This window comes from Erpetoichthys calabaricus, chromosome 2 (genome assembly GCF_900747795.2).
Source record: "Erpetoichthys calabaricus chromosome 2, fErpCal1.3, whole genome shotgun sequence".
Taxonomy (NCBI): Eukaryota; Metazoa; Chordata; class Cladistia; order Polypteriformes; family Polypteridae; genus Erpetoichthys; species Erpetoichthys calabaricus.
Window position 1 is genome coordinate 83441279 of NC_041395.2, and position 144179 is coordinate 83585457.

A 144179-nucleotide genomic window follows, 5' to 3' on the forward strand; every position below is an offset into this window, starting at 1 on the left:
CATACGGCAGCCTTTACAAATGCTCACTTTCTCTTTCTCTTTCCCTTTCTCTTTTTTAAATGTATTTAAAATTATTATTATTAGAATTATTAATGTTTTTAATGTAAATAATTAATGTTATTAATTAGTAATTTTAAGATTTGGCCTCTGGTTTTGTTACCAAACATTTTTGAATGAATTCTTAAACTAAACTGAAGAGATGCTGCTGTCAAGACACACCCATGCACTGGCCCACCTCAACTGCCTTTCAGACAAGCTGCAAATTTGAGAAATGATACACGGTGAGTGTAAAAGATCTAATGGCTGTCTACGTCTGTAACGCGATAGAATATAAAAGGCTCCAAAAAATGCAAAGCAGCATGTTTTTAAACATTCCTGTATTCACCTGGGCGGCACAGTGGTGCAGTGGGTAGCGCTGCTGCCTCGCAGTTGGGAGACCTGGGGACCCGGGTTCGCTTCCCGGGCCCTCCCTGCGTGGAGTTTGCATGTTCTCCCCGTGTCTGCGTGGGTTTCCTCCGGGCACTCCGGTTTCCTCCCACAACCCAAAGACATGCTGGTTAGGTGGATTGACGATTCTGAATTGGCCCTAGTGTGTGCTTGGTGTGTGGGTGTGTTTGTGTGTGTCCTGCGGTGGGTTGGCACCCTGCCCAAGATTGGTTCCTGCCTTGTGCCCTGTGTTGGCTGGGATTGGCTCCGGCAGACCCCCGTGACCCTGTGTTTGGATTCAGCGGGTTGGAAAATGGATGGATGGATGTATTCACCTGGTAGCACTGTGGTCACCGCTGCCTAAACAGTCACACCGTTACGCACTGTTGGAAGAGCTGCTTGTCAGTAAATGAAAAGGGTGAATATCTGGAGCAAGGATAAAAAACTACATGTTCGTCTGGAGATGAAAGAGGCAAAAATCCAGAGCAAGCAAGTTATGGTAAGCTCAAGTACTGTGATATTTGGTTACTGTGTAGAATGGGTTTACACCTCTTATTTCAGACGCCATTTTAATGCTGGACAAGTTCCATCAGACTGAGTGAAAAAAGCAGGAGATTTTTGGAATATGCAATGATGAAAAAGGGAGCACAGTATAATTAAAACTAAATGTGTGATGCAGGCATTGAATTGCGGACTGAATTTGTCCATGTCACTTCCTGGGAAAGTAAGTTACATCATCCTGACTCAGCAACAGAAATGATTCACTCTGTGCTGATATCTTTCTGATGAATCATTCTTAATGCTGGTGACTTTAAAGAAGGAATCAAGGCCTGTTAGGCCTGTTCCTTTCATGGACACTGCAATATCCAAATAGTAATCTCTCTATTATAATAAAAAAATCTTGGGACGAGATGAGAATTTTTAGCTTGGGACAAGACGTGTCTTTTTCAGAGAGATACTTTCAAGTCCCACAAGACGAGATTTTGTGCCAAGAGATTTAACCCGGTGCCAGAAATAAAAGACAAAGAGTAGATGACAAAGTAGAACGTTGTACAGAATTCAAAAACGCTAACGCGATACGCATGCAGAGCAGGTTAGAGATAAGGAAAGTACTAAAATTTGAAAGTCTCAAAAAATGATAGTAAAGATTGCATTAGCACAAACAAACAGAAATTATTACTTGGTGAAATAACAGAACAGCGAAAAGAGATCAAATATATTGTTTGGATTTAAACTTTAAGTCGGAGACTTGTAGATCGTCTAATTCGTGTTGCCATCAGGGAAAAGTAGTGTTTCTTTCCAATGAAGAGGCATATCCGCGAGAATTAAAAGATTTGTTGTTTGGTGAAAGTGAAATTCACATACGCGAGCAGCAGAGATGTGAAGTGGCTGGCACATAGCGCAGGCTGGGGTAGTTGGCGAGCGAAGCGAGCAGGGGGCAAAGCCCCCTAGTACCTTTAAATATAAACCTGTGGCACATAATCCAAGCAGGTCAGGCCTTTTCTTACTGCCACCTACCAGCCTGTATTGGCAGTAGCAGCTCTTTGTTATCCAAGCCAGAAGTTTTTATCTGTATTCTGGATGGGGCGAGGATTGTTTGTTTTTATCCTGTTTTTAGCCAGGTATTGATTTTCTGGGCCTTACACAGTCAGACATCAATATGTTAAAAATGTTGTTCTATCTATCTATCTATCTATCTATCTATCTATCTATCTATCTATCTATCTATCTATCTATCTATCTATCTATCTATCTATCTACAGTACCTACCTACCTACCTGTGGTTCGGTCTGACTGTCTGTCTTATAAAAGAAATAGTAAAACCTATACAAAGACAAATCAAGCCCCTTTACCTGAATATTGGCTGAAGGAATTTTTCCAGATGTTCTAGTACTGACATCTTGGACTAGATAGTGGCATTTTTTTCCGTGGCCAAAGGGCATTTTAGTAGAATCTTAATTTGCACCTTATTATTATGAAAGTAAACATAACATGTGAGGTTCAGTAGGTAAATCCCCAAATAAAATAAAGAAGCTTTGTGAATTGAACCAAACAGAGCACAAGAAGCACCACGAGAGAGGATACAGAGATCCGCACATTCCCCCTTATGGATAAGACTTAAGCCAGAGTGGTATGCAGAAACAGCAGGTTCCATTCAGTCCAGCACACCGCTTAAGTAAAAGTAGATTGTGGAGGTTAATGGTGTCAAAGGAAGCAGTGAGGTCAGGGGAACCAACAGACAGCATGATCCAAAATTGGCATTTAAGAAGAAGCAATTCCCAAGATAAAGCAGAGCATTTTTAGTGCTGTGTTGAGATTGAGGCAATAATAGAAAGAGTTGCACAAATGCTTACACTTTAAATACTGGGTTAGCTAAGGAAAAGCAGGACACTCAAAGGATTATTGTAATTTGCAGAACTGTCACAGGTATGCGGCCATCTTATCTGCTTTATTTAGTCGGTAACTTATTAGATTATATACCTTAAATATATCACAATTATTGAATTACTTTTTAAAGTTTCTTCTTTGCAAGCACAACAACCAGAAAAGAATGGTAAATAATGGTATCTGGAATTCACAATAGGTGGTGCCAACAGTGATCACAGTTCAGGATGAACAAAATGGTGTTTCCTCATGTGTGCTAAATACAGAAATCTGAAAGCGCTAAATAATCATTTCATCCTCAGTACGAAAAGGGAAGAAATACAAATTTTCACAAATGCAAAAAAAGCTCATAATTACTTTGCTATGATCGCAAAGTAATCTTTGTTAAATATTAAAAGGTAACATTATGTATAGTGCACTGGGGGTTGGATAATGGGGTTAGCAAGTTCAATTTGAATGGATTCCTGTAAAGTGCTGTTTTGCATGACTGTTATGATAGCAGGCAAGAAGTAAGAGTAGCATCCACAGATATTTACTGAAATGTGAACCTATAGGGAGAGGGTCCAGCTCCTTGTGACTCTAAAATAGGACTAAATGGATTTAGTAAATGGGTGGTAGATGGATGGAAACTTTCCTGACCAAAAGAGAGAGGTGTCTGTCAATACAAAATTGATAAAAATTATTGTATGACTGGCTCAACCCTCAACACCATCCAATAAAATATAAAAAAAAATCATCTGATTTTCATCAGTTTTGACCTTTGCATTTAAATGCAGATGTACGCCTGAAAAAATCGATTCCTTTTATAGCTGCTGATAACGTAATACAATGATTGAGTAGTTACCATTAAAAATAATCCCAATACATAATTCACACTTTATAAATAACACAACATGCACGCCCATCATTAATTTTTTCTTTAAACATTTGTTTATTAGTAATGTATTTCACAATGTGCAGTATTTTAAGAGTTAGTCAGATTTATTCAGAATCTCCTTAAGTTTTCAGTCATTTTTATATGGCTTGGATACAAGATGGAAGTTTTACATTTCATCAACAAAAAACATAACCCAAGAATATGCATGGACTATAGCCCTCAGGCCTCCCATAACCCCCAATTCCCTGGTTAAAACAAAATGTCTAAAATTATTCCTCATTCCTCACATTCAATCCAAACTTTATCTTAAGCAAAGCAATCAGCAGCCCGGTCAGGGAATAGTCAGGGATAAAAGCAAAGTGGATGAAAAATGGGGCATTAAAGAAGGCAGCACCAGAGATATAAACACGTTCCACTCCTTTCTCTATCCTCCAGATGAGGCCATGAAACGAGTGCATTTTGAGTAGTTCTCAGTTAGCTTTTTTTATATGGCCTGGTGCCTTCACTCTCAGGTTTACAGTGTTGCTCGTATGATTATTGACCAATGATACCCGAGGCTCCAGCTGTATTAGGCTCTTGAATGATGTACAGTAAAATCAATGGAGGCATTTGCCAGTTCTGTAGATCTCCACCTCAAAGTAAATAAGTTTTGGGCAGCAAAAACAAAACTAAGACAGAACAGTTTCATTGTACCCATGGTAAATAAAATTGGAAATGTAGCCATTCATTTATTTACTAAACTGTGTTTATTCCAGAGTGATGTCACAAGAGTTAGTGCTTATCCCAGCAGCACAGAGTACAATGCAGGAGTCATCTAAAAGATCGGACTATTGCAGGGCACACTCACTAAACCACACTCACTTAGACTGGGATCAGTAGCCAGTCTTGCTAACCTGTGTGTCATTGCCGTGTAGAGTCTGGAACAGAGAAATGTTGCCAAGCTGCAAATAATCAGAATCTTTTTATCAAAAATATTAGGATGTGTGGAGAAAAATTTGTAACAGATCAAGCATAAGCAACCAGTTTTCAAAGAAGACAAAGATTAACATTGTGAGCATTATTAGTTTATAAGATTTCGACAATGTTGAGCCATCTGGACAGACAGTTGACCCTAACTTCACGACAAATTTGGGAAAATAAGGATTGATTTTGTAGTCAGTTTGTTTTATTATTTTATTTTGTCTGTGCATGTGTTCTTGGATCAATCATTTGTTGTCTGATGTTTTCAAATCCTTTATCTACTTTTTGACTTCTACCCTATAAAACATCCATCTATTCCTGTACCTAATGGAGTTGGAGTCTCTCATAGCAGCAAACAAACCCAAAACTTACAAGTACATGAGCTCCTACTACGACAATTAAGAGTCTTTAACTGACCTAACATGCACAAAATGCACTGGACACTTGTCCACCCTTGGTTGTTTAGTCTTCCCACTTGTTTTACATAGAAGAGGAGAGAGTAGAGAAAAGCCAAGCAAAATGACACCTTTTATTGGCTAACTAAAAAGATTACAATATGCAAGCTTTCGAGGCAACTCAGGCCCCTTCTTCAGGCAAGATGTAATCAAGAAGAAGAGGCCTGAAGAAGGGGCCTGAGTTGCCTCGAAAGCTTGCTTATTGTAATCTTTTTAGTTAGCCAATAAAAGGTGTCATTTTGCTTGGCTTTTCTCTACTCTCTACATTCATAATGGCTAACACGGATACAACACCCTAGTACTATAGAACAGAAGAGAAACATATGGTTTGCCTGTTTGTCTCAGAAAGGTGGGACAGTAGATAGCAAAACCACTTCACAATATTTTAAGTTCTTGGTGTACTCATTTTAATTGACAACGCTGAATTAGACCTATATGAGCATGTGTGCTGTGGAATTGAACAGCGCCCTGTTTACAACTGTGTATCCATTTATCCAGCCTGCTGAAGGCTGTATAGCTTCCAACACCTTACCGAGCAAAATAAGAACATAACGTTCAGAAAATGGCTAAATTGATGTGGTTTATATTATCCAAAAATGTAAAAAAACAGAATACAAATTATACTTTAAATTTGTAAGTTAAGGAAATCATATTGTTTTGCAATGATGTTGCTTGTGTCAAACTTGTTGTTTCTGGTCTTTACGAATTATATTGTTCACTGATGGTGATGGTTGAAGCAGCCAAGTTTTGGTTTGTACAGATATGTGAAACTAACATAAAAATTGATTTTGCAACTACGGCACTCACTGAAAAGAGTGTTTGAAGCTCTTTTTGTTAAGGTAGAAGAGAAAGACTATTACTCCCTAAACATTCATACTTCCCAGTTATGCACACCAGTCAAATCAGTTCTATTTATGCTTCTCATTCACATCACCATGGAGGTGCACTGCTTGTTTCCAAATGTGGCATGCTGCATGTTTTCCCCCACAAAGACATACCAAAATTAAAATATAATATCATGCATACATACCTGTATTCTCAAACTCCACTTAATCAAATTTAGAGTTTCCAGAACTAAATAATACTGAAAGTTAAAAATAACAACTTACTCAGTACAATTTAGAAATGAGAGAGGCAGAAATTGAATGCAATGTTCCAAAATGGTAGATGTTTCCATTTATTTAGTTGTCTAGATATATTAGTATAGCCTGTATTTGAAGTGACTCTCTCTAGTTTTGCTTAAAGATAAGTGCAGGGTTCCTTTCCTGCTAGAGTTCCCCTTTGGCCTTGGACATACAGTACCAGCAGAAAAGCATTAAGAGTATGAATTTGAAATTAAAGCTTCAAGAGTGACAATGGCCTTTGAAATAGCCAGGGTATTATTTTAAATACTCAATGAACTGCATGTGCTGAATAAAACACAAAATGACAATTTCTTAGTTGTCATTAGTTGGACAGTTTTTTTTAGAAAAGTGTTTTATATACAGCATGCCGCTAGCAAGAATATTCATACAGCCATGAAGATCTGTCATACTGGGAGACGTAAGAGAAGACAGTCTTTCATCTCAGGATACACAATTGCACAATTTCTCTTTGCCTGTTTGGTCTGAATTTCAATGGTATCACCATAAAGGTATCTAAACATTAACAACATTTGATAAGGGTCACTGAGCTAAGACTTTTTGACTATTAATGTTATTTGATCTAGTGCTAAGTTTGCAATCAATCAAAAAAAAGAAAAAAATTCCTTAATATGTAACCTGAAGGAATGATGCACAGAGGTGAAAGTATTAAAAAATATATATGTACCCATTATTTGTCAGGTCCTACAGCGATTTGACAGTGTTTTTGCACTGTGTTGTGATTGTTTACTTTTTATTGTTTGCTTTTTTTCCCTAATAATCTTTCATTGCTTCTAAGGACCATAAATGACCTCCACATGATTTGTGTATCGTGCATAACATACAGTATATTGTCACCAGGTCATAGTCTAACCATTTTGACAACACTGTGTAGCTGACCTGGCAGTATGGTCAAATAATCAGCTCTTCTGAACATTTTGGAGAAGCTAGTGTCTGTCATCCATCCCATTTATTTTTTAAGAATTTCATGGTTTTAGTTATCAATAAAAATATTTTGTTCTCAGGGATAAGTAACATTTAATCAAACTACTGTGCTGCTTTAGCTGTTTTTCAATGAAATCTTGAAATTGATCTGTATCATGATGATCATGGCATCATGTGTTACTGATGCCATAGGAGTGAACATTGAAATGCTGTGGGTGTTGTTTTTCATGAATGCAGGCACCATTTGGTATACAAGCAGATGAAAAGGTATTGAATGTTATCATATTTTTATTTAGTGGAAGGGAGGACACTATTAGTTTGTATCAAAAAACAAGACAGCAAAAAAAAATAAAGACAAAAAGGAGATATTTATAGCTTTCTCCTGCTACTCCCACTTCCAAATGATCTGAATGTTAGGATAGCTGGTCACGCGACACTGTCGTGACTTGAGTAGGTATCTGCATGCATTAGTGTGCTCATACAGGGATAGCACCTATGAAGCAAACTCTGAATAAATAAAATAAAAAGGCATATTAATTAAAAGACAGGAAAATTAACTACAGTTTTGGTACATTCTAAATAAGCATATTTATTTAAATATCCATAGAACTACAGAAATCCTCATCACATAAATGACCAAGACACCAAAGTGATGAAATGATTGCCAAGTTATTACTTTTATATATTCTCCAGGTTTAGCTGCATTAGCTACTTAGCACAAAGAAGTGCTGGATTATAAGTGCATGTATTTATATAGGTACTGAATATATATATATACTGTGTGTATATATATATAGTAAGTGCCTAAGGGAAGCACTGGCACCACAAATGGAATGAGGGGAGATTCCTGGCCTATACAGAAGACCATAATGGATGAACACTAAATGTGGAGGTATAGCTCGGCCGGGATGCTGCTTGATTATTATCCCAGTCAGGGTAGAAAATTAATAAATGGACTAAGGGAGACTGTCTGTATGACATTGAAGCCCTTCAAAACGGAACTCTTCTCCGTGCAGCACCATCTGGCAGCACTCAAGGACCCTGACTGTATTGTCCTTCAGGACTATGAATCACATGGATCTCTACAGATGTCCATACTGGGGCCATGCTAGAAGAGCACTGCTATATATTGTACTGGAGATGGAACTGCTCTTAATGGACAACCCCCAAACCTCTGACCCCCTCCCGGTCATTCCATTAAGCTTCCACCCCAACTGGGATAAAAATCAAGCAGCATCCTGGCCGGGCTATGCCTCCATACCTAGTGTCCATTCATTAAGATCTATATATATAAACTATTGCCAAATACTTAGTAGCTTCAAAAGTTGCATTTTTGGAGTTTTTTTCATGAAGGGTAAACAAATATTTAAAAAGAAACATTTCCAACAGAAAGGTGACATATAAAACAACAATCTGTTCATTTTATTAGAAATCTGGAAAGATTATGAATGACAAACTACAGTCAGAAAGTGAAGAGCATTTATTGTTGTTTACCTGACATCAATAATACAATATGGACAGCTTTCTAGTGTGATTAATTATTTTTACAGAATGTTTGTAGTTTTTTAGGTATCTGACAATACTTGTAGTTTTGATAGATTCATCAAATGCTTTATTTTATTTCTATTTTGAGTTACTTCTTCACCACCTCAGAAAATACCATAAGATGTACAACATCTAAAAACCTCAATTAGCAAATTGGGTTTCTAGATATTACCATACCTTTTGAAACATCCTTAAAACCAATGCCCAATACAATAGTTCCATTTGAATGTGTTAGAGTGCTTTAGTCAACAATGGGGCTTTTTTTCCCTGCAGCTTTGCCATTCAAAGTCGGCACATGGACGTCTGTTACAGCTTTTGTCTGGTGTCCACATTTATTCATTCCCCAGTCTTAGCCAGAATCCCTTGATTCACTATGATTTTTTTTATCTTTTCACAGACTTTCTGAAGAATGAGATTCCTGTCATCTTTAACAAAGGAATGCTTCTTTTCCATGCACCTTAAATGTTCTTCATTTCTATACTCCGCTGTATTTTTTATTCCTGGGCTATGAATCCTTCTTGGCACTGTCAAGCAAATCTCTGACCAGTATCTGATGATCAGACATGTTTAAGTTTTCAACAGTGAGGTTTACTCTAAAATTTCATTCTGCTGGTATCTCATACTCTTTCAGAACAGACCCATGCACAGTATTCCTTGTTCTGTTAATATGATCAAATATACCTTTAAATATGACTGGTAAAAGCACACATCCCTGGACACATACACACACACATAAGGTTGATACCAGTATTAAAATCAAGCACATCAAACATAATAACCAGAGTATGACTGAAAGCAAATGAAAAAAAAAAAATTTTCCCCTATGATCTCAAAAAGCAATTTAATTCCAAAAATCACAGTTAAACATTCTTTTCTTCAGTTTTAGATCAAAATTTATCTTTAACAGATACTGCTTCCCAAAAAGTGCTCCAACACAATTTCCTACTAGGTAATAATAAGAGGTCAGAGAGTTTGGTCCATCCTTACGTTTCATTTGTTGAGGATTCTAAAAAAAGTATTATAAGCATGGCCATCTCCTTTTCCATTTTCAAGTCTGTTAGCAAAAAGGAACCAAGGGGATGAAACGCAAAGGACTTGTGGCCACACTGGTCATGAACCAGTTATCTTCCAGGTGTAGATTATATGAATGATCTCTCCAAGGACTGTAATTATCCCAAGATATCCAAGTAGACAGGCGGACTCTTGACCAGTGCTGTCAGACGATCGTAGATTTCTTTTATGCTCAATCTTTGCTGGGGCTCCCTCTGCCAACATCCCTGCATAATGAGATACACCTCTTTGGGACAGGTACGGGGGCGCTCCAGTTCTCGGCCTTGTGTGATGCATTCGATGGCCTATCAGAAGAGAGCAGTAGAAAAAAGATGTTTTACCTTCTGATTCTTAGCATTGGTCTTGATATGTCATACACAGTAACAAAATTAAACCAGTACTTCAGGATCAGTTAAAAGTGGAACAGCCATCTGCTCATATAAATAAGATTATTACATTCAGTTTTTATGATGATATGCGACACTGATGAAATCAGAAGGTTCAATAAATTGATTTAACATACTTGACGGATATACAGATACATGTATCGAAAAGTGTTTACAGTTTTTTGTAAATCATTTTCAAATATTATAATACATATCAATCGGCCACAACATTAAAACCACCTGCCTATTGTGTAGGTCCCCCTCTTACCATTAGCTGCAGCAGATCCTTTAACTCCTGTATATTGTGAGACGGGGCCCCCATGGATCAGACTTGTTTTTCCAGCACATCACACAGATGCTAAATTGGATTGTGATCTGGGGAATTTGGAGGCCAACTCTTTGAAATGTTCCTCAAACCATTCCTGAACAATTCTTGCAGTGTAACAGGGAGAATTATCATTGCTGAAAGAGGGCACTGCCCTCTTTAGGTAGTCGGTACAAGTCAAAGTAACACCCATGTGAATGCCAGGACCCATAGCTTCCTAGCAGAATATAGCTCAAAGCATCACACTACCTCTGTCGGCCTGTCTTCTTCCCATAGTGTGTCCTGCTGTTATCACTTTCTCATGTAAACGACGCACACACATCTTAAGGGTCTTAAAGAAAACAGGATTCACCAGGCCAGGCCACCTTCTTCCATTGCTCCTTACTCCAGTTGTCATACTCACATGCCCATTGTAGGAGCGTTCAACAGGAGACAAGGGTCAGCATGGGCACTCTGTGGCTGCAAAGCCCCATATGCATCAAGATGAGATGCACTGTATGTACTGACACCTTTCTGTCATGGCCAGCATTACATTTCTCAGCGATTAGTGCAACAGCAACAACAACTCTTCGGTGGGATCTGACCAGACAGGCTAGCCTTCATTCTTCATGCGCATTAATGAGCCTTGGGCTCCCATGACATGGTTGCAGGTTCACTGGTTGTCCTTCGTTAGACCACTTTTGGTAGGTACTAACTACTGCATACAGGGAACACCTCATAAGACCTGCTGTTTTGGAGATGCTCTGGCCCAGTTGTATAGCCATCACAATTTGACCCTTGTCAAAGTCACTCAGATTCTTATGCTTGGCCAATTCTCCTGCATCCAGCACATCACCTTCAAGAACTGACTGTTCACTCACTGCCTATATCCCACCCCATGACAGGCCCATTGTGGTTTTAATGTTGTGGCTAATTTGTCTATATTTATATAGAGTCCTGCTATACACCTATTAGGTAAGGTTTCCTGCTTCCTGAGAATCTGAAATGGAAGAAGTGAGTACAGAAAATTGACACATTGCATAACATAACCAGTGTTGTGCATGAACTAGTTCAAAAGAGCATGTTTTTCTAAGAATGGTGAACTTAACGTAGCGTATTTGCAAATGAAGAACTTGAACGTGAGCTAGTTCAGTTTTATATGACATTCTGGATTTGGTTTAGTTCCAGATTAAACGTTTTGCCTTACCCTGTAATGTAGGGGTGGAGTCTAATCCGAATATGGTATTCGGATAAGCACAAATAGTGGATTTTTACGAATATTTATTTCGTACGAATGTTTTGCCATTTATTTGTATTCAGAAATAATAATGTAAAATCAAATAGGCAGTGTCTGTGTCTGCCTGCTTGTGCTTAAGCTGCACCCCCGCTTTCGCTTTTAGGAAAATGTACTTCGCAAGGCCACTTTATATTTTTCCCCATTGGACATGTAATATGTGATGCATATTTTGACTGGCAGCGTAATAGGTTAGTTCACCTACACGCTGGTTCCAGAGTCACCATTTGTGTCACACGGTTGGAAATAGAGCAGTAATGTATATGTATATTTGCATCTATTTAATTTCTTTTTTGACCTGGAGGATTTTAGCATGTATTGTTATACGTGTTTGTTGCTACGTATAACTCAATAAAGTGTATATATTTAAATAAAAAAAGTCTTCATAATTGTTGTATTTTATTCAAGAACACTGTAATAACCTAATATAAGGCATGCAAAATTGAAAAAAGTAAACTTATGGGTCATTTATTCTCACTTCTTAAAAAATACAAAATGAACTGAACATGAACTAGTTCAAAATTGAAATGGTGAACTATGAACATGAATTTATTCATTTTAATTTGTGTTAACTGGACTTTGAACTAGTTCTCGTGAGGTGTGAACTTGCACGATACTGAACATAACAGTCTTAAACCTGCTTCATCCAGTTAAGGTTTGTAGGGGGTCACATTCTGCAGGGGAAGCACTATACTCAAAGCAGGAACTAGCCATGGACAGGACACCAGTCCATTCACAAAACCCACTGATGCACACACTGGACCAGTTTGAAATAACCAGTAAATCTAACATGCAGTACATCTTCGGGATGTGGAAGAAAAACTAAAATACCTAGGAAATTCCCATACATACTATAAAAACCCTGGATGCCGTACACAGACTTTACCTGCTTTTCATATAAATGGCAGACACATGTAATTTGATTTGATAAATATCAAGCCCCACATCATTAAAAATAAACACCTGTAATTTGCAAACTTCACACACACAGTGTCCAGGAGGGGGTCAAATCCAGAATGTAGGATCCGTAAGGCTGCTAAGCTACTCAATAATCAATAATCCATTAATCTATCCAGGGTCGCTGGGCAGTAACCATGGCGTGCAAGGCAGAAACAAGATCTGGACAGACCAAAAATCCATTTCTCTATTAATTTCAGTTGTCCTGCAATATTGAATGGTAGTAAACAATAGCATTTCTGTGTTGACAGTATTTTATTGGTTAAAGGTTTATAAGGTCATTATGTAGAGTACAATGAAATTCTTACATTACCTCAACCTTTGGTCTTCCTTACCTAAGAAATCTCAGAATATATTCATATACTTAAAAAGTGAACAATTAACCACTGTAATAAATGATCCACTACAAAATGACAAACATCCATGGCTCTCAAATCTACGGAGATCTATCAGTACTAACCACTATGCCATAATGCTAAACTAAAGGTGAGAGATGGATGAAATCATGACTAACTTCTTTCTTAGTGTTAATGTGCTTGAAATATCTGCAGGACTAAAAAGTAGAATTTTTGATTTTTATATATGAGAGATGTTAAAAATGTTTCTGCACTTTTATATTATCATTGGAAACGATAGGCGGAAGGAGTAGTAATTAGGCATTAAAAAGTTGGTACGACACTGGGAAAATTGCATTATAAACAATGGTGACTATTTAGAAAAGTGATGGAATTTGTTTTTGAAATTCTTAATAAATAAAGTTTAAAAAAAGCACGGAAACTTTTTGAACATCCCTCGCATAAAAAGTAACCTCCACCATGGAGGATTTCTCATTTTGTTGTTATACAACATTAAATCGTGGTGGATTTAATTAGCCTTTTTTGACACTAATCAACAGAAAGACTCTTTAATGTCAAAATGAAAACAGATCTCTGCAAAGTGATCTAAATTATTTACAAAAGTAAATGACACAATAAGCTATCACATATGTACCCCCCCCCCCCCTTTCAAGTCATTATCTAGTAGATGCACTTTAGCTTTGCACATCTGGACACTGCCATCTTTTCCCATTCTTCTTTGCTCAAGCTCTGTCGGGTTGCATGGGGAATGCTAGTGAGCAGTCTTTTTCAAGTTTAACCACACATTTTTAATTAGAATGAGATAAGACCTCTAACTCCTCCACTCCAGGACTTTAACATTGTTGTTTTTAAGTCATTCCTGTGTAGCTTTGGCTTTATGCTTGGGATTGTTGTCTTGTTGGAAAACTGATTTTCTTCCAAGGTGCAGGTTTCTTGCAGACTGCACCAGGTTTCCCTAAAAGATTTGCTGCATTCATTTTACCCTTTACCCTCACAAGTCTTCCAGGGCCTGCTGCAGAGAAGCATCCCCACAGCATGATGTTCCCACCCTAACGCGTCACAGTGGAGAAAGTGTGTTTATGGCAATGTGTACTGACATTTAGTCTGTTCAATTTTGGTCTCATCAGACCTTAGAACCCTGTTCCAGCTGACTTTGGAGACTCCTGTGTGTCTCCTCCTGAGGCTGTTTATGTGTTTCTATAACAGTGACTATATGTTCAACACTCTCCTGTGACTAGCAGAGCACCTGAGCAAAATTTGTTGCAGGCACCGTCTGTCTAGTCTGAATCACTGTAGCTTGTACATCCTTCAGACTTATCACAGATCACTTGGTGGCTTCCATCACTAGTCTTCTTCTTGCACAATCACTTGGTTTTTGTAGACAGCCTTGGTCTAGGCAGATTTAAAGTTATGCCATACTTTTTAGATTTCCTAATGACTAATTTGACAGGATTGCAAGGAATCTTCAGTGGCTCAGATATTTTCTTGTCTCCATCTCGTGACCTATGCTTTTTAGTCAGCTATTCAATAAGATGTTTGCAGTGCTCTTTTTGTCTTCATTGTTTAGGTCAGGCCATGATACTGTCTCGCCGCAAGTTAGGACCTCCCATATGCAGGTGCATTAACACTACACTCAAGCAAACCCCTTCCACTACAGACAGGTGATCTCCATTTAATAATTATGTGACATCTAAAAGCAATCGGCTGGACCAATGATGAATTAGGTGTGTCATAAAAAAGAGTGATTTGCAGTTTATATGTAATTAATATAGACCACATTGCAAAGATCTGTTTTCACTTTCACATTAACAAGTCGTTTTCTGCTGACCTTTGTCAAAAAAACTTGATTAAATCCAATTATCTCAATGTTGTATAACAATAAAATGTGACAACATCTAAGAGGTGAATACTTTTTAAAGTCACTGTAAAAAAATGAGTAATTAATAAGTATAAAAAATTAGAATGAATGGCATGGTTGGACAGTGAGGAGCCCAGTCCTCGTTTCTCAAGGATACAGCATCCTGAGTTCAAATATTGTGCTTTGTGTCTTTGTCCATGTGGAGTTCTCTGCATGCTTGCATGGGTTCTCCTTGGGTTACTTCAGTATTCCTTTTATAACCCTGAAGACCTCCATCCTTTGTTGTTTGCCAATTCCAAACTGACCGTGTGTGAGCTCCCGCACACGTGGGTTCTGTGATGTCTTGGCACCCTGCTCATGGCTGCTTCCTGCCTTGCGCCCAACGCTTTTCAGTTAGACTTCAGCCCTCATGAGCTCAGATTGGATTGAGTTGATTCAGAACTTTGATTCATAGATGGTTTCAGTGAGGCATAGGGAAACAGAAGTAAGAGCTAGTACAGTATACCTCCTGCAACTAAGGTTTAATTATCTTCTGGGTTAATGTCTCCTTGAAGTTTCTTCCCATATCTCTGGAGGTTTTGTCTGAATATCCTCTCACCTCCCAAACATCTGCATACATATTTAACTTAATTGCTACAAAACATGAGTTGGAGTACATTGATTTTGGTGTGATTTGGTTTATTAGGGTGGGCAGCAGCTCTAAACTGCCTGAGTATGAGGGAACACAGGGTGTGCATATGTGTGTGTGTCCTTTAATGAAGCAGCATCCCATCAAGAGCTGATTTCTACTGTATACTTAGGTTTCTTTCCACGTCCCAATGATACAACACTGCAGACTGTAGATTAACCCTGAATGAGTGTGTGTGGATGGCACTCCGTTCAGGGTTCAAGTCCAGGGTTCATGCCTGTCCTGTGCATAATCATCTCAGCTTATGTACTGCCCACTACAACTCTGAATTGGAAAGTGAGTGAGTAGTACAGATTACACTTAAATTGTTTTAAACAAAATTCTCAAGCTAAATTAAAACTGATAACTAGCTTTACTCAAATTAAGAGAAACTGCTATTATTTAGCTGCTCAACTGATAACCCTCTGTCTTCTACTTTAGATTTTTTATAATACTCAAAGCCAGGTATTGATTTTCTGGACCTTACACAATCAAACATCAATATGTAAAAAATGTTGTTCTATCTATCTATCTATCTATCTATCTATCTATCTATCTATCTATCTATCTATCTATCTATCTATCTATCTATCTATCTATCTATCTATCTATCTATCTATCTATCTATCATACACTCCTTTCTACTGACATGTCAATTAGCCCCAGTGTCAGTCTAGTCTAATAAGCTCAGATAGACCTGGAAAATTCAATAAAGTAAAATGAAATTAGAGTTTAGCAAGCAACCTTCGGGAATGTGGAGATAGTCCTTATTTTCCGTAACGGAGCCACCGCAGTCTAGGGGAGTCCAATAAATAACTGGATCACATTTCAGCAATTATTATTGTTCTGTACTAAATATAAATATAAGCTTTTGTACACTCTTTAAACATCAGTTGGTTATTGTCAGGGCTTTTATAAAAGACAAGCAAAACAAGACAAGAAGGCAAAATAATACCAAAAATTAGTAGTAATTTGTTTAAAATACAGTATATAAATTATCAAAATGTTGAAATTTTGTTTAATGTAAAAAATAAAAATATTAATGATTCAGTGAGTCTATGAATAATACTTTTTGTATTCAAATTAAATGATCAATTTGAAACAAATAAAAACATGAGGACTAGCTTATATAACAATCAGTGCCTCAACATATTCCAATAATTCCTTTGACTTCCATATACAACAGCTGGTGAGGTGTGAACCTTGCACAGTCTGTCTGTAACAGAATTATGCATCGAAATTGTTGTGGCACTTACTTACTTGATTTAGGTTCAAATTTTGTGAATTGTGTCTTTAAGTAATTTTAAAGGTATCATGAGCACTTTTTTACTAAAGTGAAACATCACCTCATTATTGGACAGCTGATACCAGGGTTGTTTGCCATATGTGAAAATTTCCCAAAGAACGACTCCAAAACTCCAAACATCACTCTCAGTAGTGAACTTCCTGTACATGATGCTCTCTGGAGGCATCCAACGAATAGGCAACATAGTACGACCTCCAACCTGGAGAGAAATCAACCACAGAAAAATAGAGTAATAACTAAGACAACAATAACATTCTCCAGCCCACTTGGTCTACTAGATAGTTTATTATTATTATTATGTCACTGTGTACTGGGGACAACAGTATTCCTAGACCACTGGACCCACTATCTACATAGCTTCCTTTTGAGCTTTGTGTGAATCCTGTAGAAGAACCCTTCAAGTGAAACATGCAGCCCTCAAACATAGAATGACCACTCCAGCACATATAGTTAATAAAGACAGTGCCAGTAAAACTGCTGAATTATTTGGATATAAAATGTTGGGGTCTCCAGTTAGTAGTTTTCACCTTTTCCACTTTGATTTTTGATCATTGTCTTTATGTGCACTTAAAACAATAAAAGGATAGCTTTTTTTTTGCACCTTAAGCTATGTCTGCATTCCTCAGTCACTTCTGGTTTCCGGACATGGGTTCTAATGCATGGAGCATTACAGGTACAGTTTGTTTAGATAAAGTGGGATAGTTTTCCGTGTTTCTAAAGGAAATCCGAGCAATTTCACTTATTCATTTTAGTCATATGAAATTGGTTGAGAATTATGGGGAGGATCATGTGGAAATGCACTGAGGTCTTGTGCTATGTGATGATGCACCCAACATATCTGAATCACAATAGTCATCACTTTTCATGCTTCTTACCCTGTAATAGTCTGTGCTGTAGATATCTCGGGACATGCCAAAATCCCCAATCTTGACCACAAGGCCTTCTCCAACAAGACAGTTTCGAGTAGCCAGATCTCGATGCACAAAGTGAAGTGATGCCAGATAGACCATGCCTGAAGCGATCTGTGCCGCAATCTGCAACATTTGAGGTAGTGTCAGTTGGCCAAGCAGTGGGACCTTTCCATCATCTAATATTCGGGCATCAGGGCCATGAGCTCTGTAAGTAAGAGTAAAAGAAATAAGTTATATACATAAATTCTAAATCTTAATTTTAAATTGATCTTAAATACTGTACATTTATATTGCAGGAATATAATATTGGAATTACATTATTGTATATTTCTTAAAATAATCTAAATGCTAAACACAATTTTTAATTCCATAGAAATCATTTTAAATCTAAAATAATAACAGCAATATGCATTTACATGTCTCTAAAAAGACTGAATTTATGTCAGTTTAATTTAATCGCAGTATAAGCAGAGCTATAAAAAGGTGGCTCTCTGATTAAGCTGTCAGTGTATTAGCTAGTGTGCAGTTAGGATGATAGCATAATCATAATCTTAAAATGCAGCTCAACAAACCATAAGCATGTAAGTTAAATTTAGGTAAATCAACATTTAATGGATATCTTTAAACATTTACCCATGGTTCCCATTTAATGTTTTAGTACATAATGCAGTATATATGTATATTTTAATATACTAACTATAAGCATATAAATTAAATTTAGGTTAATCTGCGTATAATGGTTATCTTTAAACATTCACCTATTGTTCCCATTTACTGTTTTAGTAATTAATGCAGTATATATTAGAACATTAGAACACTCTAGACGAGAACAGGCCATTCAGCCCAACAAAGCTCGCCAGTCCTATCCACTTATTTCTTCCAAAAATAACATCAAGTCGAGTTTTGAAAGTCCCTAAAGTCTTACTGTCTACCACACTACTTGGTAGCTTATTCCAAGTGTCTATCGTTCTTTGTGTAAAGAAAAACTTCCTAATGTTTGTGCAAAATTTACCCTTAACAAGTTTCCAACTGTGTCTCCGTGCTCTTGATGAATTCATTTTAAAATAACAGTCCCAATCCACTGTACTAATTCCCTTCATAATTTTAAACACTTCAATCATGCCACCTCTTAATCTTCTTCTGCTTAAACTGTATAGGCTCAGCTCTTTTAATATTTCCTCATAATTCAACCCCTGTAGCCCTGGAATCAGCCTAGTCACTCTTCTCTGGACCTTTTCTAGCACTGCTATGTCCTATTTGTAGCCTGGCACACAGTACTCAAGATGAGGCCTCACCAGTGCATTATAAAGGTTGAGCATAACCTCCTTGGTCTTGTACTCCACACATCGTGCTACATAACCTAACATTCTATTAGCCTTCTTAATGGCTTCTGAATACTGTCAAGAAGTCAATCGCTTAGAGTCCACTATGACTCCTAAATACTTCTCATAAGGTGTACTCTCGATTTTCCGACTGCCCATTGTGTATTCAAACCTAACATTTTTACTTCCTTTGTGTAATACTTTACATTTACTGTCATTAAATTTCATCTGCCACAAATTTACCCAATCCTGTATGCTATCCAAGTCCTTCTGTAATGATATAACGGATTCCAAATTATCTGCTAATCCACCTATCTTGGTATCATCTGCAAACTTAACCAGCTTGTTACTTATATTCCTATATCTAAATCATTCATATATATTAAAAATAGCAGCAGCCCTAGCACTGACCCCGTGGAACACCACTCTTAACATCGGCCAATTCTGAAGAGGTTCCTCGCACCATCACCCTCTGCTTCCTGTGTCTGAGCCAATTCTGCACCCATCTAAAAACATCACCCTTCTTTTAATTTGATGCCCAACCTCTCATGTGGCACCTTATCAAATGCTTTCTGAAAGTCAAGATAAATAATATCTGTAGTACCCGGATGGGGGTGGTACCTAGCCGGGATGCCCTAGAAGACCGTAGGAGGGCTTGTGCCTCCTCCAGACCTCGAGGGGGTGACCACCCTGGGGACCATGGGTACAGAGCTGGGAAGCTCGACCCTGTAGCGGCCTGTGGTCACCGCCAGGGGGCACCCCAATACCAGTAGGACCCTGGACCTCAGCACTTCCGCCACACCCGGAAGTGCTGGGGGGAAGAAAAGAGGGGACACCCGGAGTGCTTCCGGGGATACAGCCAGCATTTCAGCCACACTGGGGAGTGTTGGTGGGAGATTGCCGGGGACACACCTGGAGCACAACCGGGTGCTTATTTAAAGGGGCTGTCTCCCATCGGGGAGTGACATGAGTCGGATGGAAGACGTTCAAGGTCTCTGGAGGAGAGAAGGAGGAGGTCTGAAGAGAGAGAGAGAAGGCATTGCTTATTGGCCTGGACTGTGGGGTATTGGGGTTTGTGAGCTGATTTTGTAATATGGAAGCCCTAAATAAACGTGTGGGGTGTAATTTAAATGTGTCTGCCTGTCTGTGTCTGGGCCAAGTTCCACATATCATATGCTCCACTTTGATCGTATCCTTTTGTTGCCTCCTCATAGAATTCCAGTATGTTAGTAAAATACGACCTCCCTCTTCTGAACCCATGCTGACTGTTCCTAATAACTTCTGTTCTTGACAGATGTTGCTCAATCTTATCTTTTTAATAATTCCTTCCATTAATTTGCCTGTGATGCATGTTAAGCTTACTGGCCTATAGTTGCTTGGATCTGCCCTGTCACCCTTTTTATATAATGGGATGATATTTGCCATTTTCCAGTCCTTCTGAATCTCTCCAGTGTGCAGTGACTTCCTAAAAATATGTGTCAAGGGTTTTTATATGTACTCACTAGCCTCCTTAAGAACTCAAGGATAAATATTATCTGGTACTGGTGATTTGTTTGATTTCAGCTTATTTAATCTGAGCAGCACTTCTCCCTCTACAATTTCCAGATCCCTCAGTACCTCCTTAGCAGTCCCGTTTACCTCTGGGAGGTTATCCACTTGCTCAATGTAAGTTTAGGGCATCCGCTATTTCATTGTCTGTATCTTTTAATTCCCCTTTACTATTTCTGATGCACTTGACCTCCTCCTCCTTATAATATGTACTGTATATTATAAATCGGCCTACCTCACATTTCCTCAGAGGTCAACTGTATGATGCAATGTATGGACTTGGGCAGAATATTGGATTTTAGATTAAACCAAATGCTCCTTTAAACTCCTTCAGTCTCCATTGTCTATTCAGTGGAAATAAAGTGTATATGAAATGAATAATAAAATGTATTAATTTCTTTGGATATTACTGATGCCTCATAAATCCTGCTTCCATGGTTTAAATCCTACAGCTGGTTGTCATTTTTGTGGAATTTATGCATTCTCCTCATGTCTGCATGATATTACATAGTAGGAAAAACGAAACACAGAATATGCCTGACTTTATGCATAAACCCGGCATATATATTTTTCACAAAAAAAGACTTGCTGAAGCCTACTAATAAGATATATCCTTCCATATTTCATGTCCTGCTTTTGTGATAATTGTTTGTCACTTCTTGTTAATAGCTATTACTTCATTTCTTACTATATTTGACTTTTTGGAATTATCTCAAAACATTATTTGCCTCTATTCTGACTGCAAACCAAATACTGATGATGAAAAATACTGTCTGCAATAGTTACAGCAATATAATTATAAAGTAAAGTGCACTTTTATATTTATTGAAAACTGTAACTACAGTACATAATAGAAACCAATATGATTAGCAAAGGACAAACCACACAGCAATCTAATTTTTTAGTCATAATAGGTAAAAAATGTTTTAGATGTCAATGACCAAACAGTTTATGAAATTATTAAGTAAAGGACAAAGCTCCCTTAACAACATATGGAAGGGTAAATAGCAGGCAACTGCACTGAGCACTTTTAAACTTTCCCGGGAGTCTCTTCTGAAGAGCTCGGTGACAGTCCCATGGGGATGAGAATCCTTTGCTATCCACAGTCCTCTCAGACAAAATGATGGCATCAGTTTTTCAGCATTGATTGCTGTAACCTCAACCATTGAATAATGTGAATAGTGCTTTCATTTTTGCATATACATTTTATACTTTAAAAAAGTACAACATGGATGTAATGAGAAATTTAGCAGATGTAGATTGTTAAAGGGATGCTTAGCCAGGAAGCATATGAAATACAGTAGTTATCATTATTTAATTAAAACTCTAAAGATTTGAGAAATTCAAAGAGTAAAGTAATTTCTGGTAATATTCTGAACTTCTGTATATATGTGTAGCAATTTGGATATCCATTGCATCATAATAATAATTTCCAAATATTCCCATGACTCCAGTCCTGCTAACCTGAACAGGACAATTATGTTAAAAATGGATGAATGCCTGCACAAAAGGGTAAATATTTTTTGTAAGTGTAAGATTTTTTTACCATGTGCACATTCTTAACCTCACCTTTAAATTTCATTTTCTTATACGAGGAACCACCTGTGTCTATACACTCTATCATAGACCAGAGTCCAGTTTGTGCCTTGTGATCTTTTCTGCCAGAATGCATTTTGCTTCCAGGTGATACCCATGATAAAAAGTTTATTGATGTTTCATCCATCCATTATCAAACCCGCTATATTCTAACACAGGGTCACGGGGGTCTGCTGGAGCCAATCCCAGCCACCTCAGGGCGCAAGGCAGGAACAAACCCCGGGCAGGGTGCCAGCCCACTGCAGGGCACACACACACACACACACACTAGGGACAATTTAGAATCGCCAGTGCACCTAACCTGCATGTCTTTGGACTGTGGGAGGAAACCGGAGCACTCAGAGGAAATCCACGCAGACACGGGGAGAACATGCAAACTCCACGCAGGGAGGACCCGGGAAGCGAACCCAGGTCTCCTTACTGCGAGGCAGCAGTGCTACCACTGCACCACCGTGCTGCCCCTTATTGATTTCTTTAGGCATAATTTAATGATGGATTATTTTAAGTATGTATATTAAGTGCAGTGTACAGTGGTACAATAATTAGTATGGATGCCCCCTGGATTCAGTGACACATTTTTGAGGCCTGTCCCTAGTTTCTTTCTGTATGGAGTTTGTATGTTCTCTCCATGTCTGCATGGACATTTTCCCAGGTGCTCCAGTTAAGTGAGTTATAGAGGGTGGGCCAGTACTTCTCTAGTCAACTGAAACAGTAAGTGTGTTTCTGTGTGTGTGAGTAGGTCCTCTGATGTGCCAGGGTCCTGTTTTGGGAGGGTTCCTGCCTTGTCCCAATCCTGCTAGCAAGGGCTTCTGCTCTCCACAACCATGAACTGATAACATTGGGTTTCAGAATGTTATGTAATGTTGTTAGCTACTGTATAAATTGTCCCCTTATCATTGTGACTGGTGGAAGTGAGCTTGCTCTGCAACTGATCCTATCCATGATGGACTTCTGCTTTTCACTCACTGATACCAGAACAGACTCTGCCTTTTTGTCCTCTCCAAGTAAGGTATAATAACTACATAATACACCTGCATCTGACTTAAACATTGCAAGAATACATTGGAAAAATTTTATTAGTAGGAAGAATGAAGTAAAATACAAAATAACTGAAAGAAGACTGATTTTTTTAATCTAAAGCTAATCAGAGTTATTCATTACTATTTGGAGATCCTTTTTGTAACTGATACGCCAAGTGATGTATTTTGGATTTGCACTTCAATTTCTGCCAAATGTATCTTCAAACCATGTGTAACACAAGAAAAAGCCGGCCATGAACATTTAACCAATGGGCCTTCTATTGATTAGATTTACTGAGCCAATTGACTAATGAGTTCACTCCAGCAGCTCAGTAACATAATCTTTATACAATAGAAAATGACAATGAACTCAGGCTGCTTATGTTCTCTTTGTATGTTGTTTAAGCATCTGCTTTCACAAGTGAGAGTGGAAAAACTTCCATAAAGAACCAGCACAAATCAAGGACATAAAGATATGATATAAACTTCTCAGTAACTTCTAGAAAATAATAAACAGTGCATATTTCACCCAAGTCCTTTAAGTAATTCAGGAAATAAGGATTTTTGCAGTCACTTTTGCAATGTACGTTTTTTAATTGCTTTCTTTTATTGTTTTTTTCATTAATTAACAAATGTAACAAACTGATACTTAGTGCACTCAATATCAACTATATGCTATGTCTTTGTAATTATATTATTGTTTATTATTAATTAGATTCAGTCCCAAGGTTTTCCCTTGTACTGCCATATTTTCCATTAGTACTATATGACACAAAATGTGATTTTTTTTAGTAGTACACTGAGAAATTAAGTTCAAGTGAAGAGACCACCATAGATACACCTACATATACTACTATATATTACTCTCTTTCTCTCTCTCTCTCTCTCTCTCTATCTACATATTATATATATATATACATATGTACACACAGCCACAGCCACAGCAATCTATTGTGACTGCCATTCTGGATGAGACAGCATCCCGACTAGGTTGGAAGTGGGCTCCTTAGCTGCAGCAGGAGCCCATAATGGAAGGACAAAGCTGGGTTGGCCTGCTGACCAGAGTGAATGCCACTTCCTTGATAGGATTGGAGGCCTGCATGGAAGTACAGAGGGTGGCTACTTCCCCGAGTTATGTCTATCCCCTGTGCACACAATGACAGCATTCCATTGGTGGTACTCCCATATAGATACCTGCAGGGCAGCTTGGGTCCAATGAGACAGCCCTGTCAGGGTTCTTGGGGGCCACCAGGCACAGCTGCAGAGGAACAGTATACAGTGCATCCGGAAAGTATTCACAGCGCATCACTTTTTCCACATTTTGTTATGTTACAGCCTTATTCCAAAATGGATTAAATTCATTTTTTTCCTCAGAATTCTACACACAACACCCCACAATGACAATGTGAAAAAAGTTTACTTGAGGTTTTTGCAAATTTATTAAAAATAAAAAAACTGAGAAATCCCATGTACATAAGTATTCACAGCCTTTGCTCAATACTTTGTCGATGCACCTTTGGCAGCAATTACAGCCTCAAGTCTTTTTGAATATGATGCCACAAGCTTGGCACACCTATCCTTGGCCAGTTTCACCCATTCCTCTTTGCAGCACCTCTCAAGTTCCATCAGGTTGGATGGGAAGCGTCGGTGCACAGCCATTTTAAGATCTCTCCAGAGATGTTCAATCAGATTCATGTCTGGGCTCTGGCTGGGCCACTCAAGGACATTCACAGAGTTGTCCTGAAGCCACTCCTTTGATATCTTGGCTGTGTGCTTAGGGTCGTTGTCCTGCTGAAAGATGAACCGTCGCCCCAGTTTGGAGCAGGTTTTCATCCAGGATGTCTCTGTACATTGCTGCAGTCGTCTTTCCCTTTATCCTGACTAGTCTCCCAGTTCCTGCTGCTGAAAAATATCCCCACAGCATGATGCTGCCACCACCATGCTTCACTGTAGGGATGGTACTGGCCTGGTGATGACCAGTGCCTGGTTTCCTCCAAACGTGACGCCTGGCATTCACACCAAAGAGTTCAATCTTTGTCTCATCAGAGCAGAGAATTTTCTTTCTCATGGTCCGAGAGTCCTTCAGGTGCCTTTTGGCAAACTCCAGGCAGGCTGCCATGTGCCTTTTACTAAGGAGTGGCTTCTGTCTGGCCACTCTACCATACAGGCCTGATTGGTGGATTGCTGCAGAGATGGTTGTCCTTCTGAAAGGTTCTCCTCTCTCCACAGAGGACTTCTGGAGCTCTGACAGAGTGACCATTGGGTTCTTGGTCACCTCCCTGACTAAGGCCCTTCTCCCCCGATCACTCAGTTTAGGTGGCCGGCCAGCTCTAGGAAGAGTCCTTGTGGTTTCAAACTTCTTCCACTTACGGATGATGGAGGCCACAGTGCTCATTGGGACCTTCAAAGCAGCAGAAATTTTTCTGTAACATTCCCCAGATTTGTGCCTTGAGACAATCCTGTCTTGGAGGACTACAGACAATTCCTTTGACTTCATGCTTGGTTTGTGCTCTGACATGAACTGTCAACTGTGGGACCTTATACAGACAGGTGTGTGCCTTTCCAAATCATGTCCAATCAACTGAATTTACCACAGGTGGACTCCAATTAAGCTGCAGAAACATCTCAAGGATGATCAATTTTGAGCTTCATGGCAAAGGCTGTGAATACTTATGTACATGTGCTTTCTCAATTTTTTTACTTTTAATAAATTTGCAAAAACCTCAACTAAACTTTTTTCACGTTATCATTATGGGGTGTTGTGTGTAGAATTCTGAGGAAAAAAATGAATTTAATCCATTTTGGAATAAGGCTGTAACATAACAATATGTGGAAAAAGTGATGCGCTGTGAATACTTTCCGGATGCACTGTACCTTCTGCAAGGCAGTGACACTGGAAGTACTCCCAGGTCTGGAATTAAAGAAGTCTGTTTTCCAGCACCAGTGGTCAGATTCAGGACAGAGGTAGATGAGACAAGGAGGAAAGGAAGACAGTAAGTGTAATATATTAATTTAAAAGAGAAAATGATTAATATTACAAATACAACAGAAATCTAATAAAACACTAGGCACAAAATTATAAACACTCACAGCACGGTCCAGTTTTGCAGATGCAGAAGATGTTGGTATAGTTATAAAATGAAATCCCCTGTGAACAGACTACTGAAAGTTATGTAAAGTTTTGTCCTATCATAATACTGATGTATGTTAAGATCTGTAGAAGTTCAGAAAGTTCCCATAGATATTTTCTAAGTCAGAAGAATTCACACGAATAAACCAGCACAGGACAAGAACAAAAATCCAGAAAAAAACTGTAAACTGATGAGTGTAATTGTGCAGTAAAAGTTTTTGAAACAAAAAGACACCATTGATTACAATCCTTCTGACTTCTTATAGTTAACTTTTAAAGCTAGCAGGTCATTTTTCACCCAGCAGCCCTTGCGTTAACTGCTTAAGCTTCCCTATGGTGCAGTGCTTCACCAGTAGTCCATTTAAGTACCAGGGCTATAGCATCATCAGTGGCTTTCCACAATACTGTAGGTCACAAAATTCACAAAATAATGTCTTTTTAATTACTGATGACAAACCCACAAAGAGGTGTATCCATGAATCATAAACCTGCAAGGGCTGACCAGTACCTGTATTTACTTCATGGATTACTTACGACACCTAGAGTGCTACAAGACAACAACTTTCTCTACCATGATTTTTTTGTTTTTTTTGTTTTTAATGCCTAATTTAAATTATCCTTTGTTCATTCTTTCCATTTATAATTCTTGTAATCCATTGGGTGTTTACACTACTAGCACAAACTGATTTTTCATGCACTTCAAATCTCAAGTTTGGAATACGAATATTACCTGGAATAGGCATTAAAACAGTTACAGGTGGCTTATTGAACCATTTGTTAAATTTTTTAGTTACTAGTCACCAGGCACTTATTTTCTATTACATTTTGAAATGATATTATAGTGATATGCAATACCACTAACCTGAGGAAGCGATTCAAGTCTCCATGCTTCATATATTCAAAGACCATGACCAATGGCTCGCCATCTGTGCACACCCCATAAAAGCGTACAATATGCTCATGTTGTAAGACTGTGAGCAGCTCAGCCTCCCGCTGAAAGTCCTGTCGAGTCGTCCCACTAGCATCCTTGAGTGTCTGATTTATAAGAAACAAGGAAAACAAAAGCATAAAGAGCATAAATCACTACCATCTACACTCATTGTTAATGAAAAAAAGGTTTATGCTTCTGATTTCGACAATGCTTTATAGTAAACTATAAATGAAAACAAATGGAAGGCACTCACACCAGCTCATTTACCGGGCACATTTTCTAATCACTTTGTAGCCTCAGACACCTCAGCACATACTGCCACTATGGGAGATATGAGGGAGCAGTGATTCCATGACTCTGCCTCTGTCTCTGTGCTGCACTTTGTGATGTAATATGCATGGGCAAATGCTGTAGAATTATGAAAAATGAAGACTGATCAAGTCATTCCTTGTTAAGAGCAAAGAGAAGACTAGGAAGAAACTAAGTACTGCTTATAGGCATTATTCATCAACAGTTTGATTGATTTGCTAAATGATACTGAACAGATAACTGTTTTCCTTAGGAGACTGCATCCCCTTAATGTGGGATGTGACATCCTTCACATGTCCTATAACTCTGTGATGGCCAGTGTGATTTTTTATGCTCTGGTGTGCTGGGCTGGTGACATTACTGCAAGAGAGATCCACTGAAGCAACAAGCTAATTACAAGGGCAATCTCAGTTATAGGACACATTCTGCATCCTCTAGAGGTAGTAGCAAAGGAGAGAATTAAAACCAAACTGTGTGCCATTATGAACAATGCCACACATTTTCTCTATGACACATGAACACTGAGGACTTTTAGTGAATGAATCACTCAGCAGAATTGTGCCAAGAAACATGACTGGGGCTCCTTTATACCAAACAGCAATACGTCTGCATAATGCCTCACTGCGACTGTAACAGATAAATCAGGATTTTTCTTTCTTTTGAAATTTTCTTGATTTATAGTAATTCATGTGTGTGTTCAGACCAAAGTTTGTGTGAATATGTATTTATGTATTTATTTAAAGAGCTTCATTAAAAGACAAATTTCTCTCTGGAGGCAAATAAAGATCTATCTATCTATCTATCTATCTATCTATCTATCTATCTATCTATCTATCTATCTATCTATCTATCTATCTATCTACAGTTAGGTCCATAAATATTTTCGCAGCTTAAGGATGGCTTCTTTCACCTGCATGGAGAGCTCCTTTGACCGCATGTTGTCTGTTCACAGCAAAATCTTCCACATGCAAGCACCACACCTCAAATCAACTCCAGGCCTTTTATCTGCTTAATTGATAATGACATAATGACGGACTTGCCCACACCTGCCCATGAAATAGCCTTTGAGTCAATTGTCCAATTACTTTTGAGCCCCTGAAATGAAGGGATTGTGTTAAAAAAATGCTTTAGTTGCCTCACATTTTTATGCAATCGTTTTGTTCACCCCACTGAATTAAAGCTGAAAGTCTGCACTTCAACTGCATCTGAGTTGTTTCATTTAAAATTCATTGTGGTAATGTACAGAACCAAAATTAGAAAAAAGTTGTCTCTGTCCAAATATTTATGGACCTAACTGTACACTGTTTGTTCTTAAGGTTTAAGAACCAATTCCATTTACATTCAGGGCTGAATTTTAAACCTTCTTTCTACTTACATAATTACCTGGATTTACCTGGACTTGTGGCAATCAATGTTTGTTACGTGTCTCTACTACACTTGCTGAACAAACAGGCCCAAGCCTACTGTTACTCTATTATGTTTACCTCTTCTGTAATTTGCTTTCGGATTAAAGCTTCTGCCAAGAAAATAAATGTAAATGGTCTTTTCAATACATAGATACCAGAGCATACATCACAATCTCAAGAATTCAGCCTATCAAAAATCCTATGGCTTAATAGAACAATAGTGGGGGGACTGAGATTTTCAAAGTTGTGCAAAGATCTGCCTGGTTGTTAGAGATGCCCCATTAGTCTCAGCATTTAAGTCAACGATGAAAACTTGTTAATTTAATCCTGGCTGAAGGCACTTATTTGATAGTCACATTCTAGATGTGTTTGGTAGTAATTTGCAAAAAATAAAAGTATGAAGACCATTATAAACTGTTACTGTCCCTCATCTATCCTCTTTATCTAGCGACTGTGTCACTGCTATATTCCAAAGCTGTTACTCATGCCTACAGAAAGTGAAACCAAAGATATAAGGAGCCTTGGAATCTAAAGATGAAAGGATGTAACCTTCTTATTTGACCAATCAGCACAAGCATATTTTAAAATGTCTACCTGGCCAAGGTCTCCAGAACTGACTCTGACTTTTTTAAACTGACACTAAATTCTTCCAAGTTTATTATTTTTCCAAGAATATTACTGACAGAGTTTTTGTTTTCTTCACTTCCATTGTCAGCTGGCCATATCTCTTTAATAACATTAACACATTTATATTGACATTAATATTGAATTTTTTCATGTTCCTCAAATTGAAATTGCTCCATTTCATTGCGTGTTTAACCTAATTTATGTACTCATGCATGTAAATGTTGTATGGATTAGCAATTAGTTGTTGATAAATTGCACTTCTGCTTAATGAAGGTCACTATAAAAAAATAAACTGATTTGAATTTGCCTAAGTATGAAACATTTGCACAAGCGCCAGTGATTTTGAGACTGATGGGTTATGTCAGGGTACCAAGAAGTGCCCAGCCAAAAAGATTCAGAAAAAGATAGAAGTTCTAACCATCAGCAGAAAAGTTTATGTCATGATTCAGAAGTTTGAATAGTGTGGGTCTCAATTCTACACTCTTTTTATTGTATTATTTGTATTGTTTTGTGCTGCTATTTTGTTTATCGTGGATGCTGCAATTTTCTGTAATTTTGCACAATGACAGTAATTGCAGTTTATGATAGCCAGAAGAATCACTGCATGCTACCATCACTCTGATAGTATTTAAGATGGTGGCATGCTAACCTTGGTGCTAAAGAGTCAGTATGTTTTTCACAGAATGATACTAATTGAAGAGAGTTAATGTTATTCTTCAAGGAGGTTTCCTCCCCTGGCTTGTGTTCAGATTCCTTTTATGTTCATGTTTGAATTGTTTCTTAATATTGCTATTTATATTTATTATTTGCATTATTCTGTGTTTTTTATTAGTTTTGTGTATTATTTAATTTCGATCATCTCCACTAGTTCTGTTATATTCCTTGTATTTTATAAGTGGTTTCCCAAGAAGTGGGGCCACCTGTTAGTCACCATCAAGGGGCTGCCCTCATGCTGTATAAAGGCTGAGAGAACATACCAACCCTTGTGGTACATTGTATATGCTTGGCGTTGGTGAATTCTCCTTTGATTATTGCTGTGTTTGTTTTTGCTGTTTGCTGAATTTTGACCTATTTGCTCTGTTTTTTTGAGCTCTTTCTGGATTTGTGCATTTGGTATTTCCTTGCCAATGGATTCCCTGTTTTTTAAAGCAACTCCTTCTGTGCATTTTGTGCTTCTTGGAGCTTCTATAAATATAAAGTATTTTTATGTATGAAATTGTTTTATAAATAATCTTCATTTGCCCTTTTTGGTACACAAGCCAAAGGTTCCTCTTGTACAGATTTTTGCAACAGTTTTTGGAACTTTAAAGTATATTGGCCAGTTACCCATTGTGAGGGCCTGCTCCCAGGCTCCATTAGAGGTAGCATTTTGGGATCTTCTTTGGAGGAACTCCTCAGTACATGATAGTTATGACCTTGCATGTGTATTTCAATTACAAAGTTTGGTTGGCATTTTGGGTATTGGTGCTTTTGGTTTTGGTCTGTTTTTAGGCTGTGATTTCGGCATGTTTCCTTGATGACTTATAAAAAAGGACAGACATGTGAAGTTACAAATGAAGGACACAATAAGAAATGAGACAATCAAAGTACAGCAAAAGTGGGAGAGGTATCTAAAAAAATACAGGAAAGTAGGTTGAGGTGGTATGGACATGTGATGAGGAGAGGCAATGAATATGTAGGCAAAATAGTGATGGGAATGGAAATACAGGGGAAGAGAAAATGAAGGACCTCAAGGTGGAGGTGGATGGATGAACCAAAAGAAGATCTGAAGGAAAAGGGTTTGACAGTGGAAGAGGTGCAGGACTGAGCTGTTTCAAGAATGTTGACCAGGCATATCAACCCCACATGGAAATGACAGAAGATATAGAAGAAGCAGAAGAAGATCTCCTAGTACTTTATTCATTTGTCAAGCCTAACTGTGGCAGAACAGTTTACTGATGCTGAATAGAAATGACTTTTGTGTTACTTGGCTGTTCAAGTTGTTTTTAACTAAATTGTTAGTTGAGTTATATCTACTTGTTTTCTTCATTTATTAACACCACTCCATAGTGTGGCCTGGTTCATAGGTGCTTAATGTTACTGCCTCACAGCTTCATTTTGAATTAGCTCATTCTCCTAGTGTGTTAATTGCTTTTTCTCTGGTCAATCAATTTTCCTGCCATTTTTGAGATTAGCATTTAAAATGTGACTGTTTATATTTTATCCCTAATGTTTTCTTAAATTATTTTTGCTTTTCTTACTCCAAATAGGGTGTTTTGGATGACAAAACCCACTTCTGGCATTATTTTTTTCAATTTTATTTGCTTTGGAGTGCTAAAATACTTTCATTTCAAGTTCATAAACATCACTATTTTGTGCCTTATTGCTTAGTAGTTTCTATGGTGTTATTATAGATTGACTTCTGAGGTTATGCTATATGTGATATCACAAGTCATCAGGTATCAAGGTCACCACATGGGACTTCAGAACATCCAAATTTCTGGATATGATCTACAAAACAAATTGAGTTTGGGTAACATGTTTTTTGGGTACAACTAGGTTCAGTTATTTTGACTTTAAGGTTAGGATTTCATTTTGGCATTGCTGCTAGGCTTCTTTGACGTTTAGGCAGATACCTTTGGCTGTACGTTTCAACTCTCAGTTATCTCTTGGTTTCTTATTTTCTGCCTGTGTGGGATATTTTTCCTCACAAGTGGCACAACACACATAGCCCAAAGATATATCTATTAGTTTGGACTGACAACTCCGAATTGACCCTGCAGAGAAAAGTATTTGTGTGTTTGTGAAAGTGACCTGTGATGAACTGGCAGCACTTCCAGGCCTGGCTTCTTGAAATTTCTGCAGCCAGAAAAGACTCCAGCTCCTCCTGGTTCTGACATAGCTAAAGAAGGGTCAGGAAATGGACAGATGAGCAGATGATTTCAATGTGACCTCCCATCAGTTGCATATTCTGTGACCAGTTTAAACTTAAACCTCCATGTCTCTTCAGATTTGGGATAAAAAAAAGTATATGAATAAAGCCAATGCAGAAGAAGAAAACATGCAAACTGCACACAGAAGTGAATCTGGTGATGAAACTGGAGGACTAGTGTGATGGGGCGGGTCCAGCTCCATGCCCCCACTTTCAGATTCAGGTGCCCTCGAACCCAACATCGTCAGTAATGTAACCGGATGAACTGGCAGATGGGGACAAATCAAACTGAGCAAGGGGAAGATGGAAAACGTGCAAGTGCTTTTATTCAATAAAAATTGAACAAAACAGTGTCCAACTAAAGTGCAATGCTCAAAAACATCTACTCACTTCCCCAATGCTGCACTCTCACTCTCACTCACCAAGCCTCTCATTCATTTTTCTTCCTTTTGTTTTCTCTCTGTGCCGGCCTGTACTTATACAGCTTCCGTGGGCTCAGCGACTAAATCATGCACCGCAGGAAGCAATTAAAAACGATCACACCCTCACCCCTCACGTGCAGGTGTGTTTTACCCCAATTACCTCATCAACTCCCCACGGCTGCATGAGCACGCCCACAGAGACTGATACGGCCAAATAGATTATTTAAACAGCTTGTCATTTGTTCAGAGCTGCGGACCCGCTATACCACATTCCTCCCCCCTTAAGCCACCAGTTGCACAGGAAGGCTCCATGCCTTAACCAACCCAGTGCAACTGGCAGCCCAGGTATGCAGCCTGGCCCTGGCTCAGTGATATTTTCATAACGAAAATGAGAACTAGAACTAAAAATATTGTTTTTCGTTTTACAAGAACGAGAACTGAAATTAAGGCAACCAGAGAAACTAAAACTAAATAAAAATAAAAATTAGTGATATGTGAACGAATTAAAATGAGAACGAAAATTGAGGAAAAACGAAAAAAACTGCAATAGCATTTTCGTTCAGTCCGGTTCAGTCACTCTGAGCGTTCAGTTACGTTGCGCTGTTCACTATGCGGTGATCTTGTACCTTGGGCTTATTATAGTCACGTGGCTCAACTTCCGTAAAGGACTGTTGTTTGTTTGTTTGTTGAGCACATTCGTCGGGTTGAAGCAGTAAGCACATGATGGCTGATGGCGAGTTTTGCACAGATGTTTGCGGGTAGAAAGCAAGAAAGTAACGTGTGGAAATAATTTAAATTGCAGCGCAGATGATAATAAAAGCAAATGTAGCGTGCGAGAAGAGGAAAAGAGTCTTGAAGTTTCAGTGCAGGACCAACTGGATCAGTACTTAATGGAAGTCCAGCACTTCTCTGGCACTATGACAGCACTTCAGTGCAGGGACGTGCGATCAGGGGAGGCATGAAAAGTAAAAAAAAAAAAACTAATAATGATACCATAAAATAAATTTGTCCACTGGTCTGTGCTGTAAATTTGTTTTCTGTATGATTCCAATAATTTTTTTTTTACCATCAAAATCGCTGAATTTGTGCATTTCCTGATCAAATACAAGGGAGAAACGCAAGGTGCAGTAGCGACGAGCAGAGCCTCAGCCTGGATGCATGCAGTTGTCGCGTGCCTGTTGCTGCCTATCTGTGTGTCGCCAATATACTGTCTGCAGACACGTTTATTATACACCCTGACTTTCCACAGTCTGGCTAATATCTTTAATGAATGTGTGTGACATATCTAGTCTTGCTGATCAGACATAAAACCGCAGTGAAAAGGCACAAAGTGAGGTAGACAATACCGTGCTGCACTGGAGGGGGTGGATGTGAACCCAACAGGTGCTTGTTGCTGCTGTTCTGACGCGCCAATAAGTTAGCGATATCAATAAGTCAAGCGCACTGGAGCGGGCTGTTTATTTTTATTTTTTCTTCCAACTTCAAAATGGAAGATTAAGACTTTTAATACTAAAGGAAAGCAAGAAGGACTTTTCCATGAAAGTGACGGAGATTTTCGTGGAGAAGGATAGGCACATGAACTTCATTTACAAATAAAGGTAAGACCATAAACGGTTTTCAATTTTATAAAAAATGGGATCAGACTAAGAAAAAAAATCCAATATTTAAAGACTAAATTTTGACCGTAAATAAAATTTGCTTTTCTGGTTATCCTTTTGTTGAACAGTCTGTATTAAAATTGATTAAAGCATTAAAATTTAAATCTTTTAAAAACAACTAAATATTTCAATTAAGGTTATAATTGAAATGTTTTTTTTTTTTGTACACCACTTTATACTTTCATTTGTATTGACTGAGTATAAATTGTGAACTTCATCCATCCATCGATCTTCCAACCCGCTGAATCCAAACACAGGGTCACGGGGGTCTGCTGGAGCCTATCCCATCCAACACAGGGCACAAGGCAGGAATCAATCCCGGGCAGAGTTCCAACCCACCGCAGGACAATTGTGAAATTGCAACAGCAAATTTGGAACACATGGAGAGTGCAGAGCAAATACGCTCTCTCTCGTCGATATAAATGTAACTTTCTTTCTTAGCCAAATATGTGTGTAAAAAATGCTGATGAGATATTAAACATAACCAGTAGTCAATGTGCATGCTGCCAATCAAATATTGAATAAGATATGGGTTCATATATTTATAAATCTGATTCTGAAGGAGTCAGTGCCTCACAAACCTCACTGCACATCACTGCTTCAATACTGGTGGCGCAGTGGTAGTGCTGCTGCTTGCAGTAAGGAGACTGTGGAAGATTGTGGGTTCGCTTCCCGGTTCCTCCCTGTGTGAATAGCGCTTTGAGTACTGAGAAAAGCGCTATATAAATATAATGAATTTTTATTATTATTATTAATGGCAGCAGAAATCGTCAACATACAGTCTCTGCTGGTGCCCCTCATAGTGCAGAGGACCTTGTCTGTACACCGTGCATTACAGGTGCTCGTCAAGCGAGTATTTTCACTGTGTGGCTATCTGTGCAATGGGTGTCGTTACAGCATGAACAAATCTCTCGAAATGCGTGCTTGTTTAAATCTTAACAGCAACGTGCTTGCACAGACTGGTTTCTTGGGTTGAAACATTTGATCTTGCTGACTGTACTCATTAGGCCACTTAATCTGTTTGCTCATTGATAGTCAGGATGTGTTTAACATCATTATTATATAATAATAATAATTCATTACATTTATATAGCGCTTTTATGTGAGTGTATTTTGTTGACTGAAATATAACTTGCATTGAAATATGTGTAGGCCAGCATTTGTGGTCTTGAAACAGGAAAAAAAAACTAAAACTGTACTAGTATTATATAAAAAGGCCAGAACTAAATAAAATAAAAACTAAAATTTTAAACACAGAACTAAATAAAAATTAAAATTTTTGACTCCACAGAAAACTAGAACGAAATAAAAATAATTGATTTTATAAAATAAAATAAAAACTAAAATTAACATCAGAACTGAAATATCACTGCCTGACCCTGCACTAAAACCAATAAAAGCACTAAAACCAACCCCACATTAAAACCAACCCATGCCCTCTTGTTAAAACAGGACATTAAAATAATAAGAACTTTTAAAATGACAATAAAAGCAATCAATAAATAAATGTCCACTAAAAAGCTCAGTTCTTTAAAATGTCCTCCTCCGGCTAGATTCCGTGTGTTCTTTTCCACAAAGTCCAGCACCAGTCCCATTTGCTGATCCGTCTCCTTTTCTTCAGTCCCCATTGTCAGCTCATCCCACCGCTGCCACCATTTGTGACAGTGCCATTCCTGCTCCGTGCTCTCCCTTCCAGATTCAGGAACCCAACACTGTCAGTAACGTAACCGGATGAACTGGCAGATGGGGACAATTCAAACTGAGCAAGGGGATGGTGGAAAAGGTGCAAGTGGTTTTATTCAATAAAAGTCAAACAAAACAGTGTTTAACTAAAGTGCAGTACACCTGCATTACAGGTGCTCGTCAAGCGAGTATTTTCACTGTGTGGCTATCTGTGCAATGGGTGTCGTTACAGCATGAACAAATCTCTCGAAATGCGTGCTTGTTTAAATGCTCAAAAACACCCACTCTCTTTCCTAATGCTGCAGTCTCGCTCTACAAGCTTCTCTTTCCTTTTTCTTCCTTTCATTTTCTCACTGTGCTGGCCCATACTTATACAGCTCCATGGGCACAGCAGCATGCCAATGAAGCAACTGAGAATGATCACACCCTGTGCAGGTGTGTCTCACCCCAATTACCTCATCAACTCCCCACAGAGACTGGCATGGCCAAATAGATTATTTAAAAAAACAGTCATTCATTCAGAACCACGGACTCGCTATACCACAACTAGAAGCTATAAAACAGTTGTGCTAACCAAAACCCAAAAAACCCAAATCTCCTTAATGTAAAGTGCCCAGGTGAGTTTCTGGTTATGAAAACTTACTTTTTTTTACATATGAATACATAAGAATAGACAGATTTTTTAATCTAAGTATGTAAAAATTGTCAAAACACACTGACAAAGTGAATAGGCAATAGATGAAAAGCTTTCAAATAAAACTCCCACACAGACAAGATTTGAGCAGCCAAGATTAAATATTTTTTTCAGTATTTTTTCAGACTCTTCTGGTATTATCCTGATTTAACCTAGAGATCTCTTTATCTTTAAAATGACTGCCATTGTAATAGAAACAGATGTTACAATGGCATTTAAAATTTTCCATCTTCTAAAATAACGTCTACAATAAATTCGTTCACTGACAATTACAGTATTTTCTTTTGACTGCTGCTGAGAACAATATGATGGGGTCTAAGAGGATTCAGCATCGTGACTTGCTTACCTTAACAGCCACCAGCATCTTTTCTTGCTTTGGAGAGAGGTTAAAACATTCTGCCAGGTACACCTTTCCAAATGCTCCTTCTCCTAGCTCCCATTTCAAGACTATGTCCCGCCATTTGATGTGTTGTACACCTATAAAGAAGACAGGTGGCTTTCAATTTGAGATATGAGTGTCAATAAATCTTGAAAAAATATAAATACTGTTCCTATTTGTAATGAATAAGAAGTTACTTTAGTTCCATGCTGGAAACTAGTAACTCATCAATGGTTTGTTTCTCTCTTGCATCCAGTGCTGTTGGGATTGGCACCAGCTACATACCTGAATTGCATAAGTGGGTTAGAAAATGGATGGGAAGACGGGTAAACTTAATCAAATAATACAAGAAGAATGATGAAAAACTCCTCAATGTAATTACACTACAGTTTAGTGCATTCGCATACTGTGAACCATCACATTACTGACTTCTGTGCCCATATCCACAATATTGCATAGGAAACACAATTTAATTTTGTATGAAAGCTTTTATGAAAATAGCCACATACAGCCATCCTTATTCTAACCCACCTGACCCAACTGAAAATTTTAGGGACTCAAATAAAACCTTATAACATAAGGATCTTAACAGGATACCAGTCCATCGCATGGCACACCAGTGTCAAGTCAATCTAGTTCACACATCTCTGGCATGTTGGAAGCAAACCAGATTAACCAGAGATTGAGCCACAGAGACACACATCGTGTCAGGATTTGGCCCGTGTTGTTTGGAGCTGGGAGAGGAGAGAGACAGAGGTTAGGAGCATGCACTGATACAGCACATTGCTGCACCCACCACATGACAAACCAACTCAGGAACCCATATTAGGACCCGAGTGCATGTAGCGGGTGACACCTCAGCACCACACTAGTTAAAATGGAATAGAAAAGTGTGAGGTTTTTTACAGTGGTTGGTGTGCCCATTCTGCCACCAATCCCCAAGTTTTCCCTGCAGGTTGGAAGACCTATTGCAGGGCTCGATGCAGATTAACGTCATATCCAGGATGGAGCAATTGCAGGTTAAGGGCCTTGCTCAAGGGCCCAACGAAGTAGAGTCACTTCTGGCATTTACGGGATTTGAACCAGCAACCTTCCGATTGCCAGTGCAAATCCCTAGCATCTGAGCCACCACTCTGCCCTGGAGCTGTGAGGCAGTAGGTTTAACCAAATGTCCACCATACAGAATATGTGCATATTGCATAATTTGAATGATTTTGTTAACAGTCTGGTGTTGCAATATGTGTTTGGAGACTAACGCAATTGGTTTGGAATAAATGTGATTTTTCTTTTATTGCTTACATTCTACAAACTGGCGAATAGAAGGCAGTGGCCTTGAAATGTATAATATTCATATGTTTTTTCTTTTTGATCTAGTTAATTCCACTCAAGGTTTTTTTTACTTTATGATCAAGCAGTTATTATATTTTTACTACAAAATGCTGTGCTACCTATTTAAGACAAGTTGAAATCTAATGTAGACCTCAGCTTTAACATTTGCAATGCACTATGCAATGCATATGTCTCCGTTTTATGCCATTTGGTGTGGGATTCATAAACAGTGTTAATGTTCGTAAGGTGCCATTTATTGGAATGACCAATACGATGCGCTCTATTACTAAAAATGTTTGTCAGCCACATTTTGGAGTGACTGAGACATAGCAGCTGGACAGACACACAAACACTTATTCTTTTATTAAGGTGGATTTGTGTCACCTTTCTTTTGGATCACAAAAGGCAGTTTCGGCTGGCTCACTGCATGATGTTTTTAAAACATACTGTAAGTCACATAAATCTTACATTTCTTTTTCAGGTAGACAGTAATTTTTAAACTGTAATTCCATATATTACAATCTAGCTTACTCTTGAAGCTACTCTTGAAGCTTACTTGAAGCTTACTCTTGTGAATGCGTTCATGACACAGTTGTCCAAATTCCTGACTGAAATACAAGACTGTTTCTAAGGGGCAGTGTTACTGTTTGTTGCCATTGTATTCTTTATTATCATTTATTAGAGGAATAATGGCATGAGGAGCACCAAAATGCCCTGACATGGCACCATGTTTGGGAATGCCATGTCAAATATGATTATACTGTATCAGTCAAGCTCCATTAAACGTGGATTTTTAAGACTCAAAAGTAAAATGTGGTACTGCTAATAAAACATGGTCATACACATGTCCTTGTCCTTGAAGATGCCACTAAAGTACTGGGGGTTCTCAATGAAACTAGAGAGGCCTCCTTCTAGTACACCCTCTTCTGATGTTGGATTGCTGGCTCCAAATTTCATGAAATTGAGGGAAACAGACAAATCCTCGTCAGTGCCAAGAACAGCGGCTCCTGCAAAGGCATAAAAGAAGAGTTGTAAGTAGCTGAGCAACACTTAGCAAATAATTTAAAAGAGATGCTCACTCTTGTTGACATACAGTATGGGACAAGCTCCTCCTGATCATGACTATCGACAGTGTTGGTTTCAAGAGGCTCCCAAAACAAGAGTGGGAGCATGGAGCTGACCCGCACCATCACAAGACTCATCATAACACTGGTGCAATGCACCAAACATTTTTATATCTTTTATTTGTACAAAAATATACACTTTTTGCAACTTAAAGTTTCTCCCAGTTTCTAGCTGGAACTCATATATACTCTTTGTTGCTTACACAAGCATATATAGGTTACATCCATGTCCCGTAGCTCCATACTTCTAAAGTGGGTGACTGCATAGCTTTCTCTCACATATTATCCATTACTTCAAAATTAATTCATACATCTGTAAGAAAGTATGAGAATATAAATGCACAACTTTAAAATGGGCTGGAAGTTCCAGCAGTCAGAATTTTATTATCTGACTTGAACACTAAAAGTGTAAAATATTATATACCTAGGCTGCCAAGAAGTTAAAATTAAATAAAATATTTTAGAAATATGATTTAAGTAGCTGTGTTATCTGGCTTCACCTGTGAAATTTACTAAGGCAATGGTGATACATAAACTTTTAATAGGCCCTAGTAACTCTTTTAAAGGCAATAATTTGATGTTTCACTTATGCAACGTATTCCAGGTGGTTTATCAGTACATTTCAATGCACAGCAATATGGACATTTAACATTCATGGACGCTATAAGAATTATATTAGAGTCATAATCAATTGTGGAGGATGGCAGGGGCCCCACTCTGGAAGGACTGGGGGAGCAGGCATGGCCAGAACGTTAGATGGCAGCCACCCAGGTTTGTAGTGGTGCCTCAGACTCCCACAGGGCTTCATGGGAGTGGGAGTTTGGTGCTGCCCTGTTGGGATCCGTGGGTGCCTCCAGGGAGTGCTGCAGCTGAGATAGGAGATGCTGAGCCTTGGAGAGCAGCTCTTCCACCACACCCAGACGTGCTGATGGAAGTAGGTCAACAAGCACCTGGAGCACTTCTGGGTGACCTATATAAGGAGCCAGAGTTGGGAGGAGGAGGAGAAGAAGAAGAAGACTGAGAGATAAAGAGAAAATAAGAAAGCAAAAGATAAAGAGTAAAGAAGGTGTATGTTTGAGCTGTTGGGAACACTGTAAATAAAATTCACGTGTGCTTTTTGGATTTGTGCCTCTAGCATCTCTTTGTGTCGGGTTAGTGTGTTAGAGCGCCATCTATCTTATACACAATGTATGATCTATAATTGCACCTTTTGAACAAAGGCTCATATCTGTACTGATATGATATGTTTTGAGATTTATTTAGTAACAACAGCCTTGTGAATTTCTGGATGTTTATGTGTGTATTTAGTAACTGCAACTCTGTATATATGCAGCAATTTCAACTCTGTTGCTCCGGGGATTTGTTTTTGTACATATTTAGTCACAAATATTTTAAATTGATTTCATCTGATATTGTCTGTATATCTAGTATGAGCCTTCCTGCTTTATTAGAATAGTTTTGGGATAATTTGGACCAATCAGATAAGCAATAAAATGTACTTGAGGGAAATGTTTGTTGTAACCAATTTTGAGTTTGAACAAGATCAATAGGTTTGTAAACTTCAAAATGACCTTCGGATAAAACTCCTGGAAAGCTCAATCTTTTAACTGGCTTACTGTTTGCCCCAAATTTTCCAAAAAAAATACACCATTTTTTGTAAAGTTCAAATATACTTGGTAACAATTCGCAAGTAGAAGCCAGGTTGAGCAATGCTACATATCAATCATATATATTACAACATTATCGGAAATGGTTGCCATTTGTGTTATATCAGAAAACTTGAAATCACTCCCATTGTCTCACTACAAGTTAGATAATTTGATGTCATATTTCCAAATCTAATACATCCATCCTGTATACACACAATGATAGACAATAAAACACTTTGATCTGCCCTAATATGTATTAAATGGTGTGGAATTGATACATTATTAATCAAAATGAATTCCATTTTAATTGATCAAAATCAATATACAACTTGAAACAGGCATGTTGTATGGAAGCAACAGATTTTTAGCAGAACTTTCTTCCATCAATCTACTTCACAGCTCTGTCTGCATGGCACTTGTCAATGGCATGTCTTTTTCCTGTCTTCACTCATCAGTCCACCCTATTGCTCAGTGGTGGTCTTCATTTACACCATCCATTGGTTCTGTTTGAGACCTTCATTTGCATACGAGGTGAGACACAAAAATAACCGGATTGGTAAAATATTTATTGATGAATTAGACTATTCTAAACATTGTCACCTTCTATACAGTATACTCCCCCTCCCGATCTCTTCTCCGCTCCATACGTATCTTATATTGATTGAAACAGTGCTGGAAGTCCTCTTGCATGAGGATTTTCAACAGGCTTGCCGTTTTTGTCTTCACTTCATCCATTGAAGAAAAAGATGTTCCCTTCAGGTCACTTTTGATTTTCAGGAACAAGTAAAAATCACAGGGAGCTAAATCGGGTGAATAGGGAGGATGATTGAGGACTGGAATGTTTTTGTCAGTCAAAAACTGCTTTACAGAAAAACAGAAGAATCATGAGAAATTTGATATTGATTCACTGTTCGATTTTTTTCACCCGCATTATTGCGGCAACTCATGTGGTGATTATTGTGGAAATACTGACTGGGCTTTTCACAGGATATACCTGGCTGGTCGGCGGTTTGAGAGGGTGTGTAGGAAGGGATATACTTCTATGATTCACATCCGGCCGACCTCCAAATGGTTTTCCAGGAAAACCCCAAGCCCAGTCTGGTTATTTTTGTGTCTTACCTCGTACACCAGCACACCGCAAACAGGCTGCTGAGTGGCTGCTACTCTTTGTTTTGGGCTTCTGTCAATGCTGCTGGCACATTACAACAGTGTATTCAGAACAATATTATTATTGGCAAATAAAAAAATACAGATTAGCTAATTTTCTTTTTTCTGTAACACCAAATTCCAATCAAATCAGTCAAAGCATTTTGGAGATTTTTGGGGTATTTAGTTTTCTTACTACAGAAGAACTCCCAGAAATTGATGTATTGAAATGTCCTTTCTTAGCAACTATATCTACTGCCCTAGGTGTACCATCCTGTCCAATTTCAGCTTTTTAACTAAATGGGAAGTTGTGTTGAGTGAGTGAGTCAGTTAACTTTGCATTTAGATATATACAGTCATACACGAGTACCTGGTGGACAGTTTAATGGGTCAGATAACAGTAATTCTCCACCAATCAATGGGGTAATGCTGTATGATAATACTCTCTCTTTTACTACCACTGCAGACTGCAAGATTGACGCAGCTCCACTAATGATGTCACTTCCAGTGTCCGTCCACCTGGACCTGCCTCTTCCTGCCTGGCAGCCATATGACCAAAAGAACCCCCATCTTCAGCAGTCTGACTAAGGAAAACTGAAAGACTCAATTTTTTACACTTCACATGTATTTTCTTTCATGCTTTTAGTGTGCATTTAACAGACGGAGTTGGCCTACAAGGTGCCCTAAATCATTTTCTTTGTCCTGTGCTTTTCTTACTAAATATATTTATATAATATGTAGTGGTCATCGTTTGAAAATTATCATTTTTGAGAAATGTCAAGAGATGTAGACACATTTCAAGAATAAGGCCTTTCTCATAAGCTATTGACTCTCCCAAGCCATTCTTACTGTGCAATTGTGATTTCTCTTTACAAGCCCAAAAATCTTATTTCCAATAAGATATTTAATAGAGTAAATTTTACAACAGTCTTAATTTTATATAATTTGTGTACACCATTGGCATAATCAAATTACTTTCCCACAATATTATTCATCTCTTTCCTCCAGTTGACGGAAGTACAATATGTGCATTCAAGACTATCTACATATTATGCTGCTGCATTATGGGAATGTTACATGTAAAGCAAGTATAGATTTATGTGCTTGCAGTTCTCTTTTACCAGGGAAATAATGTTATTTACTGGGATGTACCATTTTATATGTGAAATCCAGCATATATACAGCATATATAGTTATATACAGCATAGAGAAAAAAAGAGAAAACCTGAAAATAAAATAAAAATATTTGGGGCTCAGTTTGAAGAAGTTAAGCACATACTCACAAAAAGCATCGAGGATGCAGGACAAATGATGTCTGCGGCCAATAAAAGAAAATACAACATTTTGCCTAAAGCACAGTTACAAATTTCAACCCAACAGGAATATAAGACCAGTAGCAAACTACACATACAAGACAGCCAAGTACACATGCTGAATATGGTTAGTGCTTTGAAATTAATTTTCCTTTATAGAATAATTAAAGTTTTTACACAAATACATGTGATTAAAAACTCACAATCTAAATTTATATTAAGTAGACATTGAAAACCTATCCAATTAGAATAAAAAACTTACCGCTGCTGTTGAAATTAAGATATCGCAAAGTTCATAAAGGTAAAAAAGCTGTTAAAATATAGTTTAATTAATGTTTCAGGTTAAAAATGAATGTAATAAATAAAAATAAAAAACATGCTAGTCTAATTTTTTCCATGTAAACTCAAAAATCAATACCCAGAGTGTATGTAGTTTTCAGGAAGGCTGCTGACATCACCATTAATGACCACAGCAGAGGAAAATTACTTGGTAATGCAAAACAAAGTACAGAGGCAAATTTGCAATCAGGCCCACTTAGTGTTTTTGAGTCAAAGCCAATGGAAAAAAACACACAACACAGCCACAACAGCTGCTTTAAATGCTTCTGCCTGAGCTGCACTAGGGAATCAGCTTCTCTGACACCATTCTTGATGCTTTTAAATGTTTAATTAAAGCTGCTAAACAATTCTAGCATGGTCTCCCACAGAAAACATATTTACAGGTCACATCAACCACATTCATTTTGCTCTCTTGCACAAGCAGTAACTTCATTCATCAGAACAGCTAGTTCATCCAGTCTATCTATCTATCTATCTATCTATCTATCTATCTATCTATCTATCTATCTATCTATCTATCTATCTATCTATCTATCTATCTATCTATCTATCTATCTAAAATGTCATTTACAAATACTTGGACCCATCTGATTAACTACATTATTGTATATTTTCAAGTGGGCATTATAAGCTGTTCATCTAAAATAAAAAAGGTCATGTATCATCTAATCTCTTGTGTGAAAAAAGTAATTGTCCCCCTCAGACTTCATAACTGGTTTCACCACCTCCTGAAGCAGGTAAGCATTTTTCCTGTAGTTATCGATTAATCTTCTTGAATATTGTTGGAAAAATGATGGTCCACTCTTCTTTCAGGAGCTGCTTCAGTTCGATGATTTTTAAGATTTTGGGTAGGAACTGTGTGCTTCAAGTGCTATCATACAATATTAAATTGTTTTAAATCTGACTAGGTCATTTCAAAACTTGGTTCTTTTTTCATCCATTCTGATGACTTAGCCGCATTTCAATTTTTGGTTTGTGGTTGGATAAACTGACATCTACCTGAAGAACTCACTAATACATAACATAATTCATGCTTTCTTAAATTATGGCAAGTCTTTCGTGTCCTGAGGTAACATTTTTATCTCAAACCTTGTCACTTTCATTTTTGACTTTTGGCATGAGGCTCCTACTACACATACTAAATTACACACAGTTGACTCCTATCATCCTTTTAATTTGAGTGAGTTTACTCATTTTTGTTCAATTACTTCCTTCACAATGACTTGTTGCATACGGTAATTCATAGGCAGATATACAAAACTATTTTGATCCCCTGGGCAAAATTCACTTTCTCCCATGGCAACAGAGAACACAAACTCATAGTGCAAAACCATAAAAGCAAAGTGCAAATACAAGTGCAAAACCCAGAACTGTACACAAAATATACAAATGTACACTAAATTACCTTTCCTTATTATAGTTTATTACCATGCACTCCAAACAGATGAAAGAATTACCAAACTTTTCTTCATTTAATCCTACAGACTCTCTACTACATACCACAACATATAGCCCACATTAAAATCTAGCCAAATTTGGAATGAGAAATATACACTAAAAACCTGGACATTGACACAAATAGATGAACACACACTAGCTTGGTCCGCAATAGAAATGATATCCTGCACTACTTCTTTATATTCCCTGCTTTGTACACCAGTAAATATGCTTTTTTGGCACTTTTAGCTTAGGGTGCCATGTTGTAAGAATGTAGTAGTTATTCTCCTAGGACTACTTCTTCCTTGTAACATTTTTCTTTGGTTTAAAGTTTACTGGTTTCACAATCAGCCCCCACAACATCTACAAAGAAAACTTTTTGTATTTATAATAACATTAGACTTAATGTTTTTTCCATTATGTCTTTCATTGCTTTTCTATAAACAAACTTTTTATTTACTTGTTCAACTTTAATATTGCCAATTCCAAAATAATCTGGTTTAAATCAGCTGTTTACACTGAAGCTTAATTAAATCTTTATATGTTATATTTTAAAATTGCAATAAGTTAATATGAGAATTTACTCAGGTCAACTTTGCACTTTCCTGACTTCTAACACTATGTCCTATTTTTCACAATTTATCTTGCATTCAAATTTTGTCAGTAGGAATTGGGTTTATGGAAATACAAAACACTTAATCAGCATCAACTGCAGGGCAGAAGCCTGAATGGAATACAAGTCCCTTACACACTCACTCTTACCCACACAGGATCGATTTACTGTAGATTAGCTGTGAAGCGTAAAATCGGTGACATTGGGAGAATACCAGTGTATATGGAAGTCAGGAAATTAACCCAGATTGATGTATTTGTGAAGTCACAGGAATAACTGCGGCATCAACACATAAATATGCTATATTGCTAATTTATTCACAAAAATGACAGTAAGGGACATGGCCCACACTTGTACAATGCTATAACTTACGGTGAATTCCCAGTTTCGACTGCTGTCGGCACTTGTTGATTACAAATAGCATCACTATGAGAAAGGTGCATGCAAACACAGCCAACCCAACAGCAACAGATACCTGCAAAAAGAGAAAAGAGTCATAAGAAAAAAATCTCATAAAAAATCAGAAAGACACAAGCAAAACATGACTCTGAGAAGGACAAATACAGCAAAACCATCGAAGTAAATGTCATTAGTTCACCCATTACCATAAAAATCTTTGTGAATTTCAGGAGATCAATGAATACTTATGATATTAGGCTGAATCTTATTTGGTGACGGTGATTTTGTTTCACAAAATGTGTTTGCCGCTTTAGTAAAATTAATAAGGAGCAGGCTAAGAGCACGGGAGGGTGTGATTTATGTTAATGCTACTAACCTTTTACATCTTTGAAATTCCCCGGCAAGCAATATCCTCTATTGTCGGCAAAGTAATTAAGAAGTACTCTGTGAAAGAGACTCTCCTAATGGTCTCTGGAGGAGCAGCAGGGAAAGAACTTTCATTAGTTACCGGATACAACCTAGCTACACATAAGAAAGTTGTGGGATTCAAAGTATTTGTGTTATCTTCCTAGTTGTATAGCAAAGTAGGATGAAAGTTAATCCTTGGAAACAAATGCCAGTTTCACAAAAAAACTAGACCTACTTGTATGTTCAAGTGTTTAACATATATATATGTTAAATATATATGTGTGATATATATATAACATATATATATATTCACACTTACACTGTGCATTTATTATATCCAACCTATGCTCCTTAGGGACAAGCTGACAGAGATGGGAGTAGATTCATACCTGGTGGCATGGATCGTGGACTATCTTACAGACAGACCTCAGTATGTGCGTCTTGGGAACTGCAGGTCTGACATTGTGGTCAGCAACACAGGAGCGTTGCAGGGGACTGTACTTTCTCCGGTCCTGTTCATATATACATCGGACTTCCAATACAACTCGGAGTCCTGCCACGTGCAACAGTTCGCTGACGACACTGCTATTGTGGGCTGCATCAGGAATGGGCAGGAAGAGGAGTATAGGAACTTAATCAAGGACTTTGTTAAATGGTGCGACTGAACACCAGCAAAACCAAGGAGCTGGTGGTGGATTTTAGGAGGACCAGGCCCCTCATGGACCCCATGATCATCAGAGGTGACTGTGTGCAGATGGTGCAAACCTATAAATACCTGGGAGTGCAGCTGGATGATAAATTGGACTGGACTGCCAATACTGATGCTCTGTGTAAGAAAGGACAGAGCCGACTATACTTCCTTAGAAGACTGGCGTCCTTCAACATCTGCAATAAGATGCTGCAGATGTTCTATCAGACGGTTGTGGCGAGCACCTTCTTCTACGCAGTGGTGTGCTGGGGAAGCAGCATAAAGAAAAGGGACACCTCATGCCTGGACAAACAGGTGAGGAAGGCAGGCTCTATTGTAGGCATGGAGCTGGACAGTTTGACATCTGTGGCAGAGCGACGGGCACTGAGCAGGCTCCTGTCAATAATGGAGAATCCACTGCATCCACTAAACAGTGTCATCTCCAGACAGAGGAGCAGCTTCAGTGACAGACTGCTGTCAATGTCCTGCTCCACTGACAGACTGAGGAGATCGTTCCTCCCCCACACTATGCGACTCTTCAATTCCACCCAGGGGCATAAACGTTAAAATTATACAAAGTTATTGTCTGTCTGTATACCTGCATTATAATCGGCATTATTATCACTCTTTAATTTAATATTGTTCTTTATCAGTATGCTGCTGCTGGAGTATGTGACTTTCCCCTTGGGATTAATAAAGTATCTATCTATCTATCTATCTATCTATCTATCTATCTATCTATCTATCTATCTATCTATCTATCTATCTATCTATCTATCTATCTATCTATCTATCTATCTATCTATCTATCTAATTTCTTTAGTCTACAGATCTAAACTTAACAAGCATTTGTGAGAGTTCTTGGAGTTCCTAAGTCTGAGGGTGAGACTCATTTAGCAATTATTGATGTAGGAGTTGACATTTGTGCATATCTGTAAGAAGCACAATGAAGCACCTACATTGTCGTAGTATTATTAGACTGACTGAATGTGAATGTTTCCTCAATGTTCCTTCAGTACTGCAAATCTTGATTGATTCTTTGTAGTACAATGCAAGTAACCCTGGTGGCACACAGTAGTTTTATTAAGTGCTTCAATAGTGGCATTTCCTCATTTTTGGCCATTATATGAACTGTATTACATCCTAACTACACTACTTTTGTTTGGGGGATTTGAACTATTTTCAGATAAATAAGACGGACATACAGTATTGCAGTGCTTTAAAGTTAATTTTTTGCCATTATATGAAACTTTCAAAGACGATGTTGGTTATTTTTGTCATAAAGTGTCAATAGTAGTTTCTTGAGTATTAGATACATTCTTTAGCAAGAAGAACACACTTGTTTTAAATTTGTTTCACAGTGTTATACATATATTATTTTTTAATTTCTCAATAATTTCTTTATGTGGTCATAGGCAATACAGAATGACTTCACCTTCAGCTGGTTACCTTCCTTTGCACACATAAGCTATTGCAAGAAACAAAATTAACGATCCTATGATTTCCAGGAACTTGCTATTATCCAATAAATCAAATTCTTCCCATAGTTTCAGTGACACTATGTTTTTCCATAATGCTTTTCTAATGTTAACTCATACACTATAATAATAATACATTTTATTTATATAGTACCTTTCCATGCTCAAGGCACTTCACAGAGTTTAAGAAAGAACAGCAGGGTATACAGTATATAGCATTGTACTAAACCAAATAAATAAATAAAGAAGAGTAAGATAGTAATTCAGAGAAAAGCCTAACAGACAACATAATTGATGGTCTAGCACACATACACAGGTTACATGAGCATCTTGACAGAGAAGTAAACTGAAAGAAGGGTAATAAAGTCAGGTAGAGCTAAAAGCCTTCCTGAACAGATGAGTTTTGGGTTGTTTTTTAAAAGATTCATGGAGTCAGCTGACCTGATTAATTTCGGTAGGTCATTCCAGAATCTGGGCGCTATACAGCTGAAGGCCCTGTCACCCATGAAGTGTAGAGTGTGGGGCACAACAAGACCTTAGTGGGCAGACAGGCACATAGTGATGGAGAAGGTCACTGATGTAGTTTGGTGTGAGGTTACTTAAGGCTTTGTAGGTTATTAGTAGGATTTTATATTCAATTCTGTAAGACACAGGGAGCCAGTGAAGGCAAAGCAGGATGGGTGTTATGTGCTCGCTGCTGCTGGTCCATGTAAGGACTCTTACAGCCAAGTTTTGAATAAGCTGGAGCTGTGATATAAGATTAGAAGGGGCACCTGCCAGTAGGGAATTACAATAATCGATGCGGGATGTGTTGAAAGCATGGACAAGTTTCTCAGCATTAGAAAAGGAGAGGAAGGAGCGAACACGGGATATGATAGGTGAAAGTAAGAAAGTTTCTTAATGTGATTTATGTGGGCAGAATAAGAAAGGGAGGAATAAAAAATGACACCAAGATTCTTTGCAGTAGAGGCACTTCTGATGAGATCACCGCCAAGATGGACTGGGAAGGAGCTCATTTTATTAAGTGGCACTATAGTCCCAATTTGCAGGAGTTCAGTTTTGTTGCAATTTAATTTTAAAGAGTTCTGCTCCATCCAAGTTTTAATTTCACTGAGGCAAGTTGTGAGCTGAGAAAGCTCTGATGATGTTCCACTTTTAAAATTGAAATAGAGTTGAGTATCGTCTGCATAAAAATGATAACCCAGTCCATAGCTACGAATAATATGGCCAAGGGGAAGCATATAAATACAGAAAAGCAGAGGGCCAATGACAGAGCCCTGTGGAACCCCTTGTATGACTGGCACTGAGCTGGATCTGCTGTTGTCAAGACTAACAAACTCTTGCCTATCAGTCAGATAGGACTTGAACCACTGGAGGTCAGTGCCAGAGATACCCAGCACGTTCTCCATTCTGGACAGTAGAATGTCATGTCTGACCTGAGTGTCAAATGCTGCACTGAGGTCTAACAGAATTAATGTGCTGGTTTGTCCCGAGTCTGTTGCCATAAGCAAATCATTGGTTACCCGTAGCAGAGCAGTTTCATAGCTATGCTGTGCTCTGAAACCAGACTGAAAAGGTTCCATCAAATTATTAGAAGTTAAGCAGTTGGTGAGTTGGAAGCTACAACATGCTCAAGAATATTTGACAGAAAAGGTAAGTGGGAAATAGGCCAAAAATTGTTAAGATTGTCAGCATCAAGACCAGACTTTTTTAACATTGGGGTTACAGAAGCAATTTTAAAAGTGAGTGGGACAAAGCCAGTGTCAAGGAATGAGTTTATTATTGTTGTAAGAGTCAGGATTATGGCATGAAGGCAGGATTTAAGAAGTGTGGTGAATGTAAATGTACAGTATGTTATGTCAAAACACTATCTAGACTGAAGTTTGTAAGGTTGCAACTTAACTAATATAACAGACTAACACAAGCTGAGACTCGCTTCATTCAAACTGAAATCAGATTTTATAGAAATATCTTAAAATAAGAGTGACCAAAAAACATTAAATGTATTGTGTACACTTACTGCAAAATTTCTGTTATCTGGGTTTTCTGTCACATTCTCTGAAGGCTTTCTAGTGGGTTCTGTAAAATGAAAAAAAATAACAGAAAAGTGTAAAAATTAATAATCATTGGAAACAATCCTGCTCAAAATGAGTACAATAAATTGAAAGATCATTTTTTAAACATTTACTTTGTTAAAAGAAATACATTTTTGGCTGGAGCTAATATAACCCTAAAAACTGAAGATGAATAATTTAGTATTATGTTTTTATGATTTAATTTTTCTTCTTTAAATTGTACATGGCTAATTATATCTTATGTTTATTTTGGTCATCTTAGTTCTGCTGCCTGGTATCTCCAAATGGATTTGACACGTCTCGCTACAGAGATAGATGGCTATAACGCTGATAGATGGCTATAAGAAGTTGTCCTTGAAGTTTACTCATCCATACTCATCTATGCCCATAGTACCCAAAACAACTAGCACCATAAAAATATTACACCATGTCAACAGATCCTATATTCAATTCAATTTTTAAAGTGAAATTATGGAAATTAAATTTCAGCTTCTTTTTTTATTCCAAATGTTTTGAAGTCATAAAGCACTAAGTGGAACTTTACAAAATGCAGGTTTGCAGTGTTAGAAACTTCATTTCCACTTACTTTTGTCAGGCAAAGTGTTCACTGAAAAGCAAAGAAAGACATGCAAAGAAATTAGATTTCAGTGACATTTCATTCCAAGAACAAGAAAAAGGAACATTAAGAGGGATGGAGAGAAAACAATTTGATATACAGTATACAGAAGGCAGTAACTTTTGAGTGCTCTCAAAAATCCATCACACAAGCAATCTTTAAATCTTGCGTGATGTAGTTTAAACAATAGGTATAATATTGAAAGACAGAATAGCTGGCCTGCCTGTTAAAAGCCTGTGTGGTAAAATGCCAGCAGTTGGATTCCAATTACACAAAAAGCTCGGGAGTGCTGCAAATTATTTCATGGCAAATACATTTTTTTCTAAGGTTAAATTCTAATTATTGACTGCAGGTGTTTAATTTTTGAATAATGGATAATAAAAGCAGGATTATGTGTATAAAATGTGCTTTCTGCTATGTATTAAATTTAGCAAGCACTTGTGAAAATGTTTGAAATGAAATTAACAGACTAAATCTTATTTTAAGACCTGTACTTAGATTAAAACATTTGACAGTTGTTTAAGTAACGGAAATTTTAGTAATCTTGAAATTTAAAATAGTGGCTGCAGACTGTAGGGGGCACTCGCTTTTAGTCCCCAAATCCAAAAGACGACCAAAAAGAGCAAAAGTAAGAAAAGAGTTTTATTACCAATGCAGATGAACAGTCAAAACAATTATCCCATAAACACATAGGGGCTTAAAAATAACAAAATCTAAGCTTGCTGGCCTTCCTATTTATATCTCACTCACTAGTTCACCTTGATCCTCCTTTACTTGTCTAGCAAATTATCAATGTCTTCTTCCCAACTCCAAGGCCCCGTTTATACTGACTGCAAAGGACGCTCAAGCCCAGATCAGAAACCCTTCTGGGTAAGCCTTCAAAAATGTTGCTAGAAGGCCTGCAGGTACCCCACTAGCGGCACAAGCTTTCCCTGCAGATTTCTCTCTTCCAGAAAGTACGAATGTGGAGGTCCCACCTGTCTGTGCAATACTATCCAATACTACTGCAAATTTAACTCCCAGTGTGCTCTAATGGCCTGGTGGACATTAACAAGGGTAACAAATTGGTTGCTACCTGTCCCAGTTTTACAGATCCTAAATACCAGGTGGCACATGAAAAAGTGGCATGCAAATCATAGAGTACTTAATGATATGTCCTTCATGACACACACCCATCTGTTGTGAGGTCAACTTATGAGGGCTTTTTTTCAAATGACCTGTATTGTTGTCAACAGCCCCCTGTGTACGGACAGAAGGATATCTTGGTTTTAATGCATCACATATCTTGTAGTATACCACTTTTTCAGTGAAAGAGGAGTCATGTTTCATGGTAGAGCATGCACTGTTCCACATGTACTGTAACTTACATGTTCTGCTGAAGGAGTGCAAGAGCAGAGCTCCACAGTCAAAGTTTGCTGTTCCTGTGAATATGGCATGGCACCACGCACACAAATAGGGTAAATAACAAAACAACACAAACAGTGCATGGGGACTTCTGTTAGCTTCACTGAACTACCCTTGATGCTGCTAAAACCAGGCCAGGACTCTTTAGAATGCATGGGGCTACCACCCTGTAGTAATCATGTAAGCACATGCTACGAAAACATCATCTCCCTAAGGATAAGATCATGTAAATCCTTCTAGTGGGAAGACAGACACTTTAGCCTCATGGGTATGATGCTTAATTTGTTGAGGTACAGTGTAGTGTTGATCAAAATATGTACTTATTTTTGTAAAAGAAAAGAGTAATACCTAGGAACTTTATGTATGGTTAACAAGAAATGATATACTGTAAATCCTCTCTTTAAGAAAAAATAAAAAAGACAACAGCATAATATTTCAGATACATCTGTGTTCTACTATTACAATTTCTGGGGCAACACATTTACACAGTTGGTAGCACTGCTGCCTCACAGGTCCAGAAATCTGACCTGAGTTTGATCAACTAGTCATTGCCAGTGTGAAGTCTGAACAAACTTCTTTTCTCTGCAAGGGCTTTGTTTTATTTTTTTAATGTCATACCTCTTTATCAAATAAATATAAATTTGCTTAGTTTTGGAATAAAGCATGAAAGAAAATACAACCTTTCTGGCCTATCATCTCTCTTAGAAAAATAATTTTAGTGTTGACTAGATTACCTGGGATGATTCCTTCTGGGTCACCTGGTGGGCTATCCATGAAAATGCCTACGGCTCTGGCTGTAGCAGCACCGAGACCATTGTTAACAATCAGAGTGTAGTTGCCATTATTCAGGTGTGTGGGCTTGTTAAGAACCAAGCAGCCATGAAGCTTCGATCCATCATCTACTTCACTGGTGATCTGTGTGAAAATATACGGTGACGTGGGAAGCTCAGTGCCATTTAGCAGCCAGCGAAAACTGGGGGCTGGATTTCCATCAACAATAAATGGAAAGCACCAGTGATGTTGTGGCACAGCATCACCAAGAAAGTGGATTTCTGCAGGAACTAAAACAACAAATGCAAATATTGAATTAAAGGCAAAGATTATTGACATGTAATACATTGATGTACTTTGAGATCTGACTCTTAGTAAAGTGTGCACTAGAAGTTGTCTATTTTTCATGTTTTAAGAGTATATGCTTAAAAGAGTTGAGTCAACTAGCTGAGATGTAACGTTGTACAAGAGCTCCATACATTATGATCTAATGACTTCAATGTAACCTGTTCCTGCACAAATTCTTTGTTAAGGACTTTATTATAAAAAACTAATCGATACACAAAGATAAAAATTGTACCATGAGCCTCCAAAGAAAGTAAACTGATTTTCATTTCTATGGTGTTACATTTCAGAGCATAACGTAAACAATCATCAGGTCTTCAAAAGGTCCTAAAATGAAGTCAATATAACCTCAAATGTTGAATAACACGTAACAAATTGTAATTAGTCATTTCACAACGATTAAACAGGTTTTAGAATTTCTTTAAAAGGAATATCTTTTTGCGTGACTTTACAATTCTTTTACTTCATAGTAAAGGAATATCAACCCTGCTTACCCCAATGCTTCAGTTCTTTGATGTTTGAGGGTCTTCATCCATGTATACTTCTATTAAAGTCCCTAAGGTAGCTGAGATTTGAACTTTAACTTGGCCATGACAAACTCTTGGTTTTTTCCTTTTTTAGCCACACATTAACCAAAAGAGATATGGTCTTGTGCCTTTTTAGAAGAGATACTTGGCGTTTGTTTATTTATTTATTAATGGTTGAGTTAAAACAATATTTACCATGATGTCAGAATCATTTGGCTCCTCAATATAGCTTTGGGATTCTTTGCAATTTGTTAGAGCATCACATGATTTGATCTTTCTCACTGTAAAAGGACGAAATTGAGATGGTTTGGAAATGGCCGTTGTACTTCTTTCTATGCTGATGACAGACAACATTTGTCTTTTATCCTTATCATTGTTTTATGTGCAATGCAACGTAATAAATGTTTTAATTACTTTATGCAGTTAAATCTATTTCTCTGTAAAATTGTCATCTTGATCAAAACATTTTTGCCATTAATGTAGAACTCTGTGGATTTCTCTGTAGTAAAACACAGCGTCCTACTCAAGCCTCCAGTGCCATTTCTCTGATTGTCACAAGGTGAGTTAAGTCTGATGAGCTCATCGGTTTTTGATTTTTTTTGTTCTCATTTTGTTCTCGTTGACTTTATATACAAACACTACAGGGCTGATCATGTAGCTGAGTTCTACTGTATGTTTACCCACTTCTAACATCCATGCAGGAATCTCCATTTGCAAGATAAAGCTATAAATACCTGCAATAGGAATTTCCTCTTCCACAATTTACCAGCACACATTACTTAAATGACTTAACAATGTCAGCTCTATTGTAATATGAACATGTAAATTATTTTTCATCCAAGTGTAAGATGACAGCAGCAGCAATTAGTTATAATACAGTGGTAAGGTACTTTTTGTTGATTCCAATATGCCCATTATATTAGAATTTACTTTAAAGAAAGGCTGGCACAGTGGTAAACAATGCTCTGTTTTTAACTTCAGAATTTTGAGTTCAGGTCCAGGCTTTGGCATGGAATTTGCTTGTACTCTCAGTGTTCATGTAGGTTTTCTTTTAGTGCTCTCCTTTCATCCAACATCCAACATCCGAAAACATTACATTCAGTTCATTAGTGACCCTTAATAAATAAATGTGGGGTTTTGTTGTTTAGGCTATGAATATATTACTCAAGTTTGGTCACTGCTATGTGCAGCCTGAAAAAGCTCCAGCACCCTGTGACTATGTATTGCAATATGTGGATCTGAATAATGGATGGGCTTTGTAAATGAATCAACAGAATTATATTCATACTAATATATAAATAAAATAATGTAGTATCTTAAAAAAAACTTTATCAGACATGTAAATGTATTTGACATTCATTAAAAACTTGGTCAGTATTCAGTACCAGTAAGTGAACCTTTGGTTGCAAAATCATTATTACTTGAAAAAGTATGAAAACTGTTAGTTCTTCAAAACTGCATGCCAAGTTTAATTAAATCCCTAACTTATGCTTGCGTTAACATGTTGTGCTCAAATTACACAAAAGGTGAGGTGCCTTAGACAAACAAAATCTGTTCTTTCTTCAAAATCTGTTGCTTTTTAGTGTGGGGTGGGATACATGAATTACAGCCATTTCTAAGCATTATAAAGTACTTCATTTACAGTAAGATAGATGGGGAATATACAGTGGCCATCCTATCATATTCTCTCTTTGATCTCACTGTATAAGGCTCAAATATGTCTTGCAAAATCCAATAATTCTATGCTTTCCAGTTCTAAAGGATTATGTCAAAGCTAATGAGTCTCCATTTAAAAACTTGTCATGACGAAATCTCAGAATCTTGGGACAGACAATGGTACATGGCTATGAAAATCAAAATTTGAATTAAACTTAAGAATTCTAAAAAACTGTTCTCTACAGAGATGAGAACACTACTGTGGTAAGGTAATGTTTAAAAAGAACCAAAAATTGTCTTTAAAGGATAATAATATTCTGTCTAATAACTAAATGAATCAATTCTTTAACCAGTCTAAGTCACTTCAGGGTTTCAGAGCCAGTAGCTTATGCTCATCTGAATGTGTATCGTGCAATGGGCAGTGATTTAAAAACACAGACACATACTATATGGTACGTAAAATAATTTTTGAAAAGTAATAGTGGGACTTAAATAGTGCTCTGTATACAAGAAAAATTACAAAATTGATGTTCATTTTCTGTGCACGGTTGTTTCAGTACATCATCAAGTGCTTAATCCTGCAACAATTATAACACAGCAGATTTTGCGTTTATAGACACCAAATTGATAGACATGTTTACATTGAATCAAAATCCTTCACATAAATTCTAAAGGGCAGCAGCTCCAGCCGCTGTGGTTTGACATTTCTGCCTCAAAGATTAAACCCCACACAATGTTCACCTCCTTCAGTATTTCTGAAGTTGTACACCTCTGTGAAGAGCCCTTCTATTTAGGTCAAGAAGATACAAAACCCATAAGCCTCCATTCATTAATTTCCTTAACCTGCCTATGCTCTTATAAGGTTACAGGAACAGGGGCTTATCTCGGCAGCATCATTTGCAAGGCAGGAACCTTCCTTGGATAAGATGTCAATCTATCGCAGGTTATAGACATTTTGTCTCTTAAATTCTGCTTGTTCTACCAGTTACCCAAATAGACCTGAGATACCCCTTCTTCATAATTAGTCCAAACCAACAGTATGAGTTGCCTTTATGACTACCTTTTTACTACTTTATTTATTTTCTCTGTCAATTAAGAGGCATCACATTCTGTACAAAAATATTGTTTTACATCTGATCTCCAATTTCAACCAGGTAGTTGAAGAACATGTCCTATTCTGAAAAGAAAAGCAATGGATTGTCATTTAAAAACCAAAGATATTTTTTTTTCCTTTCTTCCTCATTCGGCACAGGAAGATGGTGGCATGGTAGTACAGTGGTCAGCACAACTGTCTAGACCTGAACTCAAATGCCATATTGCTCTTCGTGTCCTAGTTGATTTTCACAAATTTTGTTCTTCATTCCAGAGAGGTGCACATTAATTTAGTACATTTTATTTCTTAATGTCACTAAATAACTACCAGCGTAACATTATCAAGGAATTTCACACAATGAAAGAATGCATTAATAAAATCAGAACATTTTTTCCTCTTGTTTCACAAGTATTTCTTAACAGAACAGTAGTTATTAGTTAAATGTCCCAGACTAAAACCAAGTAAAATGACGTACTGTTTAACCCTTATCATGTGCCAAGAAAACATTCAGTTGTTACATGGTTTAAAAGCCTCAGTAGCACATTAAGGGTTTAATGATTCAGCGTATAGAGATGAGCGGAATCTGACCTCTTAGTGATAATGGACCTCACACTTACATTTCAGAAAAATAATTGGCAAAATGGTCTTCTCTGACTAATAGATGCAAATCATATACATCCATCATCTAGAGCATAGACAGGCCATCCTTTGTTGTGACTTGATGGTGTGGTAAATTACAGTAAATTGAGATGCTTCACTAAGACTCTTCTAGTGGGATAGTAGCATGAAAGCTATTTTTGCATTGATTGCAAAAAAAAAAATTGAGTCCAGGTTACAAAAAAGAATTAAGTACTATAAAGATAAACAAAAAGCAAAAAGTTGCTGGCCAAGAGCTGCCCAGAATTAAAATTACATACTGTATGCAACCATTACTACAAATGAATTTATCATTACAATGACCATCTCTAAATTTTCACCATCACACTAATCTTTTGTACCCTGCTTCATACTAGCATGTGACCTCTTTTAAGTACCCACATTGGCTGTGTCACAGTTCGTCTATGTTTGCTGGCTTCCTTACTTGTTTTGCTGTGAGTGATCCACATACTGTACCTGCTTGAGTTTAAAATCTTTCTTTTGTTTTCTTCGGTGCCTATATCATATCTGTACATGGCTTCTGTTTTGTGTATTTAACTTCAGTTTCTCGTTTATACAAATTTCTATTCCTCTCTCTCTCCCCTATCAGTTATATGTGGCCTTATGGTGTACTCCTAGGCTAGTAAGCCTATCATAATAATGGATAATGATAGCTCAGACAACATGGTAGTACAGCAGGCAGAGATCATAAAATTTATTTCCCCTCTATTATTTTTTTAAGATACATTACAAGATGTTTGGTACATCAGAATTAAGCAAACAATAAGTAATCACAAGGATCATAAGTAACTGTGGTTCTGAAATTGATAGAAAAGTAGTCAAAAATTTTTCCCAGTATGGATTGAATATTGGAAAGCCTAAGAACATGTTGTCTTGGAAGGGAGGTGCTAATCACTCATGATTTGGGTTTGTCTTGGAGTTATTTTAGACTACCAAAGTCAAGATAAATTAATTCAATGTATAATCTATAGTTGAATTACATCATGCTGTGTGCAGCTTGATGAGAAGTGTATCTTGTCAATGGCCATTCATAATGATGCCTTGAGACATCGAAGAAGGAACTTTTTGAAAGTGAGTAGAATGTAGAATTTCTGCTGTCCTATTTCAAGATGGGCTATTTAATTTCTGTGACCAATATTAAAGGAAAGTGAAAGAAGGACTAGCAAGTACATTTTCCCAAAATTTCTGATTTATTGTAGTAGAAATGGGCTGCTGGAAGATTATATTAGAGACACAGGTGTTCAAAGCATGTAGTTGCATTATAGATATGAAACCAATATTACCAATTAACGGTTGGAAAATTATTAGAGATGGGAAAATGATACCAAAGCGTAAAAGCTTGTGTCAGTCAATCTGAAGAGTAGTGAATCAAATCACTGTGTCGGAGCTTGTGCCAAAACACCATTGTCACATGACCCATGACGTTCGAAGCTTCAAATGTCATCAGTGCTACTCAGTGCGCTTTATTGGTTTGACATCGTTTAGTCGGTTTGACAGCTTTGCCGCTAAATTAACAGGTAGCCTAAATAAAATGCATCATTCTCATTCAACAAATGTTGGGTTGTGAGGAGAGAGAGATTTGGAGAGCTTTGGTAACAGATGGCGACTAACAGCGGAAAACGGTGTTCAAAAGTTAAACAGCATAAATGGACAAGGACCTTAGCAGAATAAAATGAACACAGACTTTTCTGACCTTTTACTGGTGACATGAGACTGAAACAGTAAGTGCTGCTTCACTTGCGCTCTTGAGAGCTTGTCTTGATCTCAGTTAACCACCAGATGTCACTGTTCATACTGGGGCTGAGGCTTCAAAGCTTCAAATCTTTTTTGGCACAAATACAAAGAAAGCCTCAAAGCTTCATGAGGCTTCATTTTCCTATCACTAAAAATTAACATTATGTACAGTTGCAACTGATATTAACATCTCAATCTTAAATGTCTTGTACACTGAAATTGACAGTTAGTGGTAGATGCATAGAGAAACCAATTTAAAGATGCGATGGAGTGGGATTTCCATTCCAAAGCTAACCAAGGAGGTACATTAGAACATTTCAACAATCTACATGCAAACAGACCCTTCAGTCCAATAAAGCTTACCAGTCCTTTCCACTTCATTCTTCCAAAATAACATCAAGTCTAATTTTGAAAGTCCCTAAAGTTCTACTGTCTACCACACCATGTAATGAAAAACTTCCTAATGTTTGTGCGAAATTTACCCTAACAAGTTTCCAACTATGCCCCCGTGGTCTTGATGAACTCATTTTAAAATAACAGTCTCGATCCACTGTACTAATTCCCTTCATAATTTTAAACATTTCAATCATGTCTCCTCTTATTCTTTTTTCTTAAACTGAAAAGACTCAGGTCTTTTGATCTATTCTCATAATTCATCCCCTGTAGCCCAGGAATCAGCCTAGTCACTCTTCTCTGAACTTTTCCTAATGCTGCTGTGTCTTTTTGTAGCCTGAGTTTAGTTTGTTTGCCTCTTTCCCTCTGACGTCTTAAACTGTACATTCTCTATTCAGTAGTAAACATATTTTAAGTCTCCTAGCAAACCAAATAGACACGATTACAATTGTGTCTAATTTTTAAAGAGGTATGCGTAAATATGCGTGTATATAGGCTTACTCTGAAAAAGATATAAAAGCTTTCTGATTTTCATTTTAATAATTTTTATAGGTAATGCAAGGAGTAGAAATGACTAAGTATTAATATCTAATTCAGCACTTTTCAATAGATAACAAAAATGTTATTTAAGTAGATCTATAATTTACTTTTGAAATTATAATTTCAAGGTACTCTAACTGTTGTGACAACACAAACTGAAGTACAAGTTCATGGACTAAGTATAATATGTATAGGTTAATCCTAAATGTAATCCTACACCTAATACATTTAGTAATGATGACTGTGGGTCAACAACAGTGGTATGGGACAAGACATAGGGCAGCCCTATCTGGTTCCATGCTCCAGAACAAAATAGTTTATATTTAGCTTATATAGTTTTTAGCTTTTTATATATCTAGTTTATATTATTCACCCTTACAGATGCTTGTTTTCTAGTGCATAATAGTTTAGTCCATGCATATAAGTTGAGGTAGTGCTTATTATTTTAGGTAGTACATTAAACAGATATACTCATTTGTCTCTGTCAAAAAGTGTTTCCATGGACCAGGAGATAGCATAACCTTGGGAAACTCAGTGACTGCAGTAGAATATACCTCACTCAATATGTATTGAAGGCTTGATAGTACTGGCATTCCTTTAAAAATTCCCATTTCATCTTGCAAAATTAAGAAGGATTTTTCCATTCTTTTTTATATTTCCTTATTCAAAACTTTACCGTTGTCGTTCAGTAATGTTGTTCAATAGTAGCGAGGTGCATTTTAGATGTTATTTTAGATTTGGATTAATGCTTGTTATAATATTTTAGATAGAAGGCTCTCTTCTTTTTCTTTCTCAAACATAGCTAGCATTCGTAGCCTTAACTGATTAGGCAGTTTATTACAAAATTCTGCTGGGTGTCTGTCTATGGCTTTCCCACTATGTAAAGATGTGATAGTGTTTGGAATTTCAGAAAAGCTTAGTTGTGTATCCAGCTCCTCTATCCAAGTTGTGATAAGTTTATAAAAAAAGTCTTTGATAAGAGCATGATTGTCAATACGTTTGTATATGTATGAGATCTTATACTATTCCTTTAATATACTAGCTATTTTGTTTATGTATATTATCTGCATTATTGATTTGTAGTCTACACATCCTTCCTATATATCTGGACTAGTATATTTCTGGCCTTTTGCCTATGGTTTTATATAACAGGAGTGTTGTCACTTAACATTAGAACATTAGAGCCCAATATCTTCAAGTTTAGGTTTGAAGGACCCTAGAGTCCTACTCTTCACCACACTACTTGGTAATTTATTCCATGTGTCTATGTAAGGAAAAATCTTCTAACATTTTTTTAAAATGTACACTAAACAAGTTTCCAAATGTAGCCTTTGTATTTTTGTTGAAGGCATTTTAAAAGTAGCAGCCTGGATCCACTGTACTAATTACATTTAATTTTTAAACACTTTGATCATGTAACATCTTAATCTCTGTTTGCTTAAAGCTTTAGCAAGTTTAATTTAGTTTAAGTATTAACTAAGTTTAATTACAGTATGTTTTAAATGCTAAGTCACTTGTGGTGGCGCACACAAACGCAGTGGCTTCATGCTCTCCAAATTTTTTTTTTTTTGTTAATAACGCGTTTAAATATTGACTGTCAAATTCTTCCAAATGAGTGCAAACATTTACTATAGTTGCCAGAAGCTTTTACAGATCGGTTCAAACTGCACAGATCATTATTATAACTTGGAAGCAATACTGCAGAAGCTTTTCAGATCACCGAGAATAGCGTTGACTCCTATCCCTGGAGGGAGACATTGCAGATGGCGCAGGCAAGGAAGAAAAAAAGGGGTAAACGAGCAGATACGTTAGCTAGGCTAAAAGCTGCTTTGTTTAAAACCCCTTTCCCTAGCTCTCTTCTTGCAAATACTAGATCACTCACCATCAAAATGGATAAGCTCCGACTAGATATTGTCACAAACAGAACTACAAAGGACTGCTGCCTTCTGATTTTTCAGAGACGTGGCTGAATCCCAGCACACCGGACGCTGCAGTTGAACTAGCAGGCCGCATGCTCTACCACTTAGACAGAACGTCCGACTCTAGTAATAAAACAGGAGGGGGACACTGTATTTATATTAATGGTGCTTGGAAAACTAATACACTTATAATCAACAAGTTATGCCCTCTGGATGTGGAATATTTAATGCTAAGATGACCATTTTACTTGCCCAGGGAATATACAGTTGTTATTACTATGGCAGGATACATACCACCACAGGCTAATGTTAAGTCAGCACTTGAGTGATGATATGATGTCATCAGTAAATAACAGAATACAAACCCTGACAGAATTTTTAATATCACCATGAATCTTAAGAATGTACTTCCTACATTTTATCAACATGTAAATTGTAAAACTACAGAAACATAAAAAATGGCTACAAGGTTATGCTACACCCCGACCTTGGACAGTCTGACTATCTCTTTGTTTCTTGTCCCTGCGCACAAAGCCCTTTTTAATAGTGATAAATCAATGAGCATGACTGTTAAAGTATGGTCTGAGGGTTCCATCTCCAAACTCCAGGGTGCTTTGAACACACAGATTGGAAAATATTTTCCCATCCGACAGACTTAGATACATATACTTCACTCGTGCTACCATACTGAGGTGTGTCTATTAAATAACGAGACTGTGATTCCACCTATTAAACAAAGCAGTCAGAACCGGTTATAAATGCATGCATGATGACCTTGAACATGTCTGAACCTGCATGACGAGCAGCAACACTCTATGACGTTCAGTTGATTGTGAGTCGCCATTTAGTTTGGTTGTGTTTTCTGTAGTGTGCCGAAAAAATGCTAAGTTTAAAAGTTGTGCAAAGATGGTCCCAAGGGTTCTCACACCAGAGCAAAAGCTCGTCAAAGCAAGTCAAAACTCAAAGCCATGCTCATTATGCCTTTCGATATCAAGGGTGTAATTTTGGAAGAATAGGTTCCAGAAGTGCACAAAAGTTAACCAGCATTATTATAAGGAAGTTTTGATAAAGCTGAGAGAAATCAGAAACAAATGTGGGAAAATGGTTTCATTCTTCACCAGGACAATGCGTCTGCTCACAGAGCACTTTCTGTAAAGCAGTTTTTGACCAACAAGCCCATTACTATACTTGAACATCCTCCATATTCGCCCGATTTAGCACCGTGCGACTTTTATCTTTTTCCAAAAGTTAAATCAGTGCTTAAAGGGACACGTTTTAAGTCAGTTGATGCTGTAAAGGAGAAAACGGCGGATGTGTTAAAACAGCTGACAGAAATTGATTTGCTCCATGCCTTCGACCAGTGGAAAACAAGACTGCAGCAATGTATTATTGCAAATGGGGAGTATATTGGGATATCGAACTGTTGGCCGTAAGTTTACGTCCCTACTACTTGCCCAGAGAGTTTGGACATGTCATTGTAGTCATCGTGTACATATCTCCTCGGGCGGACGAGGAGTCAGCGAGTGACATCATCCATTCTGCTGTTGCTAAGTTACAAACGCAGCACCCTGAGGCGCTTGTGCTAATCGCTGGAGACTTTAACCATGTGACGCTGGACAAAACATTAACTGCATTCTCCCAGTATGTGGACTGTAACACCCGGGGAAATAAGACTATTGATTTACTGTATGCAAACGTTAAAGCCGCATACAGCGCCACCCCGCTGCCTGCGCTTGGGAAAGCAGATCATAACCTGGTTCTGCTTCAGCCTCACTATAAACCAAAAGTGAGAGTCCTACCTGTAACCACACGATCATTCAGGAAGTGGACTCCGGAGGCTAAGAATACTCTGAGAGAATGTTTTGGAACTACAGACTGGGATATCCTGCAGGGATCTCATAGTGAGAACATTGAGGAAGTTGTTAACTGCACTACTGACTACATCAACTTCTGTATGGACATTGTAGTTCCAGTAAGAACAGTACGCTGCTATGCTAACAACAAGCCATGGATTACAAGTGACATCAAGGGCCTTTTGAACCAGAAGAAAAGGGCTTTTAAAGACGGTGATCAGCATGAGCTCAAGCGCGTGCAGAAGGAACTCCGAGTCCAGCTCAGGGCGGCGAAGGAGCAGTACAGGAGAAAGCTGGAGCAGAAGTTGCAGAATAACAGCATGAAGGAAGTGTGGGATGGGATGAAAATCATCACTGGCTGCAGCTCGAAGCGGGGTACCACCATCGAGAGAGACGTGAAGAGAGCAAACCAAATGAACAACTTCTTTAACAGGTTTGACCACCCTAACCCACTCTCACACTCACCTCGGAGTATTGCACCCTCCACACATCCTTCTTCTGATACCAGCATAGGAAAGACATCCCCACCCATAATTACAACAGCACAAGTGAGCAGAGAGCTGAGGAGACTTCGTGCCAGCAAAGCAGCGGGTCCAGATGGAGTATTGCCACGACTGCTGAAGGTCTGTGCATCGGAGCTGGGGGGTCCTCTACAGCGCATCTTCAACCTGAGCCTGGAACAGGGGAGAGTCCCGAGGCTTTGGAAAACATCTTGTATCACCCCAGTCCCAAAGGTATCACATCCTAGTGAGCTGAATGACTTTCGGCCTGTTGCTCTGACATCACATGTGATGAAGACCATGGAGAGGCTGCTGCTTCACCACCTTAGGCCACAGGTTCAACACGCCCTTGACCCTCTGCAGTTTGCATATCAGGAGAAGGTGGGAGCAGAGGATGCCATCATCTATATGCTACACCGATCCCTCTCTTACTTGGACAGAGGCAGTGGTGCTGTAAGAATTATGTTTCTAGACTTCTCTAGCGCTTTCAACACCATCCAACCTCTGCTCCTTAGGGACAAGCTGACAGAGATGGGATTAGATTCATACCTAGTGGCATGGATCGTGGACTATCTTAAAGACAGACCTCAGTATGTGCGTCTTGGGAACTGCACGTCTGACAATGTGGTCAGCAACAGAGGAGCGCCACAGGTGACTGTACTTTCTCCGGTCCTGTTCAGCCTATATACATCGGACTTCCAATACAACTCGGAGTCCTGCCACGTGCAAAAGTTCGCTGATGACACTGCTATCGTGGGCTGCATCAGGAATGGGCTGGAGGAGGAGTATAGGGACCTAATCAATGACTTTGTTAAATGGTGCGACTCAAACCACCTACACCTGAACACCAGCAAAACCAAAGAGCTAGTGGTGGATTTTAGGAGGCCCAGACCCCTCATAGACCCAGTGATCATCAAAGGTGACTGTGTGCAGATGGTGCAGACCTATAAATATCTGGGAGTGCAGCTGGATGATAAATTAGACTGGACTGCCAATACTGATGCGCTGTGCAAGAAAGGACAGAGCCGGTTATACTACCTTAGAAGGCTGGCGTCCTTCAACATCTGCAATAAGATGCTGCAGATGTTCTATCAGACAGTTGTGGCGAGCGCCCTCTTCTACGCAGTGGTGTGCTGGGGAGGCAGCATTAAGAGGAAAGACGCCTCACGTCTGGACAAACTGGTGAGGAAGGCAAGCTCTATTGTTGGCATGGAGCTGGACAGTTTAACATCTGTGGCAGAGCGACGGGCACTCAGCAGGCTCCTATCAATTATGAAGAATCCACTGCATCCAATTAATAGTATCATCTCCAGACAGAAGAGCAGCTTCAGCGACAGATTGCTGTCACTGTCCTGCTCCACTGACAGATTGAGGAGATCGTTCCTCCCCCAAACTATGCGACTCTTTAATTCCATCCGGGGGGGTAAACGTTAACATTTAACATTAAACATAGTTATTGTCTGTTTTTCACCTACATTATTATCATTCTTTAATTTAATATTATTTATTGTATCAATATGCTGCTGCTGAAGAATGTGAATTTCCCATTGGGATTAATAAAGTATCTATCTATCTATCTATCTATCTATCTATCTATCTATCTATCTATCTATCTATCTATCTATCTATCTATCTATCTATCTATCTATTGAAGGGGACAAGCATTAAATTTATAATACATATAAATAAAGGTGAGTTATTTAATCAGTCTCGTTATTTAATAGACACACCTCGTATATTAATTACTGTGTAGACAACGTCACTTAACAAAAGGATCACAGTGTACCCAAATGAGAAACTAAGAAGTAAAAATGAAGTCAAACAGCTGCTCAAGGTGAGGGACACAGCCTTTAAATCAGGAGACACCTCAGCCTATAGAGCCGCTAGAGCTAACCCTAACCCTAACCCTAGCCCTAATCTCAAAAGAGACATACGGTCTGCAAAACTTAAGTACAAACAGTGGATAGAGAAGGACTTTGACAATATCTCCAACCTACAGTGAATGTGGCAAGGCATTCGATCAATCACAGATGATAAAATGAGGCATGACACACACATGCCAGCCACCATCAATGCAAACCTTGCAGAGGAACTTAACGGTTTCTTGCTTGGCTTGACAAAGACAATCACCAGCCTCCAGTCAGCTTCACACTGACAGAACACTCACAGCTTCTTGTTCTACATATACAAGCATGGTACGACAGGCACTCAATAACATCAATATAAGGAAAGCAGCAGGTCCTGACATCGTTCAGGGATGTGTGCTCCAAGCCTGTGCTGAAAAACTCATATTCAACTTCTCTACAGTATCTGTTTATATATAGTCCTCTCATGCCTGAAATCTGTGACCATCATGCGTGTTCCAAAAAAAAATCCTATAACGACCCATCTTCCATCCACACCCTAAGCACTGGTGTGCCACAGGGCTGTGTGCTAAGCCCCCTCCTCTATACACTTTCACCCATTGCTATCAACCCATTCACGAATCAAACATATTGTTAAATTTGCGGACAATACGACTGTTATTGGGCTCATTTCAAACAATGATGAAGCTGTAAATAAGAAGGACGTTCAGAAGCTGAAAGAGCGACATGACACCAACAACTTTGTCTTAAACACCAAAAAGACCAAAGAAGTCATTGAACACTTTAGAACCACTAAAAAGACCATTTACAGCCCAGTAACTATTAAAGCAGAGGTTGTGGAGAGAATCTCCAGCTCTAAGTTTCTACGAGTCACCATCACAGAGGACTTCTCCTGAGCTGACAATACTTCAGTGGCGGTAGGCAAATCTCAACAACACCTCTACTTTCTGAGAAGGCTAAGGAGAGCTAACCTCCACCAGAAGCTGTTGGTCAACTTTTACAGATGCACCATAGAGAGCATTTTTGACTAACTGCATGACAGCTTGGTACAACAGTTGCACCAAAGCTGCCAAAAAAATGTGCTGCAGTGGGTCATAAAAACAGCACTGAACGGCCATCACATCTACACAAGACTCGCTGTGTGAGAAGGGTAAAAAATATTATCAATGACGTCACTCCTGGACATACCTTGTTTAAGCCCCTCCCATTAGGCAGGCACTTCAGATCAATCTGAACACGTAAAAAATTGACTAAAAAATAGCTTCTTCCCAGCTGCTATAAACTTGTTGAAGCTCCAATATCTCCTCGAATCTTGTTTCATAAAGGTAAAAGGTGGCATAGTAAAAATTAATTCAAATACTTTTCTGCCTTGAAATTTATTTTTGCATTAAGTGTAAGAAATTATTTGTCCCTTTAAGCATGTTTTAAGTGTTTTTGAAAGTGACCCCAGAAAAGCTTGTTTCATTTAAAAAAAATCAATGTGGAAGCAAATTTAATAAATAAATTCCTCAACTGTGTTTAATAAAGGACCTGGTTAAGTTTTGCCAGTCAGAACAATTCAGATTTCATGGAGAACAGAAGTGTGGTAAGACATAACAATGGCATTATAATATTTGTCATCCAAATGTAGGGTGTATATATCAGCTAGATTAATTTATTTATTTATTCATTCATTCTCCCAACTATATTGATGTAGGACACCTCCTAGTCAGAGATTACCTCAGTAGCTACAGTTGTTTTATAAATATTCCAACTTCTCAAATCTTCTTATCATAGTTGGAGTGAAGTACTTGGCCAATCCAGTCAGCCTAGACTAATTTTTAATATTTAAATAGGTCTCTTCTAGGAAAGTTATTTTTAACATCATTGGGCTAAGATATGATTCCATTTTTTCTGTCTGAATTCATAATTGAGATTTTTAACATTCCAACATAAAACAATTTGATTTTTTATCCAAAGTATAGAGTGTTTGTATTTTAGAATACATATTCTTTAAAAATACAGAAAAACAGAGACGTTTTGAATTACTTTGGCTTAACGAGATGTTTCAAATGCTGGTTTTATATCTCAGCCATGTTTCTTTCCCTGGCTGGCGTTTAAATACTTGTTTTGTGTCTTTGTTGTACATTTTTGATTTATTTGTATGTGTTGCTATTTCTTTTGTTTATGATTTTCAGCATTCTTTATGTCTCTTATAGCTGTATATACAGTAAGCCTGTGTTATGTTCCATTTGTTTTGTGGGTGGTTTTCCAAGAGTCGGGGCTATCTGCCAATCACCACCAAGAAATGCCTAATAAATCTGGAGGGTTTCCCACAGTTCCTCTCGGTTCATTGTGAATGTACTCTGAAGTTGTTGAATTTACGTGTGTTTTACTGTGCTTGTGCTTTTGTAAATATGGAATTTTGACTACTCTATTTGGATTCTCTAAGGAAACTTTGTTTACACACTATAGGCCTCTATTAAGTTTTTAATAAGTTTGTCAATATATTGTATTGTATAACAATATAGTTATGCCAGGGTAACACTGTAGATCATCTTAAAGACACATAAAAAACACTTTTTTAACTTGGCATTTTTGTGACTACATTTTTTTTCTAACCTTATTCAGATAGATATGGAGATAATTATCATACTCTTCAATGATTCTGCAATCATTATTAATCTTTGCTTTTATCAGTTTTCTTTTATGGTTCTTTTGTGGTGGCACCATCACTACCTGAACAAATCCTATGAGGTTTGAATGAAAATGGATACCCCAACCTGCCATGAGACCAACTTCATCGAATCTTCTAAGAAGAAGCCTTAAAAAAAAACAAAAAAACAATAAAGAACTACTTAAGAACATTTATGTTAGGCAGAATACCCATTGGGGTCTGAGTGGTCTTTTGGCCTACAACACCTACAGATTATGCTTTTTTTTCTCCAGCTTAACTAAGAATTTTTTTTGTTATTATTTATGATCATTTTGGCCAGCAGACCTTATCATTGGCCCATCATTTAGAGTCTTAAAGAAAAGACAATTTTATTTCTCTTAATTATATATCATATACTGTATATTTGTCCTCACAGGTGGCACAGTGGTAGTGCTGCTGCTTTGCAGTAAGGAGACTGTGGAAGATTGTGGGTTTGCTTCCCGGTTCCTCCCTGTGTGGATAGCGCTTTGAGTACTGAGAAAAGCGCTATATAAATGTAATGAATTATTATTACCGGTAAGTGTACATTATTTATTTTTTGTATACTATTTATGCATTATTTTTCTTATCTAATTTTAATTTCCTTTTCTTGTCATGCAATTACTTCTTTGACTTCTTTGATATCTTATAAAGCACTTTGAGCTACATCATTTTTTATGAAAATGTACTATAGAAATGTTTTTCTCGACTGCCTTACATGCTGTCTTTATTATATAATATTATTATAGTTATCAGTATAGTTGTTTTTAAAATACTTTTTCTTAAAATGAATGTGCTTTGGTTACCTTGATATACATCTGTTGTGATAAGAGATTTTACATATAACTTGATGAATATTTTGTATGTCTTTATTTGTAAATTAGGCAAAGCAATGTAATTTAGTGTTCCCCCCCCCCCCCTTAGGAATGGGGGGGGGGGAGATGTGTTGAATTGTGTGTTTGAATTTTACGACAGGATTTGGGGGATGTGTCTTAAACCAGTTTGCCGAGTGTTTCTTTGGTAAAGTCATTTCTACCCCCCGCAAGTAGGCTAAGGTGTACTTTAACATAAGGTTTGGGGGCAGGTGTTAAGATGTTCTATTCCTCCATTGGTCTGAGGTATGGCTGTTTGGAATTGGTTTGTCTCAGAGGCCTTTAAGTACCATGATGTCCTATTGGCTGTAGGGGTTGGAACATCTATAAATGTACGTGTTTAACCTCACAATCTCTCTCTTGCTAATCTGTGATGATGTAGAAGTATCTCTCTCTTACTAACCAACATCTGAAAGAAGCATCTCTCTTGCTAACCTGTGATGATGAAGACAACACAATAAAGAGCACAGCTCAGCAGCCATTTTGAACAGACATGTGGTTGAAAGCTGAGCACCAATGATGTCTTAACTAGAGACATTTAAGTAACTACAAGTCTGTGTGCCGCCTGAACTACACATCACCATTTAATCAGGTTGTATGGTTGCCAATATTGAAATGTACTTTGCATTTTGTTATTATTTATGAATATTATCAGTAATACATTATTTTATGTGTAACTTAACTTCTGCTTGTCTTTTTACTACATCTAATTGCCTGAGGTTATAGACATAGAAGGGAAGGTGGGAATAAGTTATATAGTATAATACCTTATAAACAGTGGTAAGTCTGTGAGATTAGGCATTCTAAGGCTACATATTAATAATACAATAGGAGAAAGTAGAGCAATATATATTACTCTACCAAGACAAAACAATGTCTAACAGCCAGAGATCCCCTACTACATAGGAAAGGTATGGAAAAATAAAGTGGGATCTTTACTAAATATTTAAATTGCCAAAGGTAACACTGACAATGAATTGATTCTTTTTCTTACATCTGTGTACCATTTCCTACATTTATTTGGTGTCCCTGGGAGGGTAGAAATTAATTTTTTCATTAGCTAGTAATATTTTTTAATGTATAATCATGATTGCTACAACAATTATGCGAAACAGACACTGCACATTAAGCACTGTCAAATTTTGTTTAATTCTGATGATGTGAAACGTTTCGAATTGTAGTACTAAAGTCTACTACATATCCCTAGCAATAGTTACTAGTATTTCTGTGGAGTTTACAAATGGTCCTCAGCCAGACAAGAAATATCCTGCTGCAGTGAATTTCTTTAAAAATATTTATTCCGTATCCCTGTGTGTATGGATTCTTATCAGTATTTCTGGTCACAGAAATCTTATCTTGTACCCTTTTTCCTGCAGGTGGCAGTTATACTTGACTCCTCCAAATTTTTTTTCTGTGAAGTCCAAAAACAGGTCCTGGTATACTGTACATACTGTACATGTTCCAAGTGAGATGTATTAAAACGCCCTTGTCAGGTCAAGCAGATAAACAGTGAGTGAGAAAAGTTCATCTAGCGATTGGTCCTACTGGGACTTCAAACCTACTTTTCATTAATCCAGTTGAATTGCCTCCATTGTCTGCTGTCTTGCTGTTTGAAAGCCTGGTTTTGCCCTACAGTAGTGCTGACAACCACACCAAGAAGTAAACACACAGGTGATTACACAACCTGAATTAAAGAACATGTGAACAGTAGCTGTCCAACTTTGCTAAGATGTGGGAATTCAAATTTTCATACAGTATTTTGGAAAGATGAAGTGATGAACAGGTAGGGTGCCAAGTTAAAGTTAGGCCCTGGAGAGCACTGATGTTTAAAGATTTTGACATGTAGTGGTCAGTTTCATTCTGCAGAAAAAAAAGTATTGTTTGTTTGTTTTGAGTTGCTTTTTTGGTAGCAATTGTCAATTGTCTCTTAGTAAATAAGAGCAGAATATTTTGTTTTAATTTGAAAAAAGTCTTCAGAAACATCGGGCACCACTGTTTTTTTCAATGTCTGCTTATTCCAATGTAGGATCGCATAGGAACTACAGTAACAGCTGCAAGGAAAGAACTACCTTAAGTGGGATGACAGTCCATAAATGGAAATAACATTTAAAAATTTTCTTAACTTTTATTGCTTATTCTTACAGATCTAGATACAGTATTCTGTTATGTATTTACACTTCCACATAAACTGTTCTTTTTTAGCTTTATTTCACAAAGTTCCCCATGTGCTTTTCTCTCCATTGATATGTAATGCTTTATATCCAATATTCTTTCTAAATGTTCTGTAAAGCACTTTGTGACCAAGCTCACTATTAAATGGAAAATATATTTCGTATAATCTTAATTATTAGGTGTAATTAAATGAACAGTAAAATTCAAATTTCAAAGAACTCACAAAGGATGTTTAGTGGAACTGACACTTCACTGGGTCCAGCTTGATTGTGTGCCTCACAGGTAAGGTTCAGTTGGTTATCTTTGTGTGAAACATTGAACAGCTTCAGGACAACTTCCAGGTCTGGAGCGCCAACGAGATTCTGCAGGAGAAGGAAATTCTCGCGTAAGAACAGTTCTTCAGAAACTATCCTTCTCCCTGTCCTCACTCAGCAGTCCATACCATACTCATGCACTTTATGAAAGGCTCAAAACTTCAACACTCCACACCTTTATCAGGGTTCCAATAAATTTGTTTCAGTTATGCTCATTTCCATTTTCTAACATGGTTTCTGCTACTGTTATACCTTCATATTTACATGCTGCTAAATATAATTCACATTTATTTCTAATACTTCTAAAATTAAGGCTGTCAATTGTTACTGTATTGAATTTATTTATTCTTATTTCCTATACTAAAAGATCATGAACTTCCTTTTTTATGGTTGGTCTTTGCCAGTTTATTCATCCTTTCCAATAAATAATGTATTGGCACAGAATAGTTGTAAGTATTATTATTATTAAGTCAAGTCAGCTTATTATTTTTAAGTCAATTTTATTATACATTTATATGAAAGTGACCATCTTATAAAAGCTATTCTTTATTAATGTGTTTAAATGATTGTTTCCATTCCATGAAAATCACAATCGGATTTTGAAATGAAAAACCAAGGAGTTCACTTTCTTGTTTAGTTATTTTTTTCCATGGTTCTCAGATTCACTCTTGGAGACCCCACATAACTGCAGGTTTTGATTTCACAATCAGTTGAGTCATTTTACCTCTCATTGATCTCTTTTAATTAGCCGGGCTTTTCCTTCTCTAATCTTATACCGAATAGAGAAAAGTACAGCAATGTGATTTTTTTACATTTATAAGACATTTACAGATAGTGTATTTTTGCTGCAGTCAATGCCATATTATATACTATATATAAATGCTTGTTATGTTCTAATAAAAATTTTGTCAAAACATTTGTAATTTCAACATTGTTATCAAAATATAGAACCTGGGAAATAACAGCAGCTGGCTGGAACAAAAACCTGCAACCATATTGGGTCCTCAGGACTGAGTTTGAGAACTACTGCTGTAATTTATGTACATATATTAGTATATATTATTAGTGGATGTCAACCTTTTAGAATATTAAGTGCTAGTTTTAAGTACAATATCAAATTAAAAATGTAACATTTGAAGAACTACAGTCGTGACCAAAAGTTTTGAGAATGACATAAGTATTGGTTTTGACAAAATTTGCTGCTTCAGTGTTTTTAGATAATTTGGTTTCTATGGTATACTGAAGTATTATTTTAAGTATTTCATACGTTTCAAAGGCTTTTATTGACAATTCCATTAAGTTTATGCAAAGAGTCAATATTTGAAGTGTTGGCCCTTCTTTTTCAAGACCTCTGCAATTCGCCCTGACATGCTGTTCGTCAACTTCTGGGCCAAATCCTGACTGATGGCAGCCCATTCTTGTATAATCAATGCTTGGAGTTTGTCAGAATTTGTGGATTTTTGTTTGTCCACCCACCTCTTAGTTCTCAATGGGATTAAGGTCTGGGGAGTTTCCTGGCCATGGACCCAAAATTTCAATGTTTTGTTCCCAGAGCCACTTAGTTATCACTTTTGCCTTATAACACGGTGCTCCATCATGCTGGAAAAGGCATTGTTCGTCACCAAACTGTTCTTAGATGGTTGGGAGAAGTTGCTCTCTGAGGATGTTTTGGTACCATTCTTTATTTATGGCTGTGTTCTTAGGCAATATTGTGAGTGAGCCCACTCCCTTGGCTAGGAAGCATCCCCACACATGAGTGGTCTCAGGATGCTTTACTGTTGGCATGACACAGGACTGATGGTAGCGCTCACCTTTTCTTCTCCAGACAACTTTTTTTCTGCATGCCCCAAACAATTCGGAAAGAGGATTCCTCAGAGAAAATTACTTTACCCCAGTCCTCAGCAGTCCAATCCCTGTACCTGTTGCAGAATATCAATTTGTCCCCAATGTTTTTCTTGGAGAGAAGTAGCTTCTTTGCTACCCTTCTTGACACCAGGCCATCCTCCAAAAGTCTTCACCTCACTGTGTACAGATACACTGATACCTGCCTGCTGCCACTCCTGAGTAAGCTCTGCACTGGTGGTGCCCCGATTCTGCAGCGGAATCAACTTTAGGAGACGGTCCTGGTGCTTGCTGGACTTTCTTGGGTGACCTGAAGCCTTCTTCATAAAATTTGAACCTGTGTATTCTAACTTAATCAGCATGACAGAGTGATCTCCTGCCTTCTCCCCGTCAACACTCTCAATTGTGTTAACGAGAGGATCACTGAAATGATGTCAGCAGGGCTGAAGTGCAATGGAAATTTGTTTTTTGGGATTAAGTTGATTTTCATTTCAAAGAGGGACTTTGCAGTTAATTGCAATTCATTTGATCACTCTTCACAACATTCTGGAATATATGCAAATTGCAAAACTGATCCAGCAAACTTTGTGGAAAATAATATTTTTGTCATTCTCAAAACTTTTGGCCACAACTGTATAGCCGTGTTTTATAAACATTTCATCATCATCATAGTACAACATTGCCTGTGCAAACAGGTCGAGTCAGGTCAGGTTGGGAAGCATGCACTAGTACAGTGTGTTGCCACACTCACTACATAACGAAACAGCTCGGGATCCCAGTTGACAACCCCCCAGGTAGACATGTAGGCTAGTCCCACCCTCCAGAAATGACCATCCATCTGCCGAAGCTAGGTATTATGTGGGTGTCCCCTTGGCATGGTCTAGCCATTCAGGTCTTCAGCAATGAGGATCCTGTGAGCCAGATCATCCTCGGGAAATCACACCCATGGCCATAGTGCCATAACTGACGCTCCCTCACAAAGTCAAACCAGCAGTACCAATGGATTCTCTGAAGTGACATAGTACCAAAAGAGTCCAGTCTTCATTTCAGGTTACTGTCTCACAAACATGTAGCAAAACAGGAAGCACCAGGACTCTAAAGACTTGGAATTTCATCCTCTTGCAAAGATATTGAGAGCGCCACACATCCCTTCCCAGTGACCTTATGACGCCCTATGCTCTCCCAATCCGTCTACTGACTTCATAGGAAGAATCACCACAGATGTGAATGTCACTACCGAGGTAAGTAAACCTCTCAATGAGGTTGACATTCTCTCCACAGACAGACACACTGTTGATGGCCCAAGAGGTCATTAAAGGCCCGGATCTTGGTTTTTATCCTGGACACTTGGAAACCCAGACACTCAGCCTCCTCACTCACTCTCTTGAGAGCCCCAATCAGAGACTCCATTGACTCTGCAACGATCACAGTATCGTCGTCAAAGTCAAGATCAGTGAATATCTCCTCACCAACAGATGCCACACACCACTGGACCCCACAACCCAGCTGAACACCCAGTCCAACACCCAGTCCATGCAAGAATTGAACAGAGTAGGAACAAGAACACACCCTTGACAATCCCCAGAATCAACTGGGAAAAATGCAGAGGTTCTACCTCCACTCTCCACAGCACACACAGTACCTGTGTACATGCCAGCCATGATATCCAGCAACTTTGAGGGGATCCTGCTAAGTCTCACAATGCCCAAAAGGGCAACTCGATCAACTGAGTTATTAATAATATTTTGAAAAAGTAAATGTTTTTAAAAATGCTGCATTTTTTTAACAGAAAATGCAACTCCACTTTTTTAGGATCTCTTACCTCCATAATGAAATCAGAGTGAAGGTATTCTGTTTGCCATTTTGCAGTGGGCACAGGAGTTCCAGAAACTTGACAAGTAAAGGTGAGATTGGATCCCTCCCTTACAGTTATCATATCTGGTGTGATAGAAACTTTAGGTAAACCTGCAATAAACAACAAACAAAAGGTAGTCACACATTTTAACTATCATTGACCATGCCTGCTGGGAGAAACCGAATAATTTTAGTTGTCAAGAAAATGATGGAGGCTTAGATGATTTTCTTTTTTTTTTAGAAGACTGTGATGTCCCAACACAAACCAAATACTTAACTGAGAAAAACTACAGTGTACTGTAAGTAGAGACTCAAACAACAAAAACAGGTGGTAAAACAGTCAGCTGCCCTTTTGTTTTTTACTGTGACAAAAATCAAGGTTTAAGAAAAAGGTGCAAACCTATGTCATGCAAAATAATCAGCACGCAGTTTTAGTGCAAATGACACATGACAAAAAACTATACAAAATATACAAAACAATAAAAAAAAGAAAAATAAAAGAAAATTTCTTCTTCTTCCCTCCAAGGTTAAAAAATAATATACACGGAAAAAGAATCATAAAGACTCACAAAGCTAGCTCACTACTATTGCTCCTTACCAAACCTCCACTCCTATAAATAAATCTGAGGCTTTATAATCACCAAAAAGCACTGCACACCCATCTACAGTAGCTCCTCCTGCTAGTAGTTAGTCAAAAGATGGCCTCTGATGCTTGGCAGGCTGTTTTATATAGGAATGGAGATACAATGCCCAATCTCCACTGATGCCCTTCCACGTGCATGTCCCAGCAACATTATGGTGTAACATGTTTATGGAAGAAGCCTTCTACATTTCTCATTGAGTGCCTGTGCGTATGTGTGCATGCTTCCATGCTTGTATGTGCTCTCTGCGCTCTCGCCTCTTGTAAGTTTTTCAGACATTTGATGGAATCCTTTACTCCAATTGCTCCTTCTATGAATGACATCTGAACTTGCCTCCTACCCTTCTTTGGCCAGTGCAATGCCTGGATGCTGCACATTCACCAGGGATGTTTTCATGATACCGCTGCATTCCTCACCAGAGCACTTCGCACAAACTTTTCTCACTCCTGGATAAGTGCATTATTTAACTATTGTCATAAAACCAGACAACCCTGGCCCACTAGGGAAAGCTCAGCCTAAATACTGGAGCAGACCAAAGATGGACTGAAGAGACTCAGATACTAAAATACTAAAATTGGCTTGTAATGATGTGGCTCTTGATTTGGGGAATTTGGGAATTGAGTGATTCATCTGAACATGAGGGTTGTAATATCAGTTAAAGGTCACACTACCTTGTGCATTACAGCACAGGGAATTGACCTGCTGATCTATCATTTTCCCTCCGATAAATTCAGATCAGGCATCTCATCTCTTGAACTGTTACATTATGAAATAACTAACTTGAATATTTACTTACAATAATGTGTTTAAATTATGCTAAACATGAAACACAGGGAGAATAGAAATAAGGAAATGTTACTTATGTAAAGAAATATATATTTTAATTATGTGGTGGTGATATAAGAAGAAACTAGTTTAAAAAGGGAAAGTATTACACCATCTCAGAAGGGAAAGTCCAGGTTGAGACAAAAATTAATCAAGAAATGAGAAACCTGGGCACTAAGGGAAGTGTAATATATACACATTTACATTTATAATACACATATAATATAGTTCTCTTATAAATAGAATGAGATCTGTGAAACATACTGTAGGTCATATTGAAGATAGAGAGGAAGGATTGAATCTTTGTTATCATGGCTAAATTCCTGCAAGAATATAATTTTTATATTATCTCTCATATTTAATCTTTTAACTTTTTATTTATTTATTTTTGCTTTAATAAATATGTTAAATGCTTTTTAGTATTATTTTTGATCTAAATTTTTTTATCTTTTGTATCTCATAGGTTTAGGTGTGAGGGGTTTCACCTGAGGGCTTTTATTGAAGGGCCAGGCTGGGTTACGAAGGTTAAATACAGGTCTATGAGACATTTGCCAGTAGCAGGTAGCCACACTTCTTAAATTCTCAACGCCAGATGCTAGGATCAGAAATCTGGAACTGCAGGGTGAACCATAAAGGTCACTATTGCATCCACAGCTCTCAACCCTTAGAATGGGAGAGAGAGACGAATTACCTGGCCCGGATTTAGACACTATCTGCAAGGAAAAAAAGGCTAGAAATAGTTAAAACACTGTCATGGTGACATTGTCTATCACATAGCCTTATTAATATGTAGGGTCAGCTAAGTGAAGCAAGCCTCTGTAGGCTCATTCTATGGTTTCCATCTGCTTCTTTCAGGCTAGTCTTAAAGCCTGACCTTTTTATTGTCTGCTATGTGTTGCATCCCCTTATCTCTCTAATTTACACAGTTAAACCTTGATAATACATAAATATTTTTATTTATTTATTTAGATACACATTAATCATGACAAAAGGCAATGATCATGACAGGACACACTGTGTGATAATTTAGTCAGCAATTAACCTAAAATTAATATCTTTAGAATGTGGGATTAAGCTAGAGGGCATTACGTATACTGCACACTGTAGGCCCAGAAGTCAAATTTGGTTCCTAGAAGCTATGAAGGAACATTATTTACTAATATTGAAGGTGCAATTTGTTTAATGTATGATTTTGCAATTTTGAAATGTGAAACTCACTAAAAACAGTTTTCTTGGGATGTTTGAAGATTTTTGGGGTGGCAAGGAAGAATTATTGCTCCCTAAGGCCTCATTCACTCATTTGTGTTTATCTTCATTTTCTTCAGTACTGGTAATCCAAAGAACACCAGTAAAGACAAATATTTTATGTGTCTATCCTTCACATTACTGCAGAAGAGTGCAATACAATTTTTGAAAAATATGACATGCTGCATGTTTTCTGCATGAAGACACACCAAAAATCACCATGTGAGCCAATGTCCCTGAGCACCTGTGCACTCCTTTTGCAGTGGAGAATTAAACTAAGCATCGTTTCTGTCACAGCTGCATCTTTATATTAATTATCATCATAATTGGCAAAGTGGGTATCATACTACCAGAACAACCACAACACTTTTCTTAAAACTGAGTGAACTTTTTGTATTTTAGAAGAAATTACTCAGGTAATTTTTTTTTGTGTTCACTATTGGACTTTAAATACTAAATGATAGGTGGATGCATTAGTGCTAAGTGAGTTTCTCTTTACTCAGTAGTTTCATTTTGGCAAGAGAATTGCTTTCTTTGAGCTTCATGTTAGAATATTAGAACATTAGAACACTCTAGACGAGAACAGGCCATTCAGCCCAACAAAGCTCGCCAGTCCTATCCACTTATTTCCTCCAAAAAAACATCAAGTCGAGTTTTGAAAGTCCTTAAAGTCTTACTGTCTACCACACTGCTTGGTAGCTTATTCCAAGTGTCTATCGTTCTTTGTGTAAAGAAACACTTCCTAATGTTTGTGCGAAATTTACCCTTAACAAGTTTCCAACTGTGTTCCCATGTTCTTGATGAACTCATTTTAAAATAACAGTCTCGATCGACTGTACTAATTCCCTTCATAATTTTAAACACTTCAATCATGTCACCTCTTAATCTTCTTTTGCTTAAACTGTATAGGCTCAGCTCTTTTAATCTTTCCTCATGTTGTCGCCTCGTACTTCCGGGCCGGACACACAGACGCACACATTTACATGTGCTGACGTTTTTTATTACATACTAGTTGTGTAAGCCCAGGCTGTAAAAAGCCCAGGCTCCTAAAAATCATGGATTCTGGCACTTCTATCAATCAATTGTATTGGTTGTGCATTAACAGTTAAGCGAGGTTCTCTTTCCTCTGTGGTTTCGTTTTGCCAACGTGCTCGCCTCCATTGTGTATTAACGGCTATGCGAGTTTCTCTTATCTTGGCAGTTTCACTTTGGCGACAGAGTCAATTTCTTTGAGCTTTATGCTGTAGACTCGCACTTCCGGGCCGGACAGACAGACACACACACTTCCACATGTAAATGTTTATACTGTATATATTTTTTTTATTTTCTTTTTTATTACTCTTCTACCACCCTTACCATTATACAATTAAATGGATTTATAGGCTCTCAAGATACAGTAAAGTGTGAGACTGGCATAAAATGTACAATCAACATCTGTGTAAAAGTACAGTCAGAGAAAAGTTCACCTACTGCAGTTTGCCAACATTATGGTCTCTAATGGATAAGGATGTTCCTGGTCCCGGCAGTGAAGTGATTGATTAAAAAGGTCTGCTCTCCCACTCAGCTGCCATTGTTGTAACCAGTATATGTCACAAGAACAGACAAATGGGTTGTCCTTCAAAATTCTAAGAAAGAATATAAAAATGGTGTTAGTACGACAGGTTACTGCAAAAAAATGATTCAATTCTTTCCTTTTTCTTCATTACTTTCATTAACTCTTGTCAATTGTTTGTCTTTAATCCATCCACCACTACACTGTACACACCACGAGTTGCGAGACGGCTTTATACCCTATCCCAAGACCATCTATATTCCCAATTCACTTTTGATATCAGGTATAGCCCCCTGTTTGCAACAGGGATCCTAGGATACTATTTTACCTAGTAGTCCATGGTTTTCCCTGAGCCTTCCACGTGAGCTAAAAGACTTGTTCTAAAAACAGCAATCCAACTGCCTTGCTTGTGTTCCTAGTGTGGGGTCTTGTACTTTCCACTCCCAGTCAGGTAATCTTTGGCTGTTTTTGGCTTCAACTCTTTTCTGTAGCTACTGATGTCTATTGCTGTTTCTGTTTATCCAGGTTTCAGGCTTTACTGCTCCCCGGTGGTGTCCTATCTTCATGCCTGCTTCTCTCTTTTTAATAGGGTCTTGTTTGACCACATCTAGGTGTCTGCCTGGCTGGGGTACTGGCACACCCATTTTAACTGAGCCACCCATCAAACTAGAAGTTATACAAATACACATCACAGGATGGACAACTTAAACATCAATTATAATTCCTGTAAATTGCTATAGTTAAAGTTTTGACAAAAATCAATTATTCTACCCCACAATTAAGAAGCCAATTAATAAGTTCATGTAATGTCTGTATGTCACCTATCCATAATTAATTGCTAATTATGTTTTATATATCATTTTGTTTATACTCCAGGGCAACAATACTGTTGTATGATTTTTCTGCCTTCATTTTTATTTTGCTTTTCCTGCTGAGCAATGTGGTGAAAGATTAGACTTCTTTTATCCCTGTAAAATATCTATACTTTTCATTTTATATATGAATGTGGAGTATTGTTCAAGGCTAAAAATCTATGCAAAAAGTAAAGTGCACAAACAATTAAACCCCTTCAAGGACAACAGAACGCAGAGTAAAATCACAAATGAAAGAATTCCTTAATCTAATTTGTGACAAAAGAAGGGGACTTAACATATAACTCTTTAAGTTGTCTCAGCCCAGAATGAGTGTGTATGAAGTTCAGTTATTATTCTAGTATGTGATGAAAATCAAAACACTGCAATAAAGTTGTAATGCCCTGAATACTGATTGGTTTAGAGGCTTACTGTACTTTCTGGCCATTTATTTATACTTAACTCTAAATCAGAGCTGCTTTATCTGCTCTGGCCAGTGGGAGGCAGCACTTCTAGGTAGCCATTAGTCTTTTCAATTAGTCTCTTTTAGGGATAAAACAGCCTTAGGTTAATTGGAAAAAGAACAGTGTAATTTGTGCAGAAGATGTTTACAGCACAAGACATTGCCTACATTAAATGTGATTTAGCAGTACAGTATTACAAAAAATGTAAGAAAAAACGTGAAATTATTATAGGCTCCAGGAAGTTTACAATGCTACAAAAATGTTTATAGTTTCATTGAGATTAAGTGGTTCATTTCTGAGTTATTGTGTCCAGGTTAATTAATACCATATCTATCTATCTATCTATCTATCTATCTATCTATCTATCTATCTATCTATCTATCTATCTATCTATCTAGCATTATTCTCTTCATACAGTTAGGTCCATAAATATTTGGACAGAGACAACTTTTTCTAATTTTGGTTCTGTACATTACCACAGTGAATTTTAAATGAAACAACTCAGATGCAGCTGAAGTGCAGACTTTCAGCTTTAATTCAGTGGGGTGAACAAAACGATTGCATTAAAATGTGAGGCAACTAAAGCATTTTTTTAACACAATCCCTTCATTTCAGGTGCTCAAAAGTAATTGGACAATTGACTCAAAGGCTATTTCATGGGCAGGTATGGGCAAGTCCGTCGTTATGTCATTATCAACTAAGCAGAAAAAAGGCCTGGAGTTGATTTGAGGTGTGGTGCTTGCATGTGGAAGATTTTGCTGTGAACAGACAACATGCGGTCAAAGGAGCTCTCCATGCAGGTGAAAGAAGCCATCCTTAAGCTGTGAAAACAGAAAAACCCATCCGAGAAATTGCTACAATATTACGAGTGACAAAATCTACAGTTTGGTACATCCTGAGAAAGAAAGCAAGCACTGATGAACTCAGCAACACAAAAAGACCTGGACGTCCACGGAAGACAACAGTGGTGGATGATCGCAGAATCATTTCCATGGTGAAGAGAAACCCCTTCACAACAGCCAACCAAGTGAACAACACTCTCCAGGGGGTAGGCGTATCGATATCCAAGTCTACCATAAAGAGAAGACTGCATGAAAGTAAATACAGAGGGTGCACTGCAAGGTGCAAGCCACTCATAAGCCTCAAGAACAGAAAGGCTAGATTGGACTTTGCTAAAGAACATCTAAAAAAGCCAGCACAGTTCTGGAAAAACATTCTTTGGACAGATAAAACCAAGATCAACTTCTACCAGAATGATGGCAAGAAAAAAGTATGGAGAAGGCGTGGAACAGCTCATTATCCAATGCATACCACATCATCTGTAAAACACGGTGGAGGCAGTGTGATGGCTTGGGCGTGCATGGCTGCCAGTGGCACTGGGACACTAGTGTTTATTGATGATGTGACACAGGACAGAAGCAGCTGAATGAATTCTGAGGTGTTCAGAGAAATACTGTCTGCTCAAATCCAGCTAAATGCAGTCAAATTGATTGGGCGGTGTTTCATGATACAGATGAACAATGGCCCAAAACATACAGCCAAAGAAACCCAGGAGTTTATTAAAGCAAAGAAGTGGAAAATTCTTGAATGGCCAAGTCAGTCACGTGATCTTAACCCAATTGAGCATGCATTTCACTTGTTGAAGATTAAACTTCAGACAGAAAGGCCCACAAACAAACAGCAACTGAAAGCCGCTGCAGTAAAGGCCTGGCAGAGCATTAAAAAGGAGGAAACCCAGCATCTGGTGATGTCCATGAGTTCAAGACTTCAGGCTGTCATTGCCAGCAAAGGGTTTTCAACCAAGTATTAGAAATGAACATTTTATTTCCAGTTATTTCATTTGTCCAGTTACTTTTGATCCCCTGAAATGAAAGGATTGTGTTAAAAAATGCTTTAGTTGCCTCACATTTTTATGCAATCGTTTTGTTCACCCCACTGAATTAAAGCTGAAAGTCTGCACTTCAACTGCATTTGAGTTGTTTCATTTAAAATTCATAGTGGTAATGTACAAAACCAAAATTAGAAAAAAGTTGTCTCTGTCCAAATATTTATGGACCTAACTGTATTTATCTATCTACAGTGTCTATAAAACGTATACATCCCCAGAGAAGTTTTCACATTTTACTGTTATAAAACATTGACATCTATTTTTCATAAAGACAAACATCCCTACAAAAGGGGACACATCATTTTCAGGGATGCCTGATATGTGTAAATCCCTTTTAATTTAAGGATGAAATACTGACTTTGTTACCATTTTATCTACCGTATATGTAGGGATAGTAAGCTGAAGTAAGGTCAATGTCTTTAGTAAGATGAGCACAGTTTAGTCCCAACACTCATACTTGCTGTGCCCAACAAAATTCTATAAGTATTTAATTCATATACATATTTATATATACACACACTTTCATCTCTCTCGTACAAACCTATGACTTCTAGTTATAATGTCAGAAACTTATTAAAGACAGATAAACTGATCACACATGAATGAGTTCTAATGATGCATTTTAATTGAAACTAGGAAGAGAAAAGGAGACAGCTCTGAATATTCTTCAGTACCAATAAGCAGCCAAATATTCATGACGATAATCAAATTATACAGTAAGTTTATCAGGCTATTTTCATGATGTGTTACTCCTGATCAGTATCTAAGTATCAGAAATGTGTCTCATTTAGCTTAAAATGAAAGGAATAAGTAACACAGAAAATGATTTTTATAATTTGCTTCAGAATGATTTTAGGAAACAAATGTTAAGAAAAAGAGATATCTGGGATGGAAAGCAATCAGCAATGTGCGTGCAATTAATTTAAAATTTAAAACAAACTGAAAATCTACTTACAGACCAAGCAGAGGAAGAGAATGGAATACTTTCCAGGAAATGTACTCTAAGGAATTGGAAGCCAAATTGCTGTAAATTAAAAAGAAACAGAAGGAGTAGATTTAGTCAGTCTTAACAGAAATGGGCTTCCTACCTCAGAGAGGCAATTGCTTCTCAGAAAAGGCAATGCGCATAACTGTTATAAATAACATCCTGCACTTTTATAATTAACAGGATATATGATTGTGATTTTGATTTGCATTTGGGGGAAATGTATAATGAAATAGTAAGTAGCCTCAACACCTTGTCTGAATGCACTTTGTTCGTCAATATGGGCAGTTTCATCATCTCTTAATCGAGCAAATTACTTTTCTGATATCCTCATATTCACAGGAGCCTAATTTCAAAGTTACCCTTCTTTGGATATTTGTGCTTAAGGACATACCATGATGGATTAATGGCATGTCCAGCTTTGGCTCCTGCCATGCACGCAATGCTTAGATCTGCACTCACTGCAATCCTGCATTGGAAAAAAAGCAACCTGAGAAAATGGATCAAGGGATGAATCAGAATTGTGAATCAAACTGCTCTTGTGGCTTTGAATAGTGAGTGATCTTAGTTTCTATGTTCCTCTCTATGGCAGCAAAGTGTAAATGAAGGAAACATATGCCAGATTAAGCCAAGGGCTTATGTTAGGGTATTAGCTAATTTAATGGACTTGTTGAGCTGCTTGATTTCTTGAAGTCTATGTTGCACTTTGGATAAAGTGTAAATACTGCTAACACATAACTATTTTTTTTTTTCAGAAGTAACCTCCTCAGACTTTAACAATTTTGTCTAATTAACACCCCTTGCACTCCTACTCCATTTGTCCATGAAATCTGTTTGTATTGTATGAATTTGGAATGCGGGGAGAAAACTGGTGTAGTTAGGAGAAAAAACACACTGATGTAAGGAAATGTGCAGGCAGTGATGACCAAGGACTATGGAGCTGTTAGACAGTAGTGCTAAACCCTGTGAGACCATGCCACTGGGTGACGTCATGGTTAAGTTAAACTTTATATTAAACTGATTCGTAATAAACTGTTTTCACCCCTTTGTATGCCTATTGTCTCTTTGTACTGACAAAGTGAGAACAAATTTCACACAATACCTGTGATTAAAATTCTCTTGAACCTTCAGGAAAGTTTCTTCTTATTTTAAAGAGTATGTTTTGTTTCTTACTGGAAAGAAAGTGATCATAAATCTCCTTACTATACTTTATGGTATTATCATGCAGTGAATTCATGCTGAATGTTTTTACATGTGGTACTGAGAGTTGTTGCTTGTCACCCAGCTCTTGCACAGCATTCCTACAAATGTAATTTTACAGACACCACTGTCTTATTATTTAAAAAAAAATGAAACCATGATTAGAACCTTTTTTCATAGAAGAAATACAAAACAAGAGAAATAAATAGACAGTTGTATTATGAGCCTGACAGCCTTGAAAATCAGTGGGTTCACATAATGCTTCTTTTTTGCACAAATTCAAGGCCTATTGACTGTTCAAAGTCTTCTGTAGACACCCAGGGAAATAAACATCCAAGAGCGTGGATGGGGAGTTTATTGGCTATTAAGATGTTGAATTAATCCTTCTACCACAATTCTCTACTTAAACCTTCAGACAGAAGCAGTGGTCTTTTTGCAATGGGGTAAGAGAGACACCCTCCCACTTCATCTCTGCCTGGTCTGTGTGTCTCCAGAGGGGATAAGTTTTCAGGTCTGAGCACATCTGTTGCGATACAGTCCTGGCCCTTGTGCACTATTGATTGAACTATAATGGACCCGAAGTGAAGTACATTTATTATGCGTCTATTGCTGATAATCTGACAGAGAGAACGAGTAAAAGGTGCTGGTTTGATGTCTTCTCCAATTACTAAGGCTTTAAGAGTGTTCTGACAACACAGGCCTTCTGTGTACAGAGTAGAAGCCAAGCTATTCATCGTATATCTCATAGTTAGAGTTGAGGGACTGACAGGAGCTTCCGAATATGACTTACTGGATAGAGGTTTTAAGTTGATGGAAGGATGTTTTAGCCCTGCCGGGCACATCAGTCTGACCTGCATCTTTTAATGGCATGATTCCTGTTTTGTGGCATTAGTGGCTAACTGGAGAAGGTTTTGTCTTGTGGTTGTAGGTGAAGTGAGTTTACTTAAGATCTTCAAAGGGGTTATTATATAAATGTAAATGATTGATTGTTTACAACCAGATGTTACAACATTATGAATTGGCTACTGTCAGTTACTTTTTGGTTCGCCTAATCTGTATGTCTTTGGACTGTGGGAGGAAATCTGGATCACCCAGAGCAACCCCACGCAGGCACGAAGAGAACATGTGGACTCCATGAAGGGAGGACCAGGGATACAAACCCCCTCTCCTTACTGTGAGGCAGTAGTGTCACCCATATAATGAATACCATACCGAAATATCAGCAAATTAAAGTTTTTTTGTTTCTGCAGAACCTTATTTGTATACAGTTATGTCTTTAGATGCAGTATGCCTACTGGAAGCTAAATTTGTTCTAGTTGCTTTCGCAGATATTTAAAGCACTTTTATTATTTTAAGTTATTAAACTGATAACTGATGACAAATGAACCAACAGACTAGTGTGCAGTCCTTCAGAAATTTACAGATTAATATAATAACATCCATCAAGTTAATGTCCTCAAAGTTCTTGAAAGTAATACAAATCCTGAGTATGTATTTGTTCACTCTGTGCTTACATAATTGCTTTTCTTTTAGATTAATTTGTACACAAATGAGTTTTTTTTTTTTTTTAACTTTTATGTGTTAACATACCTCATGCAGCAACAACAGTGAGCTAATGTACCAGCGGTGTGACTTGTGTGTACACGAGCCACTCCTGCCATTTGACTAACTTGTGCTGGGGATCGGTATTGCCGTCAGGAGTGGCTATCAGATAAGTAAAAGAGGAAAGTATATACATTTTCACAAGTCGAAATAACCACCCTCACGGTAAATTTATACAAGTTTACAAAATCACCAAAACCTATCAGTGGAAGATTTTGAAATTTCAAGACTTCATACAATGAGCTCTATTCGAGATATCACATCGAAAATTGAACTTTCCTGATAAATTTCTTTTTAGAATAAGTGTGCAACATTTCTATGAAATTGGTCCTCTCAGAGCTGAATTGTTTCGTACAGACAGACGTACAGAAAGACATCTCAATTGCAATAGGAGCTTATCGCAATGATGTGTGAACGCACTTAAAGATGCACTATCTGGCTAGCTAAGAAAAACATTTTCAAGTTATCAAAACAAGGTATCACAGCATTTTTGTCTATTTGCATAAATTTGGTGAAATGTTTATGTTTTAATTACATACACGTCATGACATGATGCATATGCAAATCTTCTTTATAGACCTTTATAATTATAATTTGACAGCCATTTAATGAGTTAACACCAGAATCCCTTAAGCCTACGAAAAAACTCATAATCCCGGGCCACCTTAAATCCCTTTGCACCTCTCCATCAGCATCTTTTGTTTTGCAAAGGAAGCAGAGGGTGATGGTGTGAGGAACCTCATCAGAACTGGCCGATGTTAAGAATGGTGTTCCACAGAGGTCAGTGCTAGGGCCGCTGCTATTTTAAATATATATAAATGATTTAGATAGGAATATAAGTAACATGCTGGTTAAATTTGCAGATACCAAAATAGGTGGATTGGAAGATAATTTGGAATCCGTTATATCATTACAGAAGGACTTGGATAGCATACAGACTTGGGCAGATTTGTGGCAGATGACCTTTAATGTCAGTAAATATAAAGTATTACACATGAGAAGTAAAAAATGTTAGATTTGAATACACAATTTGCAGTCAGAAAATCGAGAATACACCTTATGAGAAGGATTTAGGAGTCATAGTGGACTCTAAACTATTGACTTCCAGACAGTGTTCAGAAGCCATTAAGAAGGCAAACAGAATGTTGGATTGTATAGCACGATGTGTGGAGTAAAAGTCCAAGGAGGTTATGCTCAAGCTTTATAACACACTGTTGAGGCCTCATCTGGATTACTGTGTGAAGTTTTGGTCTCCAGGCTACAAAAACGCCATATCAGCGCTAGAAAAGCACCAGAGAAGAGCGACTAGGCTGATTCCAGGGCTACAGGGGTTGAATTATGAGGAAAGATTAAAAGAGCTGAGTCTTTACAGTTTAAACAAAAGAAGATTAAGAGGTGACATAATTAAAGTGTTTAAAATTATGAAGGGAATTAGTACTGTGGATCGAGACTGTTATTTTAAAATGAGTTCATCAAGAACACGGGGACACAGTTGGAAACTTGTTAAGGGTAAATTTCACACAAACATTACGAAAGTTTTTCTTTACACAAAGAACGATAGACACTTGGAATTAGCTACCGAATAGTGTGGTAGACAGTAAGACTTTAGGGACTTTCAAAACTTGACTTGATGTTTTTTTGAAGGAAATAAGTGGATAGGACTGGCAAGCTTTGTTGGGCTGAATGGCCTGTTCTCATCTAGAGTGTTCTAATGTTCTAATATTCTAACATGAAGCTCAAAGAAAGCAATTCTCTCGCCAAAGTGAAACTACCGAGTAAAGAGAAACTCACTTAGCCACTAATGCATCCACCTATCATTTAGTATTTAAAGTCCAACAGTGAACACCAAAAATTTATTTTTTGGAAGAAATAAGTGGAGAGAACTTGTGAGCTTTGTTAGGCTGAATGGCCTGTTCTCGTCTAGATTGTTTTAATGTTCTAAATGTGTCGATCAGCACAAGCTGCTATAGAATCCCCCACCCCCCCACCCCCACCACCACCAAGATTACTTTTTTCTTATTGTAAACCAGTGCAAGTTTTTAAAAATGTGAACAATCTTAATTAACCCTAGAAAAATAAAATTAGCTTGTTCACTTTAATAATTTGACAGTGCATAGTGATATGCCGACCCACACAGAGTCAATTTATACCTTCTAATCAATCGAATATCTTACCAGAATGATTCAGGATAAAAAGAAGAACATGGAAACTCCAACCCTTAACCAAGAATCTATGGGTAAAACAAATTTTGTGGTCCACTGTGTTGCTAAGGTAAAAAAGATTAACCACCTAATTGAACGATTGTTCCCCATCCCAGGATACTTAACTTTTTTAATATTTTCACAAACCTACTTAATCTTATTTGGGGTTGTGTGGGGCTAGAGTTTATTCAAGCAACACTTAATGCAATGAGGGAAACAGTCTAGAAAGTGTTTCAGTTAATACCAGGGCCCACATCTCCACACTCACAATTGCGGAGTAGAAGATTCAAACCCAGGACATTGGATCTGTGAGGCAGCAGAGCAAACTATTGTGCTGCCTTCTTAACCATTCTTAAATAAAAAATTCAATTGCAATCGGTTCTTATTATTTGAAGCAAAGCACATTTCTTCAATTTTAATTTAGTTGGCCTTTTTCTGCTGTTTATAACGTTTATCAAAAAATACTTACACATATTGAAGCTTTAGATTGTTTTGGAAGGTATTGGCTGAGATGTAAGATAATCCACAGAGGGTAACAGTCCTGAAATTACACAAGGCAATATTTACACCATTACATGAATTAATCAATACTTGGATCTGATACACAGACACACACACCCACACACACACACACACACACGCCCAATCAACAAAGCTACTGGTACAGTCTACATGCAAGTGTAAGTGCAATGGATATTCATAGTAGTTGACCTTATAGAGCCCTGGCTTGTGCCTACAAAAAACCTGACAGTAACAACATACTGTGCATCCAATAGTGTGGATAAATAGAGGAATCACAAGGGAAACTTGTTTTGAGATGAATAACCTGAATGCATGATAGGGATAAATTGACCACCATGTAAAATGGTATGGTATGTTATTGACAAGCTGGAACAGTTTGGGGTCTTTTCAGCCATAATGAGAATATGACATTTGATGTTATTAGGACAAAACAGCTTTGAAGGGTATGGCACAGCCACACACAGAGGATTCATTTGGTGGCATCAGCTGCCATGACTCTATGCCTTTGGACATTGGGAGGATCTGAAGGTAACTCACACCAGCTGGGAGAACATAGAAATTCCAAAATAAATGATAGCTGGAACCCAAAGGCCTTTTGTGCGTTTCAGTATCACAATGTATATTTCAGACTTGTTGAAGGCAAAATACCACCATGCAGAGGGTAGGAAAAACAACCAGGAAAATTAAGTAATACCAACTTTAATGATGTCCAAAATAAATTTAGCATATAAAGTAAAAAAAAAAAATTACACAGCAGGGGTTGCAGTGGTATGACAACAACATTGAAGAGCATGACAAAACTTATAAAGGAAATGAGAATAATTCATTCCACATATCTAGTAAAGCTGCAAAAAGCGACTTACAAATTTTTCAGCTCTCTGTAGTTTGCAAATTCAATTTCTGTTAAGTTAAACAGCATAGTCTGGCTTTCAATGTAACTGTTGAGAAATTAATAGTAAAATAAAGCATGTTAGTAATCAGTCAGTTCATTGTAATAGAATGGGACATTCCTATGGCAACTCTGCACACCTAGAATAACGCCAAGGGCACTGAACATACTGAAGGAAATGGTGCATATACACTGTAAACTAAATACATCAGCTCAAGATAAAATAAGAAGAACACAATGTCTAAATGTAAACAGAAAAGAACAAATTTGTCCCGCCACACCTGCCCTGCCTATATATGGGTGTTGAGCCCTTGTAGACTGGAAGGGGACAGCTAGTTTATATTACTCTTTTTCACATACACAAAAGCACAAATATACCACTGCTATCTTACTCTCTCTTAAATGCAACTGTGACTTCTTATTCTCATCAGCAACCCCTTACTTCTAATGTATCTCCACACTTTTTTATCTAACCTCAAAATACCAGTTTGACTGAGGTACATGTATTTATTTATTTTATTTTAAAACAACAATAAAATAACATTGCATACACTCAAGTTGAACTTGATCAACAAACAACTTCATAGTAAATATAGGAAAACAAAAATGAAAATTAAAAAATCAGAAAGTTAAAAAAGGAATGCAACAAAACAGAATTCAGAATTGAGGCAAATTTAAACCCTATGCCAGAATCGTTCCGACCAACTTCTGGAATAACTTCTTAGGTCAGTAGTGTGTCTATAAAGTCACCGAGCTCCTGTACCATGCTCCTTGGCAGCTTAAGTGACCACTTCACTCCAGAGCATTCCGTAACCATTTGGGGTCAAAGCATGACAGGCGGTTTCTGGACAGCATGATCCCACCCATTTCAATCTGTTTTAATACCCAATAGGCTGGAGGGTTAAAAAAAAGGTATTAGGCCTCCTGTCAGTTATTACCTTTCAAAGAACAACATGGTCCTCCTTCTTTGCCGCCCTTCATGGCCTCTTTCTTAGGTAGATAATCAGACATCCCTATCACCTGCTGAGTCCATTTCTCTCAAGCTTATTGGAGGATATTACTCGTATGCTCCCAGGTCTCATTTTTTGGCTTGTTCTTGCTAGACACTTAATTCATGCAGAGTGACAGTGTTCCCCTGTCAGGGCCCTTATTCTCACGTGTTTGTGCAGATTTATGTCCCTACTGCTCTTTCTTTTATGACCCTGTACCGTGCCAACCTTTCTTTCATACCAATGGAAGTCACTTCCCACACTGATATTTAGAGGCACTCTGTTATTGTTTTTGTTAGACTGGGTTCCATTCTCTGTGTATTGACCAGCATGGGTACTCTTCCTGTGCTATGCCACTTTTACCTGACTTTCCTTTGGTAACACTTGGTAAGTTGGAAAACCTCATACACAATTAGATGGGAAAATATTTACTAAAATAAAAAATAGTCAAATGAGGTCATTGTGTCCAGCTTACATTTACCGTCCTTCAGATTCAGGACATTAAAGTACCCCCAGCTAATAAAGCCAGCAGGAAAGATGACTATAGTTAAATTTAAATTGCTTTTACCTCCACCAAATTGTTCAGACTTTTTGTGAATGAAGGATTTTGCTTTTTTCGTGTAGCCTTCAGGAAAAAAGGCCATGGGGATCTTTAAATATTCTGTTTTCCTCTTTGATGCTTCTTAAACTATATACCAAAGTAAATGGATGACAATTTCTCCATGCTGGTTTTTCATCTACTGTCCAGCACATACGCTATAGGGTACCTTCAGAGCCATACAAAGGTAAGGAACCCAGAGTGTAGACAGATTGCTTACATGTTCTCTTCTTCCTTCTGCAGAGCAGAACACAGAGTGCAAGAGAAGCAGTGACATCAATTTCAGGATGAGCCAAGGAGTCCTGTCCCTTCTGCACCATTAGTATAGTCAAACCCAGAAGTCAGCAGATCAAGCCTAGATGATGAAGCCATCTTTCTGTTTGTGTTTTCATTGCAGGCAACCACTTTTCATTTCAACAACTAAACGGGGTTCCAGGAGGTCTGCAACTGTTGTTTTGTTCTACATTTTCCTTTTCACAATACAAAAGGAAGATACCAGAGCCAGCAGGGAAGTGGTTAAATATGACTTCAAAATAATAACATCTCTGTGTTGGTAATCTGAATCAATGTTTGGCAAGAGTGCTGGAATAAGCAGCTGTGTGATTTTTTCTTTACTGCTCTTATTGATCAGATTAGTGTAAAGAAATGGCCCTTGAGAAATATATGATCCGCTTTCAAAATCAGAGCAGACTGGAGTCATTTCTCATTGTATTGCTGCTTTTGTTTTCCGCTCCTAGATTTATTTTATGATGCTAAAATCATTCTGCTAATTAGCTGTTGTTAATCATTCATAATGGAAAAAAGTAATCAAAAGAAAAGAAAGATCCGCACAGTTGTCTCCCATTCAAATTTTGAAATACTTTCCAAGTTGATGAATAAAATATAATTATTTAACCATTTAAAGCCCTTGGAAATAAATCCTGTCTTACAGGTATGAAAGCTAGCATTATTTTTATATAATACAGATTACTATAAGAAACAGCCTCTAGTTAGGCTAATAAATTGTACGCGAGTACACTGACACTGAGGCAAAAAACGAGTGGTACGTTTGACAGATTGTAAAGTACAGGTAATAAGACCAAATGTAATATGAATTGATCTCTTGTTTTTGTTAAATTTTATTGAGAAAAAGCTAGCACAAGTCCAAATAAATGTTAATATAGCAACATGTTGGTAGTGTTTTGGTCCTCTTAATATACCCTGTATCCACACAGAAGGGTTGGAAATAAAAAGAAGGCCAGACAGCTGACTATTGATTGTGACAACACTGTGTTAGCTAAGATGGTGTTGAGTGTCTGTCTTACATTAAAAAAACTTTCAGCAGTTTCCCACTTTGCAAGTGCTTTTCTTATTTAGAAAATAAACTAAAGCTTTCTCCAATTATACAGTACAGGATACCTCTTATTAGTCAAGATTAGACAGTGAGTTTAGAGTGTGTCAACAGTTATTATGGTAATTGTTCACATCAAAAAGATGTCTTAACAATTCCTTTCTTTCTTTTTCCAAATTTTTGCAATGTGCCCGTTGTTTGTTACTAATCAGGATCATGTTGAGAGAAGCAGATCTGTAGAGGGTCTCCTTGTTGGATTAAAGCATATGAAAGATTCATTTGTGAACATGACTGAGTGATCATCACAGCCATGATGTTACAACAGCGAAGACTGTTAGGGATTGAAGCTCTGTGGTGGCACAACAGGTATCTGATAAATAAGCAAAGACAGTAGACTTATTGGAGATAAATCAATAAAAAAACGACTAAGGGATATAGATTCAGTTAGGCTAAATCCTGGATGGAATTTTGCTAGACTGTGTTACATATGTTTTAAAGATAATAAACTGGCTGCAAATTAAAAATCAGTACAGCGTCAGACATACAAAGGATACTGAGGTACTAAAGTACCGTGTTGTGGATTTCTTTTTAAATAGTCATTTTGTAATGTTTCATCTAAGTTTCATTATAGCAGATCTCCCAGAGGACAGAAAGTGAACCGGTCAATTCAGCTGTTCTGACTAGACAAAGAAATGGCTGTGCTTATAAAGACATAGATAAGAAATGTATGTTATGACAGCCAGATTTCAGTTATTTTACCTTATAAAGAGTGGAAAGTTACTGGTTATTACAAAGTCATAAAAGAAAAGAAAGTTTAACCAGAGCCACCTTTCATTCACCAAGTAATTAGTGGAATATTACTATGGTTATATTTCATTTTTAATTTAGTTTGCTAACACTTCAATAAGCATACAGTTTATAATACATGTAACATACGACTCAATACTGTCCATTTCACAACATTAGCATCAGTTAAATCATTAATCATGAAGTAAAAAGTCAAATTTAATTCATTCAGCAGACCTTCATCACCGACTTGGAGATTGTTGTCAATCAAGGTCCAAGAGTAGAGCAGGGACTCATATGTGACAACTCTGTACTGAAACAAAGGGTCCGACACCCTGTAGATCAGGGGTCTCCAACTCCAGTCCTGGAGCACTACTTTGAATACAAGTTTTCATTCTAACCATTTTCTTAATTAGTGGCCAGTTTTTTGTTGCTACTAAACTCTTTTGCCTTGATTTTAATAGACATGCTCTTTAGGATTCCAATTATTTTCTTTTTTAATTATCAGCCAAACAATGAGATACAAAACGAGGCAAAAGAAAATCAGTAATTTGTGTCCATCAGAAAATATCTGAAAATAAAGGAGGTCTCAGTAATGTTGATCTAGTCAGGTCCACAAAACATTTTGACGGTGTTCTTGGAAAAAAAGAAAGTCAACAGTTTGGAAAAATCTGCTGTGGAATTTAATAATGGGTTTAACAACAAGAATTGGCTTCTAATTAAAAAACTGGTTTTAGTGAAACGGGTTGAGGTTAGAAGCTCCAACTTAGCTGGTCATCTGTTGGCTCGCTTCACATCTCATTTCCTGTTTGTATGCAGTTTAAGGAAAAGAAATAAATGATGGCTCAGAGGCAATTGAAATGAAGGGAAAAAGTTAATTAGCAGCAAAAACTGTTCACTAATTTAAAAAAGAAGGGTCAGACAGAAAACCTGCAGCCACAGTAGCGTTCCAGAACCCTTGGAGTTGGAGACCCTTGCTCTAGATGTTTCAGCAGATGCACAAGGGTCGTGGAAAAATGGAGGACAAGTTTTGAATACACGTGCCAAAACAAAGTGACTGATAGAGCCACTGCAAATCATGGGAAATATGTCACTGCATTTTATTCAAAGAGCTTCTTCTAAATTTAAGGGGGACAGCAGTGACAACATTGGACTCAATGTTGGGGCACAACTCTTAAGAATCTGAAAACACTGGTGTCTTCACTGAGTTCTGATCTTTCTGTGTGTCTATTTCTTTTTCTCTAATGTTTGCAGTGTGTCAATTATTTGTTAATAAACAGGATCATGTTGGCTGAAGCAGATCTGTAGAGGGTCCCCTTGTTGGGTTAAAGCGTAAGAAAGATTCATTTGTGAACATGACTCACTGATCATCACAGCCATTGCCTCAAAGACTGCCGAGCTGCACATATATTTTAGACATTAAAAACTGGACCTAGCATACAAAGCATATATAAATATGACTGAGGAGACAACATCTGTACCTTTACTGTCACCATACACCATCTTTATTTTTGAAAAGTCTGAAAGTATTTTCAGATTTGTGCACTTAATCCCAAGTGATAAGTTTAAGAAATCACCCTTCACGGCTCTTTGTTTTCAGCCACCACCACAATAAAAGTACATACACAGCAGATGCTGCCTTTTGTCAGAAATCAGGTTTAACATCGTTTTGAAGATCTGTGATTTAATGTTTATGGGCAGCTCTCGTTCACCTGCACTTTCTGTTTTATCCAGTGGCCCTAATTAGGGACTTAAAGATATACATCTATTTGGGATCGTAGCAAATGTACAACCAAAAGGGGGCTAGGAAAGTTTTTTAAATACTGGGAGTTCTGTAACTGCAACGAACAGCATCACTTCAATCATTCTTGGACCCGAAACCTAAATAGTGTTGGTCATGGCTTATTTCAAAAAGAAGGAAGAGTCTGGGAGGACAGCTAGCTTTCAGGCATCACATTTATTGAAACATCATGCATCCTTTGACCAATGTTTTTCATTTCAATCGGAATTTATCCACACTTTCATTACTCTGCTGAGGCCAAACCTTTGACATGAGCTGTAATTTTGGTTTTTCTAATTTTCTCTTTGATTTAGTTTCAATATTGGTTATTTATGTAGTCATTTCTGCATTTTATGGTCTGTTCAGTACTCCAGTCCAGATTTCTGTCAACAGACAGAAATAAAAATAAAATTGTTATTGGAAACAAAAATTCATATTTGAGAGAATATCACAAAGACATAATCAGCGGTGATGGATTTAATGCCAAATTTAGCTTTTAACAGCACGCCAGTTCATCATGTCAGTGAAATTAACGTAAAATAAAATACAGCATGTGACTTCTTGGTCTAATGGAATGCTTTAATAATGCCAACAAATATATATTTAATTACTGCTTTTATTTTTTTAGTTGTCTCTTCTCTAAGGGTCAAACGTACAGTATGTTCACCTGATAATTACAAGATGTAAATTGATTTATTTATTACATTTCCTAGATTACTTACAAATGAATATACACACAGTACCATTAACCAATTAAGGAAATTCAAGTTTAGCAAGAGAAGACAACATTTTTAAAAACTGTGTATGTCTCTATCTATATAGCATATTTGCTCGAATAAATAAGACATTTGAAATGTATGCTGTAGTTTCAATGTAAAATTTCTAAATTGGTTCCATCTGTATTTGACTTAGATCTACAAATATATAACAAAATATAAAAAAACTGATATTGATAATACATTTTCCTCATTGTCCTCACGTTTCATTTGGAATTTTTTTTTTTTTTTTATTTTATGAGGAAAACATTTACCCCCTGACCCTAACTGACAAGAATAATCCACATTGACATTCTCATTTTAGTTTAAGGTGATTGTCATGTGTACTTAGTACAATAAAATTCTCACCTACACACAAACAAAAAAGTATAGACATAGTATGCAACACACACACACGCACATATATACAGTATATAGTATATATACAGCATAGGGTGGCACGGTGGCGCAGAGGGTAGTGCTGCTGCCACGCAGTTAGGAGACCCAGGTTCGCTTCCCGGGTCCTCCCTGCATGGAGTTTGCATGTTCTCCCCTTGTCTGCATGGGTTTCCTCCTGGTGCTCCGGTTGCCTCCCACAATCCAAAGACATGCAGGTTAGGTGCATTGGCGATCCTAAATTGTCCCAAGTGCATTCTTGGTGTGGGCTGGCGCCCTGCCCGGGGTTTGTTTCCTGCCTTGCACCCTGTGTTGGCTGGGATTGGCTCCAGCAGACCCCTGTGACCCTTTAGTTAGGATATAGCAGGTTGGATAAGGATGGATGGATATACAGTATATGTGTTATGTGTTATATACAATATTCCTTACATTGGCAAGTATTTGTTAAATATATACATTAACTGTTTCTGTCTCTAAATATATATATATATAATATACAATGCAAAGTTTACTTATTCGCTCACTTAATAACTCATCAAAAAACACTATTTCCCGTTTAGTTAAAAAGCTGAAATTTAGCAGTATGGTACATGTCGGCCAGTAGGAATCCACTAAGAATATCAAAGTTTAGGGGTAGAAACACAACTACAATAGACCAACTAAATAATCCAAAATCTCAAAAATGCCTTGATTAATATGATTGAAATTTGTTTACATTATAGAAAAAATAATAATGCTGTAGTGAGTGGCTTGTTTGAATGCACCTCTCCCGTTTTTCGTTTCATCACTGACAATTGGGGTTGGCAGTTTATACAAATGAACACCAGCAGCAGAACAATGCTACTGACCAATGGGTTGGATGGACAAGTTAAAAAGGGCAAGTGTCTGCCCAACAAAAAGAGACTAGGTGGCATGGACTGTAGAAAAATCTCAAAAATGGTTTAACTGATTTGATGGAAATTTGGTGATGTTATAAAAGAAGAAAAATTTATTTCTTGATAATAATGCTGTAACAAGTAGGTTATGCTAATATACCACATTCTTTTTTTGGCTCAGCACTGAAAACTAATTGCAGAGATAAACAGGGCTGATGTAAAGATGAACAAGGGGACGTGTCCTACACAGGATAAAAAAACTGGGAAATGTAATTAGCAAATGTGGTATAACTCGACTGCAAGGAAGGTGTTGTGGCTGTGAGTGACTGTAAGCGTTGCTTTGTCAGAAGCAAAAGTTAAAACATTAGTAAAGCTCAGTTAATAGGCCTCCATGACATCAAGAGAGAGGGGACAAGCGCTAGATATATTGCACGCTATTATTTCTTTTCACCTGTTCTCTTCTGTACAGTCCTTACTTCTCTCCTGTTTTGTACCTCACTCCTTCATAAAAAAAGTTTTCTCTTGGTTTTCTACTTGTGTTTTTTCTCCTGTGCCCATGAAAATGCCAGCACATTACATTGACAGGAAGTAAACAAAGCACAGCACCAACATTTACTCCTTTTGGCCTTCAGAGTACCGGCTTGCCCCCCAAAACTCTGCTTCTGATATCCATTAAAATCTATAGACTTTGAAGTAGGACCCCACTTATGCAGTAGAGAAAACAACCACAAAATTAAAAACGCTCCATTCATTGCATGGGCCTCCTAAATGTGCAGCTTGAAAATGCCATTGCTGTTTATTATAGGTTAAAATAAAATGATTCAGTGTTAAAACTTTAAAACTTTATTGTCTGTAAATGGGTATGGCAAAAAAACAGAAGCTTGAACAATTTTTTTCTTTATTTAACCTTATACAATGTCTTGTATTAGGAAATTGTTCACATACCCCTTGGGGTCAGAGCGCAGGGTCAGCCATTGTACAGCAGCTCTGGAGCAAGTACTGGTTAAGGATGTTGTTCAAGGACCCAGCAGAGTAGGATACCCTTTGGTAGTAACAAGGATTCAAACCGGCAACCTTCCGGATACCAGCGCAGATCCTTAGCCTCAGAGCCACCAACATACAACCAAGACAAAAACACTAAAAGAAATGCTAGACAAAACAATGTAAAAAATAAAAATCAGAAATATCTAATAATAATAGGAATATACTATATACTCCAGATCCCATTATTCCTATTAGTTGTCTATTTCCTATAAAATTACATTTTGCAATGTCTATCAACAACAGCCAAAGTCACTAAGTTGGAAAAGCAGGATTTAATCTACGGAAGAAATGTTTTAGTCATGTGAGACTGTATATAGAGTGATCAAGATTAAGGAGCTCTACTCAGCTGATAATATTAGTCCCGGTTTAAAAAAACCTGCAAAATATTATATATAGAAAAGTACTCAATTAGTTACATAGTACTTCTGATAAATCTGATTAGTTAATGGCACTATAATCAAGACCTCTTTGTTAATTACTTAGTATATATAACTACTTAGTATATACAGTATCTTATTCAGTATATAGCTTAAACTCAGAAATTGGTATATATATATATATATATATATATATATATATATATATATATATATGTAGTAATGGATAGTAAGAATGGGATGGTTCCAGATTCCGTATCTGAACAGGAGGCTGGTCCACCAATTAGGCCAGGTGGTCCTTATCGCAGCCAGGAGATGGACATGAATGGATATGCTGGACTTGATAAAGGATCCTTAACTGACCAGGATGCTAGTATACTGTAATGGAAGGACAGGGAGCAGCAACTTACTTGGGTTATTTACTCCCCTGAAACGCCAGATGGTAGCCTCCCTAGGTTACAGTACCTCTATGGGTATTCACTACTGGTCAAATATTTTAGAATACCTCGGTTTTCCTGTTTTTCTTCCTATTCAATCAACAACTTTTTAGGGTTGTAGTTACACAGTCTGTTACAACTCTGCATTAAGACAGAAGGTTTATAAGTAACCAACAGAAGTTGGGACATCTGTGCAAATTGTTTGCTTCAACTTGCAAGGCTTAATTTATTGTAACCTGTTATTTTTTCCTTGAAGAAGGTCCATTTGTAATATTATGAAATTGCCTTTTTTTCATATGAATATGTACTATATGTATATATACATGCGCACACACACGTAAAGCTTTATTTATTATGTTGCAATATTTGTTATTATGATTCGTTGTTTAGTTACATTAAGGCCTGTAAATCAAAACTGTCCCATAATCTACTGTGTGAGTGCCATTGGTCCTTTACCTTTTGCCGAAAGATAGAGGTGAGCAGTCGACTGTGGAGAGTAATTGCGCTCTTTCTAATCTCATTTGCCATTTTAAATTAGTAAGTATTATATAACTCCTGAACAGAAGGCAGCCTTATTTGCAGCTAACTGGATGAAGACTGTCTGCCTATACACTGATTGATCTCCACCTTCCACTTTGTATGCATAATATCTAAAAAGATAAAGTAGCATTGTCCAGTATTTCAAGAGATCTAACATTTCAAAACCTTTTTATTGGTTATATATGAGATGAGAACTGTCACTGTAGACATTAAATTATAGTGATATATTTTCAAAAAATGTGGATGCAGTAGTTATTGCATTAAGTCAGACTTGTTTATGTGATTCCTGTGTATTTCTCTTTTACTTGTATTACTGTAAAAAGCAGTACAGTACAATACATTGTTTGGCCTTATAACTTCTCTTTTTAAAAAGCTTAAACCTTTGTGAAAAAGAGATGCACTTGATATTCTACAGAACGACATGCATTTAGACTTCCACAAATCAATGCTTTTCTTTTCCAGATCTTCATTAAGTTTTGCTAATGACTTTTGTTTCTAAAGTATTTTGAACATATTTCTTCAGATACCTTTATTTGTAACACGTTTGCTGGACTAGCAAAGGCCAAGTTCTGCATACAAATCTCGTTATGATATTGTAGGAGCTGTGAGACAAGCCATTTTGTTTAAAGGGAACTGAGCTGTCAGTCAGTCAGTCAGTAATTCACTAACCCGCTTAGTCTTGAACAAGCATGCAGAGGGAGCCAAAGCCTATTCCAGCTAGCATAGGGTGCAAGGCAGGAACAAACAATGGACAGGGAGCTATTGCATCGCAGACAAAAAACACACTGAAAAACACACTATGGTAAATCTATTATCGCCTATCCACCAAACCTGCATGTCTTTGGACTGTGGAAGGAAACTGGAGCACCCGAAGGAAACCCACACTGGGAGAACATGCAAACTCCATGCAGGGGGGACCTGAGATACAAACCCTGTTTTCCTTACTGTGAGGCAGCAGCACCTCCACTATACCACTGTGCCATCCCTGGAACGAGTTGTATTTTGCAGAAAATCAAGATAATATTTGTTTCAAATATTTGAAGTGCATTAGCTTTGTTTACATTTAGGGTGTCTCGTTCCAACACACTCGAGTTAACTGCAATTCAGAAGATTTCAAATTTGACTACAACATAAACATCAGTTTCAGGATATCATACTCTGCACACACGACAACACTAATACTACTACATTCTGCTTATTCTTAGAAATCATTTTTATATAGTGCCTTTTAAAGTAAGCTCTAAAAGATCACTTTATGGAACAATAATAAGCCCTCAGGACTGTATGTTATCTGCTTGAGACCACAGGGCACTTGTACTTTATTGATTATGCATCTGACATTCCCAAGGGGTCCATTCTAATCACTTGATTTTTTCCATCTCTGTGCTTCCCTCAGGTCTTGTTATTTTGCATCATGGGTGGTGTGGGGGGGCATTGAGTGGTCAGATGATATGCAGCTTTACCAGTAAACTATAGCACGTTATATTGTGCCCTTTCTGGCCACTCATTTCCATTGAAACTGTTACATACTGATGTGGACATCACTGTTTTTCAAATGCATTACATGTCACTGTGGTGTTTCTGTGAAAATCATAATGGAAAAGACAAAAACAAGAGAATACTACAAATAACGAGTGTTTAATAGGGTATGTTGGATGATTGCTAGTGATGTTTCATGGCAGTAGAACTGGTGTTTTCTTTTAACTTTGAATGCTATTCATATAGACATCTTTGCATTTATGTAGAGCAAACTTGTCAGACTCAGATCCTTAAGGGCCGCACAGGCTACAGGTTTTGTTTTCTGCCTGTTTCCTAATTCTTAAGAATTTCTGATTCTAATCTTATCATAAAGAGTGAGGTGCCAGCTTCCAACACTGCAGTCTAAGTGACAGATAGATTTGTACAGCACATAAAGTACAGTTTAAAAGAGGCAAAGTGAAGAAATATATATATATATATATATTGTGATGGACAGCCGGCAGCTCAACCCAGCCAGGATGCCCCTGGAATAAAAGGATGGGGGAAGGCAGCGACTTGTCGACACTGCTTCCCCCAAGATGATAGATGGCAGTTTCCCTGGACTGCAACAGTGCCCCGGATACCCGCAGGGCACTAGGGGACTTGGAGTTCGGCAGCACAGCCCTGCAGGGTACTGTGGGTGCCGCCAGGAGGCGCTGTGGGAAGTTGGTGGGAAAATAAATTCTCACCTAGCCCTAGTACTAATGGACTACGAAAACAGAAACCCCAAAGTACTTACAGGCCGATTGAAAACTTGAATTCTCCAGCTGACCCGGAAGTACTAATAAGTCACGTGTGAGGAATAAGAGAAGCACTTCTGGGGCAAGGACTATATAAAGGACTGGTAGAGACCCAGCAAGGAGAGTCGGAGTTGCGAGGGAGTGTGATGGAGCTACTGGGAGGAGAGGAGGAGAATAATTGTATTTTGTATTGTGTTTACTGATTGTGTTTATGGTGGTGGAGGTGCTTTGGGGCACTGTAAAGAAGAAAATTAAAATAGTTCTGGGTGCTTTTAAACCTTTGTCTGCATCTGTCTGTTGGGTTTCACGGGGCAACAGCACCCTCAAGCGTCCACTTATTGACAATATATATATATATATAACATGTAGCAAAGATTCAGAAAATTAAGGACCACTAACATTACAGCTGAGCTAATTCTTCAACCAAAATATTCATTTCAAAGGTTCTTGGGAGTTGTGAGGCAATAAATAATATTTAACTAAAGTGAAGACTACTTGTATGAGATAAGGAGTCCTAATGGAGAATCTAGAATGGAAAATGAAGGCACCCCAACCTGATATTATATGAAATTCATTATAATGCGGAAAAAAATATTGGATTTTGAAGTAAGATGACTTTTGATGTTGCTCTTAGAGAGGCATTTTACAAATTTTGAGCTGCTTATAATTTGTACAGAAGGAGTTTAGTGAAATAATTTCAATGCCATTACTATAGAGACTGAGTTAAGTAAAGCCAGTCCTAGTTATCTGCTATTTCTGCTCCATCTCATTGCTGTTAAGTGTCTAATGACTGTTATCATGAATAACCCAAATGCCTTATTATTAGTAAAGACAAGACTCTTGGGCAGGTGTCAACGTATTCTTGCACATTTGCATGAGTCACTCGGCATGAACTAAGCATATGTGTCTTAAGAAGAAAAGGATTAGCAAGACATAATGCATTGGTGATTAAGTCCTGAATCCATGCTCAGCTGTTCCAGCAATACACCACCAATCACTATTTTCCCAGAAAACACCTTCATAAAATGCTATACAAAGCACTCAGAAACACGGTTCAAACCAACAAGACAAGAGTAATGCTGGATACTTATTGTTCATGCTCTTTAGTAAGACTATTTTACACATAGACCTGTCATTTGGCTGAAGTTCCAGTGACTTCATGATGTCTTTAAACAATATGCTTCAGCTCAGCCCTCTGTGCCTTAGCTGTTGTGGTGTGGAGCTTCCACACAAAGCAACCTTCAACTGTCAGCACTCTGCTGTACATACTTACCATGCATTTTGTTCTGCGATTGGTGTTACTTGGGGATTTATAACTGAAGATGATTGAAACAGTTACTACAATAAAAAAAATGTAAGCCTTGCTTCTGAATAATACTACTGAATAATATTGCTATGCTATAATTAGATTACAGTTATTCTGGAAGATAAGGCAGGCAACATGACATAGTGGTTAAGACTCTGGACTTCAAACCTTCAGGTTATGTGTTTTAATCCCACTACTGCCACCATATAACTATGAGCAAGCCACTTAATCTGCCTGTGCCTCAACTGGAAAACAAAGAAATATAACCAATCACATTTCCTATGTTGTAATTCTTGGATAAAGGCATCAATCCAACAATAAGTAAACAGTGTGAAGTCTTGAAAAAGGTTACAACACATTAGAAAGAGACTTCACAACATATAACATGCTTTTCAAGCTAAATTCTCAATTTTGACTCATTTCACCCAAGTTGTGTCTCATGTCTCCTTTTTGTTTAAAGTTATTTCTTCTAAGAAATCTTAGGAGAAATATTTGTGACAAAGTTAATTCTTGAATGAAACATAAATGAGAAGCTTTTTCAAGTCTCTTGAGCCATCAAAGAGCCATCCTTTGAACAGTTACATTTTCCCATGGGATGTTATTTTGACATGGATCTTTGGTTGTGTCAACACTGTAACGCCAACTGTAATTATCTGATAATTTATTAAGAAGCCCATATTGTACTAATCAAAAGACAGTTAATTGTATGAAAATAAATATTGTATGACTGGAGAGTCAACAGGTGAACCAAAGACAAAGTAGTCTATAAAATTCACAGGCCTTTGTAAAATTTTATAAAAACTGACATCCTCTGTTAGACATCTTCTCACTAATTTAAAGCTCTGTTGCATTTTTGATAATGAATGTTTATTTATCTTTCAGAGAGAACCCCCATTGGTATTAGGTTGTCTGTCAGTAATGGTATGATAAAGTGACCAGGAAATGAAAAACGTGTATGGGAGAAGTCAGGGAGATAGGCTTGGTTCTGAATACTAGAAGAAATCAAAATATTGATTATCAAGTACAAAATACAAGATCAAGTATCTTAGACAAGAAGGTAAGAAAAAGGTCCTCAAACTAACTTGTTTTAACCCAAATTAAGTAAGAACAAATGGGTCCGTATTTTGTAGCAAATCCAATACTCAGATAGCAGGAGCTGTGCCTCATCATCTTATACAGGTGGGATGAAGTTAAATGACATGTCATGTGACCAGCTCTGGGACTAGAAATTGTAAACAATATGGCCACTACCATGCAATGATCAATACAAAATGGTGGTGAACATAAAAAACAAAATGGCATTGCCAAAATAATGATAAAGTATTTTCAAACAAAATGCACAAACACAAAACGCACAGCGTTGTATTCTAGGAGTTCATATAACTAGAATATAATACCCATAATTTGACTGAGGCTGCTAGAGTCTCAAAAAACACTGGAACAGCACTGTAATGTCAGCTCCATTTGTGATAGAGCTCATATTGAAAGGTGTTATAGGAAAAACAGACCTCATCTGACTGAGACAAAACGGCAGTTTGTAAGCAGCAACTCAGTGCAGTTCTGTCATCTCATAGGTTCATCAGCTCTTAGAGCCAAATTCACCTGGCCTCATTCGAAGTAATTTACATATAATTATAATTTTTAAATAATTAAAAAATATAATAATTTATAAATAATATTTATAATTTTAGTGATAAACGGCTGACTGCCATACTCATGAAGAAAACCATTAGGTTCCATCAGGCCCTTCTGACTCATCTGCGTTCCAACTGCCACAGCCACGTCTAGGTGTTGAGAACACAAATAACAACCATAATCGGCTGAGTCTTATCCTAGCGAGATGAACTACATTGAGTTTTATAATGGAACTCCACTCTCACTACAGCCAATATCTTCAGGCTTATTTATAATACAATACAATTATATAATACAATTTATTTTTTTATAGCCCAAAATCATACAAGAACTGCAGCAATGGGTTTTAATAGGCCTGACTTTGGACAGCCCCCCAGCCTGGACTCTCTAAGAAGATAAGGAAAAACTCCCAAAAACACCCTTCTAGGGAAAAGAAAGGAAGAAACCTTGGGAAAGGCAGTTCAAAGAGAGACCCCTTTCCAGGTAGGTTGGGATTGCAGTGGGTGTAAGAATATGGGGGTAAATACAATACAATACAATACACAGAACAGAACACAAGTAATCCTCAATACAATATAATGGAAACATTACACGTACAGAGCAAAATTCAACAGTAGATGATATCACATAATACGATTTGCTGCCCATTGCTTTATCATTTAACATTCTGAAGCCTGTCATTGATATCAAGGTTTTAAGACTCTTTACATTTTAACAATAAAAAGTCAAAAGGAACCATTTGGTATGTTAAGCTTCGTGAAGAGAGTATAAAAACTATCCAGCCATCCATTCATTATCCAACCCACTTTATCCTAACTACAGGGTCACGGGGGTCTGCTGGAGCCAATCCCAGGGTGCAAGGTAGGAAACAAACCCCGGGCAGGGCACCAGCCCACACGCACTAGGGACAGTTAAGGATCATCAATGCACCTAACCTGCATGTCTTTGGACTGTGGGAGGAAACCGGAGCACCCGGAGGAAACCCACGCAGATACGGGGAGAACATGCAAACTCCACACAAGGAGGACCCAGGAAGCGAACCCGGGTCTCCTTACTGCGAGGCAGCAGCACTACAACTGCACCACCGTGCCGCCATAAAAACTATTATACTATTATTATTACAAAATTACGGAAGCTTTCAAAATGATGTAGTTTAGCAAACTACAGATATTGAGCCTGAAGGGATATCACTTACCTTAGTGTTTTTCACAGAAAAATTGCAAATGTACTTTAAAATTAAATAATGCTACAAGGTAAAAATAGATATATCACCATACTCAGCGTTGAAACAAAAACAAAAGGGCATGTGTTTTCAAATACAAATTACTTTACTAATATTGATTTAGATGCACTTCATTCTTTTAAAATCAAATAAACAGTGAAGAGTTTAGACATATATCCTTACTAATTTAAAAACAATCTGATTGAATTTAAAATGTCCATCTTCCCATTTACTGAACGCACTTAATCCTTTCAGGACAATCCAGATAAAGTACAATGTAGAATACAGCCAAAAAACTGAAAAGCTCTCTGCTAAACTATGGAATATTATTAACCCATGATGTTTTCCACAAAGTTTTAAATATCTTGATTTCTTTGAGATGTGAGCTTTTTATATTGAATAATTTAAGCAGTGTGCTCTCTTTCCAGTTTTCTGTTTTGACACACATTAAATGACAAATCTAGACAGCAGCATGAGACTGACTCCATGCATCTCCATATTCATGTATACAGAACCTACTGAAGGCTTAAAAGTGAAAAGATTGGGTTTGTCACTGTTTAGTTTCTTCAGAGTTTGAATAACCTTTTACGATGTATAAATGCATCACATTTAGCACAAAGTAGATAGATAGATAGATAGATAGATATATAATAACTTCGGCAAATGGACCCTATACCAGTAGTATAAGGGGAAAACAAAAAACAGCCTGGGACTGGGTATCAGTACATTGCAGAAAATAAGATAATATAACATAAAACTGATGAGCTCCATTTACAGTAGACAGACAAAATATTAAGCATTCATCAGTGTAAAAAAGCTTAATGGAAACCAACATGAACTCTAACAAACTAAATAATGAGTGAAATATTTCAAATTTTCTTTTAGTATAATAATAGTTTATAGCTGACATTTTTGCTTTATTTCCAGTTCCACTTCCTTTCTTAACCACTTATCCATGGCACAGTCATGAGTCAGGTAGAGCACATACTAGCAATTATCATGCCAACTTAAACAATGCCAATCCACCTAACTTCCATGTTCTTGCACTGTGGCAGGTAAGTGGAGCACCTTGAGGAAGCCCACGTGAACCCAAGGAAAACATCCACACACTGAGCACCAGGGACATGAACCCCAGTCTCTTTCCTGCTTGGCAGCATGCTACCACTGCACCACCATGCCGCCAATGATGGATTATGAACTTTTTAATGCACTCAATATAGAAATCATGCTCAGTGTAAGCAAGAGACCACTCATGAGGGAAATGAGGAGAGGAGATCTGCTGAGGGTATACTTCATCTCACTAAAGTCTGCAAACTGCTACCGCATTTTTGATGACTGAAACTGAATTATGTTAGTCTATAAAAAGAGACTCATTTCATAATCTGTTCCGCTATTCCCTTCTCTTTCCCAAGAATGTGTGTTTTCCTCTTCTAAAACTCAAAATTCACTCACTTAATGCAAAAATCAAACACAAATGTTAATTTATGTGTCTTTATCATTGTTAATAAGAATTTCATGCATGGTGAAAAATGCCAAACGTGGCAAGTTGAAACAGCATACAGTAACACAGTCACATAACATACAGAACAGTTAGTATGGTTACTTCAAAACAGAAATGAAAGAACTGTATGCATAGTACTTGAATGTTTGTCCCAAGTGTAGTGTTCCTTCATTACGAAAATGAAGAGAGCAATTACAGACTACAGGGCCTTTGAAATATGAGGATTATAGGCTTAGATCCCCTTGTATATTAGTAACTCTTCCATTTTTTTATACCTGCTTTTTACATATCATGGTTACAGGATAGATTCCAGTTGTCACAAGGTACGCTCACGTATACCGGATCAGTTTAGAAATGTGCTTGATGACAATTTGAAAGGAATGGAGTACATGAAGGAAACTTGGAAGAACATGAGGTAAGCAAACAAACTCCTTAGAGAAGAATCAAGCGCTACAGATGATCATGAAATAGTCTGCTTTAATACCAATGTCACACAATAGAAAACCGTTTAACAGTACATTATTTGTTTAACTATAATTATTAATAATTATTATGTTTAATGTCTTTGCTCTAAATGGATAAATAGATGGCTTAAATAATAGACGTTCTGTATATTATTATGTATTTTAAAAACAATATGTCTACTCTGAATAAAAATAAAAATTAGTTTTGGGAATTTGACACTGCAATAGTTCCAAAAATACAAATAACATAAATCTCATTTGAACAAATTTCGAAAATATAACCTTAACACAAATACCCTTTTACTGTAATATTTTATGTTTGTGTTTCTTTTCATACATAATAAAAGCAATAGCCTTGCTTTGCATAGAAATAATATGCTTATTAAATAAGACACCAGAAGATGAGATGATTCTGGCCTCAAACCGACCAAAACCGTCTTATCGTTTATGTTAGTAAAAATTCCTAAGAACATAAGTACATCTGCATTTGTGAGTATGTGAATATTAGTTTGGGCTTTGTAATTATGTTGATATCATTTATAGTGTAATTACTACTGAAGCACTTAATAGTCAATTTCAACTTTTTAACGTGTCTTTTGTTTAGTTGCATTGACAGTCCTTGTCTAAAGGATATGCGTCAACCCCTGTAAGTGGAATACAAGACTTCAGGTTGACGGGAGCCTTTTAGCAACTACAAATCTTTGCACATTCTGTTACTTTGAGTGTTCTAAAATGCAATCTCAATTAATGCTATTAATGTAAGTGGTTGTATTAAAAATTGCATTTGTGCTCTCAGACGACTACTATAACATTTATTCAGTTCTGCACAAAGCCTTAATGTATTGTACTTGTATTAATGTGACTGGCAGATGTTTTGTGAGTTTGTGAAAGGTTTTTTTTTAGCTCTGAATAAACTATTAAAAGAAAATAGTCTTACATATAGTTTTTTTAAACTTATTAACCTGTCACTAGCCTTTAATCTATCTATCTATCTATCTATCTATCTATCTATCTATCTATCTATCTATCTATCTATCTATCTATCTATCTATCTATCTATCTATCTATCTGTTTTTAACAATAATCAAAGAATCAACAACCATTTAATGAAAAGGCAACTCTCTAGCAATGAAAGTCCGGGGTTGGGCAAAAGATAAGTGTAAAATAATTTTTTCAGTGATGCTAATGTTTTCCAAGCCAAGTTTAATAGATTCACAAAGGCGACTGGGTACAACAGCCCAATACATTTCTGTGTTCAGGGGTGTAGACAGCAACATGTGATACCACTTGTGGGGACACTGCAGCAATCTGAAATGCTTGAAAGACCTAACCCTAACCCTAAAGAACTAGCCCTCCAAAGAACACATAGTTGGGGAGTGAGTTTGGAATAAGAACTTTATTGATGGAGGAAGGAAGTTCAGAAATGTGAGGAGAAGAAGAAGAAGAAGAGAGTGTCCTGCTATGGGCAAGTGGACCAGCCACCCCACAGAGTCCACTAGAACCTTTGTGTTTAGTTAGGCCCTGAAGGCTTAGGTTTTGCCTTCTGTAACTTTCATCCTGCTGTAAATGTTGCTTCATGTGTTAATAAATGTGCTTCCTTTGGTGGTCAATTCTAGACCACCTCACGCTGTCTATTAGAAAAATTTAAATCATCCATCCATCCATTTTCCAACCCGCTGAATCCGAAAAACTAACAGGCAGAAGTTCACCCATACTCATTATACAATTTGAAATACTAAATTTAAATATTTTAAAAGCATTCAAAATTAAAACAAAACAGACCATATTCTATATATGATATAATAGAAAAAAACTATTTTTTTCTTGAAGTTATAATACTTTATGGAGCTGGCCTGTGAACTCAATATATTTATTGTGTGATCCAGTAACACTAAAAGTTTTAAAGGATCATGCCCTATTTATGAACTATTCTGTGTGTTCACAACACATCATTAACTCACATATAATGCAAGATTTACAACTTATTTTTTTGTGAAGTGCTCTTCACTGAGTGCAAGCACAGAGCGGTGTGAACAATTCTCTGTTAAAATACAAGTATAGATTATACTAATTATCAAGTTCAGAACTGATACACATAGAAATGCAGATTGGTTAAAACACACAAAGAACAAGGCAGAAACTGATTAAATGTAAGTGGAACCCAACAATATCTGTGAATTGATTAATTAATGAAGATGATTTGAGATTGTTATCCTGCAAGTAGAATGAAACTTCTCCATGTAGGCTTATAGACTCATTGTAATTTAAAAGTGTAATTTAAGTGTTTGAAGGATCTTTATTATACCATTTAAAATATTCAAGTATATTATCAAGGCTTACATAAAAAACATATTTATTCTGATATTCCGTTGTACTTTGTAAATGCTCCCTTCGTTGTGTTGTTCCTGTGAATCATTTGATAACTACTGACAGTTATTTACAGTGTACCGTATAACTCTGGGTTTATCTCTCTTAGCATTTTAAATGTTTTTTCTGTAAGTTTTATAACTATTAAAATATTCAAGAACACTTTTTTCACGGGGTAGGCTTAAAACGCAAATATATTTTCATTACTAATCAAATGCTTATCATTGTTAAAATGTTAAAAAAATATAAGGACAATTTCCTTGAAGCCACTGCCAACAACAATTGCCAATCTTACTCATTTTTTTCAGTATGTTCTGTGCCAGAATGTCTTGATTGTGGAAAGGAAAACATTCTTTGATTCTTATCCAAAAACATTTTTTCTTCACTTTTCTTGTAAATATTGTAAAGTGCAATTTGTGAAGGAACTCTGTGCTTAATAAAGCATGTAATGATTTACTGAACGGCAGATACGACATGATGAATTTGGAGTCAAGCTTTGAAAATAAAGTAGCAGCGCAATATCTCAGTGTTGTATTTTTGTAAAAATTGCTTACACTAAAAGCTGACAACTATAAAAGCATAGAGCAGAAGAAAATCACCTTTCTATTGATATTGATGTTTAAACTATAGTAATTACACAACAGCAGAAAAGAAAGCATGGTTCAATAAGCTTCTAGTACAAGCCCACCTTCTATTCATCTCTGAAGTTAGGAGAAAAAGATCTGTCACATTCTCACAGAACTACGTGACACCTCTTGGCACTTTATTATATGCTGTTTTTTTGTTGTTTTATATTGACTAGGAAATCCCACACTGTAATTTAAAGTTATAAAGAGGAATAGATTGCTCTTCATTAGATTACTCTCTAAACAGACTTAATCATACTACAAAATAAAAACAAAGTATAAAGCCTGTCTTAAAATACTTTAGGCATGATAATGTTAAGCAACTTGTGCAGGGCAAACCAATAAAATTCAGGGTAACTTAATCCAAAAAAGATAACAAATTTAATTCTTGGTTTAAATACATAAAGTGCAAACAAAGAAGTAATTGAATAAAGTCATCCTTACATCTCTGTGATGTTCTCGCTGTCCTGGGTGGGTAGTGTTGGGACCATACTGATAGTGTCCGGTTCAAAACAATGCATAGAACTAATGGAACAACGGCATGTTTCTGGACACGCAAAGCTAAGCGGGAGTATCAAAGCAAATAAGGCCAAGATTAGGAATCTGTGCTCCTCAACTCCAGAAGCCATGTCTATGCCAGTCGGTCTTTAAAAGTCAGCCAGTTTGTCTATGTTTAAATTGAAAATCTGTAATGTCCACTGTTGCCTGTGCTTTCTTCCATCTGTCACCAGTTGCTGCTCCGATAGTTCTGGGCAACTGCCGTGCTTTGAATAAATAGCTTGTTTAAAGAACACAGAGGCAGACGTCAGGCATTACCCTGGGGAGATGTGTGCAGCATCCCCTCTCTGCTAAAGGGAGGGGCCCTCTTTGAAGTGTCTTTATATCTCTAAGGCTGTAATAGCTAGCTGATACTGGGAAAGTATCGGATGGAGAGCAATGGAAGCAGTAAACAGTATGGTTTAGAAGAGTGTTAGCTTTATTTATTAAAAATTTAGAATGAGATTAGAGTCAGACCAACCAAAGAGAAGTGTTATGCAGAAAACTGATTTACTCCGTACAGGTAAATGCATGTTCAGTGATGTCTGCCTATAATACAATTCTGATTATTCCCTTGTTTTGACCTACTTAAATTTTAACCAAAGTTATTCATTCTTTTTTACCTAATATATAAAAACTTTAATATCACATTAAATCCTAATTGCTAGCTAACAAATCTGTTTATTTATTGTAATTGCCACATGGGATGGACAGGCATCCCGACAAGGAGAGAGAATGGTTCATGACCCAGATAGGAGGCTTCAAGAAGACAGATAGACATTCCGACCAAGGATGAGAAAGGTGCCATACCTGAACAGGACTCTCCAGGTGAATGGATGGACATCCCAGTCAAAGAAGAAGATTCCTTACCTGGACAGGAAGCTCCAGGCAGATGGACAGGTGTCCTGACTGGACATATTTGTAGTACCTTCCCTGGCAAAGATAAAAGGGAAGGACTGGTTGTAAGGGATGTTTGTTCCCAGAGGATGCTAGATGGCAACAGCCCTGGATATTAGTGACTGTACGCACTTCAGCAGGGAGTGCTGGGAATTGTTGTTCGGTATCGCAGCCCAGTTGGAATCCATGGGTGCTGCAAGGGGGCACTGCAGGGAAATACCCTCCCGGTTATTCGGGAATTCTGTATGATGTGGAAGTGTTTCCAACGGACAAAATCTCCCAGGTCCTCAATAAAAATGACTGCACTGCCTTGTCCAGGCAAGTTAGAGCTGGGAGGAAGGAAGGCAACACTTAACTGGAGGAAAGCAGTCCATTAGAGAGAGGAGAGAAAAAACAGAAAACAGACAACTTGTTTCTGTGCTTGTTATACAAGGTATTCTTGTAATAAAACACCCTTTATTGAAACCTGGGAGTATCTTGTATGTTCATATTTGGGGTACGGGTCTCATTGGCTCCCCCTAGCCTTCACATTATTTTTTGAATTTTTACATTAGAGGTAGGTAAAGCCTGATGAACCAAAAAGTTAGTAAGATCACTAACTCAAATATTGCTCATAAAGGAGAGTGAAGCTTACTCAAATAAATATTTGTTTTTATTTATCTGTAATGAAAAATTTTATTTCCAAGCCTTGAAATCAGTACAGACTGTCTCTGAGCATCCAGTGTGAAACATTGCTTTTTGTGTTCTCCTTGGCCACTGGACCCTGTCACAAATCTAAAGCAGTCTTTACTCTGCACAATAAGAGTTAAAAACTCCAGTTGACCATCCCTGACTGCTTTCATTGCTTGAGGGTCAGCAATGAATTTGCCAAAATTTTGGGTGATCTAGAATAACTCAAATTTGATTTTTGAATGGGTTTACATTATCAGTATAAGAGGTACCCTTGACTTCAACAGATTCGTTGATTTAAAGCAGTGTTTATTAAAAATAATAATAATGCTTTACATTTATATAGCACTTTTCTCACTACTCAACCTTTACAGTCTTGAGACTCAGTTTTCAAGTTTATTGATGACCCACTAGAGTTCCTCCTTGGTGAAGCGATCAAAAATGAAAAAGTGGGTTGGTGAAATGAGCAAAACACGAATGTAAGGGCATTGGAGGGTTCTAATTCATTAAATACTGGCAGTTACAAACGGGGATAAACATCAGGGATAAACATCATTCATTGATGTTGATCGCTTAGACAATCCATTGCAATCCACTGATGGCAGCCCGTAACCCAAAAGTGGGCTGTGAACCATTGGTTGAGAAACACTAATATATAGGTTGATTCCATGACTGATAGAAAATTTCAATGTTGAATTTCACGTGGGCATTCAAGCAAATTCTAAACTAGAAATTGCTTTCATAGACAGGAGTAAAGGCTAGCTCTAACAAAAATAAATAGCAGGTCAGGATTGTATATTCAATGGGCCTATTGATATGGTGAGTAAAGTGGTGGTGACCATCAATTAGGACTGACTTATCCATGTTTAACCGCTATTCTCGTGGAAACCTTCTACACAAAATTCTTGTTTGAAAATTTGTTACTATCACCAAAATCTAAACCTTTTGTGACTCCACTCGGGTCTTCACCCTTACCCTTGGCTTCAGCACCCATCATGGCAGCCACATCATGGTTTATTCTCATATTCATCAATGCCGATGGCAGCGGAGTATGGATCTGAGGCTCCAACACCTTCCATCTTCAGGGCTTTTGATTTGGTAATGTGCTAACCAAACACACAATTCAGAAATAGAGAAGTTCAAGTCTTAATTGAAATTCAAATGTTTTTAAGCATTTATCCACAAACTTGGACAAAAGCAGACTACACTGCACTGTATCATCTAATATATTGTTGTTAAGATGAGAACAACAAAGCATGACTTCTGGGAAACTCACCTAATGACGTGACATCAGGTCATGGCCTCCAGATTCCGAAACAGTGACACCATGCATGGATGGAGTTTCACCTTTACGCTGAGGTGGCCCCAGATGAACCATAAAAATAATTGCAATTTTTACAGTCACACCTAACTGCTACTTATCCCATGTCAAATATCATAAATTGTTTGTAATATAAAGTTACAATATAAACTAAATTTATTATTAACAACTTCAAAATTATGAGAAAGTACACAAGTACCATTAATGATATTTAAATGACAGAAAATTTACTCTTTTTAATTTGAAAATGGACAAATGGCATGTCATTTGGGTGTGATTGGAGATTAGGTTGACTGTTTTGAAAGTTTTTAATTTTTTATTTACTTCACCAAAGAGACAAATAACTTATTTTTTTCTTAAATATTTTGTAATGGGGTATTTATGACGTATAATTGAGATTTGCTCAGACCGCTGATTGTACAGATGACACATCCAGGCTATTTCAATAGCTTTTACTGGGTACTGGAGGATCTGTTTGCTGACAAGAATGGCTATCAGATATGTAAAAGATGAAAATACTGCATACAAAATATATATTATACTGTATACAAAAATCCAAAATATACAGTTTACTGTATTCACAATATACAGTAAACTAATTCGTCATACAAAATGTTTCACTGTCTTAGAAGAATAGTGGGTACTTGTCAATATGAATTTCCAATATAAAATCAAATTATCTCTTAATTAAGTCTAGGTTAGGCAAACTATTTTTATAAAGCATTGATGTCAAAAGAAAAATAACTAAATGAACAGCAGCAATGCTGACTCTGTAATCAATTAAGAACTAGAAAGATGGTTCAGACAGGAAGTCAGTAGACATCGGAATAGATCTTTTACTCAGAAGCCATACTAGAGTTAAATAAACAACACTACAAAAATAGATGTTTTGAACATAAAAGCAGATGAGGTGGGCATAATTATACAGGGGTGGGCAATATCAGTTCTGGGGGCCGCAGTGGCTACAGGTTTTGGCTCCAACCCAGTTGCTTAATTAGAAACCAATCCTTGCCAATCTCAGACCTTTTATAATGTTATGTCTTGTTATTCTGCAATATTAGGTTCTTATATTACTGTTTTTTTCCTTTCCAAGGATATCAAATGATTTAAAGCCTAAAACGGATAATTTTCAGTCTGTCACATTTTTCTCTTAAGTGTTTTCTTAAACCAAATAGTTCATGATGAACACACATGGATGGAAATGTAAACAAGCTAGACAGAGAACTGCTGGTTCCTTTGTCATTTGCATCTTACTGCTAATAAGGAGCAATTAAAAACAGTGAATGCAGCTGTTTAACAAGAAAATAAGCAATTAAGGGTGGGGAACTTTAACAAGCGAGATCACTAAAATGAAGCATCAAAATGTCACTTGAGCAATAAGTTCTTCATCAGCAATTGACTTCTCATTAAGAAAAGGGGTTGGAAACAAAAACACGCAGCCACTGCGGCCCTCCAGGACCAACATTGCCCAACTCTGGCAAAATATAATACATTTATTAATCCAATATTCTATTAATTTAAATGCTGTTCTCTACAGTAAATTAATTACATACTTAACACCAGAACAGAGAATCCCTAAGGCAGACATAACCTGCAGGTACAGTATAATCAAAACAAACACCACAGCGGGTGTACACAGCAAATCAGTGAGAGATGAAAATGATAACTTACGATGTGTAGCTCTCTCAGTATGTGTTCAATACAATCTGTTTAGGATTGTCTGTGCCCAGGTCATCCATAGCAAAAAAACGTAGCACTTGTGATTTACTTTGACTCTGCTTGATGCTTCGTTTGTGGCTAATAGTAGCTCAAGCCTTGCTCCTGCCACTTGCTACATGCATTCTGTCACCAATCACCATCATTGTGGGGATCCTCTGCTGTAATAACCAAGTAGGAGGCAGAGACCTTTCCAATCTGGTTTGTAATAAAAGTCCTGAGAGTGATTTTATACAGTTTCCAATATTCATATTATCATTTTTGAAAAATGATGCTCTCTAAGCTCTGTATATTTAATTATCAATGATGTACATTAACAGCTTTGCATGTACACACAAGCTAACATTACACTGAGTTATCATCTGTGCTGAATAACCAATCTTGACAAAAAACATAATCATCATTATTTTCTGTAATATAAACATTATTTTTTAAATACAAAAGAACATTTTTTTTCTCACTGAAAATCTATTAATGCATGGGCATTGTAGCCTGATAGGGCAGTTATGATCACCTGAGGTCCACCAAGAATGACGGAGCTGCTGTTTTAAGAGAGAAATAAGTGACATACAAGAGAGAGTTTATGAGGGCTGATTGGATTTAATTATATTGATTGATTATTAACATGTTTACCTTAGATGAAGCTTTACAATAATTATTAAGGAAAAAAATCATCTTTATTTCTCAAAATGAGAAAAAAAATGTAACAAAATGTAGCCCCATATACAGTTCATAATCATTCCATTAAAAAAAAAAAATCTAAAAAATGTCGTTTCACAGATTTTTTTTTCCTTAGGATATCATAGCTTAGAAAGGTTTTTCATAAAACATTATATACAGTACCTGCATAGACAATGATCACAGTGGTAAATGCAAAGAAATAATGAATTTATATAAATTTGATAAAAAAAACACTAAGAATAATGTACTAGAAACAACACAGTAACCTGAAAACAAACGTCAAGCAGGAAGCACAGGTAGGAACACAAATAAGTAGAAAAACACAAAAGGAAAAAAAGGTCCTGTGGAAAGATTAGGAAAACGCCTAGGAGGTGCTATTTAGGGCAAAAATCATTAAGAACAGTACATGTAATCTATAGTGAGATGTTCATTGGAAAATAATACTCCACAGCACGCACACAAATTTACAACTTCCTTGACTTTTTTTTTATTGTTTTAAGTAAATTTAAGTCAATTTCTGTTAGAGTGAATTAAATAAAACTATTAAATATACAGTCATATGAAAACATTTGGGAACCCCTCTTAGCCTGCATAATACTTTACTCTACTTTCAACAAAAAACATAACAGTGGTATTTCTTTCATTTCCTAGGAACATCTGAGTACTGAACAAAGATTTTTAGTGACGCAGTATTTCGTTGTATGAAATTAAATCAAATGTGAAAAACTGGCTGTGCAAAAATGTGGGTCCCCTTGTAATTTTGCTGATTTGAATGCATGTAACTGCTCAATACTGATTACTTGCAACACCAAATTGGTTGGATTAGCTCGTTAAGCCTTGAACTTCACAGACAGGTGTGTCCAATCATGAGAAAAGGTATTTAAGGTGGTCAATTGCAAGTTGTGCTTCCCTTTGACTCTCCTCTGAAGAGTGACAGCATGGGATCCTCAAAGCAACTACCAAAAGATCTGGAAACAAAGATTGTTTAGTCTCATGGTTTAGGGGAAGGCTACAAAAAGCTATCTCAGAGGTTTAAACTGTCAGTTTCAACTGTAAGGAATGTAATCAGGAAATGGAAGACCACAGGCACAGTTGCTGTTAAACCCAGGTCTGGCAGGCCAAGAAAAATACAGGAGCGGCATATGTGCAGGATTGTGAGAACCCACAGATCACCTCCAAAGACCTGCAAGAACATCTTGCTGCAGATGGTGTACCTCTACATCGTCCTACAATTCAGTGCAATTTTCACAAACAACATCTGTATGGCAGGGTGATGAGAAAGAAGCCCTTTCCGCACTCACTCCACAAACAGAGTTGCTTGTTGTTTGCAAATGCTCATTTAGACAAGCCAGATTCATTTTGGAACAAAGTGCTTTGGACTGATGAGACAAAAATTGAGTTATTTGGTCATAATAAAAAGCGCTTTGCATGAACAAAGAACAACACCGCATTCCAAGAAAAACACCTGCTACCTACTGTCAAGTTTGGTGGAGGTTCCATCATGCTGTGGGGCTGTGTGGCTAGTTCAGGGACTGGAGCTCTTGTTAAAGTCGAGGGTCAGATAAATTCAACCCAATGTCAACAAATTCTTCAGGATAATGTTCAAGCATCAGTCACAAAGTTGAAGTTACACAGGGGTTGGATATCCCACCAAGACAATGACCCAAAACACAGTTCGAAATCTACAAAGGCATTCATGCAGAGGGAGAAGTACAATGTTCTGGAATGACAGTCACAGTCCCCTGACTTGAATATCATCGAAAATCTATGGGATGAATTGAAGCAGGCTGTCCATGCTCGGCAGCCATCAAATTTAACTGAACTAGAGAGATTTTGTATGGAAGAATGGTCAAACATACCTCCATCCAGAATCCAGACACTCATCAAAGGCTATAGGAGGTGTCTAGAGGCTGTTATATTTGCAAAAGGAGGCTCAACTAAGTATTGATGTAATATCTCTGTTGGGGTGCCCAAATTTATGCACCTGTCTAATTTTGTTATGATGCATATTGCATATTTTTTGTTCATCCAATAAACTTAATGTCACTGCTGAAATACTACTGTTTCCATAAGGCATGTCATATATTAAAAGGAAGTTGCTACTTTGAAAGGTCAGCCGATGATAAACAAAAATCCAAAGAATTAAGAGGGGTTCCCAAACTTTTTCACATGACTGTATATCTCTTACATAGCTTTTGTTTCAGTATAGTGTATATGTACCGTTATGACAAGTTCTAAACTGTGCCGCCCCATCAAAATGAACAACTTACAAGTCTTCAGGAAAATAAAATGTCATGTTTTTTTTTTAATTTAAGTATGTAGACTCTATCAATAATATTTAAACAAGAATACTTATAAAAATTTGAACATGGTATGTATCACCCTTTGCAATAAAATTGTTCAAATATTGGGTAATTGTTTTGCAATAAAAGTACCTTCCATTGGACTTATAAAATATGTTCTAAGCAACCACTCTTTTTCTTTTTGATACCTTTAGTAGTATTGTATCGTACCGTGTTAGCCATTATGGATGCAATGAGAAGTAAAGCAAAATGACAAGTTTTATTGGCTAAATGAACAGATTACAATACACAAGCTATCAAAGCAACTAACGTTCCTTCTTCAGCCAGTTGTAGTACAGAAACTGGAGTTCCAGTTTCTAGGAATAAAACAAAACCTTTAAGTGGGTCATCTTCAATGTCAAAAATTAACTCTCTAACCCAAGATACTTTAGCAGGAGGGAAGAACAATGTATATAGTTAAGATTTTTTTTCTTTACAATGTGGATTTGTAATCAAATCATCTGGGTCGGTCAGAGAGATATAAACAGTACTCATATCTGGTCATAAAACTATTGTCTTTATTTAAACCATGTTGTAATGTGTTAAATTTTAGCATGAGTTTGACTTCCCACTCTTTTCTCCCTTGCTGTATCTTAAAGTTGCCCATAAGCACTTTGACTTTAAAGTCCCTCTCACAGTATACATTGCTGCTTAAGTGAACTCCTACAGGAACATCTGTGTTGCCACGCTGAAAAAAGTATAACCTCCATTCAACCTAAAATAATTAAGGTAATGATTCACACTTTATATTTTCAGTCTGAACCAATATAATTCTTTTTATCTTATTGAAACCACGATTTTTAAGTTGAGGCAAATCATTTAGAGTGATTGAGTGTAATTCACTTGTTTTATACTAAAGTAAATTTAGTTTTTAAGGTGTTACAATTTAAAATGTTTTATTGATCGTAACTTGTTTTTATGCTATTAGAAATATTATGAACATAACACATTCCAACGCTGTACTTTTCCACATTTATTTAAAAATCTAGTGCAAATACACAAGCATTTTTCAGTATAAATCTTAAATATACAACAAAAAATTATTAAACGTTTCTACAGCTTTCTTGATCACATCTTGCCTGCAGGCCTGAGTTGCCTCGAAAGCTCAAATTCAAATCTTTTTAGTTAGCCAATAAAAGGTGTTATTTTGCTTGACTTTTCACTACATTCATAATGGCTAACACAGTACAACAGCCTAGTACTGTAGCTTTCTTGAAAGCATGTTTTATTACGAGTTCTTATACTTAAAATTAACAGTTGAGAAACAGGGTTATTTACCAAAATCCTCCGTTATAAAAGTCGGCTGCTGAAAATGATCAGACCTGTATAGTCACGTCCACTCCACTCGGGAAAGTGTTCTTCTTTTTTGGCAGTTGGAAAGCCGTGCTGGAAAGTTCAACCGGAAGAATATACAAATGGCCCCTCCCACAGAGCACACGAACAACCTAAAATATTAGGTTAAATGAAATAGGATTTTTATGTTTATTCTCTCCACCATAACTTACTTGAGCGGCACGGTGGCACAGTGGGTAGTGCTGCTGCCTTGCAGTTAGGAGACCTGGGGACCTGGGTTCGCTTCCTGGGTCCTCCCTGCGTGGAGTTTGCATGTTCTCCCCGTGTCTGCATGGGTTTCCAAAGACATGCAGGTTAGGTGGATTGGCGATTCTAAATTGGCCCTAGTATGTGCTTGGTGTGTGGATGTGTTTATGTGTGTCCTGTGGTGGATTGGCACCCTGCCCGGGATTGGTACCTGCCTTGTGTCCTGTGTTGGCTGGGATTGGCTCCAGCAGACCCCCGTGACCCGTGTTCGGATTCAGCGGGTTGTGATAATGGATGGATGGATAACTTACTTTGGTACAAACACATTTTTTTGCTTTGATTGAGATCTGAAACCAAATATTTCAAGCTACAACACTAAATGACAAATCTTAAGTTGCTTGAAAGAGAAAATTTACGTTGAATGAACAACATCAATATTATACTTTTTTCAGTGCATGCTTTATGTGGAACCTGTGTAAATTCATTCTTTGGCAGAGTGTTTGTCCAGTTTCTCACACATAAAGTGGAGTGAGAATTAGGTAGACCACATTAGATGATCTCCAGGTAAATGATCCCTTTATGCGATGTTCTAGTCAGCAGTGTGGTATAACTACACAGTCTGTATTATAAATGTAAGCACATATTTTACATCTTTTCTGTAGGCAAGGAGATGTACCATTTTTGTTGGTTCACTCAATGTATGTACTCAAGAAATGTATTTCTTATGAAAATGGAGGAGGCCCTCTTTTTTTGATGTCTTAAAACTTGTCATAACAGGCAGGAAAGACCATAAAGGTTTGGGGAATTTGTACCCCGTATACTTGAAAAAATGCAAACATAACAAAGTAACATCTTCACAGACAACGAGTTCAAAAGAGTACTGACATAGATAAGCAAGATGGTGGATATATATGTTGGAGATAGGAAGAGGAGGGGAGCTGGGTGGAACCTGAACCAGAAATGATGTCATCAGATGGAGGGATCTTGCTTGGTGGAAGTGATGTCATTAGGAGGCGGGTTCTGTTGAGGGTTTGCAGAGGGAAAAGAGCAGAGAGTATTACTGAACAGCACCACCCCTTGGCTTGGCTGATAATCATTTATTTTCAAGCCTGTAAAATGTCTCCTAAGTGCACGTGTGTGACAAATTTTATTTAGCTCCTTAATCTTGGTTTAGGGGCCTTACCCCCTTCTACAATTTTTTATCTGTTGTTCATTGTATCAAGAAGCGCCTCTAGGGATCTGTTTTGCCGGTTACTATCAGGCAATTCAATGCTTCCTTCTGATGTCCCGGACTAAATGCTTATACTGGTTAAGATAATTTTGGTATTTCTGTACAATACATATTTTTTTATTTAATTATATTTCTATCTATCTATTGATTGATTGTATTATTTGTTGTGGAAGTCTGTATCTTTTCTTTTTATGTTTCTGTTACTGTATGTATCTAAATTTCCCCCTGGGATTATAATCTATATATGTCAGATAAAGACAACAGGCAAAGTGACAAGTGAACTAAAATGAAGCAAGCTCTCAAAAATCGCTTTGCTCTTAAGTTTATGGTGTAGTGACCAATAATTCCCTGGTAATATGTTTTTGACTTGAGCTCTATACACACTATAATTACAAACAATTAGGTATAGGTTATTAGAAGGCAGTGCAGCTCTGTGCTCTATTTAAGGGTAACCCGGATGATGTTCAGAGCACATGACAGGCCTAATTTTCATTAAATTACTAACTCTTTATGATGCATTAACAAGTAAGATTTATGTGACTGTAACTAGTAAGCCAATGACATTTTATCAAAGCAGTTACAGTTCAAGGTTAGTGGTATCTGTGCCTTCAGTTAATGCCTTTCCACTGATTAAGTTTGATGAAATTCTCATGTTCATGCTGGGCGATGAGTTTTTAATCATTTTTATGAGGGAACCGAATGCTACTTTATTGGCTGTTCAAAACTGTGTTATAGAAGAAAGCCCTGCTCCCAAAATTTTCACATTATGTTCTCAAAAAAGTCTCATTTTAGTGCAGGCTTTTCAAAGTCTTTAGCATTCCTTTCATACTAAATGTTTTTCATCTGTTATATTTCTAAGGCATTCTGTGTTTTTTTAGCCATTCACCCTAAAGACGCAAAAAGTTTGAGGTAAATGTCTTGGTACTGCTTCTGACATTGTTTTTAATTAACTCTCTACTGAGATTATTATCACCGACAGGGATACTGATTGCAGTTATTTGGGGAGTGAGCCAGTTACTGAGGCACCTCATACTAAGGCCAGTTATGTTAATAAATGACTTCCTCCTCAGAATGTTAACTATGATGAGATTTAATCAGGCTTTCAGTCAGGCCCCTGCTTTTCATGGCTTTCTTATAATCATACTCTCTCAGAATATTGTAAATCAGATTGTGATACATATGGAGATTTGGTGTGTTCTTTATGATGGTATTGAAATTATTGTCCAAGCTGATGTTTTTCAATGTTTTTTTCAAGAAGATCATTTTGCAAATATTTGTATATTTGGCATTTTTAAAAGATCGAGTTCAGTCTTGTGTGCAAGGTGTACTGTTTCTTTAGATATGGCTTTTCTAGAGCATAGAATTATTTATTGGTTAGCAGTTTTGTGTATATTGTGTATTGCATGTGCTTGATTTCTAGTTTGGAAAGTATTTGTATATATCATAGAAGGCGTTAACAATAATCCAAATTAATGACTGGTTCTTTAACACTATGTCTCCAGTCTATCACTTGACGGTGTGTACTGTCATGCCTCATGCTTGTTCATACTCTCTGTCTTGCTGGTATTTGCCTGGCGTGTCACTGTTTGCTCTAATTAATTGTGAGGCTTAGCCATTTTTTTTGTAATCATTGTGCTCAAAAATCCTCTCTGTTCTCTAGATCTATAGCTTCCCTGCTTTCTTATGCACTGCTCACTTTGTTGTTTTAGATATAAATTTGCTTAGCATGGAATTTAGATTATTCCCAAGCTCATGTTCTGTTTTGTTTGCGTTATTCTCCATTGCTAATTTGTACCCTAATGACTGTTACAGATTTTCCAGTCTTATGTCTTTGAATCTGAATTAGATTGTTCTACTAGAGCTATCAGCAGTAAAGAGGCTTAAGTGAGATTAAACCACAAGATGTTTTGATAAAGAATCCTGGTATTGTATAGTATTAATTCATTTTTGAATTAATATCAAACCAAGAGTGGCACAAACAATGCTAAGGCGTTTCTAGGATTGTTACACAAAGAAATGTGAAGCCAAATTGCCAAATGCAAACAAATGCAAGATTTAAGACATGTTTAAATGATGTAAAAAAGTTTATCTAGTAATTTTTGTTTATTTGATGTCTTTAATTTAAAAAATTTAAAATTTGATCTTATATATCATGCACAGCATGTGCCTCGTGTGGCTGGGGCTCACACACACAAAATGGCTTTGCCACTGCAAGAAAACACATACAAATGGCATCATTTATGGAAAAACACACTTATAAAATGCCAACAAAAAATAATATGAAAATAAATCAAATTCGAAAATATTTTTTCTTGTACAATTATGACACATGAAACAAACATGTTGCTAAAGGATTTCTTCTGCAAAAATCTTTTTAAGGAATTTACCTTGGTTAGTTCAGTGATGTTTTGATTTCTTTTATTGCATGCATTTGTTTGTCAGTTTCACACATTTAGTGTTCTGACAGCTGAAATACCAGACAATTCATTTGGTTTGCCATGTAATTCTTTGTGGCTCAGTTTGTCTTCTCCATATTGTTTTGTAGCAGTGGTGGTAATGTTGTCACATATACAGAGTGTGAACCGAAGGCACGGCAGAGACGTAAGAATTGATGGGGTGCTTACAAAAGGACTTTGTATCCCAAAAGAACGTAAATGACATTGCTCTCTGTACAGTAAAGTTAGCTCTGTCTCTCTCTCCTTCTGGGATCCAAATGACAACTAATGTCTGTAATCTCCCCGTTTATATTTGCCTGCAAATGGAAGGAGCGGTGCTTCCAAAGTTTGGCAGAGGCGGGGTCAGGCATTGTCTCCTGGCAACAGCTCAATGCTGCACAGGAAACCAGAGCCATTGTTAGCAGCAGTGACCCCTCATGTCTGGCAGTGGGGATTACCTGAGCCCACTGGGAGACAAAAGTTTAGCTCACTGTAGGGCCCATTCATACAAACAAACACACACCCCGGGCCAATTTGAAATGAACGAAACATAACTCATGTGTTTGTGTACTTGGGAGACGAACATACATGCACATACAGGGAGAACATGCAAACTCCCTAGTCCATGAGCGAATGCTTCCCGTAGTCAATCCAGGCAGTTCCTAGGCCTTCTTTATTAGATTTTCCTCTTCTACATTCATTTTATTGTTCTTTAGATGTACTGTATGACATGCCATTCTTCATTCTCTTTGTTCTAGTGGTAATAAATGGTTACATCAAATAACATGGTTTCTTTCTTTAGGACCAGAGGTGGAGTCTTGTAGTTACTCGGCAGACATGTGATTGTTTTGTAATTTTTTGGATTCCACGCCTCATCATTTGTCAACAGCAGGCATGTAATAACATAGAAATGGGAAAGGATGATGACGAAGAAGTAGAAGAAGAAGAAATGTAATAACATATCTGTCAATTAGGACACTTATCTAGATTTTCAGTGCTATTAGATGCCCATATAAGACTCTAATCTTTGCTAGGTAACTTTCCAATCCAAAAGTGGGCTATTCTGTCTATCCCTGGAACCTTCTAATCATTTCAGTTATGGATGACAGACCTGGTCCCAACATTGGTAGTGTCTGACCTGTGCAGCTTATGGATCTAGCTAGCTTATTTTGTGTCTTTTTTTCCTCTGAAACATCTGTACTTTTTTTACTGTGTATTTTTTTTTTTACTTCATTCTTCTTCCTCACCAATCCATGATATAATCCAGTGGTTCCCAAACTCGATCCTGGGAACCCCTTGTGGCTGCAAGGTTTTATTCCATCCACCTTCCTTTTTCCATTGGACTCATGGCCTAATTAAGTGAGTCATTATTTCCCAGTTTCTGTACTTTGGGGTCAATGTAGAAATTATAAAACAAAGTTTGGCAATTTTTTATTAAAATGTACTAAGCAATTATAATGGGAAATGTAGTTTTTTTAACTTGTTAACAGTATTTTTATCCTTATTTGCATTCTGCTTTTTAGGTGTTCTTATTATTTAATTCATTATGACTCTGAAGTAGTTACAGCTTTCATCATTCTGTGTGTCTGCTCTGCTTGATGCTAATTTTCATTATTAGAGTTAAATGAAGGAAGCAAACCACACAGAAAAAAGGGGGAAATAATAAGAAAATAACAACAGAGTTAAGCATTTAAAATTTTAGAATCCTTTACGTAGTTCTCTCGTGAAAAGCGGACAAACAGACATTGGATTTTTTTATATATAGAGAGATGTCACCTGGCTTGTAATGGAATTATCCCACAAAGGGGCTAAACCCTTCTGCTTCTTCTTTTGGCTGCTCCCGTTAGGGGTTGCCACAGCGGATCATCTTCACAATGGGGCTAAATCAAAAAGGTTAAAAATAACTAATTGGCAAATACAGTAACGGTATAATGAACCTTACCACATTCTTCTTCTACCACTATGGCAAAAATTGATCCTGACACTAGAAAAAAAGGAGATTCTATTTGTGACAATAGAAGCAGACTTAAGGACCAGGATAAACAACTGACAACATAGATGTCTGCTGTTTGTGCACAATATTTATGTATTTATTTATTTATTTTTCTAACCAAGACTTTTTCTAGTTATGGTTTAAATAAATACAGTATGCTTCCTCTGATTTAACTGTGTATTTGAGAAGATGACTATGAAATACAAAGGCATATTCTGAAAATAATTAATTTGAAGAATAAACAAATTCATCAGAATCAAGCCCTTGGTCATGCATGCATGAGTCAAATGTTCTCCCTGGGTTTGCTAAAGCTTCTTCAGAGGTCCGTGGCTTCTTTCTGACAGCTAAACAAATGTTATCGGGCTGTCGACTGTTACTAATTTGTCCATGTAAGCAGCAAGCATCCGCTTTAGAGCTGCATCCTGCTTTACGGTCACTGCTCCAAGGTTAGACTTAATCTGTCTTTGAGCCTCCAAAAACTTTAGAAAATGCAGTTCACTGTCCTTAAAGGAGTCAAGGATATTCAAAGTTGAAGATAATGAAAAATTCAACTTTTTCACTGGGGAAATGGGAGTCTAATTGGGCAATTGGGAATCCAAAGGGAAGCTTTAAAACATACTAATAATATAAACAAAGCTCTCACTATATGATGAGCTATCATCCACTGAGGGTCAATAATCTTTTTTCATTTTATTATATTTAGTAAATTGGCACTTTGGTGGGTTAGATTAGGAAGACAATAAAAATAAATTGTTTCTTTTGTTGGTCACTTCCCAGCCAAATACACTTAGTCCATCCAGCATTGAATCCGTTACTTCTGTTACTATGAGTCGAAGCCTACACTGGTGTACTAGACAAGGTGACAGCATATCTGAGGACATTCACAAACAGTCAAGCTCTCTGAGGCCACTTAATAGTCATTAGTCACCAGCCAACATAAATATAGAGAGCCAAATACTCAGTTTTAAACTGAAATTTAAATACAAAGAAAGGGTTTGTGCCAAAAAACCCCAATGCACCAGAAACAAAAATGAATAAATAAGTAGTAACTGACACTTCAAAGACTAATGTCTGGAATATATATTTTATACCATATAACTCCTTATAAAGAATGCAAATGGATGGAATGTAGCATTAATATTTAAAGACAAACAGACACTAATATTAAAAAAGTATTTGGTTCTTGCGCTGCTAAATGTATGGCCATGTTACCTGAGGAGCTCTCATTAAACTGCAAAACTTGACCTTGTTACTTCCTGATGTCACAAATTGAGTTCTTCAAAACACGTAGAAAAAGAATTGGAAGCAATGTAGCATGTTGTGAAGAATTAGTTTTTTGAGAATTAGTATTTCTAGTAAACGTTACATACTCTAAATTGATATGCAGTCTATTCTCGATCAATTGAAAATCATGAATAACTTGCTTCCCTTGCTCCAGATTAGTTTACCTAATAAAGCAGTGATTCAAAATCTCTGACTTTTTTAAACTGCTCAGTTTATGAATTATTTATCCATCCATTATGCAACCCGTTTAATCCACTTCAGGGTCACAGGGGGTTGAGTAGACTGCAGCTTCTTCAGCATTCACTGACAGGCTTAGTTTAACAAATCATCCTGTTCATGTTGTGAATTGGGGACTGCAGATATTGCAGGGAAGGAAGGAAGGAAAGTGCAAAATGTGTGGATTATAATTGACATTAGAGACTGAAGAAAAAAGGGGCAACGACAACTTGGGTCGCTACAGAATTGGCAATGTTGCCTCCTGTTGCTTGTTTTCACAATGCAACCCCTTATAATAGGAAACAACTTTCTTTTCCTATTAAACTCCCCAAACTTTCTTTCTGTTGTCTGTTACACTGCTTTCCTCCAGTCTCAGCTCACTTTCAGGTCTGTCTAAGTGAGAAGTCAAGCAAAATGATACATTTTATTAGCTAACTTAAAAGATTACAATATGCAATATTACCTGAAGAAGGGGCCAGAGTTGCCTCTAAAGCTTGCATATTGTAATCTTTTTAGTTAGCCAATAAAAGGTGTCATTTTGCTTGACTTCTCACTACATCCATAATGGCTAACACGGTACAACGCCCTAGTAGCACAGGTCTGTCTAAGCAAACTAATCTCCTCCTTGATATGTGAACCCCGGTAACAGCAGCCTGCTAACTGTTTTAAGGTCTTCCAAACAAAGTACCAAATATGCAACATAACATTCTCAAAAGTGCATAATCCAGTTCAGGGCTCCAGGAGGCCAGAGAATATCTTGGTAGCACAGGGTGCAAGGCTGGAAACAGCCATGGATAGAATGCCAGTCTATTGCATGGTCCATTCATGTGCACATTCTTGCTCATAATCACTTAGTTCAAAGCTGTCAGCTTTTGGCTGCAGGTCCACCCTTTGCCATTCTTTTCATGTAAATTGTCTGCTAGTTCTGTCAATCGTGATGCTCATGTTATTTGGACTGCTGTCATGTTTGGGAGTAGGAACAAGCTAAATAAAAGGACAATCTGAGCTTTGATTCTTGCTCTATTATTGCATCTCTAACCATTGTCACACATGTGCGCATGGGAGGCAGCTAAAAGACTCAATTGATGGTAATTCCTCGCCAAACCAAAGGATGGCAGAGTGCACTAATTTTTGCACTTTTCCATCGATGGTAAATTCTGCTTGGGTCCAATGACATCACTTCCGGTTCTGGCCACATTACTTTTGGTCCCAGCCCCGAGGACGTCACTTTCGGTTCCTGTCTGATGATATAATGTCCTGTTTCCCAATATATAACCACCATGTTTGCGTGTGTGCTTTGTTCTTGTTCTGGACTGAAATCTGTAACACTGAACCACAACCTTTGGTAATTTTGGCAGTCAAATTCAAGTATGGCTGCTGCCAAACTTCTTCCTATGCGGTGTGGAACCTATTACACCATTCAAAAAGGCTTTTTCAGATTTTCATTAGTGGTTGGAGTTAACTGTCTTCGGACTTTTCAGGCCACTTTTGCATTCTGCTTCTTGCCTTTGTGTTTTTGGATACCTTGATTGCTCACTTTTAGATTTAAAACCTTGCCTATTTTAGCTATGTTGGATATTTAATAAATTGCTTTATTGTGTTTAACTGCTTACCTGATTTGTCAAGATCCCTGCTCTACTTCCTTTACATTATCGTCTTCACCCCCAATTTGGCTTACATGGTCTGCTGAGCTGAAACTGGCATCACTCAGTTATCTGTTCTCACTGAGTGCCTTGCTATCTGGGAAGTCACTGTTAGGGCTCGCCTATACTTCACGCTCAGAAAGCGTATGCGCTCGCATCATGGCTGCCACATGTTCCCAGCATTCATTTGACGTGTCCTCTGAGCATGTCCTCAGAAATTAACGCAACGCGTGCGCAAGTTGCAGAGCCAGAAAAAAGTTCGGGGGCACAGTGTGATAAAAGTCGGAATGTGACGTCAGAATCTCTGTTTACTATCTACATGTGACAGAAAGCCGCTTTGAGGGATCGATGTGCGTGCTTCGATGTTTGATGAATGGTTCGATGTGGTGAAGCAAAATGCTGAAATACAAATGCATTCGTGGTGCTTTTATACTCAAGCGTCACATATTCCCCATTGTAATGACATGATACATTTTAAAGTCTCACATACCATCTTTTCTGCCGTCTTTATTTTCTGGGGCTTCCTCCTGACCTGACAGAAGTGGCAAACAGCAATAGATCACCACACAGAACACATTAGTAAATGTATGATATTCCAACTCTCTGCACATTTAGAATCCTTAAATTTATATTTGATATCACTTTCATGATGAAATGCATTAAAGTATGTATGTTACATTTTACAGATACTGTAAGTCATTAACTTTGTTTAAGTACTGTTAATAATTATATACATGGGGGTGACACGGTGGTGGAGAGGTAGTACTGCCGTCTCGCAGGGAGTCACATCGCTGGCATTCCCTGCCTGGAGTTGTCATGTTTTCCTGCTGGGTTTCCACAGTGGGCTCCGGTTTCCTTCCAAAGATATGCAGATTTGGTGACACTAAAATGATGCCAGTGTGTATGTCTGTGTGCTCGTATTCACGAGCTTATGCCCGGTCTAGGGATTGTTTCTGCCTCATTCCCAATGGGCGCATCCCTGGACTGATAGATGTAATCATTAAACATCCTTTTCAGAGATATTGTGGTAAGGAGTCATTGGAATTTAATGGGTGTTCCAGGCAATTCACAACACAGAGAAGCCGAACCTGTTCTCACCGTGATAATATCTCGCACTGCCACCTGGTGGATTCCTCCAGATTTACGTAAAAATCTATCTATCTAAAATATGCGTGCAAGTATAAACAGTAAAACGCTTGCGTAGCAAGAGCGTCCGCTGCAGCATGCATTGCGTTGCATGAAGTATAAACTTGGCCTTACAGGGTTATGTTGAAAAAATCTGCGATATTGTAAAATAAACTGTCAAGAGAAAAAAAGCAAACTGAAATTACCAAATGAAATAAATAATGGGGACAAATGGTGTGTAAGCACAGTGTCAGCAGCCTTACAAAGCAAAGACCTTGTTACTTCCTCCTATTGATGACAAAATCGATTCATGCAAAATTAAATTACCAGTAAGTCAGTGTTTCACTTTGTAAAAAAAAAATTGTAAAATTAAATTTTGCTTCCAGACAAATTTGTTTCATTCACACAAGATGATAGGTGTTTAGTTTTTGTCCTGGTGTTTTCATGTGCATCTTCTTGTCACTTACTATTTACATAAATATCTCTAGAAAGAAATAAAGGTAGAGGGCATAGTGTCAACTAGGAAATGGTGGTTGTTAGGTTATTAGGGTGGAGGTTAGCAGCAGTGACTTTCTCCCTACAGAGTTTTCCTGTGGAGAATACAAATTAATGTGCATGACAGTGCATTTTAGTGTCTTCATGTGGAGAATATGCAAAATGTCACTTTTTTAAAAGTCATACTGCACTCCTTCAGTGTGATGTGTATAAATAGAGTTCATTTTACCAGTGTAGTTTGAATTACATGCTGCATGCAGCTGAAGAAAACATGAAAGTGAGAATATGACTTTAGAAAATAATATTCCTTGTTTTTCACCCCAAAAAAAGACTAAAACTCCAAAAAACTCCTTTGGTGTCTTTCACATTTCACAATTGTGAAGCTGCCTGTAATTATTTTTAGTGTCAGTTTCATAAAACTGCATGTGCATCAAAACTTCTCTGTTTGGCTGATTAATACTGCCACTTTTTATGATGGTTGCCATGGGAAGTGGTTTTATGGAGGACAATGCGCTGTGATTCTTACTCTGAATTGACAGCCATGGATTTGTGGAGGAAGCCACAAAATTACTCTTCTTAATAGAAAGACTCAAATGTGTTCCCCGTTTTCAGTTCCAGCAAAGGCACCAGTATGGTCGCATTTTTGACAAGAGTTTTAATGTGTGCATGCACATGCATGTTTTATTTTGTCTAATGTGATGGATAGAGGGTGGTACTGAGCCCCAAACCCTGGACACAAATATACACAAAAATTTAGTCACGGGTTCAAAACCAGCGTTTTTATTATGCAAATACTTCACAAAAGTTTCTTCAAAGGTTGCACAAGCATGATTCCAATCGAATTATACTTCCTTCTCTTCTCTTCAATTCTCTTTTCTTCCCTTATCTCTCCATCCACCCCCCTCCAGTAAGGGTTGCATTTCTTCCTCCCGACTCTGACTCAGCTGGAGGAGGGTGAAATGGTTCATTTTATGTCGGACCAGCAGTACCTCTGGTGCCAGGGTATAGCCAGATGGAAGCATTTCCAGCTTAAGCGGAAGTCCTGAAAACAAGAAGTGTGAATCCCTGTGGCACCCCCAGGCGACATCCATGGGACCCACCTGGGCTGACTCACAGCACTACAACTCCCATCATCCCCTGGAGGTGTCCACATGGCTACTGAGGTCCTGGGATGCTACTATCTAATGGATGGGGGATGAAAATATTCCAAAATAGGAGCCTTCCCCCACTGCTCCTGTCACTTACACTAAGGGCTTATAAAACTCGAAGTGTTACCTCAACTCAAACATACTGTATAGCAGATACACTGTTAAAAATAACTGTTTAAAATTTTAAAAGATGACACAACCTCTTTAAGGGATGTGTGTTATACTGGTCAGAGATTTCACAAGGGCTGATTGAAAAGTAATGAGACTGTTCCTGTTTCTCTTTCAGGAAGGTAGACATGGGAATGCTGTGCAGGTGCTCGTGAATGACATACATCGAGGTGTGTGAACCTACAGTTGGACCGCTGTATTCTTCGATGTTCTGTCACTGCGAGTGGAAACACCTCGTATGTGTCATCATAGATAATGAAGAAGACATTACTGTGAGAGTACGGTAGAGGTGTATGATTAAATTTTGAATAAAATTCTCAAATTATTATGGCAAGCATACAGTGATTAGCTGTGCTGCTGTATTTCAGTGGTGGAAGCAGTTTAAGGTCAGCAACATGCAAGTGAATGATGAAGTGTGTTTGGGAGGCCATCCACCACGGTTATGGATGTCAATACTGCCAAGGCTAACAAACTGTTGCAAAAACACAGTTCAAATATTTGAAGAAGATATCTGATTTTTTTAGCCGCGATTGTCTCCTTGTAACAGTTCGTTAAAGCATGTTAAAACCTATGACAACAAGCACTGTGTGTGAAATTCAAAATGTTTTATTATATCATGGATGGAACTAGTAAGATTTTTGTTTGTAAAGAGGGTCACATTATGCTATAATGCTATACTCCCATAAAACATCTCTCTACCTCAGATGGTGAGGAATATAGGTACTGCAACAACTGGTTTTCCATAAACGTCTAAGGTGTATGCACTTCCCTATTATAGTTTTCAAGCATTGTTGCTGGTTCACAGCTCTGTATTGTCAATTTGTAAGAGGAGATCATAATGGGATATTGCTTGGTGACAGTGAGTGTGCTCAGAAAATATTTTGTTCACACTATACTTTCACCCAACAACACCTGAGTAATAGCGTTACAACCAGGCTCATATGTGCACTAGGGGTCTAGTAGAGTGTATGTTTAATTTTTGGAAGAGTCATTTTTGGTGCCTTTGGAAAACACCAAGAAGATGCTGGGTTGTCACCATTGCAACAGCTGTTCTTCATTACTATCTGAAACAGCATGGATCCCCAGATCCTCCAACAGAAGAGGATGTACCACCATTTGCAACAGAACAGAGAGAAGAACTTCATACAGAGATGCTTTTTCAGCCGCACCACTTCAAGTAGATATTTTTTAATAAAAGTGGATATTTTTTCTGGTATGTTACAGACACAATATAACATCCAATAACAATATTTAATTTATTAAACATATTTGTGCACTGACGTGATATTTGAGACAGTTGAATCTCTATCTCCTTCATCTTCATTTTCAGTTCTGCTTGCAGTATCTTCATTTTCATTCCATGCTCCTCCTTAAGATACTTTAGCATATGTTCATGATATTAACTAGGCAGACTTTCATGGAAAATGAGTCTTTTTTTTCTGGTGGCCAGTATTAGCAGACACTGCCACCCTTGCTTCTGAGGATGTGAAGGGTAAACTCTTGCAAATCTTCATTTCTGTCCATATGATTTTTTTCCTTGAAACAAGAAAAGTTCATATGTGTAGTCATATAAATGCATAGTACGTTAAATGTTTAACATCAGATGACACCGAAGCAAATGAAAGTTTGAATGGAGAGAAAGAAAAGACAAAGTGAAATCTCCTCACATATTTAATGTAGGCGTGTGTGATCCCTCATCTGAACTGTCTAGATGGTCATCATCTAGTATGTTCTCTAAAAGTTGCTGGCCCTCCATTATTGCTGTCAGTAACTTATCCAACTGGTCAGTTTCTTTATTTGTAGGTCCTCCACCAGTCTTAAAACTGCTCTTTGGGTTTCTGCAACAGTTTTTTTGAGGTTTATTTTTATATTCTTCCACAACACCTAAACTGTATAAGTATGTCAACCCAGTGATTTCACAAAACAATAAGGTAATCAAGCTGACAATTCATACCTGAAATAGTATTGTTCTTATAGATGTGTATTCATTTGCATTGAATTAATTACAAATAGATTTCCAGGCATTTATCTTCTTTGATTCCAGAGCAGATGTGAGCTGTTTATCTTCAATAATGGAGTGCCTTGAAACTATTTGATTTAAAAGTTTTTCTTATGCTCAGTAAAGGTTTTTGATCACACTCTCTTTTCTGCTTCCATTCACTTTCTTGAATATTTTCTTCTCTAGATCCATACAATTCTAGGCTTGGCTTTTCTGGATCCATTCCATGTTTTATAGACAACCTTGATCCAGATAATTCAGACTAGAATAGGTGGTTTTAAATTAATCTTGTTTAGTTTAGTTTGGGATTCCATAGTCCAGGAATTGGTAATCGAGAATTAATCTGTGTTTCAGAAGGCTATTTAAATATTCTAGATTAATGCCTTCTCTTGGCTTAATTTAAACCCTGCCCCTTACTATTTAAATCACTTCAGTCTTTTCCAGTCATGTATACACATTTTGTTGACATATGAGATGTGTATTGTGGTTGTTCTGATAGTTTGATGTCCACTTTGCCAATTATGATAACAATTATGATCACATTCCTAAAGGTGTTAAGAATTTCTGTGCTTTGCAGCTGTGGAAAAAAATCCATTTAAATGCAGTCAAAACTTAAAAACACCGAAGGTGAGTTTCATATTTTGTGATTGCAAAATCATATGCAAAATGAATTTTTTGTCAATTTTGCAAAACAGTATGCAAAACGAGACTTAGTTGTTTGGCACATAACTATTTTCCCAGCCTGTGTGGCTGAAGTGAGACATTTGTCTCCAGGTATTATCATGAGAAGAGAATAGGTGGAGATGCAAATGTGATGTGGCTAAATGTAGCAAGGAACAGAAAATGGTCAAAGTCAGAATAATTAGAGAGACCGAGCAAACAAGAGACAAGGGCAAATCGGAGAGTTGAAAATCACAGACACAAAGGAAATTCAAAAACTAAAATGATATCTAGCACTTACTTCCCTAGAAATTAACTACACTAAACTGTTTGCTTATCCAAAAAACAAAGAACTGAAACAAAATTAAACTTTACCAAAATAATTTAAAACAATTTTAAATCTTTGTACATAGATTCTTCAGACTAAACATTAACAAAACAACACAAAATACACATACAACCATGTGCCATTACAACAATGGTTAAAAGTCAATTCATTGTTCAGCTTCTGATTAACTCAGCTTTTGATTTTATCTACTTTTATATTATTTGGGGTCCTTTTCCTTTACTCGTTTTACAGTATCATACCAAGAAGCATTTAGAAACACACAGCCAGTAGCCACAGTACCAGACCAGTGAAACCATCAAATAATTGTCTCATTGCATACACACCAAGATGGAGAGGTGGCTCTGAGTCTGAGGATCTGCACTGGTATCCAGAAGGTTGCCAGTTCTGAATCCCCGTTACTGCCAAAAGGGATCCTGCTCTGCTGGGCCCTTGAGCAAGACCCTTAACCTGCTGTACAACAGCTGACCATGCACTCTGACTCCAAGGGGTATGCGAAAACTAACAAATTCCTAATACAAGTAATTGTATAAGACAAAATAAAGAACAAAAAATAAATAACATTCTCCGACCCACTTAATCACATTACCTGGGGATGTGGAATGAAAACCCATGCATATACAAGAAGAATGTGCTTACTTCACATGAATAACATCTGAGATAGAGAGTTGAACCCAAAACAATGAATTCATGACATAGCAGAGATAAACACTGCACCACCATGCCTCTTTTATGGTGTAAAGTATTCAAATAATTTTATATGATTATATCTTAATGGATTTTGTGTAGTTACAGTGTTAATTCAATAAGTTAGAAAAGTGTTGTCATTACTTTGACTACACTTGCTCTTCTTTCAGCTGCTCCCGTTATGGGTTGCCACAGCGGATCATCTTCTTCCATATCTTCCTGTCCTCTATATCTTGTTCTGTGACACCCAGCACCTGCATGTCTTCTCTCACCACATCCATAAACCTTCTCTTAGGCCTTCCTCTTTTCCACTTGCCTGGCAGCTCTATCCTTAGCATCATTTTCCCAATATACCCAGCTTTTATTGACAATTACATTACGTTTATGCAAAGAGTCAATATTTGCAGTGTTGGCCCTTCTTTTTCAGGACCTCTGCAATTCGCCCTGGCATGCTGTCAGTCAACTTCTGGGGCAACTCCTGACTGATGGCAGCCCATTCTTGCATAATCAATGCTTGGAGTTTTTCAGAATTTGTGGGTTTTGTTTGTCCACCCACCTGTTGAGAATTGACTACAATTTCTTAGTGGGATTAAGGTTTGGGGAGTTTCCCGGCTATGGTCTCAAAATGTTGATGTTTTGTTCTCAGAGCCACTTGCTTCCAGCTCCATCATGCTGGAAAATGCATTATTCATCACCAACGTGTTCTTGGATGGTTGGGAGAAGTTGCTGTCAGAGGATGTTTTGGTACCATTCTTTATTAAGGATCGGAGCACCACCAGTGCAGAGCTTGCTCAGGAATGGCAGCAGGCAGGTGTGAGTGCATCTGCACGCACAGTGAGGTAAAGACTTTTGGAAGACGGCCTGGAGTCAAGAAGGGCAGGAAAGAAGCAACTTCCCTCCAAGAAAAACATCGGGGACAGACTGAAATTCTGCAAAAGGTACAGGGATTGGACTGCTGCGGACTGCTGGGGTAAAATCATTTTTTCTGATTAATTCCCCTTTCCGATTGTTTGGGGCATCTGGAAAAAAGATTGTCTGGAGAAGAAAAGGTGAGCGCTACCATCAGTCCTGTAGTCATTCCAACAGTAAAGCATCCTGAAACCATTCATGTGTGGGGTTGCTTCTCAGCCAAGGGAGATGGCTTACTCATGATTTTGCCTAAGAATACAGCCATGAATAAAGAATGGTACCAAAACATCTTCCGAGAGCAACTTCTCCCAACCATCCAAAAGCAGTTTGGTGACAAACAATGCCTTTTCCAACATGATAGAGCACCGTGCCATAAGCCAAAACTGATAACTAAGTGGCTCTGGGAACAAAACATCAAAATTTTGGGTCCATGGCCAGGAAACTCCCCAGACCTTAATCCCATTGAGAACTTGTGGTCAATCCTCAAGAGGCGGGTGGGCAAACAAAAACCCACAAATTCTGACAAACTCCAAGCATTGATTATACAAGAATGGGCTGCCATCAGTCAGGATTTGGCCCAGAAGTTGATTGACAGCATGCCAGGGTGAATTGCAGCGGTCTTGAAAAAGAAGGGCCAACACTGCAAATATTGACTATTTGCATAAACTTAATGTAATTGGCAATAAAAGCCTTTGAAACTTATGAAATGCTTGCAATAATACTTCAGTATAACATGGAAACATCTGACAAAATTATCTAAAAACACTGAAGCAGCAAACTTTGTGAAAACCAATACTTGTGTCATTCTCAAAAATTTTGCCCATGACTGTAGAAAGACACAAACAGTTTTGACCTGGAACCATGCAGTAAGAGAAAATATTTATAATTTATCTATGCAAAATAAAGGCAAGATCTAAAAGTAATTCACGTGAAAAGTGAGACCATTTTTTGCCCTTATGGTGACCAAAATCAATTGGACAGGGGAAAGGCCATCCTTAAGTCTGGAAAAATGGTCTGTCTATATGTCTGTCTGTCTGTCTTGAAAAAGAAAAGTGATACATGACGTAGCCCAGCCACAGGTTTCACTTGAAAATGACTAGTTCAATGTCCTCGAAAGAATAAAGGATAGGCTGCTCTAAACATTCACCAAGAGATCAGAATGTACTATTGAAGCATTTTTTAGTTAGTTCTGCCAGTTAAATAAGGCTTAATGAATGGTACCCTAACTCTTTATTTTGTCATTTTTCTTATTATTAAAACACACAATTTAAAAGTCTAACTGGGCTTTTGCTTTTGAGGCTACAGCTTCTCTGTGAACAAAATAAAGCTTTTTAGTGAGGTTAACTGTGAAGCCATCTGTCTCTGATAACTAGGAAAAGGAAGCCAGGAACCATATTGAGAAGCAGGACTGAATACCCCTGGGTTAAGCAAATGTGATAATTGCATGAATAATTAAATGTTTAAAATGTGTACAGGAAAGTAGGTGTAGCATGCTGGCCCAGTGCTACCTCACAGCTACAGGAGACTAGGTTTGAATCCTGACCCGGTAACTTCATAAAGTTAACATGTCTACGTGGGTATTTCCTCCAGATACTCTACTGTATCTTATTCATCCCAGAAACACGTGTGTCGGGTAGATTGAATATGACAATTATAGTGTAACGTTTTTATAAAACTGTTCTAAGAAATTAAAAAAGCACTTTGAAAACATATCAGATCTCAATGGGAAAAACAATCCTGCTGGATATCTCTACTGATATGGACTGGGTAATGTGTTAGGATGCCTCATCGTTTGATGGAAATGAATATTATCAACCTACAGAGGGCTGAATTCAAAGACACCCTGAAAATCAAAGTGAAAAATTGATGTGGCAGGCTAGTCCATTTTGCCGAAATTTCATTGCAGCAACTCAAAATTGTACTCAGTAGTTTGTATGGCTCCCACGTGCTTGTATGCATGCCTTACAATGTTGGGGGAATGCTCCTAATGAGATGACAGATAGTGTCCTGGGGGATCTCCTTCCAGATCTGGACCAGGGCATCACTGAGTTCCTGGACATTCTGAGGTGCAACCTGGCGGCGTCAGATGGATCAAAACATAATGTCCTAGAGGTGTTCTATTGGATTTAGGTCGGGCAAGTTTGGGGGTCAGTCAATGCTATTAATTCCTTCCTCCTCCAGGAACTGTCTACATACTCTCACCACATAAGGCCGGGCATTGTCGTGCACCAGGAGGAACCCAGGACCCACTGCACCAGTATAGGGTTTGACAGTGGGTCCAAGGATTTCATCCCGATGCCTAATGGCAGTCAAGGTGCTGTTGTCTAGCCTGTAGAGGTCTGTGAGTCCCTCCATGGATATACCTCCCCAGACCATTACTGACTCATCACCAAACCGGTCATGCAGAATGATGCCACAGGCAGCATAACATTCTCCATGGCTTCTCCAGACCCTCTCACGTCTGTCACGTGCTCTCAGAGTGAACCTGCCCTCATCTGTGAAAAGCACAGGGCACCAGTGGTGGATCTGCCAATTCTGGTATTTTATGGCAAATGCCAATCGAGTTCCATGGTGGTAGGAAGTGAGCACAGGGCCCACTAGAGGTTACTGGCCCTCAGGCCACCCTCATAAAGTCTGTTTTTGATTGTTTGGTCAGAGACATTCACACCAGTGGCCTGCTGGAGGTCATTTTGTAGAGCTCTGGCAGTGCTCATCCTGTTCCTCCTTGCCCAAAGGGGCAGATAACAGTCCTGCTGATGGGTTAAGGACCTTCTACGGCCCTGTCCAGCTCTCCTAGAGTAACTGCCTGTCTCCTGGAATCTCCTCCATGCCCTTGAGACTGTGCTGGGAGACACAGCAAACCTTCTGGCAATGGCACATTTTGATGTGTCATCCTGGAGAAGTTGGACTACCTTATGCTACCAGCACTGACACTGGCCATAGCCAAATGCAAAACTAGTGAAAAAACAGTCAGAAAAGATGAGGAGGGAAAAATGTCAGTGGCCTCCACCTGTTAAACCATTCCTGTTTTGGGGGTCATCTCATTGTTGCCCCTCTAGTGCACCTGTTGTTAATTTCATTAATACCAAAGCAGCTGAAACTGATTAACAACCCCCTCTGCTACTTAATTGACCAGAAGTTTCATTGAGTTGATGCTATACATTGATTGAATAGTGTTCCTTTAATTTTTTTTGAGCAGTATAATTTTAATCATGGACTGCTTGTATAGTGTAATATATGATACCAGCATAAAGCATCTTGAGAAGAAGGTCCTCATTTTAATGGTATTATATCACAGCAGTAAAATTCTGCCACTGTGAGTTCTGTATAAACAATGATTTTTAAAGTAATTCAAGATACACCTTTCTTATATGGTCAGAGCTGCAAATAAGCATTAATGGGCATACTTTTTTATTATTTCTTGATAGGTGATGCTAAGATGCTATAACCAGCATGTTCCATGTTAAAAAATAAAGAGATAGCAGTCTAATATTCCCCCACCACTAATTCATTGATGTTCATCTTTGTTTATAAGTCTTTGTTCATAAGTCTTACTTCTGTACCTTGCAAAATTATTAAAATTAACGTGCCTGTCGCCCGATGGTTGATGCGGGGAAAATTCTAAAGTGACCGCTGACCTGGCCCTGTCACTACTTGTTTGTTGTGTTTGTGTGTAGTAAAATGGTAGCTCCCATTTGAATAAATATTCTGACTGTTCCAGTTTTTATTGGAATAAAGTTGGTTTTCTTGAAGACTTTGAGCTTAGCATTTTCTCTTGAGTGCGGGACAGTGACTCACGCATCACACGATGAAAAGAAATAAATTACAAAAGTGCTTATATGAAAATTATACACTTACCAATCCAATGTTTTAGACTTTTTGAACATGCACCTGCAATAGATGACAAAAGTATAGAACATAATTTGCTTAGACTTTTCAAAAGCCTTTGATGTGGTCCTAAGTTGATCAGCTGATTGGAGCGTGTTGCTGCACCCACCATGTGACGAACCACCTGGATTGGGATCCGAATGCAGCCGTGCAATGGGTGACACCTCATGGTCCTACACAAGATTAATTGTAGATTAATTCTGAAACTAGAAGCTGAAGATATCAGAGGTAACCTTCAAAACTAGATCTCAAGTTGGTTAACTAGCGGGAAAGAAAAAGGACAGAGAAGAGGAAAATGTTTGATATAGCGTGAGGCCATCATTCTTCCAGGGGTCTGACATTGATTTTATATATTTAGTAAACTTTTGAATTTTTACAGATGATATTAAATTGGAGGAACAGCAGACACTGAGGAGGCAGCAAAACAATTCAAGAAGATTTGGACAAGCTTCAGAATGTGGTTAATGCTTGGAAAATGCAGTTCAATTTAGAAAAGTGCAAAGTGCTACATGTAGGGAACAAGAATGTCAATTATAAATACAAAATGGGTGACACAGTCCAAAAGGAAGCAACCACTGAAAAGGATTTAGGGGTTTATGATAACACAACATTTTCATCATTTAAGCAATGTGCAGAAGCAATTAAAAAGGCAAATAAAATATTAGGTTATATCATGAAAACTCTCAGACTATGTAATGTACTAGTGACAGTGCATCAGGAGTATTGTGTGCAGTTTTGGTCATCGTGGTATAAGAAAGACATAGCAGCACTTGAAGCTGTGTACAGGAGAGCAACCAAGTGCATCCCAGGACTGTCCTAGTCAGACAGCCTCAATAAATTTAAACCTGTTTAGTCTCCAGCATGGGGACCTAATCCAAGTCTTCAAAATCCTCAAAAGAATTGGTAAAGTAGATCTAGCAGAATTCCTTCAACTTAATGGTGAATCACGTACTTGACGATACCAGTGAAAATTAAGGGGAAGTGCATTTAGGACTGAAGTCAGGAAGCTTCTTTATTAAAAGAGTTGTGGGAATCTGGAGAAAACTACCAAGCCATGCAGAA

At 37.5% G+C, this 144179-nt stretch overlaps 1 protein-coding gene across 1 annotated transcript; it reads right to left on the minus strand.

Moving 5' to 3' along the window:
• Positions 1 to 8648: 8648 nt before the first annotated feature.
• Positions 8649 to 113951, minus strand: ntrk1 (neurotrophic tyrosine kinase, receptor, type 1). The gene is made up of 17 exons (XM_028791501.2): positions 113633 to 113951; positions 91877 to 91951; positions 90961 to 91032; positions 85459 to 85527; positions 81219 to 81373; positions 77006 to 77148; positions 73251 to 73389; positions 54191 to 54517; positions 52023 to 52043; positions 51382 to 51440; positions 46761 to 46863; positions 39610 to 39774; positions 37406 to 37536; positions 27281 to 27453; positions 17768 to 18008; positions 16933 to 17091; positions 8649 to 10069 (listed from the first exon to the last, which is right to left on the minus strand). The coding sequence occupies exons 1-17, from the start codon at positions 113815 to 113817 to the stop codon at positions 9884 to 9886; spliced, it is 2403 nt and encodes an 800-aa protein (XP_028647334.1). The 5' UTR covers positions 113818 to 113951; the 3' UTR covers positions 8649 to 9883.
• Positions 113952 to 144179: the final 30228 nt, after the last annotated feature.

Coding starts and splice junctions, on each gene's coding strand:
- ntrk1 (XM_028791501.2), bottom strand. CDS start 113,817: ATGGCTTCTGGAGTTGAGGAGCACAGATTCCTAATCTTGGCCTTATTT. Junction 73,390..77,005: donor ACTCTGATTTCATTATGGAG/GTAAGAGATCCT, acceptor CTTCTCCTGCAG/AATCTCGTTGGCGCTCCAGA. Junction 27,454..37,405: donor AGATGCTGGTGGCTGTTAAG/GTAAGCAAGTCA, acceptor CTTATAAATCAG/ACACTCAAGGATGCTAGTGG.